The 141,491-nt window shown below is 33.5% G+C and overlaps 3 protein-coding genes across 3 annotated transcripts; 2 read left to right on the plus strand and 1 right to left on the minus strand.

The window, feature by feature from the left end:
• Window positions 1–1,694: 1,694 nt before the first annotated feature.
• Window positions 1,695–18,035, plus strand: LOC129226557 (uncharacterized protein DDB_G0282077-like). Its single transcript, XM_054861169.1, has 3 exons — window positions 1,695–1,787; window positions 6,506–6,659; window positions 17,708–18,035. Exons 1-3 carry the CDS (start codon window positions 1,767–1,769, stop codon window positions 17,908–17,910), a joined length of 378 nt encoding a protein of 125 aa, XP_054717144.1. The 5' UTR covers window positions 1,695–1,766; the 3' UTR covers window positions 17,911–18,035.
• Window positions 18,036–45,110: 27,075 nt separating this feature from the next.
• LOC129226971 (uncharacterized) lies at window positions 45,111–46,572 on the plus strand. Its single transcript, XM_054861600.1, has 2 exons — window positions 45,111–45,285; window positions 46,340–46,572. The coding sequence occupies exons 1-2, from the start codon at window positions 45,111–45,113 to the stop codon at window positions 46,570–46,572; spliced, it is 408 nt and encodes a 135-aa protein (XP_054717575.1).
• A 15,117-nt stretch (window positions 46,573–61,689) lies between these two features.
• Window positions 61,690–121,251, minus strand: LOC129226559 (probable serine/threonine-protein kinase clkA). The gene is made up of 9 exons (XM_054861170.1): window positions 121,183–121,251; window positions 117,653–117,734; window positions 106,857–106,931; window positions 104,215–104,314; window positions 99,152–99,219; window positions 78,655–78,724; window positions 72,613–72,813; window positions 68,895–69,110; window positions 61,690–65,630 (listed from the first exon to the last, which is right to left on the minus strand). Exons 2-9 carry the CDS (start codon window positions 117,727–117,729, stop codon window positions 63,774–63,776), a joined length of 2,664 nt encoding a protein of 887 aa, XP_054717145.1. The 5' UTR covers window positions 117,730–117,734; window positions 121,183–121,251; the 3' UTR covers window positions 61,690–63,773.
• Between the last annotated feature and the right edge of the window lie 20,240 nt (window positions 121,252–141,491).

Consider the following 141,491-nt stretch of genomic DNA (forward strand, 5'->3'; position numbering starts at 1 on the left):
TATAGCTATTTCAAGGCTACAATGGAGCCTCTTCATCAGTGCAAAAAGCTCACCAACACAACCAGAAGTTCCGAGAGAACTAACAACAACCAAGTGGACACCGGTATTTATACCAAAGAGAGCCAACCAATAAGAATACAGGAACAAGACATCAAACAACTAATCAGCGAACGGCATGTACACTCCGGGCTCAAAGCAGGGAGAGAGACAACCAATCAAAAGCCAGGAGACAAAAAGAGTGCGAGACACCGAAGAAACAGGAAAGGCAATTATAGAAATTGCTTCCAAATGTCATGAAAAAATGGAGTGCTGGAAAAATCATTGATAGGAGAATGAGAATTTTTCCAAATATAGTAAGCTTCCCAGAAATCGAGGTCATAAACCGAAGAACATTTACAAATAATCTTTGCAGATGAAAAATCAAAACAGTGACCAGAAGTCCAACAATACTGAGCGATATCGCTCAGCATTGTTGGACTTCTGGTCACTGTTTTGATTTTTTATCTGCAATCGCTCAGCATTGTTGGACATTGTTGACACCTCAATAAATCTTAAGTAATCAAGCAAATTAGATAGTATATGAAGTTTTGGTTAAAATATGCTTTTTGGAATGTTTTGAAATGCAAAAGACTGAAAATAATGATAGTTAAAAAAATATAATAGAGCTTCTACTTGGATTTTTTACCATGTAATTTTAGAAGAACTTAACTGATCTGCCTTTTATATTTATTTACCTAGTAGAAAAGCTGCATAGATTTAAAAAAATAAAAACAAAGTAAAAAAAGTATTTAGCAAACTTGAAATACCTTAAAAAATATAAGTTTCTAAATTTATTAAGTTGATTGCATTAATTTGATTTTACTCTTTGCAATAATATGTAAAATTTATGAAAACATTTGGGAAAAAATAATGAAGTTTTTCAAAAAAAAAAAAACTACATGGTTCTTTTTTAAAAAACATTTGGTTTTTTAGTTTAAACCGAACGTGGTTTAAACCAAACAACCCTGCATCTAGTTACGGAAAACTTAACCTGGCTGTATCGCCAATGCTGGGATTAAGATCTGCGTAGCCTTTTATTGCTGCCAGATTAGGTTCTCCCCAAACTATAAGTTCAAGCAGCAAACGACAAAACAGTGTTGCCAAAAAAGATATCTTCTTCCACTTCAATTAAAATAAATTATAACTTAAAAAATCAGCAAACGATAATTAAGTGCAGACGAGAAACGCTTTCCTGCAAATCTTCATTGTACAGCAACTATGCTTTTTCAGAATAACGTACCCCACAGTTTCAATTGAAGGCTCTACTTCAGCAAATACTTATTCTACTTCTTAAGAATTTTAGAATTAGTAGTTAGAAAAATCTAGCCTTTTTTTCTGGCGTTGTCCAAAAGGAAAATAGTTCATTAAAAATCTTGAAAAGGAAATATGTATTCATTGTTTAGCTTCCAACATTTATTTCTTAAGAAAATGCATCGGTGTTTTTCCATCAGGAATCAAAATCTAAAAATGTGAATTATATTTTAGTCTTTTCTTCCTTAATCGTATCAACTACCTTAGTCAACAATATTATTTCAGACAATTATGTAAATCATTCCTATAGATAATCTAGATCGTCAATAGATATTTTACGCAATAGACTTTATTGTCTGGCTTAGTAAATGCGTTTAGCATTAAAAAAATATATAAATAGAGCTTCTTGCATTTATTGTTTCATTATATTGAGCAGTGACTGCGCCTTGCTTCAAAAAATAATCTTTACTACGCAAATGGCTGCACTTACTCAATTGGTACGTGAGCATGACTCATTTTTTTTTTGTTTTTTTTTTTGAATTTTTGGATTGTGTTAAACTATACCATGTTGCGATAATAAATGCAGGCAATTTACGAGAGTTAGTTTGATGTACAAAATGTGTAGTTACATGTGGTGAAAGATGTGACAACTATAAAAACTAGTTATAAAACAAGTTCAACGGTGTTGTTATTCAGTAGTACTTAATAACATTCTAAATTACTGGGCTTATACTTTTTTTCTTTTTAGTTTTTTTTTTTTTTTTTTTTTTGGTTTTTACGCAGTCTGGTTTTTTGTTTTTATTTAATAATTTTTTATTTTACACTTTTTGGTTAATTTTCATTGACTTTGTTATTATGATTACGAGACGGTATATTACACAATCTTGTCATTTCATTGAGAGAATTTGTTTGTATCGTGAGGTTTATTAAGTAACTTGCGGTGGTCAAACTACTGATAATTAGTCCCTCTAGGGACCTAACTCGGCTTAAAGTTACATGTGCTTGACCTTCGGCAAAAATGCGCGAACTTAAGTCAACCACAGCAAAGCTATATAAACAGTCTGTATAACTCATGATGACGATGATGACGCGAAATTGGAAACGTCGTCCGTCAAATAAAAAACTAAAAAAGCCTGTCAAGAAAGTACACGTCACGAAACTCAGAACCTTAAATCAAGGCAAAAACAAATGCAACAAGTTAAAAGATGAAAATCGAATGAGTAGACTTTTTTTCTTTTGGTGCTTATTGCACGGGTTTATTTTGATGAGGACTACAATTTGAGTGTCTTGCCTTCGTTACGCTTAATATATTTTTTATAACAGTACAGAATACATATAAAAAACACATGAAAGAATTTACATCAGAAAGAGGGGAAAGTACATCCGCAGCGAGGGTGTCTTGACCCACCACCACAAGTGGAAGAAGCAATCGCTTAGACCACTCGGCCATTGAGAACCCCAATTAGCAGACTTAGTAAACAAAAAATTCTGGCAGTGAAAACTACCTGCATTTGTCACACGCAGGTAGCGTGCGACACCCAGTGTGCGCCGATCCCAAACTGACAAAATGGCAACCGGTTTTTGAAATGGTACTTTTGATTACTGTCATGTGTTTAGTGACACTCCCAAGGTTAAGACAAATCGATTGACGTAAGAATTAACAAAATTGGGCAAGGCGTTTAGCCTATAGAACGCCACATAGAAACGGACATACATTTATAGACTGATAAACACATTACCCTACTTTGCGTCGCTCACGCGCAGTCGGGTAAAAATAAAAGTAGCGGAAAGATTACATGATGAAATTTTCAGCACTAGGTGGTGAGACGAAAGGAATTTTCATGCGTTTATGTGCACCATGTTTTTATTTTTCCCATTTCCTCAATGTCCTTGATTCCACTTTCCCTTTTAGAAAAGTTAATTTTAAGTACAAAAATGAAAGTATTATTGTGATATGAATAATTTAATCCGACCATCAATTGCAGCAACTATGATTTTGTTTTTTTAAATGTTGGTCTCTATTGTACTGAATTTTGGAAAAGTCATTTTCGTTTTAGTAGGGGAGACGGGGTTAGTTGTTACAATTTTTTTTTCGATATTTTTTTCACTCTAAACTATTTAAATTATTTACACGCGTGAAACTTTAAAATGCATCTAGATTCTTTAACATTCGTAACATATTTTTTAAAAAATGATTAGAAGCCACTACTTTAAAATATTTCAAAATTTTTGAATAGATGTAAATTGTAACAACTTACCCCACCACGGGGCATGTTGTTACAGTATATGGGGTTAGTTGTTACATGAGATAAATTTTAGTGATGAAATGAATTTTATACGTTTTCTGGTTTATTCTGTTAAATTTTAAAAATACTTAACCACGTTAAAAATCAAAAACTTTTTCGCTTCACAAATTTACTTCATTAATGTCTTATTCTAATTAACTATCATCATCATTATCATTGTCTGCGAATTACAACTTTCACAAGCATATAATTTATAAAATTTCGAACATCGGTCATGTGCCCATTTGTCAAAATTACGACATTGAAGCCGTTTAGTTCTTTTTTTTTTTGGATTCTGAGTACGGTTTAGAGCACTCTATGCAGACCCAGTCTTCATCATCTTCATCCGAAGGACGTACTGTTTGGACGCACCTTTTTTTTTTTTTTCCTTTGTGTCTGTTGATTTCTTCTCTGTTAGACACAATTTCCTTTTCACAGATTTTTGTTTCCCAGCTTCGGCTTGCAAAACATTTTTTACTGATGTATCTATTAAAGTGGCGCTGACCTATGGTTTCCGCTTGCGAACCGTCTTCACTTCTGTACTCCTGCAGCGTTGGAGAAAGACCTACATTCGAATAATACATTATTTATTATTATTATTATTGTTGTAATTATTATTATTATTCATTCAACCATACATATTAACAATAAATTAATCATAGAATGAAAGAGATCAGAATTAGTACTTTTATTACTATTGTTATCCAACTACAGTACTTTATATGAATTAAATCATGCAATAAAACAGATCAGAAATAAGACTTACCACCAATAGCATTTTTCATCTTACTACAGAATCTCTCTAGTGTCATGAAATTCATCGGCTGCCTTTCGTAATGAACTACCTGCAATTACTTCTTTAGCCACATTCGGGTATGTTTCTTTAGGTGTTTTGCCCCTGCCCGTCTTGTTTTATAGTCCCCCGCCATATTACATTTAAAGAGAAACCATAATATTAAATTAAAACTGGCATGGGGCAAGTTGTTACTAGTAACAACTAACCCCAACAAAATTGTAACAACTTACCCCATGCGAGCCACTTTAGTTCTTGGCACATATGACTTGTATTATATCTTTGTAAAAAACTTTTAAATATGTTAGCACTTACCTAATAATGTAGGTCTTCACGTGGTATAGAAGCAAATTCGTTAGCTGCAACGGCTTCGTCACAAATAGAAAAATAACAGCGGAAAGAAAAATTACTTCCAGACTCAAAAAACCGTTTTCCTTGTACACTCTCCATGCTACTGACTGTAAGCACTCCAGTGATTGTCAGGGAATGCAGATGGGTGAGTGCATCTATTGCAAGAAAAGTCAGTTTCTCTTGGCGATTATTTGTTTTAAAGTCGAATGTAACAACTAACCCCGTGTAACAACTAACCCCGGTCTCCCCTATAACAAATGGTAATTTTTTTGTCACCGGTATTAGTGTACTGTCTTGTTACGATATTTAGCTTCATGCTTGGCGGGATAATATAAAGTGCTTTGAAAATTTTCATAGAGTATAATCAAGGTCAACTGGAAGATATTTTCAGATATTTACATAGTTGTAAAGAATTTTGAAAAAAAAAAAAATCAAAATTAGTTAAGGTTATTGTAAATTTCAAACCAAAAGGTTAATAAAAAGCAATCATAAACCAATACTGATCAAGAGGAAATAGAAGACGATTATGTTAATGTTGGAAAATAGTTGTCTCTCAAAGAGAAATTACAACTAGCCATAAATAATTTAAATAAAAAAAAACTACACACAATGCAAAAGAAACACACACAAACACACAGAAGACGGACTGAAAACCAACACGCAAGAGAACGAATAATGTGAAGATGAAGGACTTAAAGGCAATTAGAGGCGATATATCATTCATTATTTGTTAACAAACCCACCGACCTGCGTGGACAGTGTATTTTCAAGTGCAGGAAATGTGTTCACTAAAATGCGTTCCAGGCTGAGTAAGTATTCAAAGGAAGCATTATGTTTCTTACTGTTGGTGAGAAAAATATTGATAATAAAAACAATAAGTAGTAGAAATGATTTATAATAGCAGTAACAATAATAAACCATATAATAAGGTTAATAACAATAATAAAATAATAGTGATTGTAGTAATATAATAGTAATAATAAGAATAGTAATAAATAAGTAGCAGTAATGAAATAATAGAGATTGTAATAATGTAATCTTATATAATTAAAAGCTGAGCGTATGTACCTATGTATGTCCAAGCTTCTTCTCCCGAACGACAGTGAACTGACCATCGAACCAGGTATCGATGGATTCGTAATCTTCCCGCCTTCATGTTTGACTATTTAACATAATCCTCTGATAATAATTAGCGGAGATATCAATTAAAAACTTAATTATGACACTTGGATTTCGACATAAAATCCCTATTTTTCGAAGGCTTTCCTCCATTCAAATTATTAATCAGTGCTTCATCTCAACTTTCCGCAACAATGCCTTTATTAAAATGTATAGCGGATGAAGAAAATCATTGATATGAAAGATCTGTTGCCATTTTTTTCTCGAATATGACCAGGTAAAATTCTTGTTTTTGTTTTGAGGCTTTTCCTGTAATCACAGGGGGTTTAAAACGTTTACTTTTTGGGGGGTTTTCCGCAATCTGCCGCAAAATTTCACTGACTTTTTTTTTTATTATTCAAGCCTGAGTGTTGAACTCGCATCACTTGACATAACTTTTATTTTCGAGGAGGATCGTGCAAAGCCGGGTGACGCAGCTAGTAATAGCAATAAGAGTAGTAATAAACCAGTAATAACAAAAAATAAGTAGTAGTAAAAGTAAGTAATAATAAAAAGAATAAATAGTAAAATAATTTGTAATAATGAAAAAAATAAGTCATGAAAAACAAGAAACGATTTTAACAGAAAAAAGTTTACTCAATAACAATATAGAGTATAATTTTTACAGGTTATATATATCGCTGTAGCGATGCTTTTCACTCACCTTACAACAAATGCAGTCCCTCTAGAACAAAAGGAGAGGCCTCTTGGTTTAAATAACGACGGTTCATCAGAAAAAGCTGTTGGAAGTAAATCAACCGAAGACGCGCTGTCAAAAACAGGTAAGAAGATGTACTGGAAAAGAAATGTGAGATTTTCTCCGTATAGAGCATTCCAAGAAACTGTTAGAAGATGGATCATTTTAGTGTATGTCCCTCAATAAATTTGCACAAGTGAGACATTTTTACGCATATATTTGCACATTATTTCCGGAATTTAGAACTCTTTCGAATTTTAATATCGTTACAAATTCTGTAAATAGTAATTATTTTTGTGATTAATTTGTAGCAATCTAGCTAAATTTGGCGTTTATTCCATTATTCTTCATCTAAAAATTATTGTAGTAACTTAACCTGTAAATAGTTTCTTGTAATGAATATATAACCCCCTCACATTCAAATGAAGTATGCGATCCCTCCATTTCTGCTTTTTAACGGTCTGAGATTCGTCTGGGCCGGTGTTTTGTTTATTGTGAGGCACTTCGCGCTGTGTTACTGCGTATTTTGATGTAAATACGTGTTGTACCGTTGAGTTTACTGTGTTAATTGATATTTGCCTAATTGCTATGGTTAATTTAGCAGTTGTTAACGATATTTCTTGTACATAATCTTTACTAATAATAAAGCTGAAAGTCTCTCTGTCCGGAGGATGTCTGAATGTCTGTAGGATGTGTGTAGGATGTCTGTGACGCGCATAGCGCCTAGACCGTTCGGCCGATTTTCATGAAATTTGGCACAAAGTTAGTATGTAGCATGGGGGTGTGCACCTCGAAGCGATTTTTCGAAAATTCGATGTGATTCTTTTTCTATTCCAATTTTAAGAAAAAAAATATCATAAGATGAACGAGTAAATTACGAAATTATCATAACATAGAACCGTAACATGGGCGCAAGCCAATTGGCGAGATACGAAATTATCATAACGTGGAACCGTAAGATAGGTACAAGCCAACTGGCGAGAAAATTCACCATACATTATTTGTAAATATACAGGCGAACCAAAAGACCTTTTGATTTTTTCTATTACGGGCAAAGCCGTGCGGGTATCACTAGTTGTAAATAAACCTCCTGGGTTTTCTCAAGAACTGTGTCATCATTTAAAGCCAGTTTGAAGCTGCACGGAACTAGTAACAATCTATTCGAAAACGGAGCCATAATTTACCATGCTAAGAAGCATCGTGACAGTACGATCATACCCCAAACACGTACAAATCATATTTTTCAAGTACAAAATATAAGAAAATTGATACTTCATACTATGATACAAGCAATGGTTTCTTATATTCGAATCCATTAAAATTAAACGCCAATGTTTAAAATTCTGGGAATAAAGTGCAAATAAATGCGTGAAGATGTCACACCCGTTTAAATGGATTGAGTAGTGAGTCAAAATCCAGACAGGATTTTATTATAGTTATTATTAATATTATTATTAATTTTTTTTTTTTTTTTTTGAAGAAGGAAATATTTAAGAGTCATTTCTTTAAAGCTGGACACTTTTGATAGTTGATGTCTTCAATTTTCGTAAAAATTTCAGGATGTGTTAATGGTATTATAATAAGAATAGGTGAAGTTTCTTTTTTTAAAAAACTGATTTGTTTGTCCTTGAGTAGGGGACAAAGTTTAAGGTTGTGAGGAAAAAAAAGAGCTAAATATATGATTGATTTGCTTCAAGAGCAATGAGTGAACGAAGCCAATGCTTTTTAATAAGGATACTACTTGATACTAGGTACATTCTAGTATAAATATTTTGGTGACTCACTCATGGCTTTGAGGGCAAAGGTCAAATGAAAATGCATTTTTTAAAACTTTTTTTGCCATGTTTGGGCCCGGATACCTGCTAAAGCCATGAGTAACCCTCGGAAATAAGTATATGATTAACTACTCACCACAGTACAGTACTAAGAAAAATATAAAATAGCTTTTGTTTCTCTTGGCTTTAGTAGTTAAACGGTCTCAAAGTAGATGATTTTTTTTTAAAATGGCCAAGTTTAGAGGTCAATAACGTTGATCGCGACGGCTCAAAAACTTTGGGGTTCAGCTGTAGTTATAGTCCGAGTGAAGTAGTTTAAGGTCACACGCACGCCTACACACACGCGCACGCACGCACACACATATACACACAAACACATACACGCACATACACCTACACACACATACACACACAAATACATACAGACACCTACACATGCACACACACATACAAACAACTACCCACACATTCATGCCTGCACACAGACACAAACATATATGCCAACACACACTCAAACACAACCCCCCCTCCACATACACACACATTCATACACACAGCTACTCACACACTTATTCTTGCACACAGACACAGACACACATGCCTACACACACATACACATAACCCTACGCACAACACACCTACCCCCACACACACAAACACACACGCCTACATACCCACACTCATGATTGCGAAAAACATAATTTGAATTCAAGATGTCAAAATTCAAATTAATTTTTTTTATTATTATTATTATTTACTTTTAGGCCAAATTTAATAAATTTGTTTATTTATGAAAGTTTATTACTATAAGTAGTGTATATGCAAATTCGCTGTAATTATGAACTCAATCTCTTACCTAATTGCAATCTTCTTCCAAAATATAGCATTGATTTATGATCATTATAAAGTCAAAAATAACCAAAGATGCATGTGAATTGTCACAATGTTATATCAGAGTGATTCCACGTCAATTGATATTAATTTTTAAAATTGTCAAGGCTCGATCATTCCCTAATGGGATGAAATTTTATAGAGGTGTAGAGATGTCTTTGAAACTAACCTATGCAAATTTTCAGCTTCCGAGATTCGAATCCTGAGGATATAATATCTCCAAAATATAGTGCTCCAAAATGGCGGATCAGCTTTATGAGAAGAACTGCAATGTTGTGGTCAAGGTTACAGAAAACTTGGGAAAAAACACTGGAGGCATGAAATTTTGGGAGCTTAAAGTACATTTGGCTGTTGATTCGTTCTATTATTTATGTGAGTTTGAGCTCATAAGATTTTGAGTAGCATGCATATAAACTCGCGTAAAAACACTCTTTTATACTGAAATCATTTTTGGGACCGCTTAATTAAGTAATATGATTAGTTCTCATGGTTTTCTGACATGAGCCTAAAACTACACCACGTAGAGCATAATTACAGCTCTTGGCTCAAAGTTATTGACTCAGGCGTCATAGAGTAATCGACCTAAAACTTTGATTCTTGTTGTTTCAAATTATCAAATTTGAGACCGCGTTATTAAAAAAGTTAATTAGCTGCCATGGGTTTCTAACTTGGACCTTAAACTACATCACTCGGACTATAATTACAGCTGAGCCCCAAAGTTGTTGACCAGTCGCGATCAAAGTTACTGACCTCTAAACTTGGCCATTTAAAAAAAAAAACATCGACTTTAAGACCGTTTAACTACTAAAGCCAAGAGAAACGAAAGCTATTTTATATTTTTCTTAGAACTATACTGTGGTGAGTAGTTAATCATATACTTATTTCCGAGAGTTGTTCACAGTTTTAGCAAAATTCCGGGCCCAAATAAGGCAAAAAAGTTCAAAAAATTGCATTTTCAATTGACCTTTGCTCTCAAAGTCATGAGTGAGTCACCAAAATATTTATACTAGAATGTACCTAGTATCAAGTAGTATCCTTATTACCTCCTTGTACAAAAAAGGAAAAATTGTATTCGCAAAAAAATTTTCATTCAAATTTCGGCCTTAATTTCCATTTTGCTCACCCCCGAATTCATGTTCAGTTTTTTTTTTTCAACCTTACCATATGCGGATAAGCGCCTACGAACGTATAAACACCCGAAATATCCATTTCAACATTCCCAGAGTTAATTACAACGACTTTTCTCGTGACGTCCGTATGTACGTATGTATGTATATGCGTATGTGTGTATGTATGTCGCATAACTCAAGAACGGTATGTCCTAGAACGTTGAAATTTGGTACGTAGACTTCTAGTGGGCTCTAGTTGTGCACCTCTCCTTTTGGTTGCATTCGGGTGTTTCTAAAGGGGTGTTTTGCCCCTTTTTGGGGGGAAATCATTATTAATTTCGATGCATACTGAAGTGGTGTTATAATTTGGCGGATCCTTGGCAATATATCGCCAGTGCTTTGGTCGCCAAGTTTTGTCGCCAACTTGGCGACAAATTTAGCAATTTTTTTTTAAATCCGCTTTCAATTTGGCCAGTGGCGGTGATATTTAGAGAGTAAACTATTGAATCACATTAAAATTGCCAATAATGGGAAAATGACATTAAAATTGGAGTAAAAGGAAGTCATGTGATGCACACATCAGCTCGTTTAAAAATATTGGCTCGGTTCACTCATTGCTTTTGAAGCAAAGCAATCATTTATTTAGCTCTTTTTTCTCACGACCCTAAACTTTGACCTCCACTCAAGGGCCAACAAGTCAAATTAGAGAGGAAAGAAGCTTCACTTTTTCTTATCACAATACTAGTAAAATATCCTGAAAGTTGCAGGAAAATTGTAGGTGTTAACTATCCGACCTCCATTCACTTTGTCCAGCTTTAAAAAAATGACTATTAAATTGCAGATTAAGAATAAATTTAGATCTTTTTAAAAGGATCTGAATTATTCATGTTAAAACACAGAAGTGCCCACAGGGGGGGGGGAGGGAGATTATGGCGCAAGTTGCGCCATCAAAATTTTTGGGGAAGATTTTAAATTTTTTTAAATTTATTTATTTAAATTAATTTATTGATTTATTTTAAAATCGAATTATTTATTTTACTTTATTTTATTCTGCTCATATTTTATTTCATTTATTTATTAGTTGCTGTGTGTTTGTGTGTGTATGTTATTGGTGTAGTACAGAACTTTTTAATAAAATAATAATTAAAAATAAATAAATAAATAAATAAATTTAAAAATAAGTAAATAAATTTTAAAATATTAAAAGTAAATTAATAGTTTTTTTTTTTAAAAATAAATTAAATAAAAAAAGAAAGCTAAAAATAAGAAATAAAAAAGAGAAAGAGGGTTGAGAAAAATTTGGGGGAGGGGGAATTTGCGCCATTGAACTTGAGGGGATGGGCACCCCTGTTAAAACAGTGGGAATTAGATATCTTTTGACACATGTATGCTTGCAATACAGAATTCATATGAATATTTTCTTGTGACAAATACAGGGTTAGAGCAAGTGATGGACCCGATTTCAAAAAGTCATAGTTTCATATAGGGTTTCCAATCCCGTAATCCGGATCCCGAATCCCGCGAGATCCCGCAGGATTTTTAGCGGAATTGATCCCGCGGGATTTCGCTCGCAATCCCGCGGGATTTCCAATCCCGCAATGTTTTTTCCATTCAAGTGTTTTCCAGCTTTTGCCGCTCATAAAACGATTATTTTCACAAGCATCATCTGAAGTTTGAATCTTCTTCGTCGTTCTGCAAGAAGAGCAAGTAAAACTGTGTCTCATGTGACCATCAACGGATTTACCATTTCAGAACACAATAAAAATAGAATATATTTTTCTGAGAAGGAATTGGTGTTCTCATTCGAAGTTTCAATTTTCATACGTTCATCAATGGAGAAAATGCGTAAAACTGCTAAGCATTTTAAGGGGTCACAGTACCTTTCAAACATTTTTTTTTTAATTTAAGTAAATTTTATATTTCTTTGAAACCATAACATGCATACTTATTTCTTAATCAATAATTTATTTTCAAAATTTAAAAATATTGCCTACTTTTTTTCAAAATTCAAAAAATTGAAGAAAATTTCAATTTTTTCAAATCAGTAAGGCTTTTTTATTTTTGCACTTTTTTTTTTTTTTTTTTTTTTTTTTTTTGCTACACGATCACTATAGTCATCTCTAAAAATCTGTGCAATCATTTGCTTATGAGTTTATTAGAAAATTTTCTGTGATTAATTATGTAAAAAATCGAAGTTTTTTTTTTTTTAATTGGTTTTTAAAGGTTTAACATGCTCTAAACATTTGAGTAATTAATAAAATGCTTATCCAATGCACAGTTTTGTCAAATATGTTATCCCAATTGCAAAAAGTATTACTCTAAAACTGTATCTTTAATAGAAAAAAATCCTCAGGGATTCTAATGACATGAAAACACAAAAATACCATCATCGAGAAAAAGAAGTTTAAAGTTTTTCTTTTGCATAAGAACACATAGCGAGCATGGCCTAAAACCACTCATAATTTTTTAAATATTTGAAATAAAGCAATGAAACTTTTTCCCTGTGTTCAGAATAGTTTTTTGTTTTGAAATAAGCAATCAAAAATTTTTGATCGTTTCATCATTTTTGAGGTACTGTAACCCCTTAAAAACCATCACTAAAATTTAAAATCCAGTAAATTACGCTTAAAAAAATAGAGAAAGTGTATAACATATTCTAAAACCCGCTGAGTAGCCTGAATGCAATGTTGGAGCAGTTCTGTAAGCTTTAGTAATGCACTCAACCCCTAAAAGTTACAAAAAGTGCACTCCAAAGAAAAAACAATGAAAAACCTGACATTATTTAAGTATTCTGCACAACTTTAAAAGGGGTGACAGAAACTTCTATGACACACGGGATGACTCTCATGACAGGGCAGTAAGTTAAGCTGCTCAGGGGCGTGAACAGAAATTTTAGGGCCCGTCACAAATAACTTTTACGGGACCCCCTTCATATTGTTTACCCCTATATTTCACCTATCTTTTCAAAAATATTGTGCCGCCTTCAGTCTCGGGCCCGGGCTAACAGGTGTCCCTTGTTCCCCCCCCCCCCCCCGTGCACGCCTCTGACGCTGCTCATGTTTTTGAATTCCTCTTTAAAGTGAGAGGTAATTATTTAACGACGAAATTATTCAAACACTTTTACTGAGACTGCAACTTGGTGAAATGGTGAAATCAAGCAGTATTCACCCTTGCTGTAATGCATCAAATTCACTGATGCAGTGAACAACGTTAATGAAGCAACAAAGGTATTATCAATGCAAGTTAAATTGGATACAGCAAAACACATATCCAACAGACATCGCTTTAACAGGAAATATCTAACGTTGATTAGCACAAATAAACAGATTTCAGAATACACGTGTTTCGAGGTTTCAAGGAACCCCTTTTTCAATTCAAAGGTGTGAGCTTCTAGATGTAAAGACACCCAGTAAAAGCCAAACATCTTTACATCTAGAAGCTCACACCTTTGAATTGAAAAAGGGGTTCCTTGAAACCTCGAAACACGTGTATTCTGAAATCTGTTTATTTGTGCTAAACAACGTTGGATATTTCCTGTTATTTCTCGGCACAAAGGTATTTATTTATTGCTTAAGACATCGTTTTAGTTCGAAATTTGTAGTTCTTGGACGAAATTCCAGCATAAGAAAAGAAAAATCTATTCCAGAAGGTGATGAAGTTAATGCGGATCTTTTTTTAACTGTCCACAATTTCTTAATTTTAGTAAAACCAATTGCAGTGGAGCCACAGCACGTGTTTTCATCAAGAGCATTATTTTTAGAGTAAAAATACGTTATCATCCCATACGAGCGACACACATTTGCTCACCAAACGATAGTTGCTAATTAGGATCTGACTTTGTAGTGCTTTACAATGGGGTGGTTTCCTTCAGTCAAAAGTACTACTTTTAGTCATTGAAATGGATAGAATGAGCAAAAAAAATTACATGGACCCAGAAAATACTTTCATTTTCCCAACAGTTTTTTTAATTAATTTTTTTAAACGTCCGATTTTTCAAACAAGGCGTGGTCTTTATGACGTCACAAATGATGCAATTTGGCGCATCTTTCTAATACTACGTTTCCACGTTATGATAATCAAACAGCGAATTAAAATTGCGATCTACGCTTTCAGAAAAAAATACACTTTTCAAATTTTGGAAACGACCCCATTGTTGTACGGAATTCAAGAAGACTATTAAATCAAGTAATACAAGAAGTTCTGTCCAGAACTAGACGAGCCTACTTTCCCGCATACCCATACTACTTTCTAGTACCTGATCAATATTCTCAAAAATAGCTAAAATCGCAAATGTTTTCTAACATATTTTTCAAATACTTTAAACTGATTTCTAGGAATAAAATATTCCTCACTCATCTAAAAAAAAAATTAAATGCGTAAAAAAAAAAAAACAAATAAAATAGCAGCAACTTTTAAACAAAGCAGCTAATACACTTTTTTCCATTAAAAAAATCTTTAACAGCTTTCAAAACGAAAAAAAAATTATTAAAATTACTAAGCTCATTAAAATAAATACATCATATCAAAAAAAAAAAATCGTTTCTTTTTCCCCTGTTGCCAAAAACATTTTTTTTAAATGAATTAATGCACTTACCAAAATAACTAAAAACAATAAAATGTCAACTTAAAGAAATAATTTTCATTGTCAAAAAAAAAAAATCGTTTGCGCATATCTTTAGAAACATTAACGACTTCGAGTTTATTCGCCAAAAACTGAGTACCTAAATTGAAACTTTAGCGTAAAAATAAAAACAAGTCATATCAACAATAATTATTTCACAGTTAAAACCATAGCTGCGGAGTCGGAGTCAATCTCATTTTGAGATAAAGGAGTCGGAGTCGAATATTTAAGAATCGGAGTCAGTCATTTGTCCACCGTGTATAAATTTTTGCCAAAACTACGAAGTCAGAGTCAAAGTCGGGGAGTCGGAGTCCGATTAATTGTCGGGCACAGGAGTCGGAGTCGGAGTCAAGTGCCCCTAAATTCTCGGAGTCGAAGTCTGGAGTTTGGCGTCAAGAGCTATTTCCAACAAAATTTGTTTGAAGTAAATCCGCTTTCAAGTACGGAATTTACATTGACTTTCAGTTTCCCCGTAGGTGCTAATGTTAAGGGATTTGAACCGTTCAAAATTGAACGGAAAATTGTTCAAATCAAGAAGATATTTTATATACAAGTTTTTCATCAAAAGCTTTTTCCTACAAAGTTTGTTTGAAGCAAATTCGCCTCACAGTTCGCAATTGCCTTGAATTTGCCCGTAGGCGCTAATGTTAAGTTTTTTTGAACTGTTCAAAGTTGAACAAAAAGTAGTTCAAATCAAAAAGTGAAGTATGGGAATGAGGTGTCCTCGCCGAGATCTTTCGAACAAAAAAAAAGTTTGTTCGAATCGGACTATTCATTCAAAAGTTATTAGGGGGGGGGGGGGGGACAGACAGATCGACAGACAGACCGACAGACCGACAGACATTTTTCCCCCATCTCAATAATCTACTTTCCAATTTTTAATTTTTCGTTATTTATTTAATTATTTTATTTATTTTTGACTTTTTTTTTTTTTTGTTTTGTTTTTCGCGATATTTTTAAGATGCATTAAGCCTTCTTTCATGCTTTTTTCTTCTTTTTCTGACTTTTACTGGGAAAGTAGGCTAAAAAAGCAGTCGATCCTAAAAAGCACAGCTTTTCTGTCATTTTTTTTTTTTTTTTTTTTTTTTTTTTTTTTTGAAGAATAAAGCCAATCCCGCGGAATTGGCACTTTACAATCCCAAAATCCCGCGGGACTGAATTCGGCGCGGGATTGGAAACCCTAGTTTCATAACTATTGCACACATTGCTATAAGTGATACATGAAGTTAAAGAAAAGTATACCCAGCTTTTTTTTCCAGTTGCAAATGTTCGATGTGTCACCCTCTTATTACATGACATACTTCCAGGCTGTAATCCTGTTCATGCTACACGCCGCGTGATTTTTTTTTTTTTTTAATGTGATATAGCTGTTCCAGAATTGGAAGCTGAAACAGATCTCTTCATTTTGTAACAGGTAGTATTAGTGAGAACGGTCAAGCAGTTACGTTTTTACTGCTCGCTCTATCTCGCCGATCGTACCTACTACAAAATAAAATATCCCGTTATCGCTTTCAGTTTACCCGCCCTCTCTCCGTGTTCAATCTTTAACGTTAAAGACACCATTTATCCACCAATGTTGCCGAAAACGCTGCAAGAGCCTCACGGGTGCATTTGTGCAGTATTAAAGAGCGTTTGATAGAGTGATACTACAACGTAATGCAGCTTTGCGTATCAATGATAGAGTAATGATACAAAATGTATAGAACGAACTGGGTTACAGATTGTATGTACGTCACGTAACGAGAGGACTACACATCCAATATTTGTACGTGCCAAATTAAGAAGTATTCTCTACCTTTGTCTCCAACATAAACGAGTTCGTCCAGGGTATCAAGTTACTCGAACCGCACTATATTGCATTTGGTGTTTACTAGCTTCGTTGCCCGGCTTTGGCCGGTCTAGCCTGAAAAAGAAATTGTGTCAAATGACGTATATTCAACAATCAGAGTTAAATAAAAGAGAAACAAAACATCATGCAAAATTTTTGAAGAAAAAGAAAGATTCGATGAATTTAAGAAGTGTAACCATGGATACACAAAATAAAATACTTTTAAGAAATTAAAATGATAAAGAAGGATTCAAAAAGCGTAACCGTGGAAACGCAAAATAAAATGGTTAACAATTTGAATGGAGATGAGATTTTTAAAACTTGATTTAATACAGCTTGTAACTTTTTGTCCTTTGGATACAGCAGCATAGTTTTTCGACCAGAGGTCGAAATAGATCTGGAGTAAAGTGTCGTTCTTTCCAATGGTGTCAAAAAGAAAACTGTATGACAATTCGTTCATGTTTTATTGATAGATTTAATAGAAAAGTAGTGCTTTAGAAAGTAGTGCTTAAATTTTAGCTAAGCTTAAAAAAATTCGAGCTAAAATCGCAAGTAACTCCCGCCGTAAATAAGTTAGAGCATTGAAACAAACTGCATAGAACGCGGAAAATTCTACCCTTTTCAACGATATGTATAATAATCCTCCCCCCCCCCTATTCGGGAATTTATGTGAAAGTTAGGACTAAATTAGAGTAAAAAAAGAACTGCTCGACGTTTTTTTTTTTCGAACTTGTCTGCAAACCTTTCTTGAGCTAAAAGAAAGATACTGTGAAAATTTCATCGAAATCGACCTGGTAGTTCTCGAGTTTTGTGCGTTCACACAAACAGACGCTTTTTGGAAACTTCATTTTATATTATGTAGAGATTTATTTCCCCCGCCTCCATTCACTAGTTTTGTAACTATTGCAGCAAGAAGACAGGAAACGGCGAGCAACACTGAGTTTAGTACAGGCACACAAGAAAGTCATAATTCAGGATCTGGAACGGGATCTGATGTAAGACGAGCTAAAAGTGGAACTGATGCTGGAGGTGGAGCTGGAGCCAGTGGCGGATTCGGATTTGGAATGAATGCAGGAGGAAATGTAGGAAGTGGAGTAGGAGCTGGATCATAGTATTTATCCGCCTCAAAAGTTATACTGACGCTATACTACTTTTATGTGTTTTTGGTCATTTGGGATAACTCTCAACAGCAAATTTTTATGTCTGCTTAAAGAATAAAATATTTTTACCAGGATAATTTTGTTGATTGTTTACATCCTTTGGATTTTTTTTAAATCACGGTGAATGACCTTGAAACTTAAATATGTCGCTAAAACGTCATAGATCAATAGAAAGCTCTATTGCTTAGCTTTGCAATGGCTTTTGAATTTTCATTCTATTGCAGTTAGGAGAGAAGCTACAGTCATCTGAAAGAACACTTTTCATTTTTACTCACATTTTGAGTTCTTTTTAGAGACCTATATTTTGAACAATTTTCAAAAGAGAAATCTAAAAATTGGCAGGAATCTAGTCATATATTCCTTCATGCCAAATTTTATTGAAATCGGAAGTGGTGAGGTACAAAAGGTGATTGATCTGTCATTGGGATTGCCCATAGGTAGGCTTGCCAGATTTTCTAAATGTTCAACCGGGACACCGGAATGCCCCTACCCCCACCCAGCGGCGCGAGTGTTCAAAAGGGTGCATAACCCTAGCTAGTTTTTTGGCATATTCTAGAGGGCAGTTCATTCTCAGTGCTATGCGTAAATGGTCGCTAATTATGAACCTAAAACACGGGCAATGAAAAATGACACAAGCAGATAAATTTAAAAATTTAACAACTTGTATGTTAATATTTACAAGTTATTTTAGTAAGAAGAAACACTTTGAATGAAGAATTACACTCATGTCCATAAATGAAGGATAATTCAGAGTCACACAGAAATTGAACTCTAAAATAAAAGTTTCACCTGTAGAATTATCACACAAATCTTGAAGAAGAATATGAAATTTACAGGAAACCAGTAGATGGCACGGATAGTACTTCACAGTGACGAGAGTCTAAGAGAGGGGTACATAAGGAATGGTGGCAAAGAAGTAAAATTGTTTACAAGCGCTTTAAAAGCTTTTCAGTGCAATAACCGCATAATTACGGCACAAAGGAAACATTTGGATGATTGTTTACGTGGTAGAACTATTGGATGACTGGAATGTGAACGTACCCAGCTGGAAGTACCCGAGGAACTTGGAATCGTCCAGAGTGTCATCTCCAGGTTGTGGCAACGATTCCAAGACGATGGGAATGTGAGTAGACGTTACAGCACAGGTCGCTCCCGAGTTACAACGCCGAATGAGGACCGGTGCTTGGCAGTTTACTGCCAAAAGAAACAGAATGAGCACAGCATCAGACCTGTCTCGTCAGCTCTCTTCAGCTACCGGTACGACAATTTCAGGGCAGACCGTGTACAGACGGTTAGGGCACATTGGCCTGTATGCACCTAGGCCTGTCAGATGTGTTCCACTTACCGCAGCTCACTGTCGCCTGCGATTAGCCTGGAGTAGAGAGCATGCATTGTGGACACCGCAACAGTGATCTTGTGTGATGTTTTCCGACGAGTCCGGATTTAGTTTGCAGTCTGATTCTCGCCGGACTTTCATATGGAAACCGCCAGGTACCCGTTACTACCAAGAGAACACCATTGAACGACACCTTTACGGTGGTGCAGGATGGCTCGTTTGGGCAGGAATTATTCTTGGTTCCAGAACTGACCTGCATTTTCAGAATGTAACAATGACAGGCCACATCTATCGTGATGCCATTCTGGAGCAACATGTACGATTGTTTCGGGGCGCCATGTGTGCTAATTTCTGTTTATGGATGACAACGCCGTCCTCACCGTGCAAACATTGTAAATGAATGCTTTCAATCTGAAGATATTACCCGTATGGACTGACCAGTATACTCACCGAACTTGAATCCTATAGAGCTGGTGTGGGACATGTTTGGCCGACGAATTGCAGCCCTTCAATCCCCTCCCGCATGTCTACCGGAACTTCGAAGAGCACTGCTTGATGAGAGTGTAATATTCCCCAAAATCACATTTATATTTTATACTCAGCTTGCCTAGGCGTTGGTTGTACGGCCTGTATTGCATCATCCGGGAGACATACTCCGTATTAACCATCATAATAACCATGTTATATTGTTTTTTGTAAATAGGTTGTTTTTTGAAATTTGCTCCAGGGAATAAAAATCGCAATTTTATTAATTATGTCGAACACATAGCATCGTTTGTTGCTCTTGACATTTTGCTTAATAAATAGACTTTACAAATAAGTCAAATTTGTTTCGCTTCTATCTCTTTTTTTGCCTGAACTTCATTATCCTTGATTTATGGACATGGGTGTAATAATTGAACAGTATTCACATACACTTTTCATTGGTGAGGACCTTTTTTAGAGAGTCTTTTTTGGTTTTAATCGTAACGTAAAGATCCTCACAAGCTAATCCGATAATAATTCTCCAAATCAATGTAGCAAATTACATGGTAATCATCCCAGATGACCCTTCTCAGTTAATTATCTTTACCTTTTTGGTCATCTGTAATCAAATAATCTTTTACCGGGACATGAAGTAAACCGGCCGGGACACCGGGATTTTGTCCGAAAACCGGGACGTCTGGCAAGCCTCCACAGGCAACTAGTCCAACTAGTCCACAGGCAACTGTTGTAAAGGGAAATTATTCTAATTGGAGTGAGGTTTTAAGCGGGGTTCCTCAAGGATCAGTGTTAGGGCCTGTTTTGTTCATTGTTTTTTATAAACGATATTCATAAAAATATTTCTGGAAACATGAATTGTTTTGCTGATGATGTCAAAGTTATGGGGACTGTAGAAAATGAAGAACAAGCAAATCAGCTGCAAAAGGATCTAGATCATATTACGGAGTGGGCTGATAAATGGGGTATGCCTGTTAATGTTGGGAAATGTCAAGTGCTACATTTAGGGCACGGAAATAAGTGTACTAGTTATTATTTGCAAGGTTCAGTCATTAGTCAGGCAGAAAAAGTTACTGATCTGGGGGGTCTTAATAAGTCAGGATTTAAAGTTTAGCCAACAATGCAGCATTGCTAGTAACAAAGCCAATAAGATGCTTGGGTTTATCAATAGATCTATTTCAAACAAATCTAAAGAAGTTCTTCTGCCCTTATATAGAAGTTTGGTAAGACCCCATTTGGAGTATGCTGTTCAGTTTTGGTCTCCTTATCTTAAGAAAGACAATAATGTATTAGAAAGGGTTCAAAGGCGGGCTACAAGGCTAATAAGTGGACTTTCCCACTTAGATTATGATTCCAGGCTTAGAAGGCTTAAAATGTACAGTCTTGAGCAAAGAAGAGACCGAGGGGACATGATTCAGCTGTTTAAATTTATTAAAATGAAAGATGCTACGGGGCTAAAGTTTAGCACTGAAAACAGGACAAGGGGTCATTGTTTTAAGCTATTTAAATCTCAGGCTAACATGGATATTAGGAAAAATTATTATTTTAGCAAAGCAGTGGAACCTTGGAACAGCTTTCCGGAAGAGGTGGTAATGAGCATGGGAGTAGATAGTTTTAAGAGGGCCATTGATCTTCACTGGGGATTGTAAATTGCCTAGGACCAGTCTAGCTGGGCCCAGAGCCTGTTGCTGATCGTCACTTTAGTATTTGTATTTGTATTAGTCACGCGACGGAGTAAGATCGCGAAGGAGTTTTCACCCATATTAATAGTATTTTCTGAAAAGTCCTGAAACACGTCAACTTTAGCTTGCTTAGTTTATTCGAATTTTCAATCATTACTTGACTTTTTGTTACGAGTTTTTTTTTTTTTTTCGAGGTCCGATCGATCGCGAAATGAAGACCACAAAGACAATGGAAACTCTTTTATTTGGAATGGGTACAACATACACCTTCCAACTACTTTTCGATGTAGTCGCCGTTCCGATTAAGACATTTGTCGCAGAGTGGTACCAGTTTTTCGATACTTTCGTCATAGAAGGCAGCCGCCAAATCTTTCAGCCAATTCTGCACGCTGATCTGCAGCTCGGCATCGGAGACAAACGTCTGTCCTCCCGGCCAGCGTTTCATGTGACCAAAGAGATGGTAATCGCAAGACGCGCTAAGTCAGGGTTGTATGGAGGACGGTCAAACACTGTCCAACGAAACTGCTGCAGGAGATTTTTGGTTAAAGCAGCAGTGTTTGGGCACGCATTATCGTGCAGAGGGACTATGCCTGATGACAACATTCCTCTACGTTTGTTCTGAGTTGCTCTTTCTTTTTCAGCATTCAGAAATCGAATTACAGCACGCAATTCACACTTGGCGGGAGATGCAATTGTTCAAGGCATGTTTCCTTGCTCACTGCGTGCTCCGAAATAACTACAGCGATCTGATGCACTGCACATTCTTACTTGAGAAACTGCTCAACAAATCTACTCACACCATAATCGGCTTGATTTTCTGGTTTTCATTCCGCGATCGATCGCACCTTGAAAAAAAATAACCCTCGTACTAAAATTTAAAATGAAAGAATATATTACCACCCTCTAATGTCCCAATTAGCCAATATTTAGGGGTAAGTTTCACATTGCTAAAAGTGTTTATTGCCGATATAAAAAGAACACGTATTCAATATTTTAAAGCGTTCTATCGATGTGCAAAGCTTAATTCCAATCGGCGTGTGACACTTAGGTAGGTTTACTTGTTAAGGGTAGTGTTGGTCAACTACAAACTGCAATACAAACGGATGTTACTGAAAATCCTTACTCCCGGCTATAAGCCTGTCGATTGTGTTTTAATTTCTAACGCATGTATAGTGGCTTTACTGATGAAGCTACGGGGAAATCCAAAGGTCAGGCAACCCACTATAAATTGTTTAAATTTAAAATGCAATCGATTTTAAACACAAACTATTTGAGTAGTGGACAACATTATATTTTTTGGAATGACACGTCATTTTAATTTTTATTTTTCATTCGTATTGAGACTTTTAATAGCTTTTAATGTGTCGGATGATCAATATGGTTTTTCGTCAGAATCAAAGAATTTCCATAATTGAGAAAAAGATTTCAACTTATTCATTGGAAAACGTCGTTGAGAATTTTTGTAATAAGTTTACGAATGTTTCTGTCCCCTAAGAATATAATATCCTAATTAACATATCGGTTTCGGAAAAAAACCTGAAATTTTTGAGGCCGGATAACAAGTGGGCAACTCAGACCAGGAATTTGTAACTGGAGGGAGCTAGTCCAATCATTGGCTTAGGAAACGCTGAGGCAAAGTTCCCAAGCCACATGGTTCAACTACGACGAATGAGAGACGTTTTAAATGAAACGTGTGAATGAAACCTGATTTCTGTTAATACTTTACTTCATAATATATCACGTGACTTGAGGTTCCTTGCTTCAAGATTTGAAAACTTCACTCCCTCCACTTTTATCCCTTCTCAGTGGTGGTCACCCAGGATGCGTCTAATAAGTCCTAAGGCCAACCACCCATCATTGCCCCGAATGTGACGATTGATCTCTGTCCTTCCCATTGAAGCGAACATGGCTTTTTTTTTTTTTTTTTTAAATATGTTTTTGGGTTTATCGAATTCGATTTATTTTTTTTTTTTTTAAATTGAAACAAAGAATTTTTCAATTTTGTTTTCAGTTATATAGTACTTTTTAGCATTTTTTCGGAGTCGATCTTATTGGGATCCCCGTGTTCCTAATAAGGTCAATTCTTCATTTTTTGTTAAACTGCTGACAAACGTAAATTAAACTTAAATTTTTCACATTGAATGATTTTTTTTTTCTAATTTTTAATGAGCCATTTGATAAATATACAAAATTTTGGCACATATTTAATAAAAAATGAGCGAGATATTAGGGACAGAAATTTAGGATGGCCTTATTTGGTGCACTTAGTTTGTATCGAGTTTTAGTGCTTCATGGGGACTCTATGATCTCCTATCCTCCCATTCGCTACGCTACTGCATGTATGAACTATTCTCCTTCTAAAAAGTGTTAGTTAGCTCCGTTTTCAAAGCAATAGGGTCATTTCCAAAATTTTAAAAGTATTTTTTTCTGAAAGAGCATGCTTAAAAACATAGGCTCTGACCGTTTTTAAATAATTTGTTTAAGTTTAATATTTTTAAAAAATTACTTAAATCGGCGAGCTTTCATTGTTTATGCTTAAGTCCGATGGCATCACAAATGATGAAATGCCATTCTGTGTTGCCATTCACAGAGCAAAATAGTTAATTCGCATCTTTACTCACGTGCATTGGCAACGATAGGGTTGATAACAAGCGTAGAGCGCAATTTTAATTTGCTTCTTGATTATCATAACGTGGAAACGCGGAAGAAAGATGCGCCAAAATGCATCATTTGTGACGTCATCAAGACCACGCCTTGTTTAAAAAATCGGACATTTAAAAAAATTAATTAAAAAATAACTGTTGGAAAAATGAAAGTATTTTCTGGGTCCATGTTTTTTTTTTTTTTTTTTTTTTTTGCTTGTTCTATCAATTGCAGTGACAAAAAGTACTACTTTTGACTGAAGGAAACAACCTCATTACAAAATCATTGAATGCGTCTTCGCTTCAAATTTTTACTACCGAATAATGAGCTTTTTTAACTACTTTAAATCACCACGAGAATTTCATGGTAATAAAACTGTATTTCGCCATTAAAAGTCTGAACACCATTTTGTCTTAATGAAGAGCAATCAAAATCTAACGTAACAGTTAATTTTGTCTTTGGAAAATTGTTACTGATTAATTATATTACTAAATTCAATTATTTTATTTAATGAATGGAATTTTAATCAACACCAAATTGAAACTTTTTCATGCGAAGTATTAAAGTATTTTATTGCACAAGTAATAATGAACACAGTTTCGGTTTCATGCTGTGAGAACATAATTGAGTTGCGCAAAGTTTTAATTCAAAAACTTATACTTGTATTCATCACCTGCAGTAATAAAATTTTAATTTTATTGTTCTTAGGGACTTGAAGAAGAATGGGAGGTTGATATATAGTTTAACATAACGACCAAATAAATTTTCCATAAAATATTTACGAGTTTTGCATTAGTAATATTATTTTATTCAGGAATTTGATTTCCTAAGATTTGTTCAATAAAACGTCTAATTTAATAATAAACACTAGATAAGTAAAGGATAGAAAATGATCTGCTTTTTTTGAGTATGATATTCAAATTTGGAATATATCGATTAATCGGCAGTATTGGCCATAATCGGCAACTTTGACGATTAATCGATCAAAAAAACTTATTAATTAAAGTGCCTGAAGTTTGCCCAAAACTAGGAACTCTTCCTCTTTTGTTCGTGTTTTGCATCAAAAGTGCTTTACTATAAAATTTAAATTAATCTCCTCGTGTAAAGTTTTAATTTTTTTTTTTTTTTTTTTTTTAGCAATCACGATTGCTTATTGTTCTCACTTGACCGTTTTGATGTTCCTATGATTTTATTCCCCCCCCCCCCCGCCTCTCTCTGCAGCATCACCGTCGACCGGCTCCTCACGATGCTGCTCCTATAGCGAAAACCGTCTCCAGGTTGCGTCCATATCCTACACACAAGCGCATACATACACAACTACACGCACGCACTCACACGCATACATACACACACCTACACACACGCATACATGCACACACACGCATACACACACACCTACACACACATACATGCACACACCTACACATGCACATCCCATGCCTACACACACACACACATACCCACAACACTCATGCCTGCACACAGACACAAATCCAAGCGCCTACATACACTTACTTGTGATTGCGAAAAACATAATTTGAATTTCAGAAGTCAAAATTCAAATTAATATTATTATTTTTATTTTTTATTTTTTGCGAAATGTTAAACATTAAACGAAATATCGCTCAAATAAAGAAATAAAGCCTGAAAAGGAGGTGTTTTGGCCGACAGAACAAGAAGTGTCATTTTATTCCCACAAAAGTTATTGGGAGGAACAGATAAACAAATAGATGAACGAGCAAGACAGATAAAACTGACACACATTTTCTCCCACCGTATAACCCTGCTTTCAACTTTTTATTTTTAACATTAATTGAAACATTTTATTTTATTTCTTTGTGTAATAATCTATTTATGTATCTCAATATCTTTTGTCTCATTTAGTTACTTATTTCAGTAATTTAAAATCTTCTTTTTAACTTTATCTATTTATTTTTATTTTAACCTTTGGCTAAAAGAAGGCTAAAATCTCAACTGAATAAACAAAATAGAAAATTAATAATAATCTTTACTAATAATAAAGCAGTAAGTCTCTCTGTCCGGAGGATGTCTGTAGGATGTCTGTAGGATGTCCGTAGGATGTCTGTGACGCGCATAGCGCTTAAACCGTTCGGAAAATTTTCATGAAATTTGGCACAAAGTTAGTATGTAGCATGGGGGTGTGCACCTCGAAGCGATTTTTCGAAAATTCGATGTGGTTCTTTTTTTATTCAAATTTTCTTTACTAATAATAAAGCAGTAAGTCTCTCTGTCCGGAGGATGTCTGTAGGATGTCTGTAGGATGTCTGTAGGATGTCCGTAGGATGTCTGTGACGCGCATAGCGCTTAAACCGTTCGGCCGATTTTCATGAAATTTGGCACAAAGTTAGTATGTAGCATGGGGGTGTGCACCTCGAAGCGAGTTTTCGAAAATTCGATGTGGTTCTTTTTTTATTCAAATTTTAAGAAAAAAAACTATCATAAATTACGAAATTATCATAACGTGGAATCGTAACATGGGCACAAGCCAATTGGCGAGATACGAAATTATCATAGCGTGGAACCGTAACGTCGGTACAAGCCAATTGACGAGAAAATTCACCATACATTATTTGTAAATATACAAGCGAACCAAAAGACCTTTAATTTTTCTATTACGGGCGAAGCCGTGCGGGTGCCACTAGTAAGATAATAAAAAGAAAAGGGGAAAAAACTATACAGGAAAAATTTCTATAGGAAATTAATGCAGAAAAATACTTTTCCTCTATATTTATCTTAACGAAGTACTTTAAAATTCATATTAAGAATAAATTTCTTAAAATTTCTTTCAGCTTAAGTCCTCGGAAAGCACTTGAGTCTCCTTACGTAACCTTGAAGATGAAAGAAACACTTACGTTAAATTACTAACCAATAAAGCAGACAAAATAAAACATTTACTGTGTTCATCAAAGTGGAACGAAGAAATACAAGTAGAATGAAACTTAGCACCTGAGCCTTCTTTTTTATCGAGTACGAAATTAAAGGAATTTAGGATTTAAAACCACAGTGTAAAAGTATCATAAAAGTTGTCTGATAGCAAAATAGTTGTATGCATAAAATTTTATACGTTTGATTTAATTGAAAATAAATGATGACTATTAAAATAAGGGAAAAAGAAGAATTTTATCTCTGACAAATTTGTTTTCGCTATCAAGGATCGTGATCATGTTTCGAAACTTCTTTCTTTTAAAGTTCTTTTTTTTTTTTTTTTTTGAAATTTTAGTGCTCTACAGTTTATTATCCATATTTCTAAAGTTCATGACCAGTGTTGCCAGATGGTCGAATCCAGGTTTCCCCAATTCCCTTTCAACTTTTCCCCAAAAAGCGATGTTTTCTATCGAAATTCCCCAAATTCAAAAAATTTTTTTCCACTAATATTTTTATAAAATGAATCGACTCCCTCTAATATTTTTGTCTCTTGAATTTTTTTTCCCCATATAGACAAATTTTCTAATAAAATTCCCCAACTTTTTTTTTTCTTCCCATTTTCCTTTTTTTTTGTCTTCTTTATCTTTATCTTTCTTTATCTTTACTTTTAAAAAAACTGAAAGTCTCTCTGTATGTATATCGTCAGGATCTCTGTGACGCGCATAGCGCCTAGACCGTTCGACCGATTTTCATGAAATTTGGCAAAGAATTAGTTTGTAGCATGGGGGTGTGCACCTTTAAGCAATTTTTCGAAAATTCGATTTTGTTCTTTTTCTATTCCAATTTTAAGAACATTTTCCCGAGCTAAATTATCATAAGATGGACGAGTAAATTACCAAGTTATCATAACGTGGAACCGTAACGTGGGCAAGCCAATTGGCGAGAAATTCATCATGCATTATTTGTAAATATACAGAGGAACCAACAGACCTTTTAATTTTCTACTATGGGCAAAGCCGTGCGGGTGCCACAAGTCATAAATACAAGCGCTTGACCGAAAGAGAAGAAATAACCAAATATTTTTTTTCTACTCGCATTTACTACTGCTTCTGTATGTACATTTAAACTATGATTTTTGTATATATTTATCCAAGAACATTCTTCATCACACTTATATTTACCTTTTTCACCTATCAACTAGTTACTCACGCAGAACAATAATGCGAAGTCCATAAAGTTGAGCAAAGCTAAACCAACGCTGTTTGATATAAACAATGTAACTACTACTTCTTGACGTGAATTTAAATACGAAAAAAAAAATCTTTTCTCCCGAGGTTTTTTTTTTCCCCAGAATTTCCCCAAGAAAAAAAAATTTTCCCCATAGAATTCCCCTCAAAACCCATTTCCCCAAAATTTCCCCAGAAAGCACCAGATTTTCCCAAAATGGGGAAATTTCCCCCAATCTGGCAGCACTGTTTACAAGTACCAGGGACGCCATTTTCCCCTCAATAATTTAGCTTTCATGAATTTTATTATTCGCGCAATGGCGATGAGTCATGTGACTCGTTATTTACAATAACAATGTGAGTAACAGAAGCTAACGCCAGCGAACGGTATTGTTAAAAATGCAAAATTGGGATAGATTGCTGATATGATTAATTTGTCGCTTATTGGAAACTAACTATTTAATAGTTGGCGACATTCTATCAATGTTCGGCAACCATAGTATTTGCCGCCATGACTGGTCGAAGTTACATGGAAACCACTTATTTGGCGATAACATGCATTATTTCGATTTTATAAATAGCTTTTAAATAAAACAAGTCGTTGGACAATATTAAACGTTTTATTAAAATGTAAATTAAATAGACAAAAATAATATTGGTCAAAATCAGTTAAAAAATATAACAGGCTATTGAATAACTCTAACTGCTCCTCTAAAAAATAAAATAATGCTCAAATTAAAAGTAAAAACATTAAAACATACATTAAAATGTTTTTAAAAAATGACAAAAAAATATTACAAATCAATTTAACACTTTAAAAGTTTCACTAAAATGTAAAAGTAAAGTATGAGAGGAGCAAAAATATCGACAACGGAAACGATATTTTTTCTCTTTTCGTCAAGGTAGAGAGTAAACTCGTCAGTAAGGGTCAATGTACTCCTATGCTACTCTTACAGTCATTCAGAGTAATTTTGAGACATGTTCGTTGACTTAGCTGCACTTCGAATAGCTAAGTATTTTTGGCGAAAAAAAAGAAGGCCCAGTGGGGCACTCACCTGGCAAGACTATGAAATACGTTTTCTATATATTTTACAAAAAAAAAAAAAAAAAAAAACGAGCTGATGTGTGCTTCCTTTTACTCCAATTTAATGTCATTTCACCCATCACTAGCAATTTTAATGTGATTCAATAATTAACTCTCTAAATATCACGAACAGTGGCTAAATTAAAACCAGATTAAAAAAAAAAAATTTAAACATCGCCAAATTTGTTGCTAAGTTGGCAACAAAACTTGGCGACCAAAAGACTGACGATGCATCGAAAAGTGTCCGCCAAATTATAACACCACTTGAGTTTATATCAAAATTAACTATGATTTCCCCCAAAAGGGGCAAAAGACCCCTTTAGAAACACCCGTATGCAACCAAAATGGGGGGTGCATAACTAGACACCCATTAGGAGTCTACGTTCCAAATTTCAACTTTCTAGGACATTCCGTTCTTGAGTTATGCGACATACATACGCACATACATACGTACATACAGACGTCACGAGAAAATTCGTTGTAATTAACTCGGGAATCGTCATTATGGATATTTCGCGTATCTATACGTTCTTAGGCACTTATCCACGTGTGGTCGAGTCGGAAAGAAAAGTCAATATTCATTCGGGGGTGAATAAAATCAAAATTAAGGCCGATTTTTGAGTGAAAATGTTTTCGCAAATACAATACTTCTTTTTTTGTAAAAGGAAGTAAAAAGGGGGGGGCAGTATTATGTACAACCAATTGCATCATTCTATAATTCTGAAGTTACTTCCTGGAAGCTACTTTTGAAATTGCTGAAACTGCACTTCCTACACCGTCTGTAAAAGTCTGTTTTCGTTGTTACCAAACAATACTGTAAAACTAGAATTGGTCAGTATAAAATACAGAATTGGTGTTGTTTCCTTCAGTCAAAAGTAGTACTTTTTGTCACTGAAATTGATAGAATAAGCAAAAAAATAACATGGACTCAGAAAAGACTTTCATTTTCCCAGCAGTTATCTTTTAATAATTTTTTAAAATGTCCGATTCTACAAACAAGGCGTGGTCTTCATGACGTCATAAATGATGCACAATGGCGCATCTTTCTACCGCATTTCCACGTTATGATAATCAAGAAGCGAATTACAATGGGGTGGTTTCCTTGTCAGAAGTATTACTTTTAGTCATTGAAATGGATAGAATGAGCAAAAAAAATTACATGGAGCCAAATAATTTTTTTAAATGTCCGATTTTTCAAACAAGGCGTGGTCTTTATGACGTCACAAATGATGCCATTTGGCGCATCTTTCTACTACGTTTCCACGTTATGATAATCAAGCAGCGAATTAAAATTGCGCTCTACGCTTTTGGCCCTAACCATATCGTTGATAGCAAGTGAGTAAAGATGCGAATTAAATATTTTGTTCTGTAAATGGCAACATTGAATGGCATTTCATTATTTGTGATGTCACACGACAGAAGTGTAAACAATGAAAGCTCAACGATTTAAGTAATTTTTTAAAAATATTAAACTCAAAACAATTATTTAATAAATGGTCAGATCCTATGTTTTTAAGCATGCTCTTTCAGAAAAAAATACTTTTAAAATTTTGGAAACGACCCCATTGTGGCTCAAAGTTACACTGAATAATTGTATCCTTTTCTGCAGCTTTTCCATCAGAATATAATTTTTTTCATTACTATATTTTGTATGTTTTGGATGGGTTCTCTCACCCCTCCTCACAGAAACGCCACTGCACAACCCTTTACATTTCTCTGCGTCATTTGTTATTGTTAAAAGTCTGATTCACTTAACAAATGATGAAATTGCATTGTAACCACATGTCCAAACCCCAGTAAAATAACAAACACAAGTATTGTATTTTGCACCAACAATGAAACTCTCAACAGATGAATCCTAATTTTTTCTTCCATATGCAACGAAACAAAACCTGTGTTTAGAATTCGAACACATGTTGCGTGTGTGCGGTCAATGGTCAACTCCGAACGGAAGTGATACTGACTGAAAACAATACTTTGAGTTTCGGATGTTTAACTGACCTGATGTTACCCGTGTTCAAGAGGACGAAACGATTTGCGTTTGCCACGTAAAGTTCTTGTATATATTCATGGTGAAGACTAACCTTTGTCATCATCTGTATTCCTGAGTCTTGTCGAACTGAGAGCAGCACGATGAAAAATACGGTAAGTCTTTGTGTATACTAATAGTTTCCTCTGGGAGGAATTATCATAACGTGGAACAAGGGGCGCCCCGAACATAAATTTTTGTTTGGGCATAAATTCTCAATTTGCCGAATGGTGCTCCAAATTTCACCAAATGATAATAATTTTATCGAATGGAGCTCCAAATTTTGCCGAATGATGATAAATGGGTAATTTCCGAAATTTCAAAACTATTTTTTCTTTTTCTGAAAGAGCATGCTAAAAACATAGGATTTAGCCATATTTTTTTTTTTTAATAATTTGGCAAAGTTTAATATTTTTTAACAATTATTTGAATCAGTGCGCAGATTGAAACTCATTTTTTACGCTTCTGTACATGACATCTCAAGTGATGAAATGCCATTTACTGATGTCATTAGCGCACAACGCAAATTATCATGTCCTGGCAGCGCGGTTGACAGCAAAGCGTAAACATTTAGCGCGGTAAAGTACATCACTTGCGACGTCATAAAGATCACGCCTTATTTCCAAAAGGGCATTTTAAAAAATGAAATTAAAAATAACTGTTGGGAAATTGAAAGATTTTTCGCCTTCACATTATTGTTATTATTATTATTATTATTTTTTTTTTTTTTTTTTTTTTTTTTTTTTTTTTGCTCATTCTACCAATTTTAATGAGTAAAAGTAGTGCTTTTGACTGATAGAAACAACCTCATTTTGCCGAATCGTCAGAAAACATTTGACGAATAAGGACATTTTTGGGAGGTCACAGTGACCTCCCATCGCGGAACCTCTGCGTGGGACATGCTGAATGGGGTTGTTTTCTTCAGTCAAAAGTAGTACTTTTAGTCACTGAAAATGATAGAATAAGCAAAAAAAATAACATGAACCCAGAAAATTCTCTCATTTTCCCAACAGTTATGATAATACAGTATGATAACAGTTATGATAACGTTATGATAATCAAGTAGCGAATTAAAATTGCGCTCTACGCTTGCTATCAACCATATCGTTGCCAATGCTCGTGAGTAAAGATGCGAATTAAATATTTTGCTCTGAGAATGGTAACACAGAACCTAAGGCCCCTATATATACGAGCCGACGCATCAGCTTAAGATCAGCCTTTTTGGATCGGAGAGCGTGTTTGAGTGGTTGTCTTTTCTGGCGAGTTATCGTGTTGGTGATTGTTCACTGTAAGCAATTATTAGCGGCACGTGAATTGTTTATAAAATAAAATATTATTTTCTGCAAATTTGGCGAAATCCCAAACTTTGCTGTGGTAACCCAAGCAGTGCAACAACGAAAAATCCGATCCAAAATGGCTTAACTTAAGCTGATGCGTCGGCCTGTCTATATAGCGACTCTAACAGAACCTGCCTTTCATAATTTGTGATGTCATAGGCAAGAAATGTAAACAATGAAAAATCACCTATTTAAGTATTTTTTTTAAAATATTAAACTTATACAAAATGTTTAAAAAATGGTTAGATCCTATGTTTTTAAGCATGCTCTTTCAGAAAAAAAATCTTTTAAAATATTGGAAATGACCCCATTAGCAAAATATGTCCCATTGCTAAATTAGCCGTTGCCATTTTTGTTACTCTTACTTGAACTGTTTCTTTATTATGCGAATTTTTCTCTGAATTTTAATATTTGGCGAATTTTTTTAAATTTAAATGTTTTGACAAAGAAAGTAATTAAACAGTTTTGTTAAATTACTTTCTTTGATTAAAAGTTAAACATAAAATTCTACATTTTAGCAACAGTGATTTTGGCAGCGTTTAACAGGCTAAGTGCTTTGTTTTCACATGTTCAGCGAAAAATGTATAAAACGTGCTGTGTTTCACAAATTAGTCGCTACATTGCGGTCGAAAATACGGACATTTCAGAATTTCCTTACTGAGCATTCTATTGCTAAGGAACATTTTCGTTTCAACAGTGATTTTTGACTAAATTAAATTATTCTATTTATATATGAAGAAAAAAATTGTTTCGAGTATTAAAATGTTTTATTGAATTAATACAGCTAGTTATTTTAACCTTTGAGATTTTTACAATAAATCTGTAGTTAGTAACACAATAAATTGCAATCTTACCATTTGATTTCGTTACTTGTTCAGAGGAATCAATTTTACAATAGCTCATTTAATATAAAAAATATTTTCACCGTTATCGGCAAAAACACTTTTAGACACTCACACACGCGGAAGGGAGAAAAAATTACAACCAGCATTTTGGAAGCCTGGAAAACAATTGAATTAGTTTTTATTGAAAGAGCGTAAGTCAACTTACAAACAGTGTTGACTTACGTCCTTTTTCCCAAAAGTAATTTTATTTTAGGCGTCAACCTGCCCCCCTCCCCCCCCCCCAAAAAAAATATTTTAAAGCATAATAAAAACTCCGAACGTAGTTCTAAGTGCGAAAAAGGCGCAAACTGGCGCATTTCCAGTACGTTCTATTCGTGGATTTGTTGTGAATCCTGTATAAATATATTCATTGTGTAATATTAGTTTCCCTCCACGTGCTGAATCGATGAATCTAATGCTATAGTGCCTAGAAAGAGCACTTTAAAAAAGAGCTCTTTCTAGGCACTATACTAATGCCATTCATTTTCGGACTTAACAACAATTTTGGAAAAAAAGGAAAAAGACCAAAGGAAGATATGCACGTGATCTGAACAGGAAAAAATAACCCGCATAGAATTCCCTACACCGATTGTCCCCTAAAACAAAATCCCAATAACCAGTTTGATTGACATTCCTCACATCCCCTACTAGAAGATTCCCATCCATCATACTCTCAAGCAGAAATCCCTCTTGGGAATTTGGGCGAAAGATGGTAGAAACGATAGTAACTGTTCTACAAGCGACGATAGTTCTTCTCTATTGTTAAAATCACCTTCAACGATTTTCCAATGTCGGAAAAGGTTTGTGTTTGCTTTTTATTAACCCTTTGGCTTAAAATTTACAATGAATTTGATCGTTCTAGGGTTTTTTTTTTTTTTTTTTCATTTTCTTTTCGAAATTCTTTACCATTATGTAAATATCTGAAAATATGTTCCAACTGATTATGCCTTAACTCTTCGAAAATGTTCAAAATATTATAAATGTTATCTCATTTGGCATAAAGCTGAATAGCGAGACAGAACAGCACGCTAATACCGGTGACAACAAATTACTGTTTATTATACCAACAAGAAAAGTTTTATCAAAATTCAGTACAGTTGATACAAATATTAAGAAAAAAATATCATATAGAATTGCTGCAATTGATGGTTGGAATAAATTGTGCATAGCACAAGCACATTTATAATCACACTTAAAATTAGCTTTTACTAGAAAGCATGTGACGGAAATGGAGAAAATAAAAACTTGTTTTACGTAAACTCACGAAAGTGCGATTCATCACATCATATGTTGATGAAAATATCACTTTCTAATCTTTCCGTTACTTTTATTCTTTGATATTCTGTATATTCGCGCTTCTGAAGCCGAATATTTACTTCAATAGATTGATTTTGGATTTGTCTCATCGAAGAAGAAATTTATATTTAAAATAACAGTAGATATCTAATTAGTTAAATTGAAAACTCGTTAATTAGAAACTATTTATTATTTTTAAAATACCGGTATTCTACCCCCCCATCAAGTACCGGTCTTACAAAATTGAAAAATAGCTCCAAATACCGGTATACCGGTATTGCAATCACTACCTCCAATCAAGTTAAGCATTGATGATTTGAACCATGTCGATGTCATTGTTGAAAGACACTGAAAATATGTTTTATAGATAACTAGTGGTACCCGCACGGCTTTGCCCGTAATAGAAAAATTAAAAGGTCTTTTGGTTCGCCTGTATATTTACAAATAATGTATGGTGAATTTTCTCGCCAGTTGGCTTGTACCCATGTTACGGTTCCACGTTATGATAATTTCGTATCTCGCCAATTGGCTTGTGCCCATGTTACGGTTCCACGTTATGATAATTTCGTGATTTACTCGTCCATTTTATGATAGTTTTGTTCTTAAAATTGGAATAGAAAAAGAACCACATCGAATTTTCTAAAAATCGCTTCGAGGTGCACACCCCATGCTACAAACTAATTCTGTGCCAAATTTCATGAAAATCGGCCGAACGGTCTAGGCGCTATGCGCGTCACAGAGATCCTGACAGACAGAGATCCGGACAGAGAGACTTTCAGCTTTATTATTAGTAAAGAAGTGCTGTTTTAAAGTAATGTTCGTCAAATGTGTTTTAAAATCAAAAACAAAACTCTAGAAGATATGTGATTTTTAAACCTTAAAGAAAGCGGACTGTAACGGCTGGCACATGCCTGCGCTAAAAGTAACATTTACGATACACAAGGTGATGTAGACGTTTCTGTTTACTGCTCTCACACTCCTTCCGAACTCAAATACATTTTCCATTGCTCTATTTTTACGGCCAAACGCAAGTAAATAACGGTCTGAAAGGGAAAGCACTCTGATAGCAAATATAAAGATTTCATAGATAGTGAACTTTCCTCGTAATCATGAAAAATCTCAAGAAAAACAATATACACCTTTCCCTAAAGTAACTTTTTCTTCCCCGAAAATCATTGCAAGCCATAAAAGAGCAGTAAAAGTTCCTTAGTACAGCCAATATAGAGTTTCAATTCAAGGAAATGTTTTCACTCAAGAGGTGTGTATTGATTATATTTTTAAATTGAAACATTAATTTAAGACTAATACGAAGGTCGTTCGGAAAGTAAGTTCTATTTTGAAATAAAATAAAAAAATATTAAATAAAAACAAAAAACCCGATTGCGTAAAAACCAAAAAAACTAAAAAGAAAAAAATATAAGCCCAGTTGTTTAGAATGTTATTAAGTACAAGTGGTACCCGCACGGCTTTGCCCGTAATAGCAAAATTAAAAGGTCTTTTGGTTCGCCTGTATATTTACAAATAATGTAATTTTAGTATTTACTAAATTATTGCTAGTCACAGAATTTTTAGACAAGCTTTTTTTTTTTTTAAATAAGTTTTAAATTTATTTTTTATTCATGAAATAAAATATTAAAAAAAAAAAACAACAGATATAAAATTAAGCTCAAATGTTTTCCTGTTCACTAGTAGTTTTATATCATTACTAGTGGTACCCGCACGGCTTTGCTCGTAATAGAAAAATTAAAAGGTCTTTTGGTTCGCCTGTATATTTACAAATAATATATGGTGAATTTTCTCGCCAATTGGCTTGTACCCATGTTACGGTTCCACGTTATGATAATTTCGTATCTCGCCAATTGGCTTGTGCCCATGTTACGGTTCCACATTATGATAATTTCGTAAGTTACTCGTCCATCTTATGATAATTTTGTTCTTAAAATTGGAATAGAAAAAGAACCACATCGAATTTTCGAAAAATCGCTTCGAGGTGCACACCCCCATGCTATAAACTAACTTTGTGCCAAATTTCATGAAAATCGGCCGAACGGTCTAGGCGCTATGCGCGTCACAGAGATCCAGACATCCTCCGGACATCCAGACATCCTCCTAACATCCAGACATCCTCCTAACATCCATACATCCTCCTAACATCCAGACATCCTCCTAACATCCAGACATCCTCCTGACATCCAGACAGAGAGACTTTCAGTTTTATTAATAGTAAAGACTACCAAATAACTACACCATTGAAATAATTCTATATTCGATACACACACAAGACAAATCATAAATCCAAAAGCAGAATAGAAGGATCAACAGTCGGGGCCCATTCCTTTTTCACCAATCGAGGAATCCCGTAAAACTAGATTTTTAAAACAAGAAGTATACAAAACAGAAGTAGCCAGTTTGTAGGAATTTCGCAACCTGGCTTGATGGAGCAGTAGCAAAACTAAGAAATGATATTTCACTTAGAGCAACGGTTGTTTCCGTTTGCGAAAAACCAAACCGAGAAGATCTTGCAATCATTCGGGCCCTGAAGGATGGCGCTTACCAGGTGGGGCGGTGACAAACTTCAGCAGCTATTGTAAATTTTGAGCATTGTTTAAATGTACTTATTGAAGTTAGTGTAACTTTTTTATTATTGACAAGTGGTACCCGCACGGCTTTGCCCGTAATAGAAAAATTAAAAGGTCTTTTGGTTCGCCTGTATATTTACGAATAATGTATGGTGAATTTTCTCGCCAATTGGCTTGCAACCATGTTACGGTTCCACGTTATGATAATTTCGTATCTCGCCAATTAGCTTGTGCCCATGTTACGGTTCTACGTTATAATAATTTAGTAATTTACTCGTTCATCTTATGATAATTTTGTTCTTAAAATTGGAATAGAAAAAGAACCACATCGAATTTTCGAAAAATCGCTTCAAGATGCACACCCCCATGCTACAAACTAACTTTGTGCCAACTTTCATGAAAATCGGCCGAACGGTCTAGGCGCTATGCGCGTCACAAAAATCCAAACATCCATACGGAGCAACTTTCAGGTTTGTTATTTAAAAAGAAAAGAAAAGTAGAAAGATGAAGAAATAATGAAAAGAAAGATAAAGAAAGATAATTTTCAGAACAAATTCTTTCCCATTTTATTAAATTTCTGTGAAAAATGGACTTAAAATTATAATAGAAAAAGAACAAAATCGAATTTTCGAAAAATCGCTTCGAGGTGCACACCCCATGCTACAAACTAATTCTGTGCCAAATTTCATGAAAATCGGCCGAACGGTCTAGGCGCTATGCGCGTCACAGAGATCCTGACAGACAGAGATCCGGACAGAGAGACTTTCAGCTTTATTATTAGTAAAGAAGTGCTGTTTTAAAGTAATGTTCGTCAAATGTGTTTTAAAATCAAAAACAAAACTCTAGAAGATATGTGATTTTTAAACCTTAAAGAAAGCGGACTGTAACGGCTGGCACATGCCTGCGCTAAAAGTAACATTTACGATACACAAGGTGATGTAGACGTTTCTGTTTACTGCTCTCACACTCCTTCCGAACTCAAATACATTTTCCATTGCTCTATTTTTACGGCCAAACGCAAGTAAATAACGGTCTGAAAGGGAAAGCACTCTGATAGCAAATATAAAGATTTCATAGATAGTGAACTTTCCTCGTAATCATGAAAAATCTCAAGAAAAACAATATACACCTTTCCCTAAAGTAACTTTTTCTTCCCCGAAAATCATTGCAAGCCATAAAAGAGCAGTAAAAGTTCCTTAGTACAGCCAATATAGAGTTTCAATTCAAGGAAATGTTTTCACTCAAGAGGTGTGTATTGATTATATTTTTAAATTGAAACGTTAATTTAAGACTAATACGAAGGTCGTTCGGAAAGTAAGTTCTATTTTGAAATAAAATTAAAAAATAATAAATAAAAACAAAAAACCCGATTGCGTAAAAACCAAAAAAACTAAAAAGAAAAAAATATAAGCCCAGTTGTTTAGAATGTTATTAAATACAAGTGGTACCCGCACGGCTTTGCCCGTAATAGCAAAATTAAAAGGTCTTTTGGTTCGCCTGTATATTTACAAATAATGTAATTTTAGTATTTACTAAATTATTGCTAGTCACAGAATTTTTAGACAAGCTTTTTTTTTTTTTAAATAAGTTTTAAATTTATTTTTTATTCATGAAATAAAATATTAAAAAAAAAAACAACAGATATAAAATTAAGCTCAAATGTTTTCCTGTTCACTAGTAGTTTTATATCATTACTAGTGGTACCCGCACGGCTTTGCTCGTAATAGAAAAATTAAAAGGTCTTTTGGTTCGCCTGTATATTTACAAATAATATATGGTGAATTTTCTCGCCAATTGGCTTGTACCCATGTTACGGTTCCACGTTATGATAATTTCGTATCTCGCCAATTGGCTTGTGCCCATGTTACGGTTCCACGTTATGATAATTTCGTAAGTTACTCGTCCATCTTATGATAATTTTGTTCTTAAAATTGGAATAGAAAAAGAACCACATCGAATTTTCGAAAAATCGCTTCGAGGTGCACACCCCCATGCTATAAACTAACTTTGTGCCAAATTTCATGAAAATCGGCCGAACGGTCTAGGCGCTATGCGCGTCACACAGATCCAGACATCCTCCGGACATCCAGACATCCTCCTAACATCCAGACATCCTCCTAACATCCATACATCCTCCTAACATCCAGACATCCTCCTAACATCCAGACATCCTCCTGACATCCAGACAGAGAGACTTTCAGTTTTATTAATAGTAAAGACTACCAAATAACTACACCATTGAAATAATTCTATATTCGATACACACACAAGACAAATCATAAATCCAAAAGCAGAATAGAAGGATCAACAGTCGGGGCCCATTCCTTTTTCACCAATCGAGGAATCCCGTAAAACTAGATTTTTAAAACAAGAAGTATACAAAACAGAAGTAGCCAGTTTGTAGGAATTTCGCAACCTGGCTTGATGGAGCAGTAGCAAAACTAAGAAATGATATTTCACTTAGAGCAACGGTTGTTTCCGTTTGCGAAAAACCAAACCGAGAAGATCTTGCAATCATTCGGGCCCTGAAGGATGGCGCTTACCAGGTGGGGCGGTGACAAACTTCAGCAGCTATTGTAAATTTTGAGCATTGTTTAAATGTACTTATTGAAGTTAGTGTAACTTTTTTATTATTGACAAGTGGTACCCGCACGGCTTTGCCCGTAATCGAAAAATTAAAAGGTCTTTTGGTTCGCCTGTATATTTACGAATAATGTATGGTGAATTTTCTCGCCAATTGGCTTGCAACCATGTTACGGTTCCACGTTATGATAATTTCGTATCTCGCCAATTAGCTTGTGCCCATGTTACGGTTCTACGTTATAATAATTTAGTAATTTACTCGTTCATCTTATGATAATTTTGTTCTTAAAATTGGAATAGAAAAAGAACCACATCGAATTTTCGAAAAATCGCTTCAAGATGCACACCCCCATGCTACAAACTAACTTTGTGCCAACTTTCATGAAAATCGGCCGAACGGTCTAGGCGCTATGCGCGTCACAAAAATCCAAACATCCATACGGAGCAACTTTCAGGATTGTTATTTAAAAAGAAAAGAAAAGTAGAAAGATGAAGAAATAATGAAAAGAAAGATAAAGAAAGATAATTTTCAGAACAAATTCTTTCCCATTTTATTAAATTTCTGTGAAAAATGGACTTAAAATTATAATAGAAAAAGAACAAAATCGAATTTTCGAAAAATCGCTTCGAGGTGCACACCCCATGCTACAAACTAATTCTGTGCCAAATTTCATGAAAATCGGCCGAACGGTCTAGGCGCTATGCGCGTCACAGAAATCCTGACAGACAGAGATCCGGACAGAGAGACTTTCAGCTTTATTATTAGTAAAGAAGTGCTGTTTTAAAGTAATGTTCGTCAAATGTGTTTTAAAATCAAAAACAAAACTCTAGAAGATATGTGATTTTTAAACCTTAAAGAAAGCGGACTGTAACGGCTGGCACATGCCTGCGCTAAAAGTAACATTTACGATACACAAGGTGATGTAGACGTTTCTGTTTACTGCTCTCACACTCCTTCCGAACTCAAATACATTTTCCATTGCTCTATTTTTACGGCCAAACGCAAGTAAATAACGGTCTGAAAGGGAAAGCACTCTGATAGCAAATATAAAGATTTCATAGATAGTGAACTTTCCTCGTAATCATGAAAAATCTCAAGAAAAACAATATACACCTTTCCCTAAAGTAACTTTTTCTTCCCCGAAAATCATTGCAAGCCATAAAAGAGCAGTAAAAGTTCCTTAGTACAGCCAATATAGAGTTTCAATTCAAGGAAATGTTTTCACTCAAGAGGTGTGTATTGATTATATTTTTAAATTGAAACATTAATTTAAGACTAATACGAAGGTCGTTCGGAAAGTAAGTTCTATTTTGAAATAAAATTAAAAAATATTAAATAAAAACAAAAAACCCGATTGCGTAAAAACCAAAAAAACTAAAAAGAAAAAAATATAAGCCCAGTTGTTTAGAATGTTATTAAGTACAAGTGGTACCCGCACGGCTTTGCCCGTAATAGCAAAATTAAAAGGTCTTTTGGTTCGCCTGTATATTTACAAATAATGTAATTTTAGTATTTACTAAATTATTGCTAGTCACAGAATTTTTAGACAAGCTTTTTTTTTTTTTAAATAAGTTTTAAATTTATTTTTTATTCATGAAATAAAATATTAAAAAAAAAACAACAGATATAAAATTAAGCTCAAATGTTTTCCTGTTCACTAGTAGTTTTATATCATTACTAGTGGTACCCGCACGGCTTTGCTCGTAATAGAAAAATTAAAAGGTCTTTTGGTTCGCCTGTATATTTACAAATAATATATGGTGAATTTTCTCGCCAATTGGCTTGTACCCATGTTACGGTTCCACGTTATGATAATTTCGTATCTCGCCAATTGGCTTGTGCCCATGTTACGGTTCCACGTTATGATAATTTCGTAAGTTACTCGTCCATCTTATGATAATTTTGTTCTTAAAATTGGAATAGAAAAAGAACCACATCGAATTTTCGAAAAATCGCTTCGAGGTGCACACCCCCATGCTATAAACTAACTTTGTGCCAAATTTCATGAAAATCGGCCGAACGGTCTAGGCGCTATGCGCGTCACAGAGATCCAGACATCCTCCGGACATCCAGACATCCTCCTAACATCCAGACATCCTCCTAACATCCATACATCCTCCTAACATCCAGACATCCTCCTAACATCCAGACATCCTCCTGACATCCAGACAGAGAGACTTTCAGTTTTATTAATAGTAAAGACTACCAAATAACTACACCATTGAAATAATTCTATATTCGATACACACACAAGACAAATCATAAATCCAAAAGCAGAATAGAAGGATCAACAGTCGGGGCCCATTCCTTTTTCACCAGTCGAGGAATCCCGTAAAACTAGATTTTTAAAACAAGAAGTATACAAAACAGAAGTAGCCAGTTTGTAGGAATTTCGCAACCTGGCTTGATGGAGCAGTAGCAAAACTAAGAAATGATATTTCACTTAGAGCAACGGTTGTTTCCGTTTGCGAAAGGGCAAGGGCATGTACCAGGTGGGGCGGTGACAAACTTCAGCAGCTATTGTAAATTTTGAGCATTGTTTAAATGTACTTATTGAAGTTAGTGTAACTTTTTTATTATTGACAAGTGGTACCCGCACGGCTTTGCCCGTAATAGAAAAATTAAAAGGTCTTTTGGTTCGCCTGTATATTTACGAATAATGTATGGTGAATTTTCTCGCCAATTGGCTTGCAACCATGTTACGGTTCCACGTTATGATAATTTCGTATCTCGCCAATTAGCTTGTGCCCATGTTACGGTTCTACGTTATAATAATTTAGTAATTTACTCGTTCATCTTATGATAATTTTGTTCTTAAAATTGGAATAGAAAAAGAACCACATCGAATTTTCGAAAAATCGCTTCAAGATGCACACCCCCATGCTACAAACTAACTTTGTGCCAACTTTCATGAAAATCGGCCGAACGGTCTAGGCGCTATGCGCGTCACAAAAATCCAAACATCCATACGGAGCAACTTTCAGGTTTGTTATTTAAAAAGAAAAGAAAAGTAGAAAGATGAAGAAATAATGAAAAGAAAGATAAAGAAAGATAATTTTCAGAACAAATTCTTTCCCATTTTATTAAATTTCTGTGAAAAATGGACTTAAAATTATAATAGAAAAAGAACAAAATCGAATTTTCGAAAAATCGCTTCGAGGTGCACACCCCCATGCTACAAACTAACTTTGTGCCAAATTTCATGTAAATCGGCCGAACGGTCTAGGCGCTATGTGCGTCACAGAGATCCAGACATCCAGAAATCCAGACATCCTCCGGATAGAGAGACTTTCAGCTTTATTATTAGTAATAATAATAATAATAAAGATTTTTCCTTTGGTGAAAAGCACGGGAAAGTAATGCGTCTTTTATTTCTACCTATTGTTACCTCTTGTGTTTTGTCACTTAATAAAATGTCAAAAATAGTATTTTGATATAAAAATATCATTTTCTTACACAAAGAAGGCAACATGATTACGTGAAACAGAAAATTTAAAACAGAAAAGTGCGACTCTTCGCTGGTTTTCCTTTTTTAAACGAATGCAGATTTTTACTGTTTCAAACAAAAGTGAATTTCTGCTGAACTTGAAGCCTAATATGATTTATTGTTGCATCATCTGAAAGCTAGTGAAATGGTACAGTTTTTGGTAGATTTAACCGGTTCTAGCTCATATGGTTGCTTTTGAAAATGTCGATTGAAAACTTTGGCACCATTTAAATTCAGAGTGTGGCCAATGTTTCAAAGCTAGAAGCTCGCTGTAAAATGAGACTACCTTGATGGAAAAAGTGTCATATTGTAGAATTTAGTCTGCACTTTTTGAATATGTGCTTGTTTTGTGTGTAGGTCCTACAGAATTCTCAGGAATCGGTCGTTTTCTCAGAATTTTGTTTTTTTATTAGTTTTCCTTACATCTACCATAACTCGGTTACGGTTAAGGATTGGACACGATAATGGGTGGTTCTATGCTCCGCTTGAGCTCTTCTATCACCCTCTTTCGTACGGTAGATTCGATCAAACTCACCCTGTATATTCCGATTCATTAGTATCAGTACAATATTTAGTATAAATAAAAATTTCTTTTGTAGGATATTTAGTAACAATAAATATTTCGTTTGAGTGACATTTTGATATTTAGTATAAATTAATAATTTATTTTGTAAGATACTTCGCATGAATAAAATACCTGAAAAAAAAATGAGACGTAAAATCTGTGCAGAATCATGACTTCTAGAAACATAAAGTAGTATCCCCTGGCTGCGGGCTCCCCTGCTTTAATTTGACTCAAACAAATTCAAGTTATTACTTCATGGTTATTTAGCAATCACGACTGCTTATTGCTTTCATTTGACTGTTTTGATGGGCTATTATTTTATTTTCCCACCAGCACCTTCTGCAGCATCACAGTCGACCGGCTCCTCACGATGCTGCTCCTCTAGCGAAAACCGTCTCCAGGTTGGGTCAATATCCTACACTTACACGCATACATACACGCACGTACACACACAAACACACACATACATACACCTACACACATACACAAACACATACACACACACAAACACATACACACACAAACACATACATACACACACAAACACATACACACACTCAAACACATACATACACACACACGCATACATACAGCTACACATACACACACACCTACACATACACACACACCTACACATACACACACACCTACACACACACTCATGCCTGCACACAGACACATATGCCTACACACACATACACATTCCGCACCACACACAAACACTCAAACGCACAACTACCCACACTCTCATACCTGCCCACAGACACAAACACATATGCCTACACACACATACACATACCCCCTACACACAAACACACATACCGCCCCACACACAAACACACACGCCTACATACACGCACACACTCGTGATTGCGAAAAACATAATTTGAATTCAAGATGACAAAATTCATTTTTTTTTTTTTTTTTTTTTAAATTTTTGAGCAATTAATCAATTTACTCGTTTCAGACATCATTGGTACTGCTAGCATGTGGAGCTCTACTTCTGTTGACTTCTTTGGTCGAAGTCGATGCCCAGTGGCCAGGTGCCGGGGGAATGGGTAACGCAGGTGGCGGAGCAGGAGGCCAAATGGGAGGCGGATTCGGATTCGGAGGGAATGCAGGAGCAGGAGCTGGTGGACAAGGAGGTGGAAAAGGCGGAGCAGGAGCAGGAGGTGGAGCCAACGCCGGAATGAACTTTGGAATGAATGCCGGAGCTGGTGGAGGAGCAGGTAATGTTGTGAATGAAGGAAAAACCGGATTTATTCCCGGGAATAAACTGATTTTTTTGGGAAGGAAATTTTGGAAATTCCCGTGATTTTCATGGAATTAAAAAATATTAAAACTCAGTTTTCATTATAAGCATTTTTCTTAAATTTTTAAACTTTAATACTGTTACTATTATAAATGCAAAGTGCGTCTTTTTATTTAACATTTAAGAGCAAAAAAATGTGAAGAATGTACCTTTGCAATTAGTTTAATTGCGTAATTTGCTTTTTTTTTAAAGAAAGTAATTGAATGATTGAGTAGAACAATGAATATTTTTTATGTCTACTAAACAAAGGCATAAATAATTGATAATATAATTATTGATGATATGGTTGATGTTCGAAAATTTGTATATGCGCAAGGATTACTTTTACATTTATTTTCGAACAAGCCAAACATTTGAAAAGCTTTTTCAATCAAGTTTGCTTTTTTTTTTCTTTCAAATTAATTGAAGCAGTGGCTTGATACTAAGAACATACAAGAATATTTAACAGTGATATCACCGAAAAAAAAAGAAACTGGTATAATCATGTTTAAAGACTAAGGAGAAAATCATGAAGTTTGCTTATTCAAAAAATTTCCAACGATATGCCCGAAGTTCTGGGTTTATTCCCAGCATTCTCATGTTTATTCCCGTCACTCAAAATTTAAGGGGTTTTTTTTCTTCTTTTTTGAGCAATCAAGAATTGTTTATTGTTCTCACTTGACCGTAGATGAATTCCGGTACCTGTTACTTTTCTAAACTATATCCAATGGCCCCTAGAATATATTTTCAGTGATCATTAGAATATATTTTATGACCTCTGGAATCTATCCAATAGCTTCTGAAATATATCCAATTTGAAATTTGGCATCTTGAATTCAAATTATGTTTTTCGCAAACATGATTACGACAGGAGCCATTTGTAGAAACAAGAAACCCAATGAGTAGGATCCGATCACAATTCATGATTGCGTAAAGCATAGTTCTAGTTAAAGATGTCAAAATTCTTTTCTTTTTTGCATCTTGAGGAGCAGGTAGTGGAGGAGAAGGAGGTGGCAACGGAGGAGCAGGAGCTGGAGCAGGTGGTAACGTTGGAATGGGATTCGGATTTGGAGGGAATGCTGGAGCAGGTGCTGGTGGAGGAGGAGGAGCAGAAGGTGAAGGAGGAGCAGGGGCAGGAGCAGATGCTGGAGGAAATGCAGGAGGTGAAGCGGAGGCAGAAGCAGCAGAAGAAGCGGAGCAAGAGACAGAAGCAGAAAGAAAATAAGAAACTGCATATTTTTGCAGAGATAGGCAATGTTTTTTTACAAAATCTTTTAGCTGTATTCTATATATGCACAATCATGGGTGATAATTTATTGGATAGGAGTGTTTATAGCACATTTGTTAAGCTATGAAAAAAAGGACACTTGAAGCACAAGAATAATTTTCTTTTTTATGTATATATAATTTTCTAAGTTGTGTTAAATTAAAATGATATTCATTTTAATTGTTTTTGTGAAATTAGTTATATTCCAACACATATCACTAACGTTCTTCAGTTAACCATAGCATAATGGATACAAACTCGAGGTATGTCCTGATTTTGTGATCCAAAATTCCAGTATGCAGCGACCAGTATATTAAGAGGTCTCAGGACTGTTTAAGCTTAAACAATCCGATGTTTTGAAAAAAAAAAAAAATTATTGTCCCTACTTTTCTGAACAGCTTGGTACCAAACATTTAATGATCGTCAAAATATTTCCAAAAATATTAATAAAATAGTAGGGGCTGTTTACATTGGGACCATTGTGAATTTAAACTTAAAACGCGTTTTTCTAAAAATGTAAAATTTCTGAGTACTTGCATCATATTTAAACAAATTATTGTTCTATTGCTCTGAAATGTAGTTTACATATTTTGTGGAACATATTCTTTCTAGGACTTATCCATAAATTTAAGCAAAACTTATAGATTTTTTTTTTTTTTTTGAGCAATCATGATTGCTTATTGCTTTCATTTGCCCGTCCATGATGCTGTGGTTCCTTTTTCAGCTTGGACCAGGGACACCAGCACCACCGCCCACCAGCCTCTGCAGGCGCGCTCCGAGCACTGCCTCCTGGAATCCATTTCTCCTGGTGGGGGGCGTCCATGTCCTACACACACGCGCGCTCATACACACACACACACACACGCACACAAGCGATTACACACATACATACACACACAAGCCTTTACACACATACACACACGCCTACGTGCATACACACAGGTCTACGCACACACACAAGCCTACACATGCACGCACGTATGCCTACACATACACACACGCCTGCACACACACACACACGTCTGCACACACACACACACACACACACACACAACTATACACACGTAACCGCCCAGGAGGAGGGGTAGGCTTGGGGTGACAGGAGCTGTTTCTAGAAACAATAACCCCCAATGAGTAGGGCCCTGTCGCAACTCGTGATTGCGATAAACATAATTTGAATTCAAAATTTCAGAATTCAAATTAATTTTTTTTTTTTTTTTTTTTGAGGACAGGGGTTTTACGTTACAATTATGATTTTTATACAAGATTTTAATATTTATTGCTATAAAAAATATTTGCTATTATTAGCTAAAAAAAAAGATGCATAGCATCTTACTGTGACACTTGACTGTAATTTAATGCCAATTTTGGAAAATATAAGCCATTATTGAATTCAGAATCATGCGCGGTGCAAAGAATTAACTTTTCGCTATTTGGAAGAAAATCATATTACGTTTTGCATCATAGTCTTAATTATTTTGAAATTCGAAGGTACTACATTATATACTTTTATATGTGTATTTGCAATCATAAAGAAATCAAGTTGTCAAATGTTTCCTTAATTTGATAAAAATTTTGAAAACAGAGCTGCTTTCGCATGCTCGTCAACGCAGGATTGGAAACGGCGCTGTGGGACTTGTGTGGTGAGGAAGTAGTATTGACAGATAACAGTATATGTGCCATTTGCAGCAGCAGCAATGGCATGGCGTTAGGCATCGTCGTGTTGTTTAGGAGCATAGTCGAAATGCGGAAAGATATTTCTGTATTGGAAAGGGTTCCAAGAAGGGTAATTAGACTAGTAAGGGGATTTTCAGATTTAGATTATGATACCAAACTTAATATGTATAGCCTGGAGCAAAGTAGAGTCAGAGGGGCATGATTCAGTTGTTTAAATTTATCAAAATGAAAGATGTTAATGGATTAAATTTTTGCACGGAAAGCAGGACGAGGTGGTATTGTTTCACTGTAAAAACGATTCAGAAAGGTTCCTGGAAAATAATGGGCAGCTGATGTGCCCAATTTCTTCCAGTAACATATCTTGGAAAAACCAGGAACGCTTTCCGCTAAAACTCAATAACCTTTCTGAAATTAACCTTGAAACTTTATGAAGACGTGTGAAATCTGCCCTGTTAAAGCCTGGAACCTCCTAGAAAAATTAAGTAGGTTTAGTGTAATTGATTAGAACCTTCCTAATTTACTAAGAAGGCTCCATAAAAATCAGAGCGACCACGGCCAAAGCTATGCAAGAAAGAACTAAGCATATCTCTTGACTGCAATTCCTGCCTTGCAAAGCTGTAGCTATCCATTGACATTTCCGCTCTCATTGGGAGCTTAGTCAATCTGGACAGGCCGTAAGCAACCTTAGGCCGATACACTTAATAAACACGCTCATTCAATCTTTAAACTGGCTGCTAAAAATATTTTCCACAACATTGAAAAGTCTGCACGCGTGCAACTTGTAGCCATTCAGGAAACTTTTTTGTGATGATACTTGTTTTTACAGGGAAATAGGTGAAATCGTGTGAAATCCAGAGACGTTTCACGGAAATAACCAGTAACGTTTCGGAATTCTTTTACTGTGTTTAAGCTATTCAAATCTCAGGCTAACCTGGATGTTAAGAAAAACTACTACTTTAGTAGGGTTGTGGGCACTTGGAACAGCTTACCGGAAGAGGTGGTAATGAGCAAGGGGGTGGATAGCTTTAAGAGGGACATTGCTCTTCATTGGGGACTAATAAATTGACTTGGATCAGTTTAGCTGGGCCCAGAGCCTGTTGCTGGTCAGTGGCGTATATAGGTTTTTATTTTGGAGGGGGCCAATATAACCAAGATTAGTTCACCACCCCCTCTCTTTTTTTCGTAATTTATTTATTTTATTTTATTTATTCATTTTATTTTATTTTATTTATTTATTTATTTTATTTTATTTTATTTTTTTTTATTTATTTTTTTTTTTTTGAGGGGGGATCAGCAGTGCCCTGATCATCTTCTTTTTTTCGACTTGGGGCAAGGGTTTCATACTGTCACCCAGTGACGCTGCCAAAAAATGTTTTTTGGATGGCACTTTAAAAAAATTCTCGCTTCTGGTGGGTAGGGGTAGAGGGGGTCCGGGGTTTTCTCCCGGAAAATTTTTAGAATTGTAGTCCTAAGAACGCAGTTTTAGACGGTCTTTGGTAATGCTACGGTAGGAAAAATGGGGGGGGGGGAGACTTCTACGGGAAATTTTTAGAAATTGAAATCTTAAAAACGACATTATAAGCTATATTTGTTTGACGTTAGTGTAATGAAAGGAATGGGACTTTTTGAAGTTGCTCTCGATTGATTTTTTTTAGAAAATACAGAAAAATCCATCACCTTTCCGCCCAACTTTTCGAAATTGAATTTCTAAAAAACGAAGTTTCAGGCTAACTTCATTGATGTTACCGGCAGGGCAGTTCTGGAGCTCTCCTCAAAAACTATTTTAAAATTAAAGTCCTAAAAAACGAAGTTTTAAAAAGATATTCAGTGATACTATGTGGAATGATTTAAACGGTCTCCACCTTAAATTTTTCGAAACTGTATTTTATTATCATTTTCACATTTCATACGGGAGCAGTCGAACCCTCGTCCGAAATAATTGAAGTCTTAAAAGGCTGTGGACCATATTTGGTAAAGTTAGGGGTTCGGCCATTTTTCAAAATTGAAGCTCCATTAAAAGCAATCTTAAACGATTTTCGATGCTTTCAGAAGGCAAGGCGTGTGGTATTGTCCCCTGAAAAATTTTCGAGACTGAAGCCCTGGAAACGAGGTTTGAGAAGCTCGTTAATGGTTTTAGGGGGTGAAGGGGGGCTTGCAAAGTGTAGCATTTTGAAGATTTTCTTATTTTTAGACCGACTAGGGAAAAGAAAAAATATATATAAATGGGGCGGGGGGTGGGGGGTGGATGGGTTAAAAGAAATAAGAGGTGTTGTGGACGAAATAACTCGGTCAATATTCAGTAACTTTTGATTTTTTCTATTTTAAGGTTCTTTTCAAAAGCAATTCAGATTTTTTCCCAACATTAGGCAATATTTGGAAAGGAAAAGTTTCTTTTCCCTACATTATTTGCTTTTCTTTTTGTTGAAATAACTTCGCTTTGCCAAGACACGTTCTTTTGTTGAGTAAGGCGTACAGATCCCATGACCCCTTCTGAAACACCATTGCTTAGCACCATCTAACGCAGGGTTCCTAAACTTTAATGATTCGCGGCACCCTTTGAAGAATTAGAATTTTCTGACAGCATCCTAGTTTGATTTTATGTATATACAAATACAAAAGTGACAACCAGTAACAGGCTCTGGGCCCAGCTAGACAGGTTCTAATCAATTTACAATCCCCAGTGAAGATCAATGGCCCTCTTAAAACTATCTACTCCCTTGCTCATTACCACCTCTTCCGGTAAGCTGTTCCAAGGTTCCACTATACCCTGATAAAATAATAATTTTTCCTAATATCCATGTTAGCCTGAGATTTAAATATCTTAAAACAATGACCGCTTGTCCTGTTTTCAGTGCTAAACTTCAGCCCCGTAACATCTTTCATTTTAATGAATTTAAACAACTGAATCATGTCCCCTCGGTCCCTTCTTTGCTCAACTGTACATTTTTAGCCTTCTAAGCCTGGAATCATAGTCTAAATGAGAAGGTCCATTTATTAGCCTTGCAGCTCGCCTTTGAGCCCTTTCCAATACATTAATATCTTTCTTAACATAAGGAGACCAAAACTGAACAGCATACTCCAAATGAGGTCTTACCAAACTTCTATATAAGGGCAGAAGAACTTCCTTAGATTTGTTTGAAATAGATCTATTGATAAACCCAAGCACCTTATTGGCTTTGTTACTAGCTATGCTGCACTGTTGGCTAAACTTTAAATCCTGACTTATTAAGACGCCTAGATCAGTTAACATATATATTATTGTTACCATGGTCACTTCGCGGCACCCCTCACCTCTTCCTGCTGCACCCAGTTCGTAAACCTCGGGTCTAACATATTATAATTATTATTATCACTATCTTTAAAAAACAAAAAAACAAAAAAAAGTAGCTTAAAAGTTTGGAAATTATTTGTGAGCAACTAAAACCGAAAATAACTACCTTCAATAAAATGTTTTCCAGATTTTGGAGGGGGCTCGGGCCCCCTCAGCCCCTCCCTTATGTACGCCCTTGTTGCTGGTCGTCACATTTGTATTTGAAACGGTGGTTATCTGATTACTATTCTGAAAAAATTCGACGTTCGGTTCCACTTGGCACAAATAGAAAAAATTAAGTTTGGACATCAAATTTTAAAGCCACAGATACTGCACTGACAAAAAAAAAAAAAAGTTATAACGATGTTACAACCGTTACCCCCCCCCCCCCCCCGGTGAGTTGCACCATATAGTATCTTAACCCCTCAGAATCACGATGAAAGTAAAAAATAATAAGTTGCAAAAGCTTTAGTAATTTATAGCTTCCAATTCTGACGAACACTGCAGCACATTTTCGTCTTCAAGTTGTTGAAAATTTGTCCCTGGAATCAATTTGAATTCATCAAACCATAGGTAGCGTTTTTAACGAGTGCCATTCCCTCATTTCGTGTTTAAAAGCTAAATAACATAAAACAATGCACGAAAACTGAATAATGATTAAGTAACTTCCTTGTCTAAGAACATTAGGGGAAGCTGCTGTACCAACGGACAAAATTTACTTTTCAATTTTTGCTGGTCTCTGGGAATGGATAATCGGAAAATTTTTCTGGCAGAATCTACAACTTATCATCTTATTTGGCAATTTTCGTCAGATGAAAATCTCAAAGCTTTCAACTTCAAAAATGTTTTCTTAAAAAACCATCCTTTTTGTTCGTGTGTACAACACCCCGTTCACCCCCCGGACGGGTGCCTTTCTACCCATGGACATACAAGAAAACAATATATAAATAGGTCTGGGGAACTCAATTATACTCAATACATTTTCATAAGCCATTTTATATTGAGATACTTCAAACATCCATTGAAAATAACATTAAATAAAATATCCAACATAAATTAAATTTCGAAAATTAATCGACTATTTTTCTCTTTTTTAAATTTTCCTTAATTTTTAACATCAGAGAACTGTTTTAAAAAGTTATTACTCTTAAGAGGGTTAATGATGTTATGGATAATTAATATGTTTTTAAACAAAAAAATAACTAGGTTCATGATATTATGGCTCTCTATGTACCTACATAATAACCTCAATTTATATGCAAATTGAAACCTTTAACCAAAACTAACCCATCACAGAAAAACTCAGTTTAGATTAAACCAACAAAAATCTATAAAAGTCGACTTCAAATGAAAACAGGTGGGATTGACGGTCTGTAGATCCTACAACAGGTTTGGGTTACTTCAACACTATATCTTCAAGCCCTACTTCAAATTCATCATCATTGTTGAAAGCAAATTTCAGACGTTGATGACAAGGCACCATTTTGAGGTACTTCACATTGTAAGACTCACGTATGACCCAAGGAGACTAAAAATTGCCGTCCGTGGGTACATATGGTTATGTGTCCTTGGGTACAAAGGTACGCAATTTTGGTTTTGCAAGCCAAGACCGCAGTTTTACAACATTAAAAATCAGAAAAACCTTCAAAATATATCAATCATGATATAAATGATACCTACTATAATGAATCATGATACCTACAACAAAAATGAATAATACAATCCACGACGGATGAAAAAACAAAGTAATTGCTCATGTTTTTTTTTTTTTACTTAGATCCTACTAAAACTGAAAAATTGTGATAGAATCTTAAATGTTCGTTTGATGGCGTTGAAACTTCCTAGGGTACTGGAGAGGGCTGTGACACACACATTGAACCCCAAATAGGATCTCTCTCGACGATACCCGGAATTACCCGACAACGTCCGTAGGTACAACCGTCCGTGGGTACAGCAGCTTCCCCTACTATATGTGGTCATTCTCAGAAATCAATTAGGTCTATCAAGAATCAAATTTGAACAAATATGTCGTTTCCTCAATTTTGAATAAACAATAAAGTGTGGGAATGATTCTTGAGAATTATATGCGGCAGTGGATTTTTTTTAAAAATATATTTCTCTTGTCTTTTCTCGTTCAACAATCCTTATGTTTACTTTTCCTGATTTTCACAATTATTCTATGTATAAATTACTGAAATCCTAACTGAATGTATACTTACTTTTTAATTCTTTTAAACTAATTCACGCATTGAAATATTGTTAACACTTTGCAGGAAATTTTTTTTTTTTTTTTTTTTTTTTTTTGCCAAGTGATTGATAAATTAATCTAAAAATGTTTCAAGGGTTTTCATCTACTTAAATTTTTCTGAATTTCTTGAGCTAAAAATAACTTTCGTAACACAGAAATAATTAACAAAAAGGATCGTTTCTTACATTTAGATACACTCACTGCCAAAAGTTAAGCACGGAGAGGAAAATGTAAATTTCTGGAAGCCAATCCGAATTGGAGAAGCTGCAATTCCCTGCAGAGGTAGATAGAAGTATGAAAATAAGTTAGGTAACAGTCAATCTCGTGGTTTAGTGTCGAGAAATACAGTGGCTCCCAAAAGTGTTCGTACACTTTGAAATTTTTTAGAAAAACCAAAATAACTCGAAACTGAATTCGAATATGAAGTCGAATATTTTTTCACATCATTCCTATGTCATTCTAAATACAACCCATTGATTTTTTCAAAATATTGCCGGATCTTCTTTTTGAAATGGGTCAGAAAACGAAGAGACAGAGAAATAACACGCCACAAAAGTCATCGTACATTCAAATATTTTCGAATAAATTCATGATTAAAATTATCATATGCCGTTTTATTATTATTTTTGCATTGTGTTGACCCTTATAAGTCATTTGGCTTTAATTTTTTGTTTATTTATTCCTTAATATTGTGCTTATTACTCTAAAATGGCTGGTATTCGTAAAAAACCGCAAACACCATTCAAAATTTGAATTTTTTTTCCCACAGTAGTGGTAAATTGGTTTGAAATGTCACAAAAAAAGTTAATTTATTGGTTTGTATAGTAAAGTTCTTGATAAAATGCTTTAAAGAAAGGAATCGGACCGAAAACAAGGTAAGAAAAGGTCAACCGTCAAAGTTGACAAAACGTGATCGGAGATTTAAAGTTAAAAAAAATTATGAAAAATACACATTTGAGTTCTGTAAAAGTTTCTGCAGAGTTAAATGAAACATTTTACATTTAATTTTCACCTAAAATTGTTCGCCAAGTTTTCTGATTTGCTGGATTTAATGGGACCTCTTCCAACAGAAATTTTCTTGGTCGTGCGTAAAACAGAAAGCTTACGCTTTTCGTAGCAAAAATCAATGATAAATAAGCAAAAAACGTTTTAGAATCACGTCTTACTTACAGATAAATATTAATTCAACATTTTTGGTTAAATTGTTGTATAACTGTAAGTAGAAGAAAAAATTAGGAACTTAATCTTAAGAACTTATTTGGATCAGTTAATCAGGACGGTGGAGGTGTTCTAGTGTGAGGGTGCATATCGGTATCAGGACTTGGTAGTTTGTAATTTTTTGATGAAATAATGAATCTTGCTGTTCCTTTAAATATTTTAAAAACCAATTTTGAACTCTTAGCCAAAAATTTGGTTACTGGATACAACTTTGTTTTTTATCAAGATAACGATAAGAAGCACGCGGTTTTTAACGTTTGCGTCTAGTGCCTCGAAAATTGTCCTAAAGTTTAGAAAATACCCCTCAATCTCCAGATTTTAACTTAATGTAACGTATTTAGAGATATCTGGAAGCTAGATTACATAAATTGGGCTTTAAGACGAAATAGAGCTAGAAACAGTAAGACTTGAAGTGTGGTTGAACACTTACTCAGAAATTACTCAAAAAAATGAAAGAAAAAAGAATGAAATCTATTCCCAGCCGTTTAAAAGGTGTTGTTGATACTATATGATATTCTACTAAATAATAACTTAATAAAAAGTTGGATTATGCAATAATATATAGACATTTTTTGAAGTGTACGAAGACTTTTGTGAGATAAAATTTCCGGCACTTTTTGATTTTTGATTTTTAAAAAATTAATTTTTAATATTTTTTAAATCTTTTCATGTAGTTTTGTTAAAAATTGATCATAGATCTTATAATTAAATACCTATTCCGAAATATTAATTCTAACCAATGGATTGGGGCCTATTTCGTTGAAAGTCGTAGGTGTACGAAGACTTTTGGGAACCACTGTATGCAAAAAAAAAAAAAGCAGTCATATAAGAAGGCAGCATTTTGAAGGGTTACAGGAGTTGCTTGTAAGTGCCGATGAAAGGTGTTTAGAACTTTCATACGATTTGTTTTCAAGACAGACGTGTTTGTATGGCTTCCAGAAGATGAATGGAAAATTTTGAGTGGTCTAGTGGTGTCGGACGCATTGAAGCAGAACAATCAATCACAGATGTTGCTCTTTTCTTTGGCGTTCATCACTCCGCCATTTCACGATTATGGAAATAAATTCTAACGAGCCAAACATTTGCCCGAAGACCCATGACTGGTCGCCTAAGGGTTTCGAAAATCGTGGAAGATCGATATATTGCTGTTGTAGCCAAGCGGAACCGAAGAGAGACCTCTACACGTGTGACATCTACGCGGTTGCAGCGGCCATTGGTAAGACGATATCTTCCACTACTGTGTGCCGATGTCTATACATGAATGGGCTGTATGCCCGGGTACCACGAGTTTGTATTCCTTTCTCACTCCAATGCAGAGGGGCACGATTACAGTTGTACCACCAACTTGTCAGTTGTACTGTGTCTGATTGGGGCAATGTTATGTTCGCAGATGAGTCAAGATTTGGGCTGAAACCCGATGTCAAGCGTGAAAGGGTCTGGAGAAAACAAGGCACGCGTAATCGGCCCAGAACATCATGCATTCCAAGGTGGAAGAATCATGGTCTGGGCAGGGATTTCGTTGGGGTTTTGCACCGACCTGCACACCTATACAGACGGGGTTCTATGACGGTATCGGGATGAAGCCCTAAACCCTAGAGCAGCGAAAGCTACTTTTATTGGCAATCATTCGCCAAACAGGGAACGAGAGAGTGAAAGAGCGAAGGTGAATATTGGCGAAATTTTGGAAACAGTTGGCGTCGTTTCCAGGCTAACCAGTCACTTCGCGGGCTATTAATTATCCATTTCTTTTCTCTTTCTGCATCTGCTGGATATCTAAAGAGCTGAAATCCTTTCTTGGAGCTGTTTGTACAATTAACAGCCGAACAAACACCCATTTGACCCAATTTAACACATGCTAAAGAAACGTAAACATCAGCAGCAATGCTATTGCTACGAAACACTGGATCAAATTTGCTCCAAAATGGCGGATGCGTCGGCTCCTCCACTATAAGGGCCTTACTAGACCCCACTGTGAGATTGTACGCTGCTGTAGTGGATCCTGCTTTCATTTTAATAGATGATATTGCGCGTCCCCATAGAACTGCTAACTTGACCACTACCTGTAGAATGAGGGTATTGCGCGTATGGACTGGCCGGCGTACTTACCCGACCTTAATCCCATTGAAAATCTTTAGGATGCCCTCGGCCTTGCCCTTAGTACACGTTTTCCATCCGCAGCCACTCTCACAGAATTGGAAACTGCTCTACATGATGAATGGCGATTACTCGACTCTGTGGTGGTTGATCACCTCATAAAAAACATGCTTACACTCTGTAAACTTTGTATGCAGATGAGGGATGCTCACGTACCTATTAATGTCAGTTTTTGTTGTTTGTTTGAAATTAAACAATATTTTGTAAATCATTACGATATGATGTCATCTTATAATTTACGAAAATTTACTATTGTTTTCATCTCTGTACGTAATTCTTTGTTTTGTTCATTTTATAAACATATTTGCTACTTTCCTGCCGTATTTCATTTCAGTCAAAGCAGTACTTATCAATTTTTTTACACCTCTCCGTGCTTAACTTTTGGCAGTGGGTGTATTTTCCTTTAGGTAAATTCAATCGACCCACACTTACAAAAAAAAAAAAAAAAAAAAAAAGCAGTGTTGATTAAAAGATTTTCGTGTAGCCCCAAAACAGGTGCATACAAATTTTTATCGAATTTTAAGCAGTAACAACGTTGATTTTATCGTTTAAATTTTTTGCACCAAGATATTTAGTTTTATTTTTACTATAAAATTTATCATTAGAAAAAATCATATAATAAAGGAATCAACGGCTATAATTATGCACCAAGTTACATTTTAATACAATATTAACTCAGTGAATTGATCCTTAGTAGCTACGCTTCTACAATTAAACAACTTATAAAGGAAATAATTTGCAAAAAACATGTTTCAGAATACCTCTGAATACTCATATTTAAGCTTCTAACCAGGGAAATACACGAAGTGTAATGGTGAAAAGAGTTGAAAATGGAAGCAATTGAAAGATCATATTGCGACATTTTCTGCCGCAAAAACTTACGCCCCCCCCCCCGTAATCGAAATACTTAAGATCTGCCAAAATTTTGCAAAAAATTATAAATTTAAAGACTTGCAAATAAATTGAAGTTACCATGCGATTTCACTGTCACGACATCGACCTGCAAAGCTTGTGAAAGATATCTTCCTCTCCTCACCAAAATTTGTTAATTTTTTTGACTTTTCTTAAAATTTATACAGACTTTAAGACCTCATGCTTTGATCAGGGGGACATGAGGGTAAATAATTTAAGCGTCTTAAAAAAGTTTCGCTATGCTCTTTTAATTGCTACTTTATCAGAAATCTTTCATTATTACACTATTGTAAATAAGAGAGACAAATGATCCATTTCTATTAAAACTGAGATTAAGTGGCTGCTGTCATCAAAACACACAGTATTGAGTAGTATGAAACACACAGATGAAAAGTTAGGGCCGTGGTAGCCTGATCGGAAGAGTGTCGGATTCGGGACCGGAGGGTCCTGAGTTCGAACCTCGATGGTCGAAGATCCACCGTCGTCATTAAAGGGGACTGGGCGATGTTAAATATGCTCGTGGTCTCATTGTCCTCCAAGTAAAACGATACCTCAGGGGGTGCTAGCACCAGGTAGCTATTAGCTCCTGATCTAGTTCTAAATTCTCGTGAACTGTTCGATCCGGTGATGGTGCTGCCATCTATCGGTATAAAAAATAATGGAGGCAATGCACTTAGTATGCAGTCCACGACATAAATACAGTTGTAGTCAGATGTGACTCGGAATCGAAAAGATGAAAAGTTTTGTATTAATGCCAAACTTAATATATCCCCCCCCCCCCCAGTTTAATACTAGATTAAAATATATACAGATAGATTAAAAAAAACTTTTTGTGAAAGTATATTATTTATTCTTAACTTAACACACAAAACTACTGAAGGCTAAATCATCTTTGCTAATAATAAAGCTGAAAGTCTGTGTCTCTGGATGTCAGGATGTCTGTTACGCGCATAGCGCCTTTAAGAACATTTTACCAAGCTAATTATGACAACGTGGACGAGTAAATTACCAAATCATCATAACGTGGAACCGTAACGTGGGTGAGCAAATTAATATAGCAAATTGGCGAGAAATTCATCATCCATTATTTGTAAATATACAGGAAAACCAAATGACCTTTTAATTTTCTACTACGGGCAAAGCCGTGCGGGTACCGGTAATTTTATAATAATTTTACTATGCACGCTCTGTCTTAAATGGGTGGACTCGTGGAAGGTGGAACAAGCCCTTAAATCGATGCTAAAAACAAAAATTAATAAAAGAAATTATAAAGTTAATTGTTAAGAAAGTTACGAATTAGTTTTGAAACTGAACTTTTGCAATCGACCAACTTGGAAAATAATTCAGGTTTTCAAGTGTTTCCTTGATTCACAATATCAATTTAAAAGCATTTTTTCACCATATACAATCAAACTCGCTTATAATGAATGTGAAGGGATGGTGATGTGCTCATAAAAACTGATTCGTGAGAAAAAAAATCATAAAAATTCATACATAAACTTGATTTTTCTCAGTACCGAAGAAGTTGGTTAATTTGCTTTGAGCTTGTTATCTCTCCCATGTTCCTAATGGCCCAAAAAAACATCATCATTTGCACCTCTGGTTTTGAAAAACTTTTGAAGTTTTTCTGCACATCAAAAGTCATCGAGTGTGTTGAAAGTAGTTAAGCTTCATATTTGTCATTATCGTTGTTGCTTTTAAAATATCTTTTTCATCAGCATCAGCTAGAACTTGAGCTATGATAGCCTTGGAAGTGACAACATTGGTGTCATGAAATATTTAATTTTCAAATGTGTCACTACTCCATATTTTTTTTTTCTTTTTAAATAGGTCTTCAGCAATTATTTTCAGGATATATGACTCATCCCTAACTTTCTGTTCACTTAGGTATGCTAAAGAAATTTTTCCAAAAAGTATACACTGAGCTTGGAGTCAGTAGAAATTTTACAACTCAAAACTCAGATGAAAAGAAATTACTTTCTTTAAGTAAAGCGAGTGACGTTCTCATAGACCTTGTATCAACCAAACGTTTCTTATATCCTTCTTAAATCAGGGCTCGTTATAAGCGAGTTCAACTGTATTTGTTTCAAAATTTATAATTCCAAAAAAAAAAAAAAAAAGAAAAAATGCCACAACAATGCCGAGTTAAAGTAAGAAAAAACAAACGTCAAAAAAAGCACAAATTGCCAATTACAGCAGACACGTGTTTCGGCGTTACAGGGAACGCCTTTTTCAATGCAAAAAGTAATGAGCTTATGGATGAAAAGACATCCGACAAAAGCCAAGAGCAGATAAGCATGCAGCTTAAAAGATAAAAATAGCGGATTAGCCAAACACCAATGAGAAAATTATAAACCGATCAGGAACCAATAGGAATGCCAGCAAAGGCCAAGAGCTTTCTCTTAGGTACAGTAAACCAGAAAGAAAGAATTCAATTGGACAAAGATTAAGCAGAAGCTTAAACAAAAAGAAAATGTCAGTACCGTGAACCACAAGAAAGGAAAAGCATACAAGAAAAAACACCACGAAATAAAATAAACAGAAACAAAAATATTCAGAAAAAGGAAAATATAAAGATAAATAGAAGAAAAAGGGGGGGGGGATGTCAACCAAGACAATGAAGGTAAAAATAAACAAAGCAAGATAGATAAAAATGAATGAGAAAAAAATATGCAAAATAGAAAAAAAATGGATGGGGAAAGGACAGTATTAAAGATATGGGAGCCAAATGTTGGAAAAATATGGAACTGCTTTAAGATCATTAACTAAGTTAGAACTGTTCCTCAAAATATGAAAAGATTCCCAAAAGTCAAGATCTGATAAATTGGGGCATTTTTGGATAATCTGATAAGAGTTAAAATCAAAAGAGTGATTCGAATGCCAACAATGTTGAGCAATACTAGACTTATTTGTTGTTTTTTCACATAATTTTGATGCTCTTTCAAGCGAATTTTTAAAGCACGCCGAGTCTGTCCAATATAGGCAAATTTACAACTACAATTAATTCTATAAATTCCACAGCAATTAAGAGGGTGAATTGTCACCCTCTTAATTGTTGTGTCATTCACCCTCTTAATTGTGGAATTTATAAAATTAATTGTAGTTGTAAACTTGCCTATATTGGACAGACTCGGCGTGCTTTAAAAATTCGCTTGAAAGAGCATCAAAATTATGTGAAAAAACAACAATTAAATAAGTCTAGGATTGCTCAACATTGTTGGGATTCGAATCACTCTTTTGATTTTAACTCTTATCAGATTATCCAAAAATGTCCCAATTCATCAGATCTTGACTTTTGGGAATCTTTTCATATTTTGAGGAACAGTTCTAACTTAGTTAATGATCTTAAAGCACATTTGGCTCCCATATCTTTAATACTGTCCTTTCCCCATCCATTTTTTTTTTTCTATTTTGCATACCTTCTTACTTTTGCATGTTTTTTCTTACTTTACTGTTCTGCACAAAGGTATTTATTTATCTTAATGCTGAGTTACTTCAGACAATATGTGTGCGTGTGTATTGCTAGAATAAAGACATCACACTAAAGTGACAAAACTGTTATTGTAATATAATAGCAATACAAACATTTCAAATGTAACAAGAAAATTTGTACACAAAAACTAAGCTCATCCATAAATGAACATAGTATGACGTACACCAATATGCCTCTTCGTGAGGTCAACTGAAAGTAAAATTGAACTTTCAACAATTCAAAAGTTTAACTTAAGAAAAATGAGGTATTAGTAAAGGAATGCAAAATATCCTTATCATTTGCTTTGAGTATTATTATTTTTTTTTTTTTTTAATTCATCTACAAGACAATGAAACATTTTGCTTTATTCTTTTTATATTTTAATAATAATTGTTTTGTCATACATACTGACCAAAATACAAATAAAACATCCAGATTAATAATATCGATTTTATCATACATACTGACTAAAACATAATGCATCCGGGTAACCCCATAAAAAGTATTAAAATAATTTTTTTTCACCGATCGGCTTAACTCTAAACATAATGAGCTTATAAAAAGCTTAATTGAAATTCATATCAAAGAATCAATATTCACTACGTTGTGTTCCAGGGGTTGATCACCCCTAGCCCTGGTTAATTTACCAGCTCCTTAGATCAAAAACATCAACCCAGGAATACTTATTTAATATGTATACAATTAACAAAGAGGAAAAAAACTTTTTTAAAGGGGTGGGGGGTGGGAAGATGAAATATATATCTTTTAACAATAAAAAAAAATAGAATAACTTTATTTTACTACCAGGGTTGCCAACCTTGGAGAAACCATTTCAGGTGCATCTGTGGCGATTTTGAGGAGCATTTTGAAATTTTGCGGATCAGCTTGGTATATTGTATAAAAACCAATATAAAAGAGTTATACCTCTTATCTGAAATTGTTTTTGAGCTTTGATAATTATTTTAAAAACTGGCATAAAAATACAGTTGGCTCTTCGTTTAACGAGGCTCTATTTAAGACCTTTCTCTATTTAACGACGGCTTTTCATGGTCCCAGATGGTTCACTATAGTGTTTAAAGCATTCTATTTAAGGACGCTTTCTACTTAAGGACGATTCTTTGTGGTCCCTTGAAAGTCGTTCAACAGAGAGCCAACTGTAGTTATTTTTAAATTAATAAAACAACTTTCAACACTATGTCATGCTTTGAGTATAAGCATCTTTAATTTCTCATATTTACATGCCTGTCATAATAAACTAACAAAATATAATAAAAATAAATTTAAATCTTATTAAATCTTTGGTAACCCTAGTCAGAATTAAGACCAAACGGGAAATACGGAGCAAAATAACTTCTTTGTGGAGTAACAGAGTTTCACTATTTTTGTGGATCAGTTGGCAACCCTAGACTACACACTGTGATACTGAGGCTGCTGTTATTTTAATGATAAAAACTATAAAATAATAAAAGCAGACTATAAAAATCCTTACAATGAAAAAAGCACATTATGTAACATAGATCATGAAAAAAGAAATTTCAAATAAAGTACAATTGTAGGCAATGCATCTCTATGTTCCGTGTGAGCAAAGAAATGTACTAACAGTACTTTGAAACTAAATTATCATCAGTAAAATTTTGAAACTTTCAAAAACAGTGTGAGCACAATAAAAATAAGACAGAAAAAATTTATTTTGGGGCAGAAACAATGAATAAAAAAATCAACATAGTAAAAACAACAAAAATACTGTAGTCACCTGTTTCAGGGTTGATAATGAAACACTTTAACAAATACATGTGTGAGTTTCAGAGTGGATTTCTGTCCTCTTATTATGCTCTGAAGTTCACACCTTTATACAATCATAGATTTCCTGTTAACCCCAAAACATATGTCTGCAATATTTTTGCACTTTTAACAAATTGATTTTCCCATTCACAATAAAAATAACTTTAGAAGTCTTACTATTATTTTGTTTCATTTATTTGTTTTTAATATTATAAAAATAGGAGGATCTTCATACAAGTAATATTCTGATTTCAAAAATGCAATTGAGAACCAGGTAGGTACACATCCCTACTGCTACAAAAATTAACAAACTTAAAGTTCCATCTGTTCAGACATCGCAACCAGCTTTTAATCCAATCAAAGAGGTCCTTTTGAGACAACCGTTGTCAGCTCTTGCTGAATCCTGGCGGTGGATTAGCAGCTTTCAGACCGTAGTGCACTCGACTAGCCGGATTAGCAAAACCAGGTGGAGGTCGAAGCATCGATGGAGATCCACCAGGGGTCATTTCAGATATGCTTGATTTCTCTGCACCACTTCTATTCGGGGCCAGTGAGGATTCAACATTACGTTCTACAACAGGTTTCTTAATCTGAGATTCACTTTCTTTGGCTACTGCTTCTTGCTTGAAATCTTCAGATGACTTTTTCTGATATGGTCGATTTTGCCATTTTTCTGAGCCATAATTTTTATAGCCCCCGTTTTGGGGAGAATAATGACCGTAATTATAAGACTTATTAGGATTCCTTTGATACCGACTGCTTCTGTTATTATAGTCATATTTATCATGATACTGTGTATCATTGCCATAATTATGACTTGAGTTATAATTTGAATAATTTTTTGACCTCCTAGGATTCGATTTATTTTCCTGAGAATTTTCAACCTCAGTTTTGTCCAAATCATCACTAGCAGTATTTTCACTACAATCGCCACCGACATTTTTTTGTGGAGTCCTTTCAGAAGGGAGGTCATTTTTCCGAACATGTTGCTCTTTTCTCTGATTGGCATTACTAGAGTATTTTTCTGAAGAATTTCGGTCAGAGTCATTTGCCTTTTCATTTTTATGTTGAAACTTATGGTCGTAATTATTTCTTTCTTTGAAATATCTACCACCAGATCTTTGCATATCTTCTCTATCTACATCATCTTGGAATTTGTCTTTACGGTCATAATTACTTCTTTCTTTGAAATGCCTACCACCAGACCTTTGTGTATCTTCTTTATCAATGTCTTCTTGGAATCTGTCTTTACGGTCATAATTACTTTTTTCTTTATAATATCTACCACAAGATTGTTGCATATCTTCCTTATCCCCATCTTCTTGGAATTTGTCTTTATGGTCAAAATTACTTTTTTCTTTGTAATATCTACCCCGAGATCTTTGCGTATCTTCTTTATCCCCATCTTCTTGAAACTGGTCTCTGTGGTCAAAATTACTCTTTTCTTTATAATATCTGCCACGAGATCGCTGTGTATCTTCTGTATCCCCGTCTTCTTGGGATTGGTCTTTATGGTCAAAATTACTTTTTTCTTTATAATATCTACCACGAGATCGTTGCGTACCTTCTTTATCCACGTCATCATGAAATTTCTCTTCAAAATGATCATTGCTTTGGTGCGGTTTCCTATTGTGATAGTTAAACTTATAATAATTGTTTGAACCATCATATCGTCTATCCCTATTGTAGGAGCCATTGTTAGAATAATTATTATAGCGCTGATACCTACCTCGCTGATTAAAACGCGGATTTCGATTGTAATTGTATCTATAATCAGAATTATTTGTATGTTTAGGTTTGACAGAATCTGGAGAGTCCGAGTTCTTATTTACTGGATCATTAACTTCCGAAGTGCTTTCTTCAGCTGGTTGTTGATCTTCAGAGTCTATTTGCACTGCGTCTTTTTTAGAATAATGCTCTTGACTAGCAGTTCGACTAGAAGCATTTTTGAACTGTCCATCTCTATGCCGGTGATACTTTCCATAATTATTCTGTCGATAGGCATCAGGCCTTCGTTCATATCTGTCAGGTTTTCGTTCATATTTTGGATCAAACTTTTTCCTTCTCCCACTATTTCCCTGAAAGTTTTCCCTTGAACTTGATTTTGTATTTTTCTCATTCACTATGGCTTTATCTTTTGGAGACTGATGTGCATCTGGTTCCGCATTACCGGATTCATCAAGGGAAGGATGTTCCATCACTTTAGAATCGGATTTTTCCACTGAAGTGGACTGAGTCGGCACCTGAAATTAGTAAGAACATTTTTCTTAAGTAAGGGAGCTTGAAATGCTTATAGTTTTGTCATTTATTTCTGTGCTTAACATTCTTTAGGTCATTAAAAAAAATTAGTTAATCACCAAAAGAAAAACCTACCCTGGCAGCCACCAATGGATGTTATACAGTAAAGTGTTTTTTAAAAAAAGTTAGAAAAGTTTCAAGATGCTCTAAACAAGTGCCTCCCAACCTTTTTGGGCCCATTGCCTTCTCTAGAGGTTGACTGACCTAGATGTCCCCCCCCCCCAATAAAAAATCTAAAATCAATATGCATACCAACTTAAGTTGTACCAAGTGACAATATGAAGGTGTGGTAAACATTTTAACCATATATTTTGAGATTAACAGACCTCTCCTGAACATCCAAAATGAATTTTTTGTCCTTTTTTTGATACATGATGAGATAAATATTAAACAGAAAAATATTTTTGTTGTTCATTAATTTGTACAGCTAAAGCATAATAAAGTTTAAAACATGACGTTTTATACACTAAAAGCAATCAGTTCTAGTTAACTTTAGTGCTTCCAAAACTCTGAACCTCTTTATTTTAACCGCCTTCTTGTGTAGCAGAATACTGCAATTTTGTTTTTTTGACCTGTTGTAGCTTGTGAAGTAAAAATTGCATGTTAGCATGTTGTACAAAAACTAAAGCTTAAAACACTGCCGTGCTAAGCGCAAAAGTTGTATCTGCGCTTATTATCAAAATTGAGTTACGGTCACCAAGTGATTCTTTGTCACATACATTGACTAACTATAATGTTTTATGGTTATTTGTGAATGGGAAATATTTTTTAAAAAACTCTGAAATAGTTGCATCCATATCAAATACATGGAGGCACACAACTTTAAATGGTAATTTCTCATTTTGAACTCAGATGTAGATACAACTTTTGTGCTTAGCACTGTCATTAGTCTCCTAACTTTTGAATTAGTTTTAATTTTTTTTATTGTTAAGTTTCATTTTAACCTGTAGTTAAGTTTTTTAATTCAGAAGGAGTTCCAAAAGCATCTCTTATTTCTAGGATGTAGGCATCACATACTAGAAATTCTGACTACTGCTGTGTTTGAACTATTCTTTCCATGGTCAGGAACACAAATTGCCATTTTTGCCCGATTTAAAGACTTTTGAACTTCTATAAACCAAGAAAACTATGACTCAATTGATAAAAACACTCCTGGTTATATTTTAAAATAAAGTAAAAAGCAAGAGTTATAGAAGAATCAAAATATTAGACAGTTCCTTAGGCAACTACTAAATGAGGAAATCCGAACTTCAGCATGATTATTTTGAGTCATTGAAACTATCGCTGATTGCTATTGGTGATGCTGATCAAGATCCCTGTAGTATGTTTAGTTCTCATGATGCTTATCACCGGGCAAGATGGATGGAAAAGGCAGTTACTGCTTGAAGATTCCCGTTGTGCTTTTGAAAGGAATTCAAGCTAGTATCATATGAGGCAGTGAGAAGCAAAGAGATGTAAGAGGTAAAATTAAAAATTTGGAGATAACCAGTATACATGGCATTAGTAGCCCGGGTAGTTGCTGCAATACAGCACGATTTAGAGAAGAATTTCAATGAAAGTCTACCTAGGATGTTATCTTTAAACCGGTTTTACTCAAAACTTGAAAATGCCCACTTACATCCCTTTGTTTCGCACTGCCTCAAATGAGATTCGGGCATTGAAAAGAATATATCTGCTCTAGGACTGGGAGATACATTGATGCATCACAAAATACTGGTGTCAAGCAATCATTGCTAGACCAGTGTTCATATTTAGTGTTCTTCCGATACACTGCGATTCCCGATGTAGCACGATACATCATGATGCACCGCTGATGATGCGTGCGAAGGACCGTGTTGTGTTCACTGAAACACCATGATGCGTCGGAGGAACTGCCTTCACGGATACACTGCAGCTCATAAAGACTCCAGCGTCTGAGGTCTGAGCAGAGCATTTGGCTTTGTGAAGCAGTGTGATGCTATGCATGGTGTCAGCATAGCAATATATTTTGAAAACCATGCCCGGTTGTCGTCATTTTGCATTTTACCATTACTGGCCAATTGTCTTTGTTAAGGATATTGGGGATGGCTCCTGTTATTAATGATTTTTCTGACTATAGTTGTGTGCTCCACCTGTTTGCTTACATCCTAGCATATTTTGATTTTTTTCTGTGTGTGTGTTGGGGGAGGGGGGCAAAGGGGTTCTAATTATAAAAATCCAGTTGTTGTCAGATTTTTTCCTTATTTCGCACAGAGGTTCTTTGATGTTCAGGAATTCACATACGGCAGTTTTGGGGGCTCTGTTACGGGGGAAAACCAGCCACCCCAATAGGGGGTTTGCCTTTTAGAAATCCAATTTTTGTCAGACCTTTTCCAAATTTAGCACAAAGGTCCTTTGATGCTCGGGAATTTGCACAGGATAAATTTTGTCCATCATCTATGGGGGGGGGGGGCGGAGACCTTCTATGGGGGGGGGGGGCTCTCCTTATTAAAATCAAATTTTTCTCGGATCTTTTCAAATTTATAGCACACAGGATTTTAGATGCTCGGAATTGATATAGGGTAGTTTTCATTCCGCAATGGGGGGCAAACCCCATAGGAGGTTCTCCTTATAGCAATTGTTTTTATCGGATCTTTTCCATTTTAGCACAGCGGTCCTTTGATGCTTGGGGAAATCACACAGGTTAGTTTATGTCCCTCTATGGGGGTAGGGGGGGGCAACACCATAGGGTGTTCTAATTTTAAAATCAAGTTTTTGTCGTTCAAACAGAGGTTCTTTGAAACCAATTTACATTGAATTTGCAATAATAAACTGAATATTTTGGCAAGCATTGTTCGGCCCCAAACTACAGCACTGAGTACTAATATAGTATACAAAAAGTTGTCTTTGTGTTAACAGAAGAGGAGATAGTTTTATTATGTTTTGTGAAACTTTTGCCTTATTGTTTAGAAAAACATAATACATTTTTTACAGCCATTCTATTTCATTTTAACAACAAATTTAAAAAAAAAAAAAATTCTGACTCTCACATTCATGCATACCATAAAAATATTAGAAAACACAGAACTAAACTTTGTAAAGAGCATCAAATCAATTTTCAGCAATAAGAATGTTAGTACATATTTATGATTGATGTGGACATTTGACTGTTTGAAGTTATTAAAATGTCATGTTTTAAAAAATTTGTTAGAGCGACCGCAACTGTTTAGCAAATTATAAAAACTACTTACATCAGAAATTTCGAGTAAATATTTGTTTCTTTCTGCTTCTACATCAATTATTCCACCTTTCTCCAACTGCTTTTGATAAAGATCAGCCATCTTTTTTTGCAAGTCCACAATTTCCTCAGTCAGGTTAAACGTTTCTTCATTGATAGCAGTTGGTGGAGGATATTCTTCATCACTCGTAGAAAATTTTATAGGGATACGACACATGGGGCAGAACAGCTGAAATAACACAAATATTTTTTAAGTGACATCAATAAAGAATTGGTTGATTGCCCCATTACATACATACACACAGTCATGTATGTTTAAAATAAATATGTGAGAGCTACTGACAATTTCTAAACAGCCATTACTTTCTCGATAAAAAATGGATAAATAACAAACAATAAATACTAACCCTTAAAGAAATAAATAATAATGAAAACAATTTGAGTCAGTGTTGGCAATTTTGCATTTATATCTCAGATTTAGCATTTAAAATTTGTATCCAGCTGTTTTCAGGAAAATTAGCTGCTTAATCATCTACCACTGATATTTTGAAAACATATGCTTGTTCTCAACATAAATATCATTGTAATTAGAAAACGGAACATATTAGAAGAATTAAGAACAAAATGTTAAGAAGATTACTATTCCCTTGTTAGACCTTTTCATTTAAAACATTGCTAATTGCCATAAATTAGTTCACTACACCTGTCTGTATTTAAGAGAAAAAGAAAACCTATACATTTTCAAAACTTGTTTTAGAAAATTTCAGGGGGGACATCCACCAACTCACTTTTCCTTTAACTAAAATAGCTTAAAATTGGGCCTTTTTGACTTCCAATTTATTGGGGGAGGAAAGCCCTCAACATAAGTCAGTAAAATATTGTTTTTAATACTTCAGCTTTGAAAAATTCTGGGGCGAGAACCCCTGAACGCGTTCCTCTAAATTCAAAAAAGTTGGGAAAAAATAGTATTTTTAATACTTTAGCTTTAAAAAAAAATTTGGAGAAATGCCCTTGAACCACTTGCCCTAGTTTCACTAAAGAGGGTTAACACATTTTTAGATTTCAATTTCGAAAAAATTTCAGAGTGGGAGCTTATGAATCTCTTCCCCTTTAGTCACTTAAAAAAGTGCTTTTATTGCTTCAACATTGAAAAGTTTTTCTGAAAGAACACCCAAGCATCTTTCCTGTAAGTCACCTAAACATAGCTTAAAAATAACGTTTAATATCCTGTTGAAAAACTGTTGGAGAAAATCTCCAACCTCTTTCCCTAGGAATTTTAAACTTTGGCATAATTTTGTCATATATTTGAATATAAAGAACCATTGTTCATAATAATCTGTATCATATCATCATAATTTGTAAACAAATCAGTATTTTTAAGTAGCAAATTTTGTAGTAGCGATTAGATACTTATATCATAAAAAGGTTCCTTAGATTCAAATATGAAAAAATTGAAAGCCAAAGTTTAACATTCTGTGAATAAAGTGCAAATGCATGTGCAAAAATGTCACATCTGTGTAAATGGACTAAGCATGCAATAACTTCTTTGAATAACCTACAGAGTATCTTCTACATTTTGAGTTTGAAATCCATGACTTTCCATGAGTACTGTTCGTAACTTTTCATGACTCATGGGATGCAATTTTTCCAGAAAAAAACATTAATTTTTTACAAGAATGCCTAAACTAGTTGTGAAAATTTAAATGCAACCATCTGATTTATGCTTGGGACATATGTTTTTAAAAATTCTAATTAAAATGAATTGTCACTAGCTCAGATACTATTATGACTAAAAACCAATTTATGCGTCAATGATTATTGATAAACATGAAATAATTACGGTTTTAACTTAATTATTTTGCTATTAAAGACATACGTCTATAAATCTATTTTTTTTTTTTGGGGGGGGGGGTCAATAAATCATACAAAATTTTATGTAGGTAAAAATTTACATAAAATGAATTTATTATGTTTTCGCCAAAAAATCAGATATAGATATGATACACAATGATTTTTCAATTACTAACAAATGAAAAAAAGATTTAATTGCAAAATGATTTTTCAAAATAAAAGAAGCTTCAAATGTGCGTGCGGCAATAATGATATAAAACTACTACTGAACAGGGAAACATTTGAGTTTGATTTTATATCTGTTGATTTTTTTAAAAAATATTTTACTTCATAAAAAAAATAATAAATTTAAAACTTATTAAAAAAAAGCTTGTCTAAAAATTCTGTGACTAGCAATAATTTAGTAAATACTAAAATTAAGTTTACAATAAATAAAATAAAGAAATATTCAGAAAAATAAAATAAATATTAAAATTAAAGTACTTAATAATTAACTTACCAGACATATTTCTACCAAAAGGGCTACAAATACAGAAAAAATTCCTGATTTTTTTTTTGCAACATTTTCGGTTCTTATAAACATTTCACCCTCGAAAATTCCCGACTTCTGTATTTTATTGATATCCTAAACCTCCTTAATTCTTTAGACCAATTTTATTTTCTAAACGCACACTTAAGACACTGCTGAAAATTGATGATTGTTTTTATGAGTCTCTTGAATCAAAAGGGATGCAAATGGCTGAAACATTTCGAGTCAAACAAGAGTGGCAAAATTAGAAGTCTACAAGTCCTCAACTACATAATTGGATGGGGGGGGGGGGGGTACAAATAAAGCTCAACACATAATTATAAATGTCCAATCGGTAGAATCACATAGTAAAGAAAAACGAGCGAGTATTATAGAGGTGGATGCAATCAGATTTTGAAATGTGTGAAATATGAGGGGCTGACACGTAAAAGCATAAGAAATGGCTAAGATGCATAAATTTTGCACCTAATCTGTACAATTCGATAAATATGCATGTTCTTGAACACAAAATCCATGACCAGCTGTCAATTTCCATGATTTTTGAGCATTTTTGCTGAAAATCGGACTTTCCATGACCATTTTCAAACATAGCCAAATTCCCTGACGTTTCATGACTTTCCATATGCGAGTACACCCTGAACTTAAGAATCACACATGCTAATTTTTTTTAATCTATCAGTAATATTTTTTTTTCTTTTAATTCCATTTATTTTTCACCAATGAGTTCTAATCTATGTATTTCATAATAATTCAAAAATAGATTCATTTACTCAGACTATTATTCATTTGCTTAATTTTACTGAACAATATAGATAACTTGAAGCTTTTCCGGCACAGGTCACAAAAAATGACATCAATTTTTAAAAAAAATATCTTTAAAGCCACAAGAATAGCTGCAGAGGTAGTATTTTGTTCTCTTTAACAATCATGGATGGCAGAACTTCTTATTCTTCTGTTGGCTCAACTTCTTATTCAAATCACCCCAATTTTTGAGCTCAAAAATGAAAAATTTTGCAAGATTTTAAAATTTCTTATTCGCACATAAACAGTCAACCTTTTTTTTTTTTTTTTTTTTTTTTTTTTTGTTTTCTCTGAGGTGTTTCATCATATTTGTGTAAAAGATTTAAATTCATTTTTAAATGCATGAATGTTTTTTTTTCTGTCCTAGGTGGGTAGTGAGAATGGTAACACCACCCACTGAGGAAAATTTTTCATAGACTGAAAATCTATGCCTAGATGATCTAATAAATCCACTACAAGTGTTTTCTCATTATATTTCAAAAAATTTTAACGACTCGTGCCGGAAAGGGTTGAAAGTGATTTGCAAGTTATATTTCAAAAAATAACATACTTCAGAGGATTTATCCGTGTCTTTTTCTTCACTTTCTTCAGCATTTTCAAGAATATTTTTGACATATCTTGCCAGACAATGTGAATGAAAATAGTGATAACATTCAGTCCTGGTAAAGATGTCTTGTTCACTAAAACCATACAAACAAATAGCACACTCACCACTTGGTCTATTTTGGGATGTTAAATGTTCTTTTGCAGCCTAAAAGAATTATTTTTTTGTAATAATCTTTTTAGAACACAGTAAGTACATAAAAGCTAACTAAAAGGGCAAGTAAAATATATACAGAGGCTCCCATAAGTGTTCGTACACTTTAAAAATTTGCAGTAAAATCAAAATCTCCTGGAACTAAAATCAAAAGTTGCGTTCAATGAACCTCACCGGTCGACCGGTGAGTAACCGGTTACTAACTGCAGCGTTCTATGATCAACCGGTTACTGCACGGGTTTCCATTCTAAGTTGTTGATTGGTTGACTGGAGCACGTGACCATTAGCTGTCATGTGATCAACTTACTGGGCGCTACCGGTCGTTCTCGTTAAACATAAGCAAATATGAAGACTAAGATTTTTTCCACATCATCTCTCTGTCATTCTAAATAAAATACAGCATTTAAAAAAAAATATTGACTGATTTTCTAGTTGAAATGAGTCAAAAAGCAAAGAAACAGAAGTAACAAACCACCAATGTCATCATACAATAAAATATTTTTTTGAATAAATTCACAATTAAAATTATTAACTGTTGTTTCTTTATACAGTGAAGCACCGTTTATATGTTTCTTTTTTACACGTTTTTATCAATTATGCATTTTTTAAATTAGTCCCTGCAGAGTCCAATACACATTACCCAGTAAGTACCTATTATACGTTTTTTCATTTGTATGTTTTTTTCATACAGTCCCTTCAAAAACGTATAAACGGTGCTTCACTGTATTATTATTGCATTGTGTTGACACTTAAAAAAATAATTTGGCTTTTTCTTTTACTCCATAATATTCTACTTATTATTTTTAAATGGTTCATATTTGTAATAAACAACAAACACTGTTCTAAATGTGATTTATTTTCATCATAGTAACAGTAAATCAATTCAAAATATCGCTAATTAGTGAAATGATACCATTCTACAGTGTAGTACCTCATAAAATGCTTTAAAGAAGGAAATCAGATGGAATCCAATGAAAGAAAGGGTCAACCAGTGAAGTCAACAGAACATATTTAGAGATTTATAATAAAAAAATTATGAAAAATCTATGTTTGAGCAATGTTAAAGTTTCTGCAAATGTAATGAAACATTTTGCACTTGAATTTTACCTGAAACTGTTCTTCAAGTTCTCGGAATAGCTGGACTACAAGGGTTCTTTGTCCACAGATAGTTTTTTGATAGTGCGAGAAACAGAAAACTTACACTTTGAATCGCAAAATAAATGATAAATAAGCCCGAGTTGTAATGGAATAATGTCTTTTTAGCAGATGAAGTTAAATTTAACATTTTTGGTTCTGATGGGCGTTTAATTGTATGGAGATGAAAAGGTGAGGAATTTAATTCTAACAATCTACAAGGAACTAAACATGGTGGTGGAAGTTGTTTTTGTGTGGGGGGTGCGTGTCATGATCAGGACTTGATGATTTAGTATTTGTTGATGGAATAAAGAATCATTTTGTTTATTTAAATATTTAAAAAAAATAATTATAATTATCAGACTAAAATTTGTGAAATGGAAAAAAGTATCTTTTACCAAGTAGTCCAGTCAATAGATACATTTTACCTAGCAAAAAATGGGGTCAAAGATTTTATTTTTTTAATTTGCACATATTGGTGCCGACATGGAAATACCAAGTTATCCAACACGAAAGACCCCGGGAGAACTTTTGGGGGCCGAAAAATCACAAAAATTTATGACTTTTTTTGTTTTTTCCAAAATATCTCTGAAACGGTTCAACTTAGAAAAAAGTTTTAAATGTAAAGTTTAAAGAACATAAAATTTCCTACAACTTTTGTATTTACAACTTTTTTGTAGCACAAATAACAAGCTTGCTATATCTCTTTGAAAATAGGCAATTTTCCTCCACTCCAAAAAAAAAAAAAAGCTTTCACACTGAAAGCAAGGCGTCTTAATTATTAGAACTTTAATAGAAACTTTAGTTTCAGAGAGTTTATCGACAGTTAGAGTAGTTTGAGTTTCTTGCTCACCTAACCCCCCCCCCCCCCCCCCCCCGCTGGACACAGTAGCAATTCTGGCTGACAGATTAGTTCACACACTCCAAAAACAAACGATGTATTATGAAACTGAAATACATATATACGCATTCATTTACAGCACATACGACGATGCAATAATAATTTTTAAAAAAACCTTCCCCACTGCTCACGAACTAACTTTTCTGATCTGCAGAGGTAGTCTTCATCAGACTCCAATAATAGATGATATATTGTTGTTTGTAACTGGATTACACAATATATACATTCATTTGAGGGATATAATTCGTACATTCTAGTCTAATTATTGCAAACAAAGATGCGATTTTTAAATATTAATGTGAAGGAATGAATATTAGGCACTAATAAGCAAACAATCAACACAGTCATGCATCCTATGCTCTGATACAATAATAAAAATAAACCCTCCCCCACCGCTCACGAACTAATATTTCTAGTCTGACAGAGGTAGTCTTCAGTCAGACTCCAATAACATATGATTTATATTGCAGTTTGTAATTGAATTAGAAAATCTTCTCATTCATTTAAAGCACATAATTCGTACCATCTATTCTATTACAAGCGAAAATGCAATATTCGAATATAAATGTGAATGAATAAATATTAGGGTGATAATAAGCAAACAATAGACATAAAAATGAATAAATAAAGGTACAATAGTAATACGTAATGAACACTTTGAAAAAATTCTGCAGAAACTGACTTTTTGAGGCATGAAAAACCCAAAAGAATTACCTTACAAAATGAAAATCCAACTGTAGAAGATTAATACATACATCTAAATTACAGAGAGATTCATTCGACCTTAAAGCAAATAGAGAAATAACAACAAAATACGCTGTTTATCTTCTTCGAAGCCGTTTTGAAGGTCCAGGTTCTCCCAGTTCAGAATCTGTAGGGGGTAGAAAGAAGCTGTGGTCCTTTAATTGTTCATCTCCTTGTTGCGGTAATTCCAAAAGCTCCTGGAACAAATTATCTTCTTCAGCAGTCTCATCCAAAGATGAAATTTCTGCAGCATTTTCACAATTTGTGCCACTGCAGTGTTTGCACGTGCTGGAGCATTTTAAACCTGCCTTGTGACAAGAACAGGCTCCAGTACAATTTTTCTTGCAGGTACAAGGTACCATCTTCAAAAGATTCTGAGTAACTGAATCTCTTTTCGTGTCAACATGCATTAGACCTTGCATCCTGCGTTCCCAACCCCATTTCTCTGGATCAATTATGTTGCCCAACCAACTTTGAATTTGGTGGTAGAACCGATATGAGTGATACCGTCCAGCATGCCCCCCCCCCCCCCCCGCACGTTGGACGTAGCCCTGCAAGATTTATCTTAGCCCTGTATACTAGTTTTATAAAAAGATTAAATTGCAAAGTATCCAAAGATAGGTTCAAATACTTTACGTCACCTGTGTATAATATTTGCAAAATGTTTTCTCTAGCTGCAGCTAAGGAAGGCATCATGATGACAGATTGGGTCCATAAATACTTCAATAGCTTCCTTAATTTCAGGAGGGTTTTTTTTTTTTTTTTTGACTCTTTTGTACAACTTAATTTTGCCTTGGCCAAAGATTGCCGAAGTCTTATCACACCCACTAGACGCATGGATGAAAAGAAAATTGCTGGGGTTAAACTTAAAAGATTTAGTGGGGGAAAAAACAAATCACAAGCATTCCCTCTTCCAGGTTTTAAAAAGAACAAGTTGCTGAAAGGCTGTCCTAAAGCTGTCATCAGTCCTCTCGCTCACTATAACAACCTTTTCAATTTCTTTTGCCTTTGAAAGAGCAGTAAGTGAGTGAGTCGGCATCATCTTGAGTCTGCCTGACTTCAATACCACACTCTTCAAAATATGTCTCAAGAAGTAGAATAAGACAATTCTTTTTGTTATAATTTGCTAGAAATCTTTCTTTAGGAATTTAGTTAACATGTTAGGTTCAACCATGACTTCAAGGGAAGAGATTGATTGCTCATTGATATAGCGTTTGTGACAGGCAGTGTGAATTGCCACTTCTTTTAAGAACTTCAAAAAACGCTGATGTTCTTTATTTTGCCGTTTTGCGCTGCATCTTTGAAGATTTTCTATTCCCTTCTCCTTCACAATTTTTATTTAGCATTCATGCAAACTGATTTCAAAAAAAAATAATGATAATAATAATAATAAAAAAAAAACACCTTGGTCAGGCGTAATCATTTCTAGGAAAAAAATTGTAATTCAGAACACACAAATTGATAAAACATACTCTCGCGCAAACCCTGAAGTGACCAACATGAGTAGCTATTGAGTCGATTCATCTCATTTGGAGAAAAAAAGGGGGGGGGGATGGAATGGGGGTGTTTTGTTTAAACTAAAGGGAACGGAGGCATTTACCCTCAGCTGTGAAAGACAAATGATTTCCAAGGTCAGACTGCCGGCGTTTCTCCTTTTTTCCTCCGTTATCCGATGCGCTTTCACGCACTTCGCTGAAGGGGTTTAGAAAAAGTGACTTTCAAGAAGCTGTAACTCGCTTGCTTTTCATGCTACAAAAATGTTGTAATGACAAAAGTTGAAGGAAATTTAATCCTCTTTAACATTTGTATTGGAAGTTTTTTTTGTAATTTTAACCATTTTTGAGATATTTTGAAAATATTACAAAAAGTCACAAATTTTTGGGGGTTTTCGGCCCCCAAAAGTTCTCCCGAGGTCTTTCGTGTTGGATAACTTGGTTTTTTCATATTGGCACTAGTATACACAAATTTAAAAAATAAAATCTTTGACCCCATTTTTTGTAAGGCAAGCCCGTTTTTTTCTACCTATTGACTGGACTAAAGATAATGATAGAAAGTGCATAGCTTACAACATTTGCTAATAGTGTCTCTAAAACTGTCAACAAGTTTTATAAATACACCGTCAAACATACCCAAATCCAATTTAAACCCGATGGAGCATATTTGGAGAGAACTGGAGGTCAGAGTAAGAAAGCAAGGCATTAAAACTAAAAGCAGACTAAAGACAGTAGAATGATCAGAAAGTGGATGAACTCAAAACTCACAAAAAAAAAAAAAAAAATAATGAAATCTATTCCCAGATGCTTAAAAGCTGTTGTGGATGCCAAAGAACATCCTGTTGAATATTAAACTAATGAAAAATTATATTATTTACAAATAAGTTAGTTTTTTGCAAAAAGCATAGAAGACTTTTGTGAGATAAAGTTTTTGATACATTTTGATTACTATTTTCTTAAAACACAAATTTTATTTTCTTGTTAAAATATTTCATGCAGTTCTGTTAAGAATGAATCAGAGAATTAGTATTAAATATAACATTCCAAAATATTTGTTTTAACTAATGGATGATAAAGCAATATTTTATTGCAATTGAAAAGTGTAATAACACTTTTGGGAGCATTTTATACCACCTTTTTTCTGATAAAACAGTAAAAGTGTACACAGGACTGAATTACATCAATAGAAATAATTAGTGGAAATATTTTGATTTAACAATTAATAAAAATCACACCCTTCTCAAAATTAACTGCCAAATTATGATTAGATTAATTTGAAATAATAGTAGCAACAATAATACTTGATTCCACAAAAAAAAAAAAAAGCATTAGTTAAGAGGAAAAATTTTGTTAGGGGTAAAAATGATTATCTTTTTCTCTTTCAGTTTCAGAATTCATGATTAATATTTGTATTCATTTGCTGGTCAAAAATACACATGCCTAATGAAGTCATGCAGAATGTAAACATAAATGTGTTATACAATCATGCAAAAGAAAAAAAAAGAGTGCAATAAAAATGTCTCCACACATAACATCATTCAGGCATTATAAATGGAAAATTACTTCAATTATTTCAAAAAGCATGGAATTCCCCTTCTTCTCTTCAGCAATAAGTGATATTTCGTCAATGATACTAAAAAAAAACATTTAAAAATAAATCATTAAGCAATTCTCAAGAAAACAGTTCACATATACAAATAAAATTTCAGTTAAATACTTCTGTTCAAAGTATTACAAAGAATATAAAGCTTATCAATGATTCAATGCAGTCAAACCCGGACAAGTGAAATGTATCATTAAATTGAGGAAATCGTTAAATCGGGTATCTTTAAACCGAAGTTACACTGTACTGTGACTTTTTTGCATTTTAAACAGATTAACAACTTTATTATTTTATATCTTATGTGATAATATAGTTTTATACTATCTTTACTAACAATAAAGCTGAAAGTCGCTCTATCCGGATCTCTCTCTGCCTGTCAGGATTTCTGTGATGCGTATAGCGCTTAGATCGTTCGCAGGGGTCTGTCCAGGGTTTTTCACAGGGTCCGTTTTTTGTGAAAAATCAAATATTTTTGTGAAAAACGAAATTTTTTTGTGAAAAATAAAAAAAAAATTTTATGAAAGATCGTTTTTTTTTTTTTTTTTTGTAAAATAAAATTATTTTGTAAAAACGAAAAATTTAAATTTATAAACATTAATAAATGCGTTTGGGGGAGGGAGAGGCTCATGGAGCAAACTACGGCATTGAAATAATTTGTTGGAAGTTTTACAGTATTTTTTGTCTTTTCTAGGGCATTTTTGAAGGTTATCATAGCAATAGGGAGGTATCATTCTCCAGCGGATGGTCAACCTAGATGTATCAGTATCTATATACCGTTCCACATCTTGTTAAATTGTACTAAAAAATTTTTCTGAAGATTTTGTATAAAGAGTAAAATCATAAAATAATTGAAAAAAAAAAAAAAAAATCAGGCAGTTGTTCAGTATTTAGCTTTTTGGTGCATGAAATTTTTACAGAGCACGAAATTTCGTTTTAAATTTAATTTTAACAAAAATAAGTATAAATTTTATTTGTTTACCTCTGAATAAAGCGTAGTAAGCATTTAAAAAAATGCAAAAAATTCCATTCCTATAGCGGATGCAAAAAGATTGAAATTTTTGAAGTGAAGGCACCAAAAGTATAAGAACGGAATATAAAAGAATTTATATTAGTAAAATCTTTTCAAATTGCATATTAGAGGTTAATGATAAACATATTGATAATGTCTATCGACATAGTTGAAGCAAAAATAAAATTAAACCATCGAACCGTCTTGACACTTTTAAAAGAACACGAAATTCTGCTTAAAACTAATGATTTCACTAAAAATAATGAGAATTTTTATTTATTTGCCTCGTAACAAAGCTTAGTTAGCATGAAAAATGAGTAAGATTTGATTGTCATAACCGGATGCAAAGAGATCGCGTTTTTCAAAATGAAGGCATCAAGAGTGAAAAACAGCAAATAAAAGAGTTTATTTAAGTAAAACAATTTTAGAATTGCATTTTAAAAGGTTTTACATGATGAATATTATTGATAACCACCGACATTTTCGCCGAAAATTCGTAGTTAGAAAAGAAAAAAAAAAGGAGGTGGGGTAATGTAAAACAATGGACAATACCAGATTCCCGATATGGACAAAGGAAAAAAATACAGGAATTCCGGTTTATAACCGATACACGAGCACCCCTGTTAGCATAAAAAATTCAAAACTAATGTAATTTCTTCTTAAGATAACGTTAAAACATCACACCATAAAGGCACAAAAATTGCCAAGCTGGAAAATGTTAGGAATATTTTCCAAGTCCCTGTGAAAGGTTTACTAGACGTTTATTTATTTAGCGTTAATGTTAATTTTATAGTTGGTAACCATATCTGAAGCGATCACATTTCTTCCCCAACCTATAGCTATTCTATTTGTTAGCAGTACCAAGTTCAATTCGCTGATATGTGTTATTATTGTTTAGATCAGTGCTTCTCAACCTTTTTTACTTTGCGGCACACTTAAAAAATTTCTAGATCAACGGGGCACACTGAACTTAATTTCGCAATGGTAATATAGAAATGCTTTTATCATTCACTGGTAAAAAGACGGGGGGGGGGGGGGGGGTGACTCTTTTCATATGAAGAAAACAATTATAACAAACGTAGTATATTTAAATTTATTGAGAAAGCAGAAATGTTTCGAATTTATTGAGGTTGATAATGAACAACAAAACTATTGCTATTTACAGAAAATTATGCTTCATATGTTTCAAAGCATTTCTGTCAAACATGTCATTAAAGTGCACACTGTGGTTAAACAATTTATCAAATAATGTTTCAGGAAAGAAGCAAGCAAGAAATTAAAACCATGCACCTAACTTCCGGTTTACACTAATTTTTGCAAAGACGTTTTGATGTTCGGCTCTATGCTGGAAAGAGCTACACGAAGTTCCTGATCCGGAATCTTTAGAGATGATCTCTTACTGTTTTTTTTATAAGTGCGAAAGCTGAGAAGCTGAGTTCGCAAAGATATGTAGTTGAAAATGGCAGCAGCACATCAATAGCAAGACAAGAGATAGTGAGATACTCATTTTTAACCAGCAACCAAAATTCGTCCTGAGGCACTTCGTTCAACTTAAGTTTAAAAGTACGGTCGCTCTTGAGGTTCATAAAGGTTCATAAATTCTTCTCGCGCCTTCAAAGAAAGGTCTTTAACTGATGCAACTGCAGATGAAGAGAATGAATCGCGAATCCAGTCACACTCTTTTATATTACTGTTCTTGAAATAGTGCTTAAACTTGTCCTGAAGTATGACTAAATGTTCTGCCACCACATTCAGCAGTTTTTCTTCTATGCCATTTTCTTGACATACCACGTTGACGGTCTGTTTGAACATGTCCAAGGAGCCACGAACTACTTCTTCTCTCCACAGCTGAATTTTTGATTTGAACCCGTTTGGCTTGTCCATATATGTAACCCGAATTCACTCTTTGTCCTTGCATTTTCCGATTCAATTCGTTAATGTTTTCAAAAATGTCAGCCATGTACGCCAGTTTTGCCACCCTATATTTGTCTTGCAACAAACTGGCGTACTGCATTTCGTTTTTTAAAATCAAAAACTGTCGTACCTCGTCCTTCAATTCAAAAATTCTTAATAGTACCTCACCAGTCGAAAGCCAGCGAATCTTCATATGAAGAAGTAGGAAGTGGTGATCTGCAGGATCGTCCCAAGAGGTGGGCGAGCGGAGCAATCGCCCTCTCTCTCTAAGTCTCCAAAATATTCGTTTCCTTTGCATCATTGAAGCAGATACAATTTCTGAGAATATAACTGTTTAGAATCAAACAAGAAGCACGTCTCCTTTATCTAGTTCTCACCAAAGCTTGAATTCTGCCCTTGCGTGGAGTGACATAACCATAAAAAAGTTTTAAGGGGGCACATTGAGAAATTATTATTATTATTATTTTTTTTTTTTTTTTTTTTTGATCGAGTAGGAAAAAAGGTCAAAAACTGTCCGGCCAAAATTTTGAAACTTTTAGTTTTAAAAACACAATTTTAGTCTTAAAAAGGCGATTATAGGCCATGTTTATTGACGTTAGGGTAAGGAAGGAGCTCAGAGACTGCTTCCGATCGATTATTTTTTCAAGTAGATTGAAATCAATTTCCTTCTCCTCCTGCAAGTTTTTGAAATTGAAGTTTGAAAATAGCAATTTTAGACGAACTTTGAAGATTTTATGAATAGCAGGATCTGGAGGATTTAGCAGGAAAACTGTTCAAAAGTATAATTCAAAAATTTAGGCAGTGTATTACATTCGGGGGCTATTGCATTTAAGTATTTTGTAAGCGTCATTTAAAAAACCCATTGCTTTTGTGATATTAAGAAAGGCGGCATGAGAAGATTTGCACGAATATTTTCTTAAACTGAAGTCTTAAAACGCAATTTGTAAGGCCAAATTTTGTAATATTAGGGCAAGTGATTTTTCGAAATTAAAGCTCCAAAAATGCAATTCTGAGAGATTTTCGACGTTGTTGAGTATTTGTGCGCTTCTCCCTAAGACTTACAAATATTTAATGCAAAAGAATAACATCTTTGTTAAATACATGAACGCCGGTATTAAGTTGGTACAAGTAAAACCAAAAAACTCTTGAAAATAATCATTGGATGAGTTCAGATAGAAATTTAATTTTGATGTAATTTACTTTGACAAATACATTTTCTATTTATAATCAGCAAATTATTTATTCGTGTTCTTAGTTTGATCAGTATAAATAAACAATTCAGTTTCAATTGTTTGTTATTTATCTAGTGGGATAACATTTTAATAGATAAATATTTGGACTTTTAAAATTTCCATTTATCGAAAAGTTTTTAGGGCATTAATGTTTCACAAATATTAGAACAAGAAGTTCCGTCTAGAACTAGACGAGCATACTTTCCCGTATACCCATACTACTTTCTAGTACCTGATCAATATTCTCAAAAATAGCTAAAATCGCAAATTTTTTCAAACATATTTTTTTTAATATTTTAAGCTGATTTCTAGGAATAAAATATTCCTTACTTTTCTTCAAACAAACGAACAAATAAAATAGCAGCACCTTTTAAACAAAGCAGCTAATACACTTCTTTTCATTAAAAATTTTTTTAACAGCTTTCAAAACAAAAAAATAATAATAATAAGTTCATTAAAATAAATACATCATATAAAAAAATCGTTTATTTTTCCCCTGTTGCCAAAAATAATTTTTTAAACGAATTAATGCACTTACCAAAATAAAAAAAAACAATAAAATGTCAACTTAAAGAAATAATTTTCATCGTCAAAAAAAAAAAAAAAAATCGTCTGCGCATATTTTTCGAGTTTATTCACCGAAAACTAAATACCTAAATTAAAACTTTAGCGTGAAAATAAAAACAAATCATATCAACAATAATTATTTCACAGTTAAAACCACAGCAGCGGAGTCGGAGTCGGAGTCAATCTCATTTTGGGATAAAAGAGTCGGAGTCGAATATCCAAGAATCGGAGTCAGTCATTTGTCCTCCGTGTATAAATGTTTGCCAAAGCTACGAAGTCAGAGTCGAAGTCGGGGAGTCGGAGTCCGACTAATTGTCGGGAACAGGAGTCAGAGTCGGTGTCAGGTGTCCCTAAATTCTCGGAGTCGGAGTCGGGAGTAGGTCGTCAAGAACTATTTCCAACAAAGTTTGAAGTAAATCCGCCTTTAAGTTCGGAATCTATATTGACTTTCAGTTTCCCCTTAGGCGCTAATGTTAAGAGATTTGAACTGTTCAAAATTGAACGAAAACTTGTTCAAATCACAAAGATATTTTCGATACATGTTTTTTATCAAAAGTTTTTCCCTACAAAGTTTGTTTGAAGCCACTTCGCTTCTAAGTTCAAGATTTATTTTTGATTTGAATTTCCCCGTAGGCGCTAATGTTAAGTTTTTTTGAACTGTTCAAAATTGAACGAAAAATTGTTCAAATCAAAAAATGAATTATGGGAATGAGATGTCCTCGCCGAGATCTTTCTAACAAAAAAAAATTGTTCGAATCGGACTATTCATTCAAAAGTTATTAGGGGGGGACAGACAGACAGACCGACAGACAGACAGACAGACCGACCGACAGACAGACAGACCGACAGACATTTTTCCCCATCTCAATACCCTACTTTCCAATTTTTAATTTTTCAATATTTATCTAACTATTTTATTTATTTTTGACTTTTTTTTTTGTTTTTCGGGATATTTTTAAGATGTATTAAGCCTTCTTTCATGCTTTTTTCTTCTTCCTCTGATTTTTACTGGGAAAGTAGGCTAAAAACAGATTCATTGCTTGTATTTTAATTTGTATTATGCATAGCCATCAGATTGTTCTGTTCATTAATATGTAAAAAAATAAAGTATGTATCATGCACTGATATTATAACTAACTAGATTTTTCTGTGTGTATGCGGGGGGGGGGGGGGGCAGGAAACTTTTGCCCCGGGCGCCGTCAGCTCTTCGGACGGCCCTGGTGATCTGCCCCTATTTCTTCAATGTACGGAGAAAAGGCGAGAATTACGCGGCCTCGATTTTATGGAATTCACGATTTTTACGACTTCAGCTCATCTGGTAAGTTCTACCATGAGAGTTTCACGATGGAGGAAACAGTGTATGGTTTTAATTTCTATTTTACTAAGTCTCAGAACCGAGCTTTGAGAAACTACGATAAAAGGAAATTAGAATCGGAACTGGAAAAGAGGAAAGCTAAAGCTGGGGCTAAAATTCCTGGTGGAGAGGACGATACTCCCGTTTTCGAAAGATTTAGAAAAAAATCTGTATAATTAGTTGATTTCGTGGAAATTAAAATCCATTTTCAAAAACTGAAAGTAATAGGATCACAAGAAGTTTAAAAGAAGTGGGGCAACAAATCCCGCCTCTCCCCTTGTCTGGTATGTCTTATTGCGCATGATTGACAAGGTGAATTGAGAAGTTACAGAACGATACAAAAGCTATTCGGTCGTAACTTTAAAATAAAATACGTCAAGGCTCTTTCTTTTTGTATAACTATGAAAATACCGCGGCACACCGGGTTCCTTGTCGCGGCGCACCAGTGTGCCGCGGCACACTGGTTGCGAAGCCCTGGTTTAGATTGAGAGCAGAGGGAGAAAGGTGCTGAGGCAGCAATATCAATATGCAGAGGCCATAACATTTTCAGAAAAATCTATAACAACAACATCGTTGCAGGCTATTTTTATTCTGCTGTGATAAAAGAAACAGTAAGCATCACAGAAATATGCAGACATTTCTTTTGAAAAATTAGCCGTTATTTTGATTTTAAATTTGCTTTTACAGTAAATGATTTGTGAAAGATCCTTTTTTGTTGATTAGAATTTTGTGAAGGGTCCGTTTTGGTTGATCGGAATTTTGTGAAGGGTCCGTTTTGGTTGATCGGAATTTTGTGAAGGGTCCGTTTTGGTTAATCGTATTTTTGTGAAGGGTCCGTTTTGAGTGATCGTATTTTTGTGAAAGGTCCGTTAACGGACCCAAATTTCCCCTGGCCAGACCCCTGGTTCGGCCATGAAATTTGGCAGAAAGTTAGTTTGTAGCGTGGGGGTGTGCAACTCGGAGCGATTTTTCGAAAATTCAATGTGGTTCTTTTTCTATTCAAATTTTAAGAACAAAATTATCATAAGATGAACGAGTAAATTACAAAATTATCATAACGTGGAACCGTAACATGGGCACAAGCGAATTGACGATATACGAAATTATTATAATGTGGAACCGTAACATTGGTACAAGCCAATTGGCGAGAAAATTCACCATACATTATCTTTTCTTTATCTTTACTAATAATAAAGCTCAAAGTCTCTCTGTCAGGATGTCTGGAGGTCTGTGACGAGCATAGTGCATCAAGTGTTTGGCCGATTTTCATGAAATTTGGTACAAAGTTTGTAGCATGAAGGTGTGCACCTCGAAGCGATTTTTCAAAAAATCATGACGTGGAATGGGAGAAAGAAAGAACATAGCCAATTAGCAAGAAATTCATCATCCATTATTTGTAAATATACAGGCGAATCAAATGACCTTTTAATTTTCTACTACGGGCAAAGCCGTGCGGGTACCACTAGTTAAGAATATAGAAATTATATTGCACCAAAGGTGAGTTGAAACAGTAATATAATACAATTTCTTCCCTGATCCTACCACTTTAGTGACAAACCAGATGGAAATCCCTCGGGAAAGTGCAGCCCCACACTCAAGGGGCCCTAGAGCCAACTCTCAGCTGTGGGTCTATGCCAACTCTTATTTCAAACACAATTACAGGACGGTTAGAACAACTGGATGCACGACACATGTACAATACCGACATATACCAATACAGATATAGAACATGAACAAAATAAGACAGTTACGGTGCAAAATATTTAGAATTATGATGTTGGTACTAAGTACGCTTCTTGCGCTTGACAACTGATTACAGGTGCAGTATGGATATATGAAAGCAATGGATATGAATGTATTGTAGGATAGTAATATACAGTACAGATTCAAACATGTACAGGATAATATTGCTAAACATGAACAAGATAAAAGAAAATCACGATGTGAAATAGACAAATTAGGATAATAGTATTTTATACAAATTGCGCTTGACAATACATTACAGGTCATAGTTTGATTTGTAATAGATATGCTAATGTATATTCATTTGATGGTAGAGGAATTGTATAATTGACATTGAGACCACCTTGTCATTACCACAAAAGAAGTTTATTGATATATTGATTATTGATGATACATGGTAATGTTGTAGAATAGTAGAATACAAAATGGTCAGTTAAGATTGTACAGTAAAGAATAAACGTTTCTGAAACACTGAATATTGAAATTGAAAATATACCAGTCAAAAAAAAAGCACTATGTTGCACATTGGAATAGCCCTCAGAAGATGGAAGTACTAGTAACACCAACATGATGCGTATGCTGTTGAGAAACATGAGGGCATGCCTGATGCGATCATGATAAGGTACTATAGATTGATAACGTAAATGATAATTTCTGGTTAATGTGCAGTTAGATAAGTAGTGGTATGATTCACCGAGTCCCCCACATGCACATAAGAGAGAATCAATGAATCCAAATCTTATGTAAATAATAGGGGAAAGGGCCATATCCAGTTAAGAAGACAGTCTGGCAGCGGTGCGAAACACAAGGAGAAAGTTTAATCATGGGAAAACCTCATGCACCCCTCTACCCGCGTGAGAGAGTCTCCGGGTGATCCCACCTATACTGCAAGTCCGCCTCTAATTGTGTGAAAAAGAGGGACTTAATATGAGACTTAGGGAAAGGCAATGCTTGGTCTTCCGGCAGAGTTGTTGTATTGAATGCTAATTCGACCAGGTGATCCGCTTCCTCGTTACCTAAATTTCAGGAATGTCCTCTGACCTAGTGTATCGAGAAATTGACTGGCTGCGATAAAATTTGATTTTGAATGAACTGGAGCAGAGTGTTTCGGTGAAAGATTTGTTTAACGGCCTTGAAAGCTGATTGGCTATCTGAGAAAATTTGGAAGACTTTTAATGGAGGGGATTATGTGTGGAGATTGCCTTTGAGAGTGCTAGAAGCTCTGCTTGGAAGACTGTGTTGTCCCTGACGAGTCTGTACATTGAATTGTGTGAAATGTTGTTCCCAGAGTAGATTACGTAGGTCGAACCTACACGATTGGGTGTTTTAGAGCCGTCCCTGTACATCCTTCTGTACTCTAGAGCCCTGGGATTGATCTCGACAAGATTGACCAAGTCAAAACTGTCTATCTGTTGGAAGGATGGCTGGAACCATTTTGGAGCATCCATTTCAAATTGGGATAGCTTGAATGTTTGCCCGTCCAAAGAAATGCTTTTATTTTGAATTTTGATGAAAAATTGCCACATGTTAAGGCGAATTGTGAGTTCCAATCGGAGGGATACCCCCGAAGTCCAACTTTTACAGTACACACATGCCATATGGACCCGTTTATACGGTAGGCAACTATTCACATCACAACACATTCACACAAAGAAAGGACAAGGACAGGAGAGAGAAAGTATGTCCATGGCCGAGCCGGGATTCGAACCCGGACCTTCCTGTTGCAGTCAGACTTCTCTGACCACTAGACAAGGCCGGCGGCATACAATTTATGTATCATTAAAATTACATCCGTTATTAAAATTGAAAATAAAAATGCCCCCCCCCCAATACTAATCAACAATTTTAATGACAACTTCAAAACATAAATTCTGCTTGAGTAAAGTGTTAGTGTCATTTGCTTGAAGGGCATCAACCAAATGATGTCACGCTTTGAAGGGGGAAGGAGGTTCATGATTTTGTGACAGCTTATGGCAAAGGGGAATGAGGGGGAACCAAGAAGTGGAACACAGTAGTGGATTTTAGAGGGGCAAAAGGGGCAAAGGCACCTCACAAAGGGATAAAAATGACTTAATTATTATATTAAATATTATTTATTTCTTCATGAGTGTATCTTTTGAAACTATTATTATTGCCCCTCCCTCAACACACTCACTCAAAGCATATCGAAAAAAAAAATTACTTTGGTTTGCTCTTGGAGTAATATTGAAGTCGGAGGTCAGCTTAAAATAAAACATAAAACGCCCAATCCAAAGTTGCGGGTGTGACATTTACACTAACTAAATTAGTCATCAGCAAAAATATTTTAGAGTATAGGTTTCAATTTTTATATTTTTCAATAAAGATTACTTGCAGGTACATTGATGCCAATTTGCAAGTTGATTGATATTTTATTTATTTTTTAAAAAATTAATTTCTACCCGTTGCGGGTGTGACATAAAAAGGACATGCATTTTCACCTTGCGATCAAAACATTAAAAACTCTGTGAATTATATCAACTGATCGAACTGGTTTTTTTTTATGTTAGACAGTAATACTTAACTAATTATTCTATACAAAAATTTAGATATTCACTCAATTAGTTTCACTGTAAAAAATATTCAAAGTTGCCGTTGCGGGTGTGACTTGTGTGGGCAATAAAATAACAACATACACAAATAGTTATCAATCAGACATTTTATGATTAGCACAGTAATAAATAAGAGAAATTGCAAATAACTAAGGAAATTTTTTTTACATAAATCTCATTTCCAATCTAGAATTGATGATTTCAGGGGGTGTTAGTTTTCTTATTACAATGTTCTGTTTCTCCCATGATATGTCGGACTGATTGGGCCAGATGTATACATGTTCTGAAGGGGTTTTTTTTCCAAGTATTCTACTTGTATGTCTTCTCCATCTATTTGCTTGATTTGACCAATTTTTTTTTTTTTTTTTTTTTTTTTTTGAGGTAGAAAACAAAACTAATTCTACAAAATCTCCAATAGCATTTATATTACCAAGGGAGATCGTTTCCGACTGAGGCAGCAATGAAACTGTTTTCAGTGCACTTTCTGCAGTTAGTGCCTGCCACTTGAATTGTACCCGTATCGATCGGTACAACATGGTGTACCGATTGTAAGTTTGGTATAGCTTTGTACAAGGCAGCAGCGTGCGTGAAGCATTTTTGCAACATCTTTTGTGATATCGCTCTCCGCAGAATAAAGTACTCTGATTTTTTTAAGAGCCTTTTCTGCTCAAATGGCAAAATCCGATGCAGAATTGACTGTTGCTCTACGCTGTAGAACGGCAAGTGACACCATTTTTTTTTTGTTACCGCACCAACACCATCCACAGCTCCTTATCTATGAGTCCTTGCAAAGTATGACCATGCAATTTTAATGTTGTAGTCTTTATGGTTGTATGACATTAACAGAAGATTGTACCTGTCTATGGATTGCATTACCAAAGGTTTGAGCTCTTCAAAAAATTGCCATCGACTTCGTTTCTACAGCTGGAGATGGTGTGGCCCCTTTTGTCAAAGATTTCTTTCTCTCTCTACACTTTCTCTGCCTCTCATTCTGGTTTTGCCTCTACATTTTCTTTTTTTTCATGGCCACAGATGTAATTTTTTAAAGTAGTTTCTTCGTAATTTCTATTCTTGCTTTGTTTCTTTCCCTTTCTTTTAGAAAATATTCCGAGTATTTAGCCGAGTTTTCTTTCATCTTTTTACGATGATTTCGGAATCTTTCAGTGCTGTTCATTCTTCTGCAAAAAAAAAGTGTAAAGTGAATAAATATAGCACTACAAGTCCCAGAATACATTGTTGAACATGTTGTTGTTTTTTTTTTTTTTTTTTTTGAAGTTCTTTGAATTTTTTAACCCCAAATGAAATTAAAAACATTAAGTTTTGATTCATTTAAAACTTTAACTGACAGAATTTTATACAAAGTTTTTTTTAATAAATATTTTAATAAAAGTTTCATTACTATTTTTATTATTTCTTTATATTTATTTTGAATTTGAAGTAAAAAATAATCTATCCCTAATATTACATTATTTGTTTTAAAAAGTAAAGGGGGAAAAAGTCAAATGCTGAAAGCAAAATTATACATTTTTATACATATTAAAAAAGATAAAATATTGTTTTGGTTTTTTAAAGTTTTATTTAAAAAAAAAAAAATCTTACCTTATTGAATAGTTGCCTTAATTATAAATCAAGAAATACAAAAATGTTTCTTTGGAGAACCAATAATATAGAATACCAAACTAAATAAATCAACTGCACATGCTCTAAAGATACTAATTTTGAATTAACTGGGGGTCTAGACAAATAAGTCAAAGGCCAAAGGTTAGGCCAAAGGTTAAAACATTAGTGCTGTCATCTACATGCATTCTAGAATTACATTTGTGTTTAATTTAAAAAGATGTTGCGGGTGAGACTTTAACTAAATGTCACACCCGCAACAGGAACACGTCACACCCGCAACTCTTAATAACTCCAATTAAAACATTAATTAATTTTTTTTCTGTTTGTTATTCAAAGTGCTTTAGTAAACTATTTTAGAATACAAAGTTTCAAAACTTTTAGGCAAATACATTTTTCTGTGGAAATATAAATGCATTTTTTTGTTGCGGGTGTGACACAATAATTAAGAATAATTAAATATGCTTACCTTTTGTAGTGAAGATTAGTAGACATTTCTCTTCAGGAAAAAACTGTTGCTAATGAATGTCAGATTATGTGTGAAACTTTATAGATTTCTAGAATTATTTGTTCAGCTGTAATAGACCATGCAACATAAGCAGTTTTGGTGCAGTCTAGTTCGTACTGATATAGTTCCACTTTAGTAATTAAAATAAGAATGTTAATGACATAAATGAAATTTTTTTTCAATAAAATATGAAATAGTATACTTTTAACAGTGCGTATGCAAAATTTCAACCATATTGAATGAAATTTGAATTTTCATCCTCATGTCCACTTTTTTTTGGATTGGGCGAAAAGTCACTAACTCACTGATTTTGAATTCAAGGATACATGATACAGTGGAATCCCAATTTTATGTTGTCAGACTAGTGATAAAAGACGAACCAAGTGGAGAAATAAAATCGGGGGCAGGGTTAAAAATCTAAGCATATTGTTTACAAATAGACATTTACTCAATAAACTAGTGGAAAAATGCACTCTTTGCTTGTTTTTCATTTTTACCATTAATTTCAATTTAAAAACACTCTATACTAACAGTGTTTTGAAAATTTGATTCTTGGTCTGGTTGTAAATTGGCCTGTCATTTGCAAATAAAAATTGCTTCAGAGAATTTTATGCTTTGAATCCTTTGAAAAGCTGTGGAGACATTCTCCATTTATTTCTTCGTTTTCATTGTCTATTATCATCAGCAGTGTGTATTAAATCTGATATTGAAGGAATTCATGATGTAATGCAACAATACATGGGTTATGAACTTCTGGAGAATTTTCAAGAAGAATGTTAGCTTTTCTGTTCCTCAATTCTAGTGAAGGAAGATTGCCTGCGAGAGTTGTTTTCTTCTATTGTTCAAAGGATACCAAAACAGAACAAAATTATTGATATAATGTACGGCTGGGCAATGCATCTCAAAAACTGGTGTACATCCTACATCATTAAACGGGTTTAGAATTATTATCTAAACTGATGCATCAATACCACACCAACTACAAATCCAAGCACTAATGTTCAGACACTGGTTCACGATCGTAGCTGTTTTAATATCTTGATTGTTTCAAAATACTGTGGAAGCAGGGACACCCCGATGGGAGGTCACTGTGACCTACCAAAAATGTCCTTATTCCACAATTTTTTTCTAACAATTCGGTATATTTGGAGACTACTTTGAAATTGCCTTTTTTAAAAATAATGATGTTTAATGTCACTTTTCATTAGATACATGTTTGTGTTCATACTCGTACTTATGATTTGGCATAATTTAGAGTACAATTCAGCAAAATTAAAAAATTTCCCCTTCCCAAAAATTCAAGTTCTGGGCGTCTCTGTGTGGAAGTATCATAAGCGAACCAAGACGTCCATTTTTCCCAAAACTTACAGCAAAAGAAATTTTTTAAGCACTTGCTGGAAATATATTGATGAACAAAGTTTATCTTATAATCATTCACAAAAGAAAAAAAAAATGCTTAAAGCGTAAAATAGCAACAAAGATTGCATGCACGAATTTTGTTGTTTCAAGGAACCCCTTTTTAAATGCAAGATGAGACTGTTTCCATAAGCTCAAATCTTTGTGCATTGAAAAAATAGGTTTGTTGTAATCTCAAAGCATGTCTGTAAAATTTATTGCTATCTTGCACTTTCGACGCTATTTTTCTTTTCTTTTTTTTTTGACAATTTCCCGCTGATGTTGCAATTTGTTCGTAGTATCTGGCGTAATTTATAGTTTTTCATTCTGAATATATTTTTTAAAATTTAAGCAAGCAGTAAAGCTCTTTAAAAAAAAAAAAAAACTTGCATTGTGACGCATTGCAACATCACAATATATTCCTACATCGCTACAGTGGCTTCAAACAGCTGTAAAACAAACAGGGGTCTGTCCAGGATTTTTTACAGGGTCCGTTTTTTGTGAAAAATCAAATAATTTTGTGAAAAATGAATTAATTTTGTGAAAAATCAAAAAATTTCGCAAAAAAAAAAAAAAAATAGTTTTAACAACCAATTTTTTTTTGTTTTGTTAAAACGAATTTTTAGAATTTAGAGATGGCACAAACTGCATCAATTAAACTTAAAGTTGAGTGTTTTCCTCTTCTACGTCGAGAAAATCATTCTGGATTTTTTTTCTGATATTTGGCGGGGGGGGGGGGGGCATCGCTCTTTCAAGTATCAATATTTATCTACCATTCCACATTATGTTAAATTATACTAGATATATTTCTGTACAGTACTAAAAATAATTGTAACAAAAATATAAATAAATAAAATAAAATTACGAATAGGGTTCAGCATTCAACTTTTTGACCCAAGACACTCTTAAAAAGCACAGAATTTCGTTTAAAACTTTTTATTTTAACAAAAATAAAAAGATATTTCAATTGTTTACCTCTTAACAAAGCGTAATAATCATCAAAAATTTGAAAAATCGGATTCCCATAGCGGATGCAAAGAGATCGCAATTCTCAAAGTGAAGGCATCAAAAGTATAAAAAGGGCTTGTAAAAGAAATATTTTTGATAAAATTATTTTAAAATTGCATTTTAGAGTCCTATGATAAACATATCATTAATATCTGTGGACACAGTTGAACCAAAAAATAAAATAAAATAAACCATCTATTCAGCATTTTAATTTTTGACTCATAACAGAAAATGGAATTTTGCTTTAAAAACTTGAAATGAGAGTTCTAACAGAAATTAAGAGACTTTTCATTTATTTGAATCCTAATAAAGCGAAGTTACTTGAAAAAAGAACAAAATATGATTCTCATATCGGATGTTAAAAGATTGCATTTTTAAAAATGTAGACATCTAAAGAAAAAAAAACGGTAATTAAAAGAGTTTATTTAAAGTTAATCATCCTTGATAGCATCGAGAAATCATAACCCATATAATTTTCTCCCAAAATAACAATTAAACATCCCACCGCATCTCGCATCCTAAAAACGCAAATATTGACAAGCTGGCAAAATGATGAGAATATTTTCTAATCAAGTCATTATAAAGGTTCAATGCCAGACGCTAAGTGGTGATAATTTTGAAGTTGGTAACCCTATCTGAAGCGATCATATTTTTTCCTCACCCTTACTATCCCTTTGCAGTTCTAAGTTCATTTCGCAGATATACATTATTATTGTTTATTAAATCATGAGTGGAGAAAAGTGCTTACCAATGCTTTTCAGAAAAGTTTACAACAACACCGCTGCTAATTAGCTGTGATAAAACAAACAACCATTATATTTATTTGGCAGTAGCAATTATTTATCGCTTGCAGGAGCATCCCAAGAGTGCCGTTTTTTTTTTTTTTCCTCAAAATTAGCCGATTTTGTATAAGCTGATCCCTCTAATTTGACTTAAAAAAAGGTTCCAAAAATTATCGGTTTATACACAGAAATATGCGATATTTTGCTTTCAGATTTGCTCTTTCAATAAACAATTTGTGGCAGATCCGATCTTGTTTATCAGAATTTTGTGAAGGGTCCGTTTTGTTTGATCGGGATTTTGTGAAAGATCCGTTTTGTTTGATCGGAATTTTGTGAAAGGTCCATTTTGGTTGATCGGATTTTTGTGAAGGGTCCGTTAACGGACCCAAATATCCTCTGGCCAGACCCCTGACAAATTTATCTTCAAAATCAACTAGGCAAAAGAGCGAGCAGCTGAAAAACTAAAAATATTGGCTTAACCAAACACCAAAGACAAAATCCTAAATCAATAAAGAACCAATAGGAATTCTAACAATAAGCAACAGCTCTCTTACAGGTATGCACCCTATGCAAGAAAGAATTTGATCAATTCAATCCACAGAAGGTTAAGCCACTATTGCTAAAACAATAAAGATAATTTCAATAACTGTGAACAGCAACAAAAGAAAAAAGCAGAATGATCGAAAAAACATCAAAAAAATGAAATAAAACACAAAAATTTCTGAAAAAGAAAAAATGAAGTCAAATAGAAGAAAGGGGAAATGTCAACTGTATTGCAAAAACAAGTGAAAAATAAACTAAGCAAGATAGATGAAAATGAATGGAAAAAAATAATGAAAAACACAAATCTACAAGGTAGAAAAAATTGAATGGGAAACAAGACAAAATTATAAAAATGAAAGTGAAAAGTAGAAAACTTAGTATCCACCCCCCTGATGGGCATCGTATTTTTTATAACAATATGCATATGAAACATGTGACAAGGGGAGGGGGTACGCAGCAGTAGCGGATTTAGGGAACCCAGGGCCCACCTCCCCCCAAAAGGATGAATTAATTGCATTTTTTATATATAAGTTTTTAAAAAGAACACATAACACACCAGGGTTCATACCCTTTAGGCAGAAAAAAATTCAAGCACTTTTCAAGTACTTTTCAAGGTAAAAAATTTTGTTTTCAAGGCAATATCATAAATTTGTACTAAAAATATTGTATGCAGATTTCATTTACTACAAACACATAGAAATAAGGCAATAATACAAAAAAGTATAGGAAAACAAAATTGCTTTTTCCACAACGAGAGACGCTTTGATGAAAGATCTACTGCGTTGAAAGTTTTTCTGAAAATGTTTGAAAAGTTTGGTCATAAAGAGAAGCAGATACCAAGAGGTTTGATTTTGAGGTTTTTCAAAGGTTGCAGCAGTCAGAGGTTTGTATATTTTCTAGAATCAGCAAATTAATACTTTAAAAAAAACCTTTCATAAGTGCTTTTAACTTTTATGGGAAGAAACTAAAATACCCAAGTTCAATGGCATTGCCAGAGAGGAGTTTTTGAAGTCACTCCCCCCCCCCGTTTCAACATTTATTTCCAATATCTATACAGTGGTTTATTACAATATAAGGGCGGTTAGGACAAAAACACTACCCAGAAAGTTATTTCAGTTTGCACTATTAAGTTCTAAAAATATTAGGTTTGCAAATCATTTATAAGTATGCAAATCAATTATTCGTATGTATTTATTAGCTGTTCAGCCAATAAGGCATTTCAACTGTCCTCGAGTAAATTTAAAAATTAGGAAGTAAGAAAAGTTTATGAAAGTCCACAGTCCAGTCTCTACACCTCAAAATATACAAAAGCAGCTTAAGCAGTGATAAATACTCTGAATGCAAACTTGAGACTATTCAGCTTTCATTGATTAACTTGCAATAGACAATAAATGTGCAAGTTCAGATTTATAGAGCCATATTTCGAAATTGAAAAGGTTCACAAGAAGTTGACATATATTATGACAAAAGTAGTTTTATTTTGGGAAAAAATGGGTTATTGTTGAAATTAGAATTTAAATTTAGAAAGGCAATAATATTCAGGTGTAATTGTGATTTGTGAGTTCATAAAAAATTACCTGAAAGTTTCAAAGAGCAAAATGGGGCGAGGGGGGGGGGGAATAATTTTTAAAACTAAGACCCCTATTACTTGAATATACATATGTACAACAATAACTTTTGTTATGCATACAATTCATAAAATAGTTTATTAAGTCAAAATATTCTGCATAGAAATACAATGTCCAGTGCCTGTTGATAACCAGCAACAGGTTGCCTGGGCCTAGCTAGGCTGATACTGGTCAATTTATTAGATCCAAATGAAGATGAATGACCCTCCTTAAGCTATCTACCCCTTTGCTGATTAAAGCCTCTTTCAGTAAGCTCCAAGTACCCACAACCTTAATAAAGTAGTAATTTTGAACATTTGAGGAAAAGGGGAAAATTGGAGATATAGGGAGGTAAAAGCATAAAAACGAACACTACTGGATTTCAAGTGAATAATCATAACACAACCACCCCTGTTATACACCTTATTTATTTTAGCAGACATAAAAAAATGATGTACTTATAAATAAAATTGTATAAATCAACTTTATATTTAAAATACAAACTTTAAGTTAATTTGTTAGGTGCTCAACTGCTGAAATTTAAATTTTTTAAAAAAAAATCTGTTATGACCAAAAATTAGGTAAAGATAATCATTCAAAATTGCAAAAATAAATAAGCAAATAATTAAACAAGACCAAGGTAATAAATTCTTTAACTCTTTAGTTATTAAAATAAAATAAGCTAATCTGCTGTAGCAGTGTCAAAATAACTACTAATTGCCAAAAATATAAAATATTTACAAAATGCAAAAGGATTGAAATCTCAAACAAGGGAAGCAAATTTTCGCGAATTAAGTTTAATGTTGTCATGTTTCCCATAAAATAAACTTATATTTTACTGAAATTAAACATAAAATATGCTAATCTACGGTAGCAAATATGAAAATAACATCCGATTAGTGAATATATTTAAATATTTGCAAGATGCAAAAAGATTGAAATTTCAAACACGAGAAGCAATTTTTCGCAAAGTCTGAGTTTGTTCGACGTGGCATGTTTCCCATGAAATAAATTTATTTGTTTTTCATTAAAATTAAACAAAAAATATACTAATCTAAGGTAGCATATGCGAAACTAACATTTGATTAGCCAAAATATTTAAATATTTGCAGGATGCAAAAAGATTGAAATTTCAAACACAAGAGCAATTTTCCGCGAAACCCGAGTAAGTTCAATGTTGTCATGGTTTCCAAATTAATTTCTTTGTTAATTAATGAAATTAAACAAAAAATAAACTAATCTAAGGTACCATATGTCAAAATATCTTTCGGTTGTAAAAAACATCAAAATATTTACAAGATGCAAAAGGATTGAAATCCCAAACACGGAAGCAATTTTTCGCGATGTTGCATACTGAACACATGTTCAGAAAATTGCAGTGGTGAAATACTTTTTTAAAACTTCTAAGCACAATTCGTTGATTTTTGAGAGAATATAAGCACTAAGAAACTTTTTCAAGGTTTTAAAACTTTTTCAAGGTTTTCAAGCACTTGAAAATGAACTTTTTTTTTTCAAGCACTTTTCAAGGTTTTTCAAGGGCGTACGAACCCTGCACACACAGTATATTTTGAAAAAAAGCATTTTTGTTTGCTAAAGAAGTAATACTGTAGTCAGAGGCCCAGAGTGGCAGAATACATTTAACTCACTGGTTTCAAATTCAAGGGAACATATTATTGCCACTCGTCGACTTCTTCTTTGATGGAATCAAAAATTAATATATATTTTTTTTAATGTGTAGGTGCACCTAAAAGTCTTTTTTATCCAAGAAGTTATTTGAGAAATAAGATTTGTTTTTCAGCTAAAACAAAGTTCAAAATGAAAGAAATCATATGAAAGTATTTTGGAAAAAATGTGATTAATTATGGAAACCGTATGTAGTATCAATATCTCAATTGTGTCACAGCTTTAGAAACAAATCAGCAACTGCTTTGAAATTCACACAGAAATAGTTTCTGAATTCTTCAATAAAACTTATATGTTACGAAGTTATGATTTTTTTACTCAAATAATATTTTGTACTTAAAAAAAAATATAAACAAATTTATAAAAAATCAAATGAGGTATGGGTTTATTTAATAACATTGCCCTCAATGTTCCTAATTAAAACCGCTCTTTGTACATAGCGTCTTGGTGACATTACTTTGGATCAATTTAATTGGCTTAAAACATTGAAGATGTCTTCCATCCACATTCAAAGTTAATATTCATGTACTTAGAAGTAGATTCATTGACCTGAAAACCATTTAAAAATAAAGTCATAAAAACTTTGTTGTGAAACATCAAATGGGGGGGGGGGGGGGGCTATTCAATTTTATATTCAATTTTCTGGGCCCCTTCCAAAAGATTTTTCTGTATCCGCCCCTGGGGGTACAGTGAAGTGGGATAATTCGTAACAACAATGGGAAGGAGGTCTACTTTGTAGAAAAAAGTGAAATTTTTGAACAGTTCTTTACAGCAATATAAAGTTAATGGAGAGAGGAAAAAGTGCAAGTTAAGGTCAGATGTAGTATTTGGGCATTGAAACAACAATTAGAAGTGGTTAAGCAATACACATAAATTGCAACTTTAAAAAATGCAAACAGTAATTTTTTTTAGTTTTCAAACTAACCTTTTTAGTTTTTCATCTGATAAGCCCCTTGGATTTCTAATAGTTATCCTGGGAAGTTCGTCTGGATACTAATTAAAAAAAATATTTAATTTTCAAAATGTGAACACTATTATAGATCACAATGTTTAATATAAATCTATATAAATGAAACAGAATATACGTGTTTATATATATGTGCATGGGGGCCCATATGCAAAATTGTAAGGGGAAGCTCAGATATTTCAACCGTAGCTCAGCTGGATATGAGCTCCCCATTAAAACCGATTTCAGGACAGATTAGAGTCATTAAAATTTGATATTTTTAATAACATTCATTAATGGCTGGAAAAGAAATGTTTTTACATTTTTGCAAAGAAAAAAGTACTAAAAGCAAGGAAATTCTAATTTCTAAGGGTGGAGGGGCTTGAGCCCCGCTTTCCCCTATATGGGCACCCTTGTATATGTGTATGTAAGGATTGCAATACCGGACCAAAAATTCAATACCGGTATTTGGTATTTTTAAAACATGATACCGGAATACCGGTATTAATACTGGTATTTGAAATTTCTCAAAAAATGCTTGAAAACATATTGTTTCATTGCCACATTTCATAATTTTGTACAATTGCATTATTTATGAAAACATATAGTGAATAAATATAAAATGCAGGAACAAATGTAATAATAAAAAATCATCATATAAAAAAAATATTATGTCATTATAAATAATAGTAAAAAACATAATGCATCTATCGAATTGTCTCTGAGCCTGGAACTCATTTTGTGCTCAACTTTCCAACAGTTGATAACACTCTTTCTGAATTCACACAGGTGGGTGGTACTGTTACCTCCTCTAATTGTCTAGAAGTCCTTTATCTTAGGGATTCCTTTATCTTATCAAATAATTCGGTCTCTTGGGTGTTATTTTTGGAAAAATCCTTTTGTATTTGATTTGCTTGAGAATTGTGTGTAGTATAATTATAATTTTTTTTAGACTTATAACTAGTTGTAATTTTCTTCTGAGAGATGATACTTTTTCAATATTAACCTCAGTTTTTCTTGTGCAGGAGAGGTTTGTGTTTGATTTTTATTGTTAGCCCTTTGGTTTGAAATTTAGGACAAACTTGACTAAATTTGATCTTGTTAGTTTCTCTTATTCGTTTTCACGTTCTTTTCAAAATTCTTTACAATTATAATTATGTAAATATCTGAAAATATGTTTCAAATCATTGTGCTTAACTTCTATGCAAATTTTTAAGGCATTATATGATTTCTAAACATTATCTTGCCAAGTATAAAGTGAGACATGACAACAAACCAATACCGCTGACAACAAATTACCATTTGTGTTACTAGCATGAAAGGTTTTTCGTCGAAATTCATTACAATTGAGACAAATAAAAGAAAATATCATAAAGTATTACTGTAATTGATAGATGGAATAAATTATTGATAGAACAAATATATTTGAAATTACACTCAAATTAACATTCACAAAATATAAAGTGAGTATAATCAGTAAGTTACCGCTCAATAGCCAGGGTTAAGTCAGAATTACATGAAATACTTCACCAGCTCAGTCAATTCCAGCCAAGGACTGCAGTTTCGTGCTTATTAGCACTCATCAGCCCGGCATAGGAAGTGAGTGAGCTGGAGGAGGAAAACCTCTTAAGGAAGCCAAGAGTGCCAAACAAACTGGTAGCTAATACAGAATTAGCACTGACCAGACGAGTGACCGAAGCAATGGTTTGGTTCAACTCGAAGATTGAAGGCAAGGCATGGTATAATCAGTAAGTTACCGCCCAATAGCTAGGGCTATGGCAGAATTACATGAAATACATCGCCAGCTCAGTCAATTCCAGCTGAGGACTGCAGTTTCGGGCTTATTAGCACTCATCAGCCCGGCATAGGAAGTGAATGAAGAGTACTAATAAGCACACAAAACTGCAGTCCTAGGCTGGAATTGACTGAGCTGGCGATGTATTTCATGTAATAAAGTGAGTGATCAAAGAAATAGAAAAAATAAAAGCATGGTACACAAAAACGCACAAAAATACGATTCAACTCACCATCTAGTAATGAAAATATCATTTTGCAATCTTTAGTAGTTTGTGCTTTTGAATCCGAATTTTTACATCAATAGATTGATTTTGGTTCGGTGTCATGGAAAAAGAAACGTACATTTAAAATATAAGTACATATTTAATAAGTTAAACTGAAATCTCTTCATTTGAAACTATTTATTATTTTCAACTAATGCCAAAAACATTGGTATTTTATCTCAGCAATACCGGTATTACGAGAATGCAAAATTACTTGAAATACCGGTATTTGGTCACTAAGTGTATATATGTCCTAGAGCAAGAATAAGTAAATGGAGGGAATAAGCCTAATCATTGGCTTAGCAAAAGCTGAGGCGAAGACGCCAAGTGACAATGACGAAAGGTTGAAATATTTTGCCCGAAACTAGCAAAAGGAACCTTGATTTATTCTATTGTTCTGCTTTAAAATGTCATGTGACTTGGGATCTTTGTTTGACGAATGAAATGCCCCTCACTCCCTTCATTTTATCTCTTATCAAAGATATATGTTCCCTATACAAATCCACAGTTTAGGTCGGGTCTCTATCAAATTTGGCAGGGAGGCACTTGGGTGCTTGAGGAGAAACACAGGAAGGTTTTGGAAAGCCAAAAAAAAGTTCAAATTTTAATTTTAGGACCAGAAAATAGCATTTTTCAAATATGAGGCCAAAGAAATGCTTACAAAAATTAGAATAAAATACCTTCAAACCCTGATTTTTCTGCAAAAGATAAAACTTGTTTCAATGTTTGAAGTTAATTAGATCGTGAATCATAACTGTTTTCAACTGATTTGATGCTAGGTAAGCCTTCAATTAGAAATTCATTGTTGATCATAGTCATTGTTGAACAGTGTTATTATTAAAATTTGTACCATGAAGAAATTCATTGAGAAGAAAGATCTGTTGCCATTTTTCTTTCGAACAAGAACAAATAAAATTCTGGCTTTTATTTTGAGGCTTTTCTTGTAATTGGGGGATTTAAAAATTTTCTTTTTTGGCTATTTTCTGCAATCTGTAGGAAAATTTTACAGACTTTTTTTTTTGTTGTTGAACATGGGCCACTTGACATAACAATTAATCTTCGAGATAGATCATACAAAGCTGGGCGACGCAGCTAGTGCCAAATATTTCTCTATGAAGTCAATAGAGTTAAATGTTAATGCATGGACTATAAATAACTATTTAATAACTTGTAGATTGTAAAATCAAATAAATAAAAGATAATTTTTAATTCAAAACACATTTCAATACTCAAACATAACTTAATACAAAGTTATTTTTATATTGACTGGAATTTTACAGAAGTTTTTAAATTAAAGAATTTTATAAGTGAACTCCAAAGGCAGAAATTCGGTATATTTGCCAGAATATGAATTAATATGCATCATATAAAACAACAAATAACGCAATAATTTTCATGAACACTGACAGAAAATGTTGCACAAAATGTTAGTAAACTATTTAAATAGTATAACGAAAACAAAAGTACTGAAAATAAGCATTAGACTTTATGGAGGCAATGCATTATAAAACATTAAAACAATTTCCGACTAAGCTGCTCAGCAAAGATTCCATAAAACAGTAGCAAGATAATTAATGCAGGGTTCTCAATAGAAAGCAAGACTGAAAGTCAGGGCTGTGTTTAAGGGGTGGGTTTTTAAGGTTGAAATCTCGTCTGAAAATTTTCAATACTATTAAAAAATTGCTTTTCGTTACTTTTTCTTGCTAGAAAATAAAATTACTGTTGAAAAATTGTACAACATCAGAGCTTTATCTGCGGTATTTATTTTTATTGTAGCTATTAAAAACATCTTCCCTTCATATTTGAACACCTAATGCTAACAAAAAAATCCTAATTTTCTGAATTTGAAAGTAAACATACCTTAAAGATGTCAAAAAATATTAATTTAAAAGGTTCATATATTTGAATGCGCTGAGTAGATGAGTACACTCTTCTATTCATTTGAGTCAGAAAAAGACATCAAAAATTTAGTAAGGCAAATTAAGTGTACCCGGTAGAATTCATGTCAACTCAACAAGGTCTGTAATATGATGGTCTCGGATTTTTATTGAATTTAACATATGTAAAAATTCATAAAAAATTACGAAATGCGTTTTATTTTTCTTTTGCCCCAAAAAAATTCCTGGGCTGAGATACAGGCCACCAAAGATGGCGGTCCTGTCATGATTTATCACTATGGATTTTGTCAAAGTTTTTAAAGTACATTATCTCAGGAACGGTAGAACATATTTATTGCGGTTTGTTTTATTTAAAAGGTTATTTTTTCTTGTTTAAAAACATATGCAACATTTTGAAATGTGTGCTTTAGTTTTTTTTTCCACAGTCTTTTGAAAAAAAAAAGTTTAAAATAATGTTTTTGATTTTTTTCAAATACGTCAATTTGAAAAATTTTCATTTTTTTACAGTTTATTAATACCATTGATCACTACATTCCCTGAAAAGGAGAGCTTCTACTTTTTTGTTTAACAGATTTCAGAAGCATTTGAAAAAATGAAGGTTTTTAAGAAACTCTTTACATAATTGCAGACCTGAAAATTCAAAAAAAAAAAAAAAATTTCGCAACAAGTGGCCAGAAAACACTTTTAATTAAGTTATATAGCAAAACTTTCACTTTGAGTCGCCATTTTATTCAGGATATGAAATTTAGTGAGAACAAGATGGCGTTGCGCTTAACGTAACACCGATATTTTTACTGATTCACTTCCGCACTCTTATTTTAGTTATGTTCAATGATCTATTAACAATTCTCTAAGCCCCTTAATTAGCACAGTAAAAGCTTAATTTTCAAAAAATAAGTGAAAAGCCAAATTTTGAAAAGCAGAACAATTGAAGTTTTCAATTACCAGATAAACAAAAATCATTAGAGCAAAAACGAACCAGGAGTGCAAAAACTACAATCCCATTTTTAAATTTATTTATTACACTTTATTTTTATCTTTTTAAGAATATTTCTACTAAGCTTCATACTGTTGTACAGCATACCTCTTCTGGCAATGTAAACTTTAATGTCATTTTAACGTACTGTTGGTCAACATTATCAGCAGTGGCAGGGTGAAGATCAATTGATACAGATGTAAACAACCTGTTTTGGAGGAGGGGAAAAGCATAGGTTATATACAATAGAAGTAATACAATATGTACACTAGAAAAATTATAACACAAATATACGCTACATACATAAAAGTAGAGCTGGGCATTATAAATTCACGAGAGCAAAATATTGCTTTACATTGACATGAATCCCAGCAAAATATTCAAAGCAAACAATTCAATTTTATACTTTTTAACTTTGATGTTAGTTTAAAACTTCAATTTTAATGGCATCTTTACAACCACCCATTGCTATTAAAGCAAGCAAGTAAAAAGATATCGGCAATCTAATTTAAAATTAAATTTTTCTTTGTATCTTTTGTTCCCCCCCCCCCCTTCCAACCTAAAAAACTTTGGAGCTAGATTCAAATAGGCAGAAGGTTGTAATACATTCTTTTATTCACCTTTAAAAGTTACCAGTTCAAAATTACAGTGATTTTCAAAGTAGCATTGCTGAAAGAAATGGGAGAGTAAAAATAGTATGAAAACTCTTTTAAATGCATTTCACACAAAACTTATGCATTTCGCAATCTAGCACTTTCATGCATTTAATATTTTAATTATCCTCAATAGTGCTTTAGTTTTTCCTAGGTTGATATGCAAAAATCAGATTTTCAGTAAAATTATCCAGAAAATCTGGTTACAATCAAAATTTTGGTTGCAAGATGTATTACAAATGATGATATTATTACCACTACTACATTGCATCATAACAACACAAATTATTGTATTATCAAAGGAAACAATTGCATCTACTGGAAGAAAAAAAACATGAAAAAGTTGAAATGAACCATACTGGCCCATTCCATGGAAAGCAGTCATTTTGTGCCGCACGTGACGCCTCATATAAGTCATTAAAAATAATACTATAAAATAATAAAGAACAAATTTTTTCTGCTTAAAAAATTGCAAACTTATGTGCAATATCTTAAGCAAAAATTTCGTCATTACCCTTCAAAATCTTTATTTTTTAATAAATATATGAATCGTCACGTGCAAGACAAGCAGTTGACTTTTTCCAGGAATGGCCCATTGTAATGTTTGCATTTCATGCTTTACGTTGAAGATGGACTTCAGATCACTCAGAAGAACATTTTGAACCAGCAGATATTGTTAAGAGATAGGTTTTGAAGTATCGCATACCTGAATACAGTGTCAACAATTTAAAAACCCATTCAGTAATCAAGCATGAAAGCAGAGACGCAAGTGCAAATAGAAAAAGTTTTAAGCAATGTGCAGCAGAGCTTGATCGTTCTGATATTGGACGCGGGGCACAATTCTATTTCAGGGCCCCCCAGAGCCCAACTAAGGTTTTTGAAGACACTGGGCATGAAATCCACCCCCCTCCCCATTCCCGCTTATATTGCATAATGAAACAATAAAATATTTTGATACTTTCGTATTAGCACAGCCATGCTAAATTTGATGGTACCTCATATCACAATATAGTATATACATTTGAAAAGAAGAAGAGATCTAGTATAAGGCAATTACATAAGATGTGGTCAAACTTTGGCCAGTGCAGTAAACTGTAAATATCAAAATTATCTATGCGATATAACTTTTAACAGTAAATACAGACTAAACTTGGAGTGGTTTTAAGATTTGCAAAAGAGATAAATTTTTTAAGGGGAATATTTATCAACAAATAAGAGATTTTCCCCTTGTATTGGCATTTGCAAAAATATCAATGATATCAATGTACTATAGATTCTGAGTGAAATAACTATTTAAGCATAATAATGCTAAGGATGATATTTTTCCTTGCTGCAAAAAAAGATCACAAAGGAGATTTCATTCCTTTTAAGTATGAAAATGATCGTTCTGCAGTGCAATTGGATATTGGGATTGTTAAAAAAATGTGTATAATAGTTTCAACATTTGAAAGCCCTGAAGAGAGGTATTTATTAATGGCATGTAAGAGGATTTTGGGCCCCCTGAAATCTAAGGGGCCTGTTCCCGGTGTGCCCTTGAGGTAATCAGGCTCTGATGTGCAGATATAAGGTGCTATAGTCTTGAGGATAGTTTGAGATAAAACTGAGGCTTTCTTTGATCCACTAATCCAGGGCTATTCAACCTTTCATACTTTGGCAGGATTCCCTTCGACAGGGTTCATACTCATTTTTAAAAGTGGAAATTAAGGAATTTTTAAGGACGCTCAAAAAAAAATTCAGGACTCATTGGAAATATTTAAATAACTTTACATACACCATTTCAAAGTTTTCCAGAAGGGTAACGTACTTGCTACATGTTATATATACACACACACTAATTCATAAAATTGTTCTTTGAATGCAGGGATAGGAGGAATTGACTGTGATGCCCCATTTGCAGTGAATTATATTTTAAAATTTCATACATCACAGGGATGAGAGTGGTCAGAGAGCAAATGAGAACGCAAATTTAAAAATGAGGTTTGTTTGTTAAGCAAAGGTGTAATGATCTAAAAAAACACAAAAAACTATACTTAGCCTATAAAATAAAAATTATAATGTAATTTTAGTAATAAATTCATCAAATGTTTGAAAACTTACTCGTCCTCTTTGCTGACGTCAATTTCATTGATGTATATAGAATTCAATGCTTCTAATTCTGTATTTAAAAAATTCCTACAATAAAAACAAAAGCAGATAAGTATCTAGATAAAGTATAGGAATAAAAATTGAAAATTGTAATACAGTCAATGCCCAGGGTTGGTATGAAAACAGTTCTTTTTTTTTTCAAACCCCCCCCCTCCCCCCCCCAAAAAAAAACGTTTTTTTTTTTTTTTTGTTGAAACCAAGTTTTTTTTCGGTTTAAACCAAGTTTATTTGCTTTTTATTACTATTTGTAAAAGAAAAAAAAAATTTTTTATGGAAATCATGAATTAGAATTAAGAATTATTGGATTAATTGTTAAGGAATGTTTAATATTCATATTTGTGCTTAATTTATTCACAATTAATTACAGTACAACCTCAATATCTCGAAACTCTCGGGACGGGGGAAAAATTCTAGATATCGAGTTTTCAAGTAATTAAGTTTTTTAAAAAATTGCACTAGTAACTCTTATAATTAGGAACTAGTGTCATATACCCCACCCTTGGCGACTTTTTCCTGTTGGCGGCAAGAAAGCGATGTGTGATGACAAAGGTCATACATCGTTCTTAGAAATGCTTTTTTAGCGCCAACAGGAAAAATTCAGTTAAAAAAACATGATCAAAGCACTTCAAAACACAATATATATACACAAACAATCTAAAACCACAGCAAAAAACATCGCGAATATTTGCTTCAAAAATACCAGAAACTAGAAAGTTTTTGTACACAAAGAAAAATTACTAGAAGGTACTTAAAATGCTTAAATTAGCAAATTACTATCACAGTTCACCAAAGAAATATGTTCCAATAGAAATAAAAGCTATTTTCCAACATGCATTTCATCAAATAAAGACTTTTCTTATACTCTGCTAAAAAAGAGCAAAGCGATTCAATATTCAATGTGTTTAAAGCGGAAAACATCAAAAAATATAATTATTTCAGCCAAAAAAAACGCTTAGTTATTCAAATTTCGATGTATGAAAAGTAAAAATGTCTCGACAGAACATCGAAAACATAAACAATACAAAAATACCATGCATTAATTTTCTATCCAAAAATGCTTTCAAAATACATACCAAAAATATCTACTATATATTTTACAAAAAATAACACCTTCATATTTTTATAAAATGTTAGAGTTAACTTTTATTTTCAGAAATTCAGGACCTAAAGGAGGCACATTTACAGAATATGCCTGAATAGTCTTTGGAATCGACAAGAATTAACTTTTAGAACAAAATATCCGTACTATTTTTGTAAAAAAATTTACAAGCAGTTAACATAAAATTAAAAACTAAAAGAAACAGTCAAAATTTTGAGAAAACATAGAAAAGAGTTTTTTTTTTTTTTTTTTTTTTTTTTTTTTGACTTCTAAAAAAAGAAAAACTTACATTTTTATTGTATAAATCCTCACACTCAGGCTGAAACACAACATATGAAACAATGGCTCCTTACCAAAACACATACCAAGTTGGATTTTACTCTTAATTAACGCTCAAGTTGAAAGAAACTGGCATTTTCTAATATTTATTCATCAAAACACAACTACTGAGTTTAAACCAACCCAAAATAAGCTTCCCTATAAGGTCTATTGCACGAAAAAAGAAGAATCTAATCTATCTAATGTGGAACCGATAAAAAGTAAACAAGTTTGAACAGATGTAAGATTGCCTTCGGGTTGCCAAACACAGGTTAGTTTCTCCAGGGATGCCATGCTTAAAAAATTATCGCATAATTGGAGAAAAATATTTCAATTTTGTGCAAAAAATTGGATGTCGTCAAATAGGGAGGAGGGGGTATATCACATCTGTACCTAGTGTTCAATATTTTACTAGATTGGAAATTTTATAATTGTCAAAAGTGCACAGGATGAGATTTTGAAATGAACAACAATTTCAACTTCTTTTTTTCTCCTAAAAGTTTAAAAAGTCATATTTTTTCCTCAACCAGTAACCCCACATTCAAAAAGTTCTCAGCAGCCATTTTGTAGGAGTTTAAAAAGCAGAATCATGATAATGAGGAATGCATTTTCCATTTTCGCTCGAAAACTGACATACGAAAAATAGACCCCCTTTCCTCAAAGTGGACAACATGTTCAAGAGAAATGCACAAAGATTCTAAACTCTGGGGAAAACACAGCACCCCATTCATACCAACACTCCCCTATTATCTTGCCCCAATCCCTTATTCACAAAATTTCCAAGAAAAGGGATGAAAAACATTAAGCAATTGTCCCTGGAATTGGTTTTACTACAAAAATTGCCAAAGAAAAGCAAGAATTGAAACTCGCTTCTGAGCAAAAATTTCGACATATCAAGGGTTTCGAAAAATAAATTTTGAGGTAACTATAGAAAATACATAGGGGGTTTTATAGAAAATGTTGGGATTTTTTTTTTCGAGACATATCAAGGGCTTTGAGATAAGGAGGTTCGTGATATCACGGTTTGACTGTAAATAATTAAGAATAAAATCTTGAAACTTCATTTCCTTATACTTAGAGATTTCTATAGGAGAATATTGTTTCAAAATCTTTAACTATTATAAAAAATACAATACGTCCCAAAAGCAGAATACTTTACGATGTTCTGCAACGTAAAATCATTTGACCAAAGTTGTTCTGCAAGTACTTCAAGCATTGTACGCGAAAAAAACGTGACATTTCCCGCAAATTGGGTGCCAAAAATCAAAATAATTTCATATAGGAGCTTTTTTTTCTTTTTTAACTGGACTGTTGCTATTTATTTCTGTGGAAATGAGATATTTCCGGAAACATCACAGCTTTCAACCAAATGACTAATTGAAAAGCACTGAATTGGGAAAATTAGTTGATCATAAAAACTATAAAAATCAAAAAAACTTTAACAAGGTGTCAAACCTAAACCAAATGAGATTCTCCAAAAATAGTTTATATGCTTTCTAAAATGCATAGAAAGAGCAAAGATACAAAATTTTATAAAAAATCCGAACCCAGGTGTCAAACCACAATTTTTTTTGGTTAATTTTACATGGCATGAAGGGGCAATTAAAATAATGTTACTAAATAAAGAAATTACTGAAATAATGAATAAAATGAGATGAGTTTGGTTTGCATATAATATAATTCAAATATTTCCTGGATGCAAAGGAATTGAAATCTCAAGCAAGACACACAATATCCAGTGAAGGACATGTTTCAATGTTGGCATGTTTCCAAAACATACGTGTATGGCAGAAACTGCAGTAGATGAAGATCGATTCGGAAAGTCCTACAAAGGACTTATCGAATTCAACATTGCGAGCTTTCAGCCTAATTTGCAAGAATTTTAGATTTTCTTCTGATTTTAAGAAATCTGCAGAATTTCTGCAAAACTCTATCTTAGTTGGAAGAAATTTGCAAAAAATCCTACAGATTTTCTGCACCTCAGTTTCTGCAGATTTTCAGCACTGCCATTTCTGCAGATTTTCTACAGAAATCTCACAGAAAATTGCAGAATTTTTGCAGAAAATTTGTCAGTTTTCCTCTCACATTTGAACAGAATTGTTCTGCAGCTAAGGCATCTGTTCTGCGTCGTACGTCGCAAATTTAGTAGTATTCTGCTTTGGGGCAATACGTAAAAGAGTCTTGGTATAAATAATCACAGAAATAATTTACTGTGATAGTTGAGACATTATTAATTACAAATAACCAAGAATAAATTCTTGCAAATTAATTTCCTCATAATCATAGCTATCTACTATAAAGAAAAATGTAAAATTAAAATCACGCATTCCTAAACATGGGAAAATATTTTGCAATATCTACAAATGAATCATAAGTCTGATGTACATTATACAACTTAAAAAATCAAAAGATAAACGCATATTTTGTCTAAAAATTTTAAAAAAGTTACAAATCATGTAATTTATTTACCTAATCTATCAGTGACAACAATTATAGAAACAGGACAAGTAGGTTTAAAGAAAATCGTTATGTTTTCCATTGTAGACCTTATTTCTCCTGGTTTAATGGGGATTTAAGAATACAATTTTTTTTATCAAAGAAAAAAAAACATTTTAATTGAAAGCCTCAGTACAAACCTAAATGAAAATACTTTTTAAACATATTTTAATAATGAGACACATTTTAATAATGTCATAAAAATTAATGGTTATTGATTCTTCCTCCATTCATACATGAGACTTCTTTTTTTATATTGGAATTAAAAAAAAGTTCTTTGAAAGGTAAAAAATCGGCATTATTTTTTTTCTTTTTTCTTTTAAGAGCACAGAGTTACATGAACGTTTTCTGTTTGCATAATTTTATACATTTTCTTTTCTTACTCTGACTGCACCTAGGACTCGACCGATGCATCGGCGCCGATGGTTCAACAATTTAGCCATCGGCATTGGCATTGGCGGCCGATGATAACTTTCAGGAAACATCGGCCCATCGGCCTTAAAAAACATCGAAAAGCAGATGGAATTGGCCGATGTTTTTCAGAAAGAAGAAAGGACCTTTGCAGTTTTACTTTTTTATACAAAGTAAAGGGATTTATTGTTTTCATATAAAATTGTTTAATTAAATTTCACTATGAATTTCCATTTTACTCATCCCTGAAAGAGTATTTAATACTGCATTCAGGTACCAAACAAGTTAATTATTGCGTTGTATCTTGCAGCTGGATGTACGTATGTATCTCTCATAAGTCATAACTCAAAAATGGTAAGCTGTAGAAGGTTAAAATTTTGCATGTGGGGTGTGCGTACGTTCCAGTTGTGCACTTCCCTTTTTGTTTTCGATCGGGTGTTCTAAAAAGCCTGTTTACTCATTTTTTGTGGCTATTAATTACTTATTTCAATGCAAAACTAATATAGCGTCTCAGACTGACGATCATTTGGTGATATATTGCTGAATTGGAGACCATGGAAACAAATATGAGATGGCGAAACTGATTTTTGTGTCATTTTATTAGATTCCCGTTGAACCGACGGTAATTTTTAATTTTTCGATATTTGTAATATGAATCACAGTAATGCAGTCTTTTCTGTATCGCTTCGGCGGAGTTACAAGTTTGGTGCCCGTCGAAATGCATTTTGAGGATCACAAAAGTTGTAAAACATTTATCATTCGCATTTTTGTAACTCCTTCGGTGGCCCTATGGTTATGGGGCCTCTCGCGCATTTGCAACATTTGCTATATTTTAAATCCGCCATTGCACGTCAAAACAAACTCGGGTGCAAGTTTTGAAAGGGTTTTCTGCTCAATGTTTATGATTATTTTGAACTCTATTTTTACGACTATTTTTTTAATTTCCGAGAACACCTTGCGTGCCTCTCCTCCCACTCCCTCAATTTCTGAAATTATAAACTCTAGTTGTACTTCTGAGTTGTTTAAAACTAACACCATTCATAAAATTCAAGATTTTTTTTTTAAACTTTATCTATTGTTTAGAAAGAATTTAGAGCATTAATGTAAGAAATTGATTAACGACATTTTGAATGGTGACATAATTCAGAAATCAAAGGAACTTTTGAAATTTTTCTTCGGAAGTGCTGAAGTAGATTCAGAAACTCTTCCGAGGTATTGGTGGTAGCAGTTCTGTACTACTTTTTTCTGTAGTAAGTACCTTTTTTTTATGTATTTATATAAAATCAATGAATTAGTTATTTTCATTTTTCATAGAAAAGTTTCAAGGATTTTCTATCATGCAATTTTTTAAATTTCAGAAAATTATTGTAAAATTGAAAAAATTAATTTTAACTTGTTTGTAAAGCTTCATAAAAGATAAAACAATCAAATTGTTCAATATTATGTTTGCAAACATTATATCAAGTAGTATATGTATTCAGTTAATTTGGTGTAAATATTGAGTTTGTTTATTGTAGCTGCGTTTTACGAACCTCGCTCTTTTCATAGCTATTTCTTTTTTCTGCAAAATTTACGTCACTGTGATAGCTCTTATGAAAAATGCAAACTTTTCTATTCATAAATTTTAAATAAATATAAAAATATTCCTATTTTTATTTAATATTGTAATTTATCTGTTACATTTTTTTATCTCATTTGATGACTAAAAAATGTGTACTTGCAATCTTTCTACTTTAATTGCTTAATTTGTTGACGCATAGTTGTTGATTGCATAGTTTTATTCTTATCTTTTTTTTTTTGAATGATTAAACAACATAATTTAATGTTTTTTTAACTATGTTTAGTGTACCTAAATCGATACATTATTACAATATTACTGAAATCTGTTCAATTTTTGAAAAAACCAAATCAATTGGTTATTAAACAGTTTCTTTGTTTTTCTTCCTTTTTTTCTTTTTTCTTTCTTTTTTTTGGTTGTTGTTCTTTCTCTTGCATCATACAGCAGTCAAAAAAGGAGAAGCATAACTACACCCTATACAGATTGTACGTAGTACGATCCAAAAGTTCGGGGACAAGCTGTATAAAACCTTACCCAGAATAGTTTACATTACTGAAGCACATCCACCTTCAAAAGCTCACCTTGAGGGGCTATATACTTCTGCCAGTGCTCTTATAACTTTTGGAAACATTCCTGGAAGTCATTTTTCGCTACCCTCTACGATGCAGCTTTATCTTTTCCTGACGAAAGAAAGCGGTGTCCATGCAAATGTTTTTTTGCTGGGAACAGGTAAAAGTCACACGGAGCATAGTCCGACGAAACGTTATGTTATTTGTTTGTCATATCAGAGTATTGACTAATCGAACCGTGCATCCTCAACATGAAAGCCGCCTTCTTCCTCGCGATGAAGTTAAAGCAGCAGTGTAATAGGCTTTACAGGAGGTTGCGAAAAATGTCTTCCAGGAGTGCTTCCAAAAAGCTTACGAACGTTGGCAGAAGTGCATAGTCGTTCAAGCTGACTATTTTGTAGATAGATGTGCTTCGATAATGTGAACTATTCAGGGTAAGGTTTTATACAACTTGTTCTCGAACTTTTAGATCATACTACGTACGTATGAGTTTTCAACTTACTACTTCATAACGTTTTTGAGTGACGCAAGTTTACGCGCATGAAGACATCACAAGAGAATTTGCGATAATTAACTGAAGAGGCGTTCAAAATGGATATTTCGGTCATCTATATGTTCTTAGGTACATATGTATGTACAGATGCACTGAAAAAACTTGTGAAGTATCAATTGGGTGATCGTAAAATAGAAATTTAGGTCAAAATCTGATTTTTTTTCCTTCTTTGTGATTACAATTCCTTATTCGTAGAAAGGAAGTAAGTGAAATGAATCAATGATCCTTTAAATCCCTGACAATCTCATCAATTTATTTTTGTTTGATTTTTTTTTTGCCATCTGCCAAGGGCATCGGCCATCGGCAATCGGCCATTTTGAGGAAAACAATCGGCCATCGGCCATCTTTGACCAATCGACCAACTATCGGCATCGGCCCATTGGCCAAAAAATGCCATCGGTCGAGCCCTAACTGCACCATCTGTCGCGGATACAAAAAGTGCAGGTATAATCGCAATTTTATGCCTACTCTTAACTGTTCTTCGAATTTTGTAGTTTTTTTCTTTCTTGTCATTTGAATATTCTAGTGTTAAGATATTTTTACACTATGCATCGCTTCAATGGTACATAATCTACCTCAATAAATCTTTTAAAAATTATTAAAGAGCTACTTGGATTTTTTTTGCACGTAATTTTAGAAAAACTTAGTTAGTCTGTTTTGTATATTTATGTGCCTAACAGAAAAGCTGCATAGATTTTAAAAAAAGAAAAAAAAAACTATTTAGCAAACTTGCACTACCATAACTATAAGTTTCTAAATTTATTAAATCTGTAATTTATCTATAAAGTAAGGTTGTGCCGTGGTCTGAATGTTGTTACTCCAACAACATTCAGACAACATTCAGAGTTGTTTGACACCGGCCGTGAAAGCCTTCATTCTTACATTATCTATAAAGCTTTGCTAGTTACTTTGCATCAATTAGATTTTATACTTTGCATTAATATGTAAAATTTATGAAAATATTTGGGGGAAAACAATGAAATTTTTCAAAAAAAAAAAATTTTGAAAAAAAAAAACCACCTGCTCCTTCAAAAAAAACCACTTGATTTAAACCAAGTTTTACCCAAGTTTGGTTTAAACCAAGTGGTTTAAACCAAACCATGTTGGTTTAAACCAAACAACCCTGCCAATGCCTAATATGGGATGCTTGGCACAAAATATTTTGTGGACTTGAGGATTTTGCAGATTACAGAGAAAGTTCATCCTTTATTACTTCAGTGATTTTTCCTGAGTAACTTAATGTAACTTTGAAAATCAGAGCAAATTTTTAAAAAGTTTAAGAAATAAAATTATTTACTTTTAAAATTAACTTAAGCTTCAAAACAAGATTATTAAATTTATATTGGATTTATTGGTACACAAAAATTTTTTTTGCAAGTTTGCTATGGATAAGAAGCTAGGTGTAATGTACCGACAGCCCAGTTATCCCATCCAGAGACTGCAGTTTCTTGCTTGTTATGGACTCATCAAGGACAAAACTGCACTCTATAGATGGGATATTGAGACTTTTGCATGTACTTCTGCTATAGCCCTGACTTAGAGGGATAGGAGGTAACTTACTGCTTAATGAGAGTGAGAGTTTTCTGTTCTAAAACATGTTTTTTTTTTTTTTTGCTGAAGTTTTCGTTAACTTTTACAGCCATTCTGTAACACACAGAGTTTTTGTGTGAAGAAAACTTAGATATTTTTTCCCTAGCTGAATATTTTCTATTGATTTGCATGACTTTTACAGCCATTACTTCATTCTGTGACACACAAAGTTTTTGTAGGAAGAAAATTTAGATTTTTTTTCCTAGCCGAATACTTTCTATTGATGTAGACATGGAAAAAAAGTGAGAGTACGCTCACAAATATAAGACTAAATTAATGAAATCACAAAGCTGGATAGGATCATGTGTTAAGATTTTAAAACATGATTGATACAAATGGCAAAGTAGGAGGACAATTTCTCCACTACATACTTAACTACTGAGATCTTTTCTCAATCTCCAACGTTTTTTATCGGACGGGATGCAAGGATGGACACAGGAGAGGCGATGAAGGCTATCACCCCTCCTTTAAGGGACACTCCACTGGTATTTTTCCAGAAATGAAGTTTAAAAAAAGCAAATTTGGACAAGTTTCATCAACGTTGGGAGAAGGGAGGTTTACTTTTATGACCCTATCCCGGAACCATTTCGGAATTAAAGTAAAAAACCTTTGTGATCAATACTTTTAAATCAGTATACATACTAAAAAGTAAGTAATAAAAATCAATCGACCCCCCCTTGAAAAATTTCTGGATCCGTCCTTGACGGGATGTCATTCATTCATCACATCATTAGTGATCTGTAAGATTTTTTCCCATGCATGCTAGCAGACAAAATGAGCTTCAAATAATTCATGTTGGCGAGTTACTTCTATAAAGAATAATTACCTAAACTATTTCTTTCATCAATATTTACAATTAAACACTGCACTTTAAATTTTGGCTGAAATGTTTGAATTTGATTTTTTCCATGCGTTTTTTGTTCTTGTTTATATCAACAAAATTAATACTACATCAGATTTCTAATATGCTGCTCTATTCAATTCCTCATACCTGTACATAATAAAGAAACTTCACTAAAATTGCATGATACTTAAGTATTATTTTTCTATTTCATTCAGCAGTTGGTTCAAATTGTGATGTAAAACAGTTAAGCTAGTAGAGGCAGCAATAAGGCTTGCCAGATTTCTGAAATGTTCAACCGGGACCAACGTAATGCCCCTCCCAGCTCCTGAGTATTGAAAAGGGTACACACCCCTTTCTGTTTTTAGCGTTGTAGGGGTAGTTCATTCTCAATGCTATTCATAAATGTTTTTACTAATTATGAACTTAAACCAGGGGTTTAGGTAACCTAAAACAAATGACCTTTTGTGTTAGGTCATTTGTTTTAGATTAAAACAAAAACCATTTAACTTAAAACAAATGACATTAAGGAGATAAATTTGAACATTTAATTTTTTACATGTTAATATTTTAAAGTTATTTAGTAAGAGCAATTGCTTTGAATGATGAATAAAAATTTGAACAATATTTACATGTACTTTTCATTCCCTAGGGCTTTTTTTTTTTTTTTTTGAAATACTTTTGTTGGTTTAATCTCATAAAAATCATCACAAGCTAATCCGGTATTCATTTTACAAGTAATTTTCCTGATTAATCCTTCACAGTAATTGTTTTCATTCTTTTTTTGGTCATCTGTATTCAAATTTATCTTTTACCGGGACATGAAGTAAATTGGCCGGGGACGCCAGGATTTTGTCTGAAAACCGGAACGTCTGGCAAGACTAGCTATTAGAGTAAAGAGTGACAAAAATTGTTAAACTTAAAAAAAAGCACTACACTATTTCTTTTCCATTTTATTTTAAATGTATGAAGAACAAAGCAAAATTAAAAAATAGTAACCAGAAGATCATAACCTGAAATAATAACTATGGTACTGCTTAATTACAAAACCAAAAAAAAAAAAAATTTAAAAGTTAAAACTAATGATGAATTTAAACAATCGACATTTTTGCTATCCTCAATGAAGCCAACCTAAAATTAGGAGTTGAAGAAATAAATTACATTTTGCCTGTAATTAAGATCCTATCTATCAGGATATAATATATCAACGCACATCAATGCAAAAAAAAAGAGAAATTAATTAATTAATAAAACAGGGAAATCAAATCAAAATGTTGACAGTCAAATAATATTTAATGAGCTTGAACTTCTACCTGTCAGTATGATCATTAATTGTTTCACATTTGTCATTTTCATCTATTGCATCCGTCATGTCTAAATTTGTTTCCATCGTACCTAAAAATTATAAAATACATATTTTTTAGAATTATTTTAAGTTTAAGTCCATAATTAAAAATACATAAAACATAATTGCATGTTTAATGTAGATCAAGGGCGCCCATATAGGGGGCAAGGGGGGGGGGACTCAAGCCCTCTTCTCCTAGAAATTAGAACTTCCTTGCTTTTAGTACTTTTTTCTTTGCAAAAATGTAATAACATTTCTTTTTCCAGCCATTAATGAATAATTTATCAAAAATGTCAAACTTTAGTAACTCTAATCTGTACTGAAACTGGTGTCCATGGGGAAAATATCCTGCTAAACCATGCAGAAAATATCTGAGCCCCCCCCCCCTATAATTTTGCATATGGGCACTCATGATGTAGATACATGTCATTGCAGTAAAAAAATAAAAACTAGATCTCCATAGCCCCATTGCTCCTCTTTGGAGAGGTAATTAGTAGCTTTAAACCCGAGTTGTGCAATAAATTTTTTGAAAAGGAGCTGAATCATGTTTGCGAACCACTCTCCGGCATAAAAAAAATACTTTTGTAGCTACCAGTATTGCTTTTGTAACTACTCACAACACTATCAAAAACAAACGATTTCAGTTCCATCAAAGGAATGTTATGAAATGCGTAATATATTTTATGCAAAAAAAACTTTTTTTCCAATGGTTTTTACTACATGATGTTTTAACAAAAGTTCTTTAAATCATAGATTAAAGATTAAATTGATGATTAAATATTATGCAATTGTATTTTAAAACTCATGCAATTTCTTTTTTAAATTCATATTTTCAGTTTTATACATTCTGTAACTGCAAGAAATTGTTGCAATTAAGTAAATTATTCCACTATATTTTGAACCACTTTCTTTTGCACACATGCAAAATTGTCAAAAAACTTGGTTACTATTATTATATATATATATAAAAAAAACTGCATGTGTACAAAACTACAAATTGAAATTTTTAGTGAATACCTACTGATTTTTAATTCAACTTTTACATAACTAGATTGTAATCAGTTATATAAATAAGTTACATATATTTCTACTTGAATGTTCCACATTGAATAAATATTCGTCATTCAAACCCACTTAACAGTAGATCCGATTTCAGGGTTGGCCAGATTGGACCCAATTGGGTTGGACCCAATGGGTTTTTTTGAAAAAACCCATTTAAAAAAACCCACTATTTAGCCCACTTTTGGGTTTTTTAAAATTTTCTGAGAAGTTTAAAAAAATTAATTAATTTAAATACTTTTACAATTTAAACTTCTTCTTTATTTGTTCTTCACCACAGCCAATGAACATAAAAAATGAATTTTGAACTTTAATAATATTTCTTCACTTTTAACAGCATTAAAAAAATACTTCAAAGATTTTAAATAAATGTATTTAACTTTTTTCTTTAACTGGTCAATAAATAACTCAAATTATCTTGACTAAGTCCTGTCCCGTCTGATGTTCTCAACATTTGTAGATTGTGCAGAGGAAACTACTCTAGTCAAAAGGCTTTCGTATGAAATATTTTCTGGAAACCAACACGTCACAAATCTCGATTAAACAAGGTATATTTTTTAGAAATTTACAGGTTTTACGAACGGGTCGAACAGAATAAGATGTACAGTATTTTCATTATCTTATGAAAAAGTTTAATATTTGTTACACTGTGCACAGAAATAGAAAAAACAGGCAACATAAAATTCAAAGAAATGTCTTGATTAAGCTGGAATTCAGTAAAAAGGGATTTAAACTACTTGAGGTTCTACAGTAGTTTTGCATAACAAAATGAAATACAATAAAGTAAAATGCAAAAAAAAAAAAAATAGTAGTAATTACAAGCAAGCAGATTTTATCACTCGAGAAGTAACTTTGACTTAACTGTTGGTAATCAAGGAAACTAAAAAATCTGAAACTTCACCATTCTTGGGTTTCGTCGTCTTTTTTACTTTTCTTCAGAAAATGCTGAATTTTCCAGCTTTGACAATTTTTTTGCTTTGTCCATATACTTACGCTACAATATGCTACAAGTACCCCACATTTTCCCTAAGAAAAGACAAAAAAAACCCGCATTTCTTTTAAAAAACCCAGCTTTAGTTGGGTTTTTTTTGGGTTTTATTTAAAAAAACCCATAAAACCCTGGGTCCATGGGCTTTTTTAAAAAACCCCAGGTTTTTGCCAACCCTGTCCGATTTGCCATAAAAAATATTCTAATAAGAGGGGTTATTCCATTATTCAGGATGAGAATAACAAATTACAATGGTTTGGTGCTTGAAAAATGTATTACATTCGGCGGAATATTCTTTTAACCGCTACTCGAATGAGCAGGCTTGACTGTATGTTAAAACTCTTAAAATTGTTTTGTAAAATCAAATAACTTTTGAAAGACTCCCCCTCAGCATTGCACATAAAAACCATTTTCATTATCAACTCTTTCAGCAATATGTGATTAAAATTTAAATGCAAGATTAAGTGCCACATATGTGATCTTAATGAGGAGGTATAAAGTATAAAACGACAATATATGCAAAGAAATAAGGGGAGTTTTTTAAAATATTCATAGGTGTCAAAAACTCATGTTGTACACACATTTTTTAAAGATCTTTCCAAAACATTAAATTAAGTATGTGAAATTCGGTACTTTCCATCAATTATAGAAAAGTTGGAAATTCACAATGCAATTTCTTCCAAAAATCTAATTGACTTCAAGAAATTGATTCATGCATTGGAGTCTTAAATATGAAGAAAATATCTGTAGCACCCACCCCATGAATGGTACACCACTACTCAACAGATGCTCTCCCTTGATTATCTTCTTATTAAACTTTTGTACTGATTGTTCTTTATTTGTCAGTAATCAATATTTTCTAAATCAAAATGGTTAGCAGTTCAAAAATTGCAAACATGTTTGAAATAAATATACAGCTGACAGATCTTGAGACAGGAGCCCTCAAAAGTCAATTTCTTTTCATTAGTTAATTAAAATTAATATGTTCAAATTATTAATAACTTCTTTTAAAAACTCAATGCTTTGAAAGAAAATATGAAAATGCAAATATTTGAAGCAATATTTTAATTCAAAAGTTGTAAATGAGATGATAAGTTAAAAATTCCAAAGTCTTCAGAGCTTTCTCTATGATTTATGACACATGGCAAACTTCAATTTTGAAACGAAGTCAAAGCCATTTGTTTTCAAATTTAACAAATAACGCTGGAACCATTATAAACTCTAATTTCATCTTAAAACATGCAATTAACTACTATATAAACAAAGGTTTGATTTCAAAAGAGTTAAATTTTCAATAGCCATTTCAAGAGGGATGTAGCGAAGGATCATATATGTCAGTTCGTTTTTAAAAGGGTACTTTTACATGAATTTAGGAATCAAAAGAGGAGGTAAAAGGATGAAACCACTGCAAGGGCAGTTGAGGAAATATAATGAGTGATGATAAATTTTACCATAAATTTCACTCTTGAAGTAGCAATGCAAATAAGGTTTTTTTTTTTTTTTCTGCTAACCAAAATCAATGTTGAGAGCGCCAAATCTCGGTAGGTTTGCAAGTCTTTCTGTACAGCAAATACGGCCAATCACGCCAAATGTTTTTGTTTTAATAATATTACTGTCAAATCTTTTCACAGTAAAAGCACAAACAGTTACTTTAAAAATTGCAGAAACGATTTTTTTTTTACCGATTTGAAACTTGGGTGGGGGCGGCAGAACTAGGCAATTTTTTTTTTGTTAAACTATATGATCGCCAACTTTCTACTTTTTATAATTAATGCCGATTTGGCGAGAAAAAGAATTGCTTCTACGCATGCGCAAAATTAGAATTTTTGCTCCACCGAAAGGTGGCTAAATTAACCGATGACCGACGATCGATGTCTTCTCTGTTTACATTGCGTGCGTTGAGCTTTTGTGCTGTGTCTGTTTTTAGTATAAGATCATACTTCATAAGATCAATCAGTCTTTTATAAATTTAAAGAGTTCTGCTCAAAAGACTCGGCGCAAATTGAAATTTATTTATAAGTTACTTTCTCTGAAATTCAAAGCACGAAAAACTATCCCAGCAAATCTTAAAGCTGGACGCACGTACTTATTAAACTGTGCAAGTGGAACTCCAATAATACAAATATGATAACCTGCTGCAGGCCCTGGGTCAAGCTAGGCTGCTCCTAGTCAGTTTTATTAGTCCCCAATAAAGATCAATAGCCCTCACTCATTGCAGCAGCCTCTTCCAGTAAGCTCTTTCAAGTTCCAAATGCCCACAATCCAACTAAAGTAATGATTTTTTAGAATTTATAGGTTAGCCTGAGATTTGAATAGTTTAAAACAATGACATCTCGTCCTGATTTTTGTGCAAACATTTAATCTAGTGGTTTATCTCAACCTTTTTGACCCCATCTCACCTGCACAGATTAACTGAAACCTATCCTATTAGAAAAAAAGCTTTGAGGCTATCCACAGATGATGTCAAACCTTTTTTTTTTTTCAACATTTTTGACCTCCTGACCTCCCTTTTTTCACACTTCACCATGCGCCTCCTTTGTCACGTGTCATAGTATTTTACATTAAAGAATCCTTGTTGTCATATTCCTTCTTACCCCCTCCCTTATCATTTATTCATAATTTCACAAAATTTCTCCCCCTTCCCCTCAATGTGTGACGTCATTTGTAATCAGCCACTCAGTCCAGTTTCTTCATCAAAAAAAAAAAATCATCATTTATTTTCTTGTAGTGTTAGTTGAACATTATTTCTGTCACAAACTATGAGGAAGCTTGAACCTCTCCCCTGAAAAAAAAACTCTTCAAATATGCATAAAGAAGTCATTGAAACCATGCAAGGAGAAAACACTTTAAAAGTTTTTTTTTATTTTTTTCAGTGTTTGAACATGTTGTCAGATTACAATTTTTGGAAACAGCCACCCAAAATTTTCTGAAATTTCGTATTATGAACACCTCTGGTTTAGTTTGACATTTTGTGTCAAAAGAAGATCAATTTCTTTTATTTCATATTGCTTAGCTATAAAATTTAACTTAGGTGAATAAAAGCCTGAAAAATTAGCAGAAACTATAAATTTAGGTTTAATTATTTGTTTTCTTAAATAAGGTATTACTCTACAAATTTTGAAGAGTTGTACCTCAATCATTATTCATTGGGTTATGTGCTGTGTTAAAAATTATTATTTTTTTTTTTTTGAGCAATCACGATTGCTTACTGTTCTCATTTGACGGTCCTTGGCGTTGTGGTTCCTTTTTCAGCTTGAACCAGGGGCCTAAGCAGCACCACTGCCCACCGACCTCTGCAGATGCTCCTCCTCCGGTCCTGACCACTCCTCCGGAATTCGCTTCTCCAGGTCCGTGGCTTCCTACCAGGGTTGGCTTTCTGCCGAAGAAACTGGTTATAACCGGTAAAAACCAGCAGAAACAGGCAAAAACTTAAAAATGTCTTTAATAACTCAAGTAATTAGTAAATGATATTTTTTTAAGTAAACTAAAAAATTAAACATCAATTCATCATTTAAAAAAATAAAATCTCATGCTATTGCCCTTGATTTAGTTCAGAAAGGGAACTTTCTGATTGCCAAAGCTTGTACTATTTGGATTAATTTAACAAAGGATAAAAGATCATACAGGCAGAGCCGGCCTTAAGCCGATTAGAGCAAAAGAGCCCAATAGGGCCCCGCGCTAGCAGGGGCCCCGCTCTAAAAAAATATTTTTTTTCCTTACAAAAATAAATAAGAAAATAAAGGAAATGAAAAGTTCAAATGAACTTAACTGATACTAATAATAATACGTTTAACTGATATGGAGCTACTTTCAGTGTGATTAAGGGAGAAGGGAGAGTTTCTTCAGGTTTTTAGCATCCCTATTAAAATTAGCAAATACATGTCCAAAACTACTAGTCTGAAATAAATATCCAGAAGAAAAAAAAGGGCCCCTATCCCAGAATCTTATTATCACATGGGCAATGCGGAAATTTACCCGAGACTCCGAAATTTCAGGAATTTACAAAGCTATCTTTTTAATTTATTTCATTTAATTTACTTTTGTTATTTTTTTACTTTCTTTATTTGTGTTGATAAAAAATCTTAAAACTCAGCAGCAATGACAATTTCTTTTTCACAATTAACACTATAACGTAGGTACAATTCTGAAAAATAAATAAATAAATGATAAACTTCAAATACTGCGTGTTTAATACGCGTAAACCATCTCCATAACAATTCTAAAGAAAGCAAATAGTCATTCATCATGTAACGTTTATACATATAGCCTGGAATTCGGTTTTTAAATCTTCAAGGCCAAACAATTTCTTAGGGCAGAAACCAAACCCTGACACATCTCCTAACGTGACTGAAGATGCGTTTTTGTATGATTGCAATTTCAAAAAATTTTGGAGAAGGCGACTCAAACGCCCACACTTATTTCAACTTTATCACAAAAAACTGACCAAAATTACATCATAGTTTTCAATTTTAAAGAATTTCCAAGGAAGGAAGAGTCATAAATTTCACAACCCTCCTCCCCTTCTCCTCTAACGTCTCCAAAGATAGCCTAAAATAGTGTTTTTAAGATTTAAATTTGGAAATAATTCATGGGATAGGTCTCTGAAACCTTTTTCCTTACTAATGACCCCTTTCTTTAGCATCAGTGCAATAGCTTAAAATTTCCCTTTTTAGAAAATACCACACCTTGAACCCTTTCTTCCCATTGATAGCATAAAATTGATTTCAGTTTCGATAAAAATTCCGGGAGGAATCTCCTTCCTTTTCCTCTGTCGTTACCAAACAGGGCCTAAAATTCAGTTTTTAGCACTGCAGTATCGAAAATTTTTCGAAGAGTCGCTGAATCCCCGAACGTCACCAATGATAGTCTAAAATTGCGTCTTAAAACCCCCAATTTTGAAAGTTCTTCGCAGAAGATCACCAAATTCCTTTCTTCTCCTATTGCATCGAACATCATCTAATAGGACTAAAATTTCGGAAAAACATTCTGAGAGAAGCTCCCAATTCCCTACCATTATCAAAATTAAACTAAACTTAAGTTTTAAAAACAATTCGGTAGGCATAGGGGACCTCAGCCTCTCCCTTTTCCCTTCAATTTTACACAAAATTGTCCAAATTTGCGATTTTAGAAGTCAGCTTTGAAGACTCTTCCGGGGACCGTGGGAGGTTTATCTGACCTCAAACGTCTTCCCCTTCACCAAGCCTCAGCTCCGTACCAAAACTGCCTTTTTCAACTTTAATTTCAAAAAAATTCCAAGAAGAGCTCCTCTGTTCCCTGCAATTCCATTCCATTTCTGAAATCCCAAAAACGTATGTTTTTTTGCGTGTAGTCTAAAATTGCCTTTTTAGAACTGATAAATTTTGGTGTATTTTCCTCTTTCGTCTAAGCTATAAATTGCGCACATAGGCAGCTAGTACGAGGGTAGGGGGGGAGCAGCCGTCCGCTCACTTCCAACGGTGAATGGATTTGCCTCCTCACTTCTCAAAGTTGCATAATAATGATCGATATAAAAAATGTTTTTTACTGGGTTTGTTGATTTATTCCACGAAAATAAAAACTAAAAATTCCAACAATGGACTTTTATCCTGTTATTTCACAATTATCGAACTTTAAATTGGAAGAAATGAGTCTACAGTGGGGCTATCCGTCCCAGTATTAGATGCCATATTCTACATTCTTTATAGGTCATTTAATCAGTCATGTTAAAATCCCATAATATTGTCCAATTTCACAAAAAGAGGGAAGAAGAAATCGGCATCAAGGGTGCCGTTCCCTAACCCGCACACTTCTTTTGACACCCCCCCCCCCCCCCAATTTGCACGTGCACCAACCGCATGTGATTGGGCATAAAGATTATCAGAGCTACTTTTCTTACGTTCTTAAAATTTACTCTTATTTTTGTGGCCATTCATTCATTTCTTAAGAAAAAAAGAATTAAAATTCAGACGCGATGCAGAGAAATTTGAAGGAAGACGAATAATTGCGGCAGTTTCGAATCCTTGCCCGAATCAGAAAAAGCGGTCGGCACTTCGCGAATTTATACAACCATTCTGTAACGGGCCCCGCCAGACTTCTCCAGTCGGGCCCCGCATGTGCTAAGGCCGGCTCTGCATACAGGGGTGCTTAGGAAAGAGCAGTGACATACAGAATTAAACAGGCATAACTGATTGTAATTTTCTCACTTATATGCTTCCTCTAAATTGTTTGTGATTGAAATTATCATGTCATGTGCTTCAAGAAGAAAGTGCCAGAATTTTACTTGCCTAAATTTTGTACCTAATATCACAGCTTTGCAAAACAAATTGGCCCCATTTCTCAAAACTTATTTTTCCAGTCAAATTTTTACCACAACCCCAGTTACTACATGGTGGACCAGTTATACAGTAGATGAAAGTTTCACAAACATTGCTTGCTCCTTGATGCATTGTCTGCTCGCTCTTCTGTTTTAAGAATATTCTAACATTTCTCATTTGTGTGGAGTAAATTGAGACCCTATGTAGATTTTTGAAACCAACTTTTCTAAGACGCAATTGCAGGGTCTAAACAATGTAACATTTGATTTTGAACTGTGATATAAAATTACAGTACTTTGGTTAACAATTAATTATTTTTTCCATGCATTTTCTGTTGTATATCAAGAATTAATTTTTCATTTTGTGAGTTTTTGCCATGCCGGTTTTAACCGATTTCTACCAGTGGTTTTAACCGCCTCGGCAGAAACTTGCCAACCCTGCTTCCTACACACATGTCCTACAGACACGCACGCTCACACACATGTGCCGTTACACACTTACACAAACGCTTTTGTGCATACAAACAGGTCTACGCACGCAGGCCTGCGCACACACACACAACTATACACACGGGACCGCCCAGGAGAAGGGGGCAGGCTTGGGGGGACAGGAGGTGTTTCTAGAAACAATAACTTCAATGAGTGGTCCTGTTGTTATTGCGAAAAACATAATTTGAATTCAAAATTTCCGAATTCAAATTAATATATATATTTTCTTTTTTTTCTGTTTTAAAGAAATAAAGTAGCTATGAATTTCCATTGACAATGCTTGACAAAAATAGTGCAAAACCATCAAGCTTTATAAAAATCAGCAGCTAACTCTACAAAAATGTGAGTTGTAGTATTAGAAAATTATATATATTAGTACAATAAAAGCATTTAGTTCTATTTCAATAAGTTTTATTTTTTAACACTTTAGAAATTGTTTTGTGAAATTCAGCCCTTTTTTTTTCAAATGTTGCACCTTCAGGCCCTTGATAAATATTGGTATATTGAGAGAGATAATTCAAAGAACAAAGATCATTTGGAGATTCCCCTTTTTGGCAGACAAAAATTTTTGTTCATTTAACATCGTCCGCTGCAGAAGGGCTTAATTTCTAATGATGTATTGTGTTTACCTTTGAACATTTTCCTTCAAGGATGTCAATAGATGTATACTGTGTGCGTTGCAAGTTAATTTATCAAGTGAACTTGTTTTTTAAAGAATGATTTAAAGTAGTGTTAGGTTTTGGAATTAATTCTTGGAGTTGTTCAAGATTTGCATGCTAGGGAGTGTATTGCATTTCCTTTGTATATGTGCCATAAGTTTTTTCTTCAATTCTTGTCAGGCTCATGTTGTCAATACTGGATTTGTAAGAATAAAAATAAAAAAAAGAATCATATGCCAATCCTAATTTTACATGTTATTGAGCGGCATCCATTTAAGAACAATCCTGAGCCTTTTCAGTGATCAGGCTCTGGTGTAAAGATCTTTGGCCTTGAACGAGATCATTTTTGTTTAACTAGAAGTTCTGTCTAGAACTATACGAGCCTACTTTCCCGTATACTCATACTACATTCTAGTACCTGATCAATATTCTCAAAAATAGCTAAAATTGCAAATTGTTTTAAACATATTTTTTTAATATTCTAAGCTAATTTCTAGGAATAAAATATATTCCTCACTCATCTAAAAAAATTAGATGCATAAAAAATAAAAAAAAATTAAATTAAATTAAAAAAAAAAAACGAACAAATAAAATAGCAGCACCTTTTAAACAAAGCAGCTAATACACTTTTTCCATCAAAAAAAAATCTTTAACAGCTTTCAAAATGAAAAAATAATAATTAAAATTAATAAGCTCATTAAAATAAATACATCATATCAAAAACAAAATCGTTTCTTTTTCCCCTGTTGCTAAAAATAATTTTTTAAATGAATTAATGCACTTACAAAAATAAATAAAAACAATAAAAATGTCAACTTAAAGAAATACTTTTCATTGTGAAAAAAAAATTATAATAATAATCGTCTGCGCATATCTTTATGTAGAAACATAAATGACTTCGAGTTTATTCCCCAAAAACTAAATACCTAAATTAAAACTTTAGCGTGAAAATAAAAAGAAAAGTCATATCAACAATAATTATTTCGCAGTTAAAACCATAGCTGCGGAGTCAAAGTCAATCACATTTTGAGATAAAGTAGTCGAATATCCGAGAATTGGACTCGGTCATTTGTCCTCCGTGTATAAATTTTTGCCAAAGCTACGAAGTCAGAGTTGAAGTCGGGGAGTTGGAGTCCGATTAATTGTCGGGCACAGTAGTCGGAGTCAGATGCCCCTAAATTCTCGGAGTCGGAGTCTGGCATCAAGAGCTATTTCAAACAAAATTTGTTTGAAGTAAATCTGCCTTCAAGTACGGAATCTACATTGACTTTTAGCTTCCCCAGAAGGCACTAATGTTAAGGGATTTGAACTGTTCAAAATTGAACGGAAAATTGTTCAAATCAAAAAGATATTATATAGACAAGTTTTTCATCAAAAACTTTTTCCTACAAAGCTTGTTTGAAGCAAATTCGCCTCACAGTTCGGAATTGCCTTGAATTTCCCCGTAGGCGCTAATGTTAAGTTTTTTTGAACTGTTCAAAATTGAACAAAAAATAGTTCAAATCAAAAAGTGAAATATGGGAATGAGGTGTCCTCGCCGAGATCTTTCGAACAAAAAAAAGTTTGTTCGAATCGGACTATTCATTCAAAAGTTATTAGGGAGAGAGACAGACAGACATATTTCCCCATCTCAATACCCTACTTTCCAATTTTTAATTTTTCGATATTTATTTAATTATATTTTTTATTTTTGACTTTTTTTTTTGTTTTTCGCGATATTTTTAAGATGCATCAAGCCTTCTTTCATGCTTTTTTCTTCTTTTTCTGACTTTTACTGGGAAAGTAGGCTAAAAAGGAAATTCTTAGAATGGTTCAATGTCAACTATTGTATGGGTCTCTAGAAGAAGGGCATATGTTACAAATTTGTCGTTATTGGTTTTTTTGAGCAATCACGATTGCTTATTGTTCTCATTTGACAGTCCTTGACGTTGTGGTTCCTTTTTCAGCTTGAACCAGCAGCACCACCGGCGGCAGCATGGCTGCTCTGGTCCTGAGCACTGTCGCCCGGAATCCACTTCTGCTGGGTGGTGGCGTTCATATCCTACACACGCATGCTCATACACCCTCGCCTACACGCACGGCACCTTTACACACATACACAGGCCTACGTGCACACACGTAAGCCTGCACACACACAACTATACACACGTAACCACCCAGGAGGCGGGACATGCTTGGGGGGGGGAGCCATTTCTAGAAACAATAACTCTAATGAGTAGGGTCTGGTGGAAACTCGTGATTGCGAAAAACATAATTTGAATTCAAAGATTCAGAATTCAAATTAGAGTTGATTAGAGGAAGAGGGTCTTTTTTTCTTTTTTTTTTTTTTGTGGAAATAGGGCTAAAAATAATACATTTTTCACAAAATCAAAACTTTAGTGTTATTTTTATTATTCGAAACGACTGTGGAAGAAAGATATATGTTAAACTTGCTCTTCATTAATATTCTTCAGTTGGGCTTTTGTTTAGTCCTTCCTGTTAAATTTTTAACATATGCCCTACTTTTAGTGACCTATTCAATTGCTATAAGCAACTCCTCTTAAATATTTTAACAAATGGAATCGTTTAAGCATTAATGGATTGGAAGTCAGCCTATCGCAGCCAGACTCTATCTGGATAATTTTTAATTGAATTTTGGTTTACAACTGTCATAATGCACATAACTTCAATGAGAAACATTGTTAGATGTTCAGCCTGACTCATTCAAGTTTACCTTTTTGCTGCAGTAGTGGCTACTCTACAGCTCTAGAGTGTATCGCTATAGTGCAAGCTATTGTAATTTTTCAGATTTTTATCTGATAAATATATATATCTACAGTTGAACTTTCTTATTATGATCACGTTTAATACAAAATCATAGCTAAAATGAACATTTTGTTTGTTAAGTTTGGTCTGCTAATTGCATTAAAAATTTCACATATAATACTTACCTTAAAGTAGAAGAGTAGTAGAAATCCTATTGTGTATCGAAAAGTAAATATTAAATATTTTCATAGAAAATAATACTTATACATTTGTTTACCTGTGGTGTAGACATTTCAGTTTACTCGGAGATAAAACTATTTTATCTTTATCTATATCTATTTTCTCCATTGTGGATTACAACCTATTCCCACGATTGTTAAGTATCATCTTCCTTTTTCAATATTCTCCAAAAACATTCATTTATAAGAAATAAGTGATTTTTTTCTGAATGTACCAATAGCTACATTACAATGTATGTAACATATTAGTTGAAATGTTTTTTAAATATAGATAAGCATTTCTTCGTTTTATCGCAGTATTACTCATTCATGGTTGTTACAAATAACAACTAATACGAATAAATTCATGGATTTTTGACGTTTGATATTCACCGAGTTCAACTGAATTTGGAAAAAGATGCTGCTAGCTTTAAGTCTAATAATTATCATGTGGCATATCTTGTAAATGAATAAGAAATATTATTGATTTGATTCATTGTACTTCAAATAAATATAAAAATCAAGCATGGATGTTTTACAAGCAGTACAAAGAAGAAAACAGAACATTTAAATGCATGTCTTTATTTCCATCAAATTTCACATTGAAACAAAAGACAAATGGATTGCAGTAAAATAATTCAAGAAAAGTGAATTATTATAACCAATGGGTTAAGTACATTAATTGAAAGATATTTATTCAAACTTAGGAACTGAGTAAACATTTTCATTCATAAAAGGAGGCGTGATTGCAATCCCATTCTGTATGTCCTAAAAATAATGATTGTGAAACCTGGAACGTTAATCATATAAATCCAGGTAATTTTACATATATAATTACTCATATATATAATTCTAAAATTCATAGCTCATTCAAAATAAAAAAGCCAGAAAAACTATGTACAGATTATATGGCTTAACCACATAATAAAAGCTATCAAAATCTTTTTTTTTTTTTTTTTTTAGAATTTGCTCTAAAAAGAAATAATATGAAAGACAAAGTTGGCACCTTACCATTTGAGATATAAAAATGATTACACATCTTAACAATGAAACATATAAAAATATAAACATCGATGGATATGCTGCTGTGCTAAGCACAAATGTGTATCTGCAGCTGAGTACAAAATGAGAAATAATCATTTAAAATTTTGCTCTTCCATGTATTTGATTCAGGTGCAATATTTTCAGATTTTTTTTTTTTATAAATATTTCCCACTGTCAAATGATCATAAAGCATTGTATTTAGGTGAAATATGACAAAGAAGTAATTGGTGACAAAACTTGATTTTGATAAAAAGTGCAGATACAACTTTTGTGCTTAGCATGGCAGTATAATACAGCAGTGTTGCCAGATGGTCAAATCCAGATTTCCCCAATTTCCTTCCAACTTTTCCCCAAAAAGCCATGTTTTCTATCAAAATTCCCCAAATTCCCCATTTTTCTTCTTCCCATTTCGCTTTTTTTTTTTTGTCTTTATCTTTACTAATAATAAAGCTGAAAGTCTCTCTCTCTCTGTCTGTCAGGATCTCTGTGACGTGCAAAGCATCTAGACCGTTCGGCCAATTTTCATGAAATTTGGCAAAGGATTAGTTCGTAGCATGGGGAGTGCACCTTTAAGCGATTTTTTCGAGAATTCAATTTTGTTCTTTTTCTATTCCATTTTCCCGAGCAAATTTATCATAAGATGGACGAGTAAATTACTAAGCTATCATAACGTAGAACCGTAATGTGGGCAAGCCAATTGGCGAGAAATTCATCATGCATTATTTGTAAATATGCAGGGGAACCAAAAAACCTTTTAATTTTCTACTACGTGCAAAGCCGTGCGGGTGCCACTAGTCATAAGCGCCTGACCAAAAGATAAGAAATAGCCAAAGTTTTTTTTTCTACTTGCATTTACTACTCTGTTTCAGTATGTATACATTTAAACTATGATTTTTATATATATTTATCCAAGAACATTCTTCATCACTTATTTTTACCTATTTCACGTATCAACTAGGTACTCACGCAGAACAGTAATGCGAATTCCGTAGCATAATATTCCACATGATGCGAAATGCGAATTCCATAAAGTTGAGCAAAGCTAAACCAACGTTGTTTGATACAAACACTAATACTTCTTGACGCGAATCTAAACACGAAAAAGTTCTTTTTTCCCCCAGGTTTTCCCCAAGAAAAAAAATTTTCCCCAAAGAATTCCCCTCAAAACCCATTTCCCCAAAATTTCCCCAGAGAGCACCAGATTTCCCCAAAATGGGGAAATTTCCCCCAATCTGGCAACACTGTATAATACAGACATATAAAACAATCCGACAGTTAGACACTGCCTGTATAGAAAAAAAACCAGTTGAAATACATTTATACACATATACTCTACTTATACACATATACTCTAACTCCCCCTTGATGTTTGAAACAAATTTTTATTTTTCTCAACATCTCTATTACTCCTTATGTTACAGTTAATGTGTTTTTAATTTGAATTTTGTATGGGGTGGATTTTTTAATTTAAAGACAGAAGAATTAAAAAATATCTGAAACTTCTGAACGTTAACTGTTTTGAAGTTCTTCGAAATCAACTACATGATAATAGCAATGTTATCAAACTAGAAAATTGCAACAATAAATTTTTAAAAATTGACACATGTGCTTTGAAACTGAAGAACTTTTTTTTTCTGTGAATGTAGAATGTGTTTTTTATTTGATGAATTTCAAACTATTTACATATGAAAGTACATGCTGAAGACTACAGAGATTACACTTTTTTTTTTTTGTCATAAACTAAGCCCTGATGCATGAACACACTAACAAAAAATTACAATAATCAATGTGGAGAATATGGCACAGCAAATCAAAAACATTTTGAATTAAACAGTATCATACATAAACAATAAACAGCAAATATATTTTTCTAATAGAAGTACTACTCAATAACACTCAAACTATAATACATTATATGTATTGATTTGTGAAAAAAACATTATAAACTTATTATAATTCTCCAAAGTTGTGAAACAAAGCTTAAAAAGCATTAAATGCATATAAAGTTGATATGACTTTAACTATGTACATGAACTTTTTGTGGGTATTGTTCCTTTTGTATCAAAAGTCACTACTTAAAAGAGCACAGTTAGATTTATTTTTTGCAAAATATGGTTTTAAAAAAAAAGCCAATTTAAGAAAATGTCTTACTGTCCAAAAAAAGAGCAAAAGGGGCTCATTTAATAGTTTTTTAAATATTTGAAAATTAGTCATATGAACTATATTTATATTACTTATAGCGAATCATTTTCACTCTTTTTTAATGACATCTGTATCTGTTGAATGCACAAAAATTGCAAATTACTGCAGACAGGATTACAAGGAACTGCACTTTCTTGAATTGAAAAAAGAGTTCCTTGTAACCGTGAAACACGTGTTTGCAGTAATTTACAATTTTTGTGCATTAAAACGTTCGTAATTCATTCATTTAATTTTCAAGCACAAATATATTTATTAGACATCTGTGTTGAACGAACTTGAATCACTCCACTAAAACCTAATCCTCATTTGCTTCAAAAATCTTGAAAATGCCATTATTTTAAAAACTTCATGAAATGATGTCACTTGTGATTTAAGGTTTAAAATTGTAAAATCCTATCATTTATTAGCTTTAGGGATAAACCTCTCACTTTGATAATAATGTTTTATCCCCCCAAAAAATGCAACATTTGTATGGATGGATAATGTGGTGAATTTTTCTGAGTTTATGGGCATTCAAGCTTTAAAAAAAAAAAATTAAGAAGTTTTCAGCGCTTATTAATAAAAATTCAGGATGTTTTAAGAATTGTACTTGGTTTTAAACAATTTTCAAAGAATGTTATAAAAAATTTACCGAGTTTCAAAAAACAATTTTAAATGAGCAACTAAGATAGACATTGAGTGGAGAATAAGTAAGGCCCTTAAAAATAAATAAATAAATAAAACTAAGGAGGTGTTAAGTATAGTTTGATACAATTTTCCAGCAATAGCATCTAAAAAAATAATTGAGAAAATGAATTAATTTAAGAAAACATGTCATTAGATTAATGAAGTTGTAATGTAATTTTTACAATTTTAATTCATGATTTTAGAAAAGATTTAACTTCTTTTAAAACCAAATGGGTCATGAGCTGTTTTAAAAACCTTCGAGTGAAGAAATAAATAATATGAAGAAAGATTTTGACACAATATAAAATGATGCAATACACTATCAAGAAATGTGTTATTTCTTCTGATTTATTGAAAAATAATTCAACAAAAAAAAAAGCACACTGTATTTCTCTCATACATGGCACTATGTGAATTGTCCATCTCTAATTTTAAACTATCCTTTTTATTCAACATTTTCACAGTCCATTTCAAATAACAAAAGAAAATTATCTATGAACTCGGAAGGGGTTTCATGAAAATGGCACTAAGACAAGTTTTAAGAATTGGAGAAGTAAGTTGTTTGCAGTTAAACAGTCCAGTTGAATAGAATTATTTGAAAGAGGATGTAATAAATTCAATCAAATAAATAATGATATTTTATTACAGCACTTCAAAATCTACTTTATACCTTGGATTAAAAATTAAATAAAGAATTAACTTTAGATTACAATTTATATTATGTGAATGGTTGAATTAAAAAAAAAATCTTGTGCATTCCAAAAAAAAAAAAGATTTTCTTCCATTAGAAATAACATGGGGAAAATAGGATTTTTAGGAACTCAGGTGTCATAATAAAAGTTTACTTTCATAAAATGGTAAAATTAAGTAATCTGTTATTAATATCGTATAAATAAGAATTTGAAAGTAACCTTTCATTAATGTAATTTACATTAATAACAGCAGTTCCAACATTTTCAATCCTTATTTATAGAAAATACTTTTCCAAACATAGTTCTTTCTGAATGAAAGTAACAATTTTTGTGTCATTAAAAAAAATGCAAACGTTTAAAAATATGGCAGAAAACATTTTTTTAATTTTCAATTGCATTGAAAAATAAATGCTTTTAAACAAAACACAATAAATAATCTACTAATGATTAATTTAATCTACTAATGATTTAGTGCAAAGTGTAAGTTGAAGAAGAACCAAGCATTAAAACAAGAACTTCACAAAAAAAAATTGTGATGCTCATTGCAAAATTGTCTTAATATCTTATTTTTCTTCAGCTCACAATAAAATGCTTTGGTAAATGAAAGAGCTGTCCATAAATTGAAGTGTTGCAAGTCACACTTATTTTAACCATTTTGAACCCCCAACCCCCCCTGTCACATTCACCTTGAACCTTCCCCCTTTTGTGTCCCATGTCACACTAATTTTCATAAATTCTTATTAAAAATTACGTGATGTCACACTTTTGTTACCTTCTCCCTCCCCTTCCCTCACATCACAAACTCAGAATTTCAGGAACCCCCTTCCTCCCTCAAAGTGTAACATCATTTGTGGACAGCCCCATAGCATAAATACACTCATTTCTCACCTAATCCTGTTAAAACATTTAAGCAATGAAGTCTCATTTTTTCACATTCATCTTGAAGTTTTTCATTCACCAGTTCAAGCTCATCAATAGATGTGATGTATTTTTCAGTTTTTTTATCTGTTTTGTTATTTGATTCTTCTTTGCTGTCATCATTATTTTTTGACAGGACTTCGTGAAGAACTTTATCTAAGAGTCTGTTAGATTCTGCATTTTTTACTTCATCAGTTGGAGACTTGTTTTCCTACAAATGAAACAATAGTTAAAAATGGCTTTGTGACTTAGGGGGGAAAAATGCATATACTCCATGAAACATCAATGATTGAAATTAACAAAAACTTTCTGAAGTTAGTGGTTCTTAAGCAAAGGATTTTGCAATTTATAGATGGGAGGAGAGGGAGACTTTTGCAGTAAAACTTTTTGCAATAAAAGTAGAAAAAGGAGGTGTGAAAAGGCACTCATTGAGTACTGAATTGAGTGCACCCTGTGATAAATCTCAAACAATAAAGGCTCTGATGAAAAAATGCCTGTGATTTGTGATGCTCTTAATTCCTTATTCAACCGAATGCTTTATTGTAAACCATAAAAATAGATACAGTAAAACTCCTCTAAATTGGACACCAACCCAACAAACATTTTTATTTGTAACAGAGGAGTGTCCACAAGAGAGATGTTTTACAATTTTTTTGTTAATTTTACATTTTTCATTTTTTACACTCAACATAAATGCCTTTATAATAAACACTTTAATGTCTCAATAACTGTTTCATTTACTAGTTTTATAAATATATATATATATATATATATATATATATATATATATATATATATATATATATATATATGTAATAATCAATGCTATTTTATCAGGTAACGTTACATCACGTTGTGTTTCTGAAGCTCCTTGATTCACGATTAAACTTTCAGATTCATCATTGCCATAAAATTTTCAACTCTGACATATCCCTTTTGAATCAAACACGATGAAACCAACTTGCTATTGTGCACAGTTTATACCCCCCCCCCCTGTAAGCATACTTTACACAGCAGATCGCGTCCAAAACAACAACACTTTAGTGAAATTTGCTACTAGTTATAGCGTCTTTAAACCATACAGTTCTGAGATTCATAGGTTTTTGCTTCCAAGCACTAGATAAGCAAAGGTAAATGCTGTGCTGGATGTAAAGGGCGAGTGGGGGGCAAGTAGGGGTCCATAGCCTGGGTGGAAACTTCTAAGGGGACGGAACATTCTAATAAGTTTTGGTGTGAAAGAAAGAAAACTTCAAAAAAATAATCCTTCTATCTCTGTGTAGGGATTTTTTCCTTCCCATGAAGGGCCAAAATTGTCAACAAAAAAAAAAGCCGGAGTCGGACATTTTCTTTCCGACTCCGCAGCCTTGCTCTAAAGCACCGCAGTCTTTTGAATGATAACAGGTTTCAATCTCCTGCCGTCCATGGTGTTATGAAAAACGAGCTGATGTGTGCATCATATGACTTCCTTTTACTCCAATTTAATGTTATTTTCTCATTATTGGTAGTTTTAACATGATTCAATAGTTTACTCTCTAAATATCACCAACAATGGCCAATTTAAAACCAGATTTTAAAAAAAAATTTAATTTTTTAAAAAAAAATCACAACATTTGTTGCCAAGTTGGTGACAAAACTTGGCAACCAAAACACTGGCGATTATAACACCACTTGAGTTTACATCGAAATTAACAATGATTTCCCCCCAAAAAGGGGAAAAAGACCCCCTTTGGAGCATACAAATGCAACCAAAATGAAAGGTGCACAACAAGACCCCACTAGGAGTCTACGTTCCAAATTTTACTTTTCTAGGACATTCCGTTCTTGAGTTATGCGACATACATACACACATACATTAGGGTGGGTCGATTTTGACTTTTTTTGAAATCGAAAACGCCTGTGGTGGGAAAAGTTGTGTATTGGCATCAAATGCTCTCATAAAAAATTTTTTGGAAATCAAAATATATTTAGATCCCCCGCCAGCCCCCTAAAGTTTGGCTAAATAATGTAAAAATAGACATTTTTTAAAATTTTTTAAATCTTATGTGTATAATTTTTAATCGCTTGTGGTGGGAAAAGTTGTGTATTGACATCTAATGTTCATTAAAAAAGTTTTTTGGTCATTAAAATATATTTATACCATCTGCCAGGTCCCTAAAGTTTCGCTAAATATGTAAAAATTGACTTTTTTTTTAAACTTTTTTTTCATTTCTTATGTATTTTTTTTTAATCACCTTGTGGTGTAAATAGTAAACAGAAAGACCCTTTGTTTGTGAACAAAAAGATTATCATATCATATTACATATACCACCCCTGCCGGGAATCTGAAATTGCGCGTTTTGCCTTTTTTCTTTGCTCCTTCTGCTTAGTTTTAACTGCCAAAGAGACAGATGGTGTAATTCCTCCGAATGTTTATTTTTCTTCTTCTCTGTGATATAATGAAACTATTTAAATCACCCACCCCCAGTCTGACAAATCAACCTGTTCATGGCGAAACTCAGAGCAGAAGAATTGGTGCAGCGAATGAAGTGTTATCAAGCATATTAGACTATTTAAAAACAACCCAAGTATCTACTGTGGATTTAATTGCAGTAGGATCAGATGGAACAGCAGTCAATACTGGTGTGAAAGGTGGTGTAATAAGACTGTTTGAGCTGCATTTAAAAAGGCCGTTGCAGTGGCTCATACGTCAATTGCACGCCCATGAGCTACCTTTACGCTATCTGTTACGGCATCTTGATGGAAGCACTACAGGTCCTTTTACATATAATGGTCCTATAGGGAAGCTTCTTGGCACATGTGAGCAGCTACCAATTGTCAACTTTAAAAAAAATCGCTTTTGATTAGTCAACAGTTGATACAGACCGACTTGGCCCTGACCAAAAATACTTGTAGCAATATGTCAAGCAATATGTTCAGGAAATTGTTCAACATCACTGTCCACCAAATCACCAGGAAAGTTATCTCATGCAAGGTGGCTTACAACAGCAAACAGAGTACTTCGTTTGTATGTTGATACAAAAGAGTCATCGCTGGAAATAGAGACTATTGTAGAATACATTATAAAAGTGTATGCAAAAGTTTGGTTTTTGATTAAAACTGAGCCTTCATGCACAGCCGGTGCACAGCATCTTTGGGAAGTTATCCACTACTCAAGATATCTTAGCGATGATCTGAAATCAGTAGTTGACCCTGTTATATAAAGAAATGGTTTTTTTTGGTTATCCAGAAAACCTGCTGATAGCCATGATCAACGGCACACGGTCCTCAGTAAGGAAATTAGGCTACAGAACAATCCTGAAGGCCCGAACTCTTACTAATGAAACTGTTCGTGATTTTGTCATTCCACCTCTAAATTTTCAAGCAAAAGACTATACACAATTGATAAATTGGCAAAATTGTGTCCTTACAGACCCTCCACTCACCAAACATATACCCAATGCAAAACTTGAGAAAGTAGCTGAAACGGGTGACATTATTGAAAGTGAGTTGTGGAATTTACCATGTCATACACAAGCGGTAGAAAGAGCAGTTAGGTTGGTGACAGAAGCATCTTTATCTGTTTGTGGAGCAACACGCCATGATGGCTTTATACGTACAATATTGGCTTCCTGAAAATTAATGCCAAAATTTGAGAGCAAAGCAATGTATAAGGTATAAAACTTCTTTATTACAAAAAACTCCGAGATGAATTCTTAGTCATTTTCCCCTAATACTTCGGGAAAATGAGCGAAGAGCTGAAGTAAAACTGCGACGACGGACTTCTGGTACTTTAATCTTTTATACCTATGTTTTAATCCTAAAGAATTCTATAGTGTTATTACAGAAAAATTAAGTACAAAAAATGCTTATTTTTTTTTTTTTTTTTTTAAGTGTTAAATAAAATTTTTGCTTTAAAACGTCAAGATTTTAAAAATTATGAAAATATTCCAAATTTCACCGGTTTGAGCAGAGTTTGAATATTATTATTATTATTACTTATGAGTGAAGAATCTTACTAGGCAATCATTTTCACTACAGGTGATTAAAAAAAATCAAACATGAGAAATTTAAAAAATAACAAATAGATGTCATTTTTTTCTATATTTGGTGAAATTTCAAGAGACTAGTGAGGGATCTAAATATATTTTGATTACCAAAAAAAATTTATGAGCATTAGATGTCAATACACAACTTTTCCCACCACAGGCGTTTTCGATTTCAAAAAAAAAGTCAAAATCGACCCACCCTAACATACATACGTACATATAGACGTCACGAGAAAACTCGTTGTAATTAACTCAGGGATCATCAAAATGGATATTTCGGGTGTCTGTACGTTCAATATAATTAATCTATTGTAAGAAATATTTTTATATTTTTGCAAAGAAAATAGTACTAAAAGCAAGGAAGTTCTAATTTCCAAGGGGGGGGGGGGGGGGGGCTCGAGCAGAGTTGAACATTGTTGAATTTAAAATGTGTGAAGATAAAATTTTTGTCGATGCATAAATAATTCATAGTATTTGCATAAATGCAAAATTTTCACAAGAAAAGAAAAAAATATTTTCAATGTATATCATAATCAAGGAAAAAATATATTACTTCATTTTGCAATAATGACACTGGAAGGCTCATATCAGCAATACTTCTCAAAGAAAATTTCAGACGACCAAGTTCATACATTAATTGCTGTATTGAAGATATATCTGCTAAACAATCATCTTCTTCAACATTTTCCTCCTTAGAAGCCATTTGACTAAAAATAAAGAAGAACATTTAAACAAAGTCTAAAAACAAAATTCATGAAAATTTTCCCATAACAACCAATATCTAAAAATGGTAACTCAACTGGGAAAAAAAAAACATTGTTCCTTCACTGAAGAATAGTGTAGGTAAAACAGGCAATCTTTTAAATATGAAAGCATAATCATGAAAACAGAGACAATATTTTACTTGATTCAATCTGTAATGTCACCTATGATTCCCAAGGTGACCATTTATTTTTTTCCTCAAAACCGGAAAGTTATTTATGAATTTAAGGAAACTACATGTGCATTAAAAAGTCATTTTTTTGCAAATAGTGCTTATTATAAAAAGAACAGAAATGAACACTTGAAAAAGAAGACACGTAGCATTATAATTTCTATGACTTTTGATGCACAAAAATTTATGGAAAAGCAGAAGTCAAACATTCAAGGCCGCATCCGGAATCTTTTTTCGGGAGGGGCCCAGATTCGCACATTGCCCTAACACACACACAAAAACATATAGATACACATAAAAATATTTACCACAGAAGATGTTTTTTGTCTTGTTTTTTAATGATTCCACTGTTGGACTGTTGCTATTTTTATTTTTATTTCTTATTATTTTTTTACTCACCTTGTAGTGGTAAGGATAACAGGAGAGTGTCCTTTTTAAGTTGGATGTAGAACATTCATAGTTTACGGGGGTCTGAGGGTTTCTCCCACGGGAATTTTTTTTAAAAATAGACATAAAAATCTGCATTTTGAGGACTTATATAGGATTATTGAGACTACAAAAATATGAAGAAAAATAGGCAAACAAGTCTTTTAAAAGAGTTCCATTCTTTTGTGAATCAAGATCAATCCAAATAAAAATTGCTTGCTTGACAAGTCGTTGACATTGATTGACGGAGAGGAAGAACGAGAGAGAAGAAAAGAGAAGAACGTTGTCATTTGCTCATATTGTTTTTTAGTGTAGTTTGTTTTTGATTACTTCCGCCCCCCCCCCCCATTTCATAAAATGACCTACAGCATAAAAATTGTATAAAATGGTTTAAAAGAAATGGTGTAGAAATTCAAAAAATAAGTACGAAAGAGTAATATTCTGGCCATA

Source organism: Uloborus diversus, chromosome 7 (genome assembly GCF_026930045.1).
Source record: "Uloborus diversus isolate 005 chromosome 7, Udiv.v.3.1, whole genome shotgun sequence".
In the NCBI taxonomy this organism is placed as follows: domain Eukaryota; kingdom Metazoa; phylum Arthropoda; class Arachnida; order Araneae; family Uloboridae; genus Uloborus; species Uloborus diversus.

What these genes read in the sequence shown, in the direction of transcription:
- LOC129226557 (XM_054861169.1), top strand. Translation starts at nt 1,767, where the DNA reads ATGGCTGCACTTACTCAATTG. An exon ending in TGGCTGCACTTACTCAATTG is followed by an intron (nt 1,788 to 6,505) that starts GTACGTGAGCAT and finishes TAATTTTTACAG; the next exon opens with GTTATATATATCGCTGTAGC. An exon ending in AGACGCGCTGTCAAAAACAG is followed by an intron (nt 6,660 to 17,707) that starts GTAAGAAGATGT and finishes TAACTATTGCAG; the next exon opens with CAAGAAGACAGGAAACGGCG.
- LOC129226971 (XM_054861600.1), top strand. Translation starts at nt 45,111, where the DNA reads ATGGGTAACGCAGGTGGCGGAGCAGGAGGCCAAATGGGAGGCGGATTC. An exon ending in CGGAGCTGGTGGAGGAGCAG is followed by an intron (nt 45,286 to 46,339) that starts GTAATGTTGTGA and finishes CTTGAGGAGCAG; the next exon opens with GTAGTGGAGGAGAAGGAGGT.
- LOC129226559 (XM_054861170.1), bottom strand. Translation starts at nt 117,729, where the DNA reads ATGGAAACAAATTTAGACATGACGGATGCAATAGATGAAAATGACAAA. An exon ending in GACGTCAGCAAAGAGGACGA is followed by an intron (nt 104,315 to 106,856) that starts GTAAGTTTTCAA and finishes CCTCCAAAACAG; the next exon opens with GTTGTTTACATCTGTATCAA. An exon ending in TCAGATGAAAAACTAAAAAG is followed by an intron (nt 78,725 to 99,151) that starts GTTAGTTTGAAA and finishes GTTTTTTTTTAG; the next exon opens with TATCATTGACGAAATATCAC.